The following is a 144,179-nucleotide window of genomic DNA, read 5'->3' as shown; positions in this document are numbered from 1 at the left end:
TAAAATACTGTGTTTTCAAATTGCCTTTCAGTAATGCCGTCAACCTTTTAAGCAATGTTCCAGTCTCTTGTTTGGATGTTCTCATTTGTCCATTAACCCATGAAGAAACAGCCCAGGAGGCAGCAACTCTAGACGAACTGCCCGGTGATAAGACAGCAGAGAAAGACACGGCTTTGAAGAGCAGTGCCATGGTATACAATGGCATGAACATGGAGGCCATCCACGTTTTACTCAGTTTTATGGAGAAGAGGATTGATAAGGTAAGGCTGCTGCAGTGGGAAGGCGCCCCCAAGCCTGACGTGCCCTGCAGAGAGATGACACAGGGTGAGCGCATAGCTACCGTGTCCTTACACGTGGCGTGTGCACTGTTGTACTCCCAGGGAACTCTGCCAAGATGATGACAAACTGGAAGAAGCCCAGAGAGTTTAGTTAATGTTAAAACTGTATTTATAACTAGTGTCTGAAAGGAAAGGGAAATTAGCTGCCCTGCATAGCCACTTTGTAAAACTAACCTCTCCACGATGACATGCTAAAGTGTTTTGTCTTCAAATTTCTCTAGCCTGTCATTCAGTTTCTCCTGTAAATGTGTTGAAAGGTAGCAGTGTCGCATAGATGGGTCTCAAAATGCTTTGCTTCTTTGAAATACATTGACTGGGTTTGTGTAAACCCTAGAAAAAGTGTAGAGAAAAAGCAGAAGAGACAAAACTACATAGTAAAATGAAGATAACTCATGGAAATATTATTTAAAGTCACTTTTAAAATCGTTGTAAGCATTGGCATCAAAGGCTGTGTCCTCCCACCTTCCCCCCACCCCCTCAAGAAAGTCTTCGTATTATCAGATTACATGGAGGAGAGCCCAGCCTTAGGAACTGAACTAATATGGCGTGCATGGTTTTCTTTATAGGGAAGCAGCTATAGAGAGGGTCTAACTCCAGTTCTCAGCTTATTAACAGAATGTTCCCGAGCCCATCGGAACATCCGAAAATTTCTCAAAGATCAGGTAATTGCTTACATCTTAAAGTTAAAACTTTGTATATATGTTGTTCACATAGAACTAATAAATTCTCTTGAGAGTTTTCTTTCAGAAGATCAGAAACCTTCAGCCAGAAGTAAATGATCTTGTACACCTTGTTATTCATTCATTTTTCCAGCAAATGTTTACCGAGGTCTCTGTGCTGTTCGCTAAGCGTTGCTCTGAGTTATCAACACTGTGAGCTTGTTACTCGTACAGGCTTTACCTATGGGAGAGGGTAAAAGGAATAACTGTGTAACTTAGCACATGGTAAGAGTCCTAAGGAGAACACAGGAGCAGGAAGGAGAGATGGGACACAGGAGTACCTCCTTGCAGAGGTGACAGTGAGCAGGAAGTTGGGTAAATAGCAAGTGTCTCTGAGAGTGTTGAAGAGAATCTGTCAGAAGACGTTTAGCGATCTCACATGTGGGAAGCAAGGCAGCCAGTGTAACCAGACAGAAGACAGAAGGGAGAGGCTGTCAGTGTGGCCGTAAACGAGTAAGCAGGGCCTATGACAAGCATGGACAGCACTTTGGATTCTCCTACAATAGGATGAGAAAGCACTGGAGTGTCTTCAGGGGCTTGGTAGGAGGGCCTCATGTGCATTGAGAAAACTTGAGAAGATGCTGTGTGTGAGAGGAGTGGAGCAGACGTGTGTGGCTGCCACACCGCATAGTGAGAGCCAAGGAATGTGTAGCAGGTGTGGCAGTGGCCAGAGTTCATCTTTCAAGAGCTCTGTCTAGAAAGTGCTGCTCACATAACACACTGACAGATTGGGGCATAAGCTCAGAAGAAGCAGTAAGCTCTGAAGCATTCAGACTCACTTGAAACTCAAGACTTGGACAGTAACGGGCTCTCAACAGTTCAGCCGCACACACCTTCTCGTGCCCCTTCCTCAGTGCTTTCAGGCGACCTCGTCCATCCCACGGAGAATGCACTGTTCTTTTTGCTCCTCTGTGCCTTCCTTCCCTTCTCTCATGCCTAGGCAAGCTCACATGTAGTTCATGGCTGTAGTCACTCCTTCTAGACAGTGTCGACTATGTTCAGCAACATGGTTGAATCTTCTACCTACTGTGGGCTGCTATTAAACACTTTAACTGACTAGACTCCCTTAACTTTAAGAACCAACACCAGGCAGCTTCCCAGAACATTTTATTTCTCCTTTTTTTTTTCCAAAAGGAAGCAGAGTCCTGTGTAGCCCACACTGCCCTCTAACTCACTATGTAGCTGAGGGTCGTCTTTCCCTCCCGATCCTCATGCCAGCACCTCCGAAGTGCTACGGTTCTATGTGCATCACTACACCAAGTTCATGCAGTGCTGGAGGTCATCCCAGCACATGGTGCATGCTAGGCAAGCCCTGTTGACAGTGGTGCATATGTGCCTGCCCTCTGTAGCCTCTGGTGTAAGTTCCCACCTCTGTGAAACTCTTACTTAGTTTGGACCTTGGGACACAGTAGAGACCTTTGCTGACCATCTTCCCAGTCCTAAATGTTTGTGTGCCTAAAACAAGTACATCTTACGTCTACCTCTCTCCTCCCTTGTTGATCATACCCTGGTATAGTGATTTTGAATACACCTGTCTGCAGATGGTTCCCAGATGTGTATGCAAAAGACACAAACCTGAGCTCTCTTAAGAGCCCTGGACATTTATGATGAGCTGCTCAGTTTGACTGTTGCATGTATAGTGGTTTTCCTTTAGTATAGCCCAAATTAATACTATAACTTTCCATCCTCCTTTCCTGTTTCTTCCTCTTAGTTTTCCTGGACCATTGCTAGCACCACCCTTTATTTCACTGGACACTTATAAATTAATCAGGGTCATTTTGGTTCGTGGTGAAAATGAAGTAGACTCTTTACTGTGTGTCAAGCACATGAATAGTGTAGATTAAAGACATCAGAAAGCCGGAACTCATTGTTTGTTTGTTTATTGATTGATTGATTTAATGTGAGGACACTCACTGTCTCCACACACACCAGAAGAGGTCAGATCCCATTACAGATGGCTGTGAGCCATGTGGTTGCTGGGAATTGAACTCAGGTCCTCTGGAAGAGCAGTTAGTGCTCTTAATTGTTGAGCCACCTCTCCAGCCCCACACTCACTGTGTGTGAACAGAGATCCCTTTAAAGCATGATCGCTGTTTCAGCAAGATAAGCTAACCAACCAACTCAGCTTACTTAGAAGTGTGATTCCTTTAAAGCATTCCACCTCGACCAGAAGAACTTGACTGAGAATAATGAATGAAAATATCTTAAGGGGCTGGAAAGATGGCTCAGGTAAAAGCACTCATTGCTCTTCCAGATGACCCTGGCTTCAATTCTCAGCACCCACATTACAGCTCACATCTGTCTGTAACTCCAATTCTGGGGATCCAATGCCCTCTTCTGTCTCCATAGGCAGTGTATGCACATGTGCACATACATATGTGCAGACAAAATGCCCATACACATAAAATGAAAATACTTTTTATTAAAAGAAAATACTTTATTTTCTATGTTTTTTATTTGCTAATAAAAGCAAGATCCAGGCTCAAGTAAACTGTCTGTTGTTTTCTCTAATAAGGACAGCTAAGGAAGCCTATTAGTTAGCCACACATATGCTCCAAAATATAAGACCCTCCGTGTCCTCAGCAAACACGAAGTGTAGGCGAGGGGATGAGATAGGATAACTAAAACTGTAAGCTGTGTTAGGCTGGTCTCCCTCACTGTGTGGAATCCCCAGGGCAGGACACTGAAGAGTACTGCAGAGAGGGGAGGCCTGAGCCTGTCACTCTGGAGGTCCAAGGATGAGGTCACACCCGTGATAACTGTCTCACTGCCATCCCAGAGGAGCTGCAAGACATCACAGGGCCCATGAGTCACACTGCTTGTTGTTGGGACAGAATTCCTAACAGAAGCAACTTGTGGGAGGAAGGATTGTTGTGGCTCACAATTTAAGAGTGTGGTCCTTCATGGTAGGGAGGGCATGGTAGCAGCAACTTCAAATTGGGACATAAGAAGTTTAAGTCATTTGTTCATTTCTTATCAAGGCTAGGAAGCAGAGAAAGAGAAAGCCAGTATTCAGCTAGCATGTTTACGTCCTCACAGTGCAAAATAGGGTCACTCCATTTTCCAGTAGTCTTAACTCATTCTAGCATCCCTTCAAAGGTACAAAGTTGTAGCAACGTGAGCTACATGGTGAGGGCCTGTCTGAAAACAATAACCAGTGGCTGGGTAGTGGCGCAGGGGTAAGAATACTTGCTACATAACCATGAGGACCTGCGTTCAAATCCTAGTTAGGTAAAAATGCTGGGCATGGCTGTGTGTAACCTTAAGCACTGTCAGTGTGACACAGGAGGGACGATGAGGATCACTGACCTAACTTTAGGTAGACTGAGAGCCCCTGTCTCAAAAGAATAAGGCAGAGAATAATGAACAGGATACACAGTGTCCTCTGCTGTGCACGTATATGTCTGCCTGCATGTTCATACAAAATAACAAGCACAAAGTTCTAGAGTCAAGGCAAACTCCTTTCGTCTGTGAAGTCAAAATGACTGCTACTTCCAGCATTCAGTGACGGCACCGCCACTAGCACCGCCACTAGCACCGCCACTAGGGCCGCCACTAGGGGTATATTTTTATTCCAAAAGAGAAGCAAAAGCGGGGAATTGGCTCAGAGTCCCATGCAGAGGGGCAGCGAGTTTGGCTGGGCATTGCCCAGTTGGCTGCTTGCTAATCATGGTGCTGCTTGCCCTGTGTTTCCTGGGTCCTATTATGGCTCCACTCCAGCATCTCCACTATGTATCGTCTCACTGGACACCCATTACAGGGACTCTGAGCCTTCAGCCATTTCTGCTTGGCTTTCTTTGAAATTTTGGTTGATGCTGTCATGATCTTAGAAGTCTTACAGTTTGCATACCTGCAGAACCAGCACCATGTAGATGGCAGAAAAAAAACCTGTCTCTGACATGAACTCTGTTTCTGCTTGAGCCACTGCTGCTGCCCCAGAACCTCACCAGCTGGACACAGGGAGACGAATCGTGAGGTGCTCTGCTATAGTGAGCCAGTGGACAGCACCCTGGGCTCAGTCCCTGAGCAGTGCTGCCCTGAGAGTTCTCTTGGCCTGGGGGGGGGGGGGTATATCACTTCATAATTAGCATTCTTGCCAATCCCTAACAGTCTGTCTGTGGGCCTTCCTTAACCATACCCTTAGTCACTTTTTCTGTTCATTCCTTGGGTAAGCTGCAAATTTTATTAATCTTCTGTTTCTTTTTGCTTCCAACACTTACTATAAATCCAGCAGTAGCCAGTAACACCAACATCATAACCTAGATATTTTACTGTTTTGAAATTTCTCTGGCCAAATAAACTAGTTCAGCCTTCCTAGTTTCAGCCTTGACTTAGCACATGCATTCAGCGTGGTCAGATTCTTCATAACAGCATCATAATCATAGCCTCTCCACCCCCACACCCATTTTCCCATCAGATTCTCCTTTCCATCCAGAATTAGTTTCCTAGCTCCTTCCTCTTCTGAGCCCTTACTAGAACTTCCAGTTGAACTCCATTTATGATGTTTGAAATTTCCTAACCTATTTCTCCCAATTCTTCTAACCTCTTCTAGTCAACCCAATTCCAAAGCTGCCTCCCTCCCCATTTTCAGAATAGTTAGAGTAACAATCACTGTAGTTACAGTATACATACAATAATACAATAGAATACAGTATACACACGATATTTACACGTCGTTATAACGCTACAGTAGCTTCTGGTACCAATTTTTCATGTTGGTCTGCTCGTCACTGTATCACGAAACCCTGAAGCAGCCTAACTTTACAAAGAAAGCATCATTTGGTGCTGGAGACGTAAGAGGAAGGCACTGGCATTGGCTCGGCTCAGGTGAGGATTGCATGGCATGGAGCAGGAGTGCACATTCAGGAGGAAGCATCTCAAAGCCAGAGTGAGCGCATCCTTTTAACAGCTTGCTCTCCCTTAATCCCCTGTGGGAACAGCTCTCTGGTGACCTGAGAACCTCCCTGTTACCTGGGCTCTTACAGGTCAGCTCACTGCCTCTTGCCACCACCACAGTAGGAATCATACTCTACGGAATGGACCCTTAGAGAACGCAAGAGTTCAGCACAGTCTGCACACACAGGGAGATAACGAATGTCCTTACTTGTCCAGGAGCTCCCTTGCCATAGTGAGTCCTTACCGATCTTCACTGCTAAACCTACCCACTTTTCTGAGTCGTAACTCAAAAGCTTAACTTTGTCCCCTTTTCTGCTCTTTGGATATTGGGCAAAATCCTGAGCGTATTTGCCCTGACACTCCCCCACTCCCTGTTCCACAGCTGCCTGCAGACTCCAGTGCTGATCGTAACTCAAAGATGTGACCTCCTCTCCTCATCCATCTCCCTCCCAGCAGCTGCCCATTACCTTTCTTTCACACTCTAATAAGATGGTCCTTGGGTTTTAAAGAAAGAAAAGAATGGGCAGAGGAAGAAGGAGGAAAGAGAAAGAAACAAACTTCTAAAGAGGGTGCACTGTAGATAGTGCTCAAGAAAGGCAAAATGTAACAAGTAAATGTTAACAGGGTGTGGCTCACTGGTGGAGCATGTGCTTGGCATGCACAGGGCCATAAACTCAATCTCTAGCACCAAGGGGAAAATAACAGATAATTAGCTATGATAATATAATCTGTAATTGAAGCTGTCTAATTACTTATCGAATGTAGTAGCAACTACCTTATTAAATCTAGCTCAGGAGTACACAAAGGAAATTGGCTTTGAGAAGCCTGTGTTTGAGCAATTACAACTGAAGAGTAGAAATTACTGACCCAGGTTGTATCAGTCTTCAACTTAGAGAAGAGATGCTGTGTTTGAAAGAGAAACTGGATCCAGCTTACCAAAGCTGTTGGGAGATAGTGTCAATATGCATGTGCCCTTTGAGAGCGACAGGAGGCAGCAGGACAGTAAGGTCTTTAAGAAACCCCAGAGAGTAGCTGATGGACTTTACATGCTAACCTTTGTAGCTGTACACACTGGATAGTAAGGGAAATGCAGCCTGTAGAAATCACCTAGCTAGTGTCTCAGTCTTCTAGAGATAAGGATTAACCCAGGAGAACTGAACTGACTCCGTCAAACAGGAACGTGTTGTCCAATTACCTTTGCCTTATTGTGCTCCACCGTTCTGGAGATGCTTTATGCGAGGATCTTACAGACGTTTGGATAGATTCCTTGTCTGACATGTGGCCTCTTTTACCTTTCAGCTGTTTCCAGTCCCCGTACTTCCTGGTGCTCACTGTAGATAAAGAGAGGTGGAGGGATTAGTTAACTACATTGGTTTTGTCATGTGCCTCATTTCCCAGGGCTGAGGTAGAAGGCACTTTCTGTGGTGTGAGTAGTTTTCCCTCTGAGAACCTGGGTTAGAGACTTGTTGTGGTCAGCATGGCAGTGGGGAGTGATGGTGTAGAACCTTTATGAGGTGTGGCCTTGAGGAAACTCCTCAGTGGGCCCGGCCTCAGCAGGATTAGTTGTAACTGTGGGGCCCTTCAGCTCTTCCAGAACACACTGTGGAGCTGCCTGACCCTCGAGTCACTATCTGGCTTTCTGTTTCTTGATGTAAGAACGCTTCCTCCTACAAGCACCCCTGCCCTTGTATATCATCCTCCTCCATTAGGGCCCCATCGCAGTAGGAAGAGTGGGTCCCCTCATCTTGGGCTTTTAGTCTCCAGAACTACGGACTAAATACACTGCTTTCTTCGTCGAAATACCCATTGCTTGGGTATTTCCGTACAGTAGCAGAAAATTAGTCCGTATATCATTTAATGGGACTCACTTGGACTTACTCATTTCCCCTCTAAGTCAGCAAATATTTGTTGGACACATAATATTCCAGGCACTTGAGACTAATAAAGAAAGGAGAAGCCATCCCTACAAAATTTACTTTAAAAAGATATTAGGATAAGCATCAGAATGGAGAGAGATGCTCAGAAAGACATGTCCCACAGCTTGGATGCGCTTCTTAAGATGTACTTCAGTGAACGAGCATACCATAAACACTTCCTATAGCAGTGGTCAGGGCACGAGGATTGTAGAAGACTGTCAGTGGGGGATGGGAAACACAGTGTAAAGCCAGTGAGGGAGAGGTCAAGAAACAGTTTCTCTTCATTGAGCAGAGACCTGGGGGCGGGGGGCAAAGAGAGGGAGAGATGTTATTGCAGATAGCATAGAGAAACATACTCGGAGAAGAAAGGTTATCTCGCCCCCAAATGCTTGGATTTGAGAGTTTCAGATTTGTAATATTTTTAGATTTGGGGATATCTGCATAGATACACAGTAAGATATCTAGCACCGGGACCCAAATGTAAGTACCAAATTCTTTCATGATTTGCATGTACCTGATCCCCAGAGCTTTAAGATATTTTACACATTTTTTTTTCTTTTTCTTTCTTTTCGGAGCTGGGGACCGAACCCAGGGCCTTGTGCTTGCTAGGCAAGTGCTCTACCACTGAGCTAAATCCCCAACCCCTATTTTACACATTTTAGCATCCCTTTACTTAACTATCACGTGAAGTTCATTGTCCTTGTCACATGTAGTTTCTATTTATGGCATCATGTCATGTCAGGTTGAATAGGCATATTCAACCTGAAATAGCCGTTATAAAATTAAACTGTAAATATAAAATGCACAAGTAAGATTTTTAAAAATTAAATACCTATTATGCTGTTAGAATAAAAAGAATTGAGAAGTCCGTGTGGCTTGGGCCCCTGAGGTATATGTGAAAGAAGGAGAGAGCATCCACACGGATGTTCAGGGAGAAGACAGGACAGTGTCAGGGGCTCCGTGTTAGACACCAGCTACTTTCTTCCCCCACTCTTCCCCCTCACGTCCTCCAGCTGGCCCACCAGGCTAGGCTGGCAAGCCCCAGAATCCCCCTGTCTCCGCACGCCCCATGCTAGGACTACAGGCCATGCCACCTCCTGTGCTTTCTGAGGGTTGGGTGCAGGTCCTCATGCTCACACAGAAAGCGCTTTACTGGCTTTACTACTCCCTCTGTTTTTGGACTCAGTCTCGCTCAGATGGGGCTAAAAGCAGACTCTGCCCTTTTCTCATCCGTCCTCTCTGAGCCTTCCGTGGACGTGGATCCTAAGCCTCTGTGCTGTCATACCCAGCAAGAAGGAAAAGTGTGACATGGACTTCAGGCTAATCTTTGCCATACACCAGAAGCACTGCGGGTGCTGCGATAGCCAGGTGTACAGGGAAGACATGCTTCTGTCCAAACAGAACTGACGACACACATTTGCGGTCTGGTATTGCTGGTGATGATGGCCTATTTCATTTTCTGCGGAAGCTCACAGTTATTTCTATTTGCGACTCTTAATGAAAACTCAACTGTAATTCATTCTAAGATTGACCAGGTGCCTGGTGCCACCCCCATGTGCCCCAGCACTGTCCACTGATGATGGCTTCTTTCACCTTTGCAATCAGGTGTTACCACCTTTGAGGGATGTGACAAATCGACCAGAAGTCGGCTCAACCGTGAGAAATAAGCTGGTGCGCCTCATGACACACGTTGACCTCGGAGTCAAGCAGATTGCTGCTGAGTTCCTCTTCGTCCTTTGCAAAGAGCGAGGTAGGTTAAACTCCCTTTGCCTTATGCTTTTTCTCTTTGAGGGGAGTTTGAGAAACTTTCCTGCTGGGTGTGGCATTGATTGCAGTCTTTGCAGAGCTGACTGCTTACCTGCTGTTAAGGGCAGCTACGCAGGTGACCAGGAGTAGTAATCTTAGTCGTAGTTGTGTGTCCCCAGCTCCCTAGGACATGCAGACACAGCTCTCCCAGAGACACAGGCATTTAGCCTTTGCCTTGTGTGTGTTTACCCCAGACCTTGTAGCATCTCAGGCTTGGAGCCATTGTCAGATCCTGCCTACTAGTCCAGATGCTATGGCCCTGGCTGGTTCCTCTGTTTCTTCTCAAAATCAAATAGAAGCTTGGTTTATCACTGACTCTTCAGTCTGTGGTCACAGAATGTTACCTGTGTAAGACATCCAAAGGTCTGTCAAGGTGTGGCTTTACCCTGGAGATAATAGAAATAATATTTCTTCTTCTTAGAATATCTTCATATAATAATCACATAATCTACCTATGTATGTATGTATGTATGTATGTATGTATGTATCTATCTATCTATCTATCTATCTATCTATCTATCTATGTATCATGTATCTATGTATCTATGTATCTATCTATCTTTCAGTGCTGGGATTTGAACTTAGGCTCTCATACATGCTACTCAACTGCCCTACCTCTGCACTATATTCCCAAAATCTTGAATCTTCTGTATTCTTCAACCTTGCTTCTGACTTTTTAGTTCAGCTACTTACGTTCCTATAATGATGGTACATTATTAGCAACGTAATTGAAGTGTTATTATAATGCTGGTAACAGTTTTTAGCAATGACAGGTGTCATGTGCTTGACGTCCTTTCAAACCACTGCCTAAACCACTGAATTCCCATAAGGACACTCTACCAGTAATATTGCTTCACTTTGGCTTCTTCCTGAATTATTAACTTCTTCCGTGATTTGAAAAAAAATTGACTTACACCTTATAATCAGATGGTTATCATAGTTCCTCACGTGTGTTGCCAAAATAGTGGCTGAGTAAATCTTCTTAGATCAAAACTGAACTGTAAGGAGGCTGGGGAGATAGGTTAATCAGTTAAGTGCTTATGGAATGGTCTGAATTGGAGGGAGATGAGGGAGAGACGGTGGGAGGATGGTGGGTAGATAGATAAGCCCAGCCTGGTGGCCCACACTTGTAATCCCAGCAGTGGAGAAGCAGAAGTGTCCCTGGAGCTGGACCGTTCAACACAATTGTCAGGCTTCAGGCCATTGAGAGGCCCTGCCTCAAAAGACACTGGACAGACAGCATTCCAAAGGAATGACGCCTAAAGTTGTCTAACTTCCACAAACTCAGGCACACACATTTGCATTTAAAAAGGTGTGTGTGTGTGTGTGTGTGTGTGTGTGTGTGTGTGTGTGTGTACCCACACACACCTGTCACCCCTTCACTTAAAACTGGATGTCAGAACTGGGGGAGAGAGGCAGCATGAGAAGCTCAGAACCCACGGACAGTGGAGGACAGCTGCGAGTGTCTGGATTGCAGTGCTCCCACAGCAAGACGGAGGTGGACATTACATCTCCATGGTGGAGGCCAGTCGCCTGGCTTACCCAGTGCGGGGGGGCGGGGGGATGGTGGGGACCAGCAACTAGCTGAGGCTGTTCTCTGACCCCCATGTGTGTCCTGTGGCACACTTGCCTACACTCACACACCCACAACGATTTTCAGATTAGTATTCTGTTAGTAGCAGTGTTACTCTTGACCAAGAAGATTGCTGATTGTTTATAGATTTTTTAAAGTGAACACATATTCCTTGTATATATCTTTAAAATTCATATATGAGTATGTATGTAAGGACGATGTCACGTTAGGTGAGTCAGTGCATAGCAAACGCAGCACGTGCTTTGTAGTGAATTCTGTGATTATTTTCATTTGAGAGGGCTGTCATCGTTCTTCCTAGGTTATCTAGGACTTGGGAAGTTTTATAATACAGCCGAACTCAGACCTAGCCTAGCTCAGCACAGTAATGTTGGTGTTGTTTGGTTTTTGGTTTTGGTTTTTTTTTTTTTTTTTTTTTCAATTAAAATTTGAAACTTCTCTGTAACCATGTGATTTTCTTTTCGCTCTTACTAAAAATACATAACTATATTCTTGGAATAAAAAACATTCATTCGGGTTGGGGATTTAGCTCAGTGGTAGAGTGCTTGCCTAGCAAGCGCAAGGCCCTGGGTTCGGTCCCCAGCTCCAAAAAAAAAAAAAAAAAAAACATTCATTCAAGGGCTGGCCAGATGGCTCAGTGGGTAAAGGCTCCTGCTCTTGAGCTTCTCTGCCTGCATTTGACCCAGGAATCTACACAGAACATTCTAGACACAGGGAGCCAGCTACTGCAGGTAACCTTTGACCTCCATATGTGTGCAGGCACACACTCAAAGTGAATGAATGAATGAATGAATGAATGAATGAATGAATGTAATGGATATCTTTAAATTCATCCATCAGAAATGTATTTTTAAGCTAGACATAGAAGTACACAAAGCAGTCAGGATTTTCACCGTCATGTCATTTACTTATGCAAATACTGGGGCAGCCAAGCCCTTAGGAATGAAACCCCCGCAGGACATGTGAAATGACAGATGGAAATTATGCTCTGCAACAGTTTGTTGCTTGGAGAACGGAGGGCTGTCGGGGTTGGCGAGGAGGCGCTGCTGTTTAGCTGCAACTCAGTGCTGCCAGTAAGGAGCTGCAGACTACACAACTCCCTCATCATTAGAAATATCCTTTCTTCATACTGTACATCCCAACCACAGTGCTTCCCCTCCACTCCTCCCTGTCCCTACTTCTTCCCCCAACCCAGAGCCAGCGCCCCACCCCCCAACCCCCTTCAGAAAAGAGCAGGTCTCCAAGAGATGACAACCAACCAAGACAAAACAAATACAAGATGACGAGGCAGAAGCCCTCATGTCAAATCTGGGCAAGACAGTCCAGATGCAGGAACAGAGTCCCAAGAGCAGGCAGAAGAGTCAGAGACTCGCCCGCTCCCACAGAAGTGCCAAGCCAACAGCCACAGCGCGTACACAGAGGACCTGGCACAGACCCCTGTGGGCCCCGTGCTTGCTGCTTCTGTCTCTGAGCCATGTGAGCCCTGCTTAGCTGAGTCCGTGGGCCATGTTCTCCTGGTGTCCTCTATGCCCTATGACTCCTCCAATCTTTCCATCCCCTTTTCCTCTGGGATTCCCCAGGTTTCAAGGGGAAGCACCCAGTGAAGACCTCCAATTCAGACTCTCCCCATAGTATCTGGCTGTGGGTCTCTGCTTCTGCTCCTACTCTCTGCTGGAGGAATCCTCTGTGCTGACAACTAAACAAAGACTGATCTCTGAGTATAGCAGAATACCATTAGGAATCGATCGATCAATCAATCAATTGATTCATTGATTGATTTTTTTGCCAGTCATGTTTGGTTCTACCCAGCTCTCCGGGCTATCCAGTTTTGGTTCCTGTCCATCCTCTCATGGAGTGGGCCTCAGATCAGAACTGGTTGGCCGCTCCCTCATGGTTTGCACCACTGTTCCGCAGCACGTCTTGTTGGTCAGAGGTTTTGTGGCTGGGTAGGTACCTGTATTTCCCTTATCGTCCTGCAGAGTTCCTTCCTGCACTGAAGAAACTGGAATGTAGGGTGAAGGTTACGTGCTGGCCTCGGTCTGACCTCTCCACCTTCAGAGTGCATGCAGATGCTTATTTTTTCTTGCTTTCTTTAAGGGATTTATTCCTTTCCTCTTTAAGGACCCTGTCGTCTTCATGTAGATGGTTTGAAGGCCGTTTTTGTCCTTCTACTGCTCTGGTAGCATAGCAGGGCCTTAGTAGACATGTGCTGCCCTGACTTACTGTGCTCTTACGCTGGCATCTGGGCATCTGAGTTTGGGCGATTATAGGTCTAGGTGCTGATTTCTGGGTTTGTCTTTGTTAGGTAGGTATTTTATTCTTTGGTTTCTGTTTCCTTCTCTTGATTCTCAGAGAGTGTGATGGCTGAGGTTGCTTCTTTACTGGTTTGCTAGGCTGGCGTGTTCATAGGGAATGCTTGCTGGTGCTGGACGCTGGGGTGCAGTGATGAGTCAGGAGAGGGAAGTCAGGAGGGGATGGTGTTGGATCCATAAGAGAAGTGGACAGGAGGGAGGCCACAGCAGGGTGATATGTTGCTGTGCTAGAGTGCAGACTGAGGGATTGGGCCTCCCTAGTCACAGAGAAAGTGAGGTCTGCAGGCCGCCCAGCTGGTTTTCTGGTAGGTGTGACCCACAGTTGAGCGAGGTGTCCGATGGACCCTGGTGTCCGGGGAGGGAGGTCAGGAGGTGATAGTCCGTGGGATCCATAGGCCGTGTGGGCAAGCTGGGAAGGGAGGCTGCAGCGGCTGTTCTGTTGCTGCAGCCCTAGGAATGTGCCCAAGGGGTGGGGTCTAGGGGAACAGAGAGAGAGCGGGTCAAATAACATCAGTCACGTGGCTAAAATTTCTCTTAAAGATACACAGAGCTACGTGTGATGTGAAGGTCCTGTAGTCTGTACCACAGAGTAGAGCAGGAAGCAGCAGGCAGAAGCAAGAAGGGTAAAGTCTTCACAGACTAGTCATGAAAGGGACACCCTGGTGTCTTAAATACCCATCTGTACCAGGACAGCCTACCTCTAGCCAGCAGGAACCAAAATGCTAACATGTGGTCATAGTTACAACTTGTTGAGCTGTGACACAACTACATTTTTATTATTCTCATGTCAGTACTTCCTAGAAATCATGCTAGCAGAAAGCAAACAAAAAATCCAACAACAACAACAACAAAAGCTGAATTCAGAAAAACAAATGCTGTTCCATATTTTCTTTGAAAATGAGAGAGAGAATGTGAATCCTAAATGTGTAAAGGGAGCCATTAGAAAGGGGCACCAGCTTAGGGTCCCAGTAGTGGAATGGGTGGAATGTGAGAGCAGGAGGGAAGACAGGTTGTCAGGGAGAGGGGACCCAGCAAAGGGGACAAGGGGGAGGAAGGGAACTGAAGAGCAGCCATAATGCCAGAGTAGGAAACTGTCCCAAAGCTCATCACTTTGCATGTGACACTTCAATACAGTTCTTCTCAAAATAATAGTACTCTTTTCAGGCTCCTTAAAAATAGTCCTCAGGGTGAGGGCGTCCTCAGGGTGAGGGCGTCCTCAGGATGAGGGTGTCCTCAGGGTGAGGGTGTTGGCATCTCTATAACTTGTTGCTTAGCTGCTGCTTTGCACTTCCTAAAAGCTTCCTCTGTGAGTTGTTTCTCCCTATTCTTTGATTTCATTTTTTTAAGCTTTTACATCTTAGAATTTTGAAAGACTGATTATTTTTCTCTCCCTACTACCCAGGGAGAGCTCACCTTACGACTGGTCAGCCATTTCCTTTCTAGTTCCAGTAGTAGTAGGACACACTTCCCACCACCCTCAGCACGGTCACAGGCCACCTGATTCTCTGGAGCAAAGGGCGTCTTCATCTCTACCCTACTGCGGTTTCTACAGTGGTTGGAGTATTTGCACCACCTCTCAGTACGTCTGTGCTAGGGCAGTTCTAGATGACCTTAGACAGCCGTTCTTTTCCATTTCCTTTGCCGATAATCATTCAGTCCCACTTTTAACTCCCTGCTCTCTCTGCTCTTGGCTTCTGCTTCAGGATGAAGCCACCATGTTTAGCCTGGCGACTGAACACCACCTGCACCTGCGTTCTCAGAGCTGCCCCTCCTCCTGTCTGAAGCGGAATGCACTTTCTCCAATGCCCATGCTCCTCAGCCTTTCTGTAGCCTTTGCTCACATCCGCTGTGAAGGACAGTTGTCTACATTACCCCACCTACCTTCTATACATGTACAACTTACTATACCTCTCAGACTTTACTTCCCTAAATTTCATTTTTCTCTTCCATTTTGTTCCCACACCACTTCATGTTATATGCCTTTAAAATCATTTTCTTAAAATATTAATATAGTCAGGCCTCCTGTTTCTAATCTGATTTTTTTTTTTTTTTTTTTTTTTGTCTATCTTCCAGGGGACTAACAGGGTTTGTTATAAAATGTGGACAGAATGTTGTCATTGCTCCCTTGTAAACTTGAAGTGCTTCCTCACTGCTTGCCTGGGGAGGCCCACGTTCTACCCTCGCCCTTGCCTCTGTAGTGTTTCACTTGTGTTAGTGAATCCCCGCTCCTTCCTGCTTCTAACATGGTTGCTTTAGCGTTGCCTGGGCTGCCCTTCCCCATGTCCTCAGCTCATGGAGCTTTGGCTTTAAAGAGCATCATGAACTTTGTCTCCGAAGAACTCTCTGGCTATTCTGGCAGAGTAGACTTTCTTCGTGGTGCCTGCCATTTTTACTCCCCTGTCTTGTCAGGCTTTCCCCATTTGCTGCGCTCTAACTCTGTAGCACTTGCATCCCCATCATCCAGTTTCTTTCCATTGGAGACCTTGTATCTTACAGGTAGTTACCAGTGTATTCCCGTGAGTTCGCTCATGTGGGCATGTTAGCATGTGTCTCCCCACAGTGAAGTGTGGCTTCGTAAAGCTGGGGTCATACTTGCTACCGTGGCAGCCTGGAGGGACGACTTTATGTACTTTGTATACACAACATAACTTTAGGGACTCCAAACAAGAGCTTTTAGACCTCCTGGTGTTTGAGCCTTTAGGGGAAGCAGGAGAGGCTCACTCCAGGAAGGTAACACAGTTGGATTTGTGTTGAAGAGAAGGTGACCGTGCACCTATATAGAAGCAGAGATGGGGGGGTTGGGGATTTAGCTCAGTGGTAGAGCGTTTGCCTAGTAAGCGCAAGGCCCTGGGTTCGGTCCTCAGCTCCGAAAAGAAAAAAGAAAAGAAAAGAAAAAAAAAAAGAAGCAGAGATGGGAAGATAGGAACTAGAAAGCGGTACCAGTTAGAGGAGCTGCTGGCTCTAGAAGGTGTAGTAGAGCTTAACTGGATGGAGCAGTTCCCATGGAGAAGGGAGGGTGGTCTCTGGGATGCTTTCCTCTCCAAAGGGATGGAAGCTCTGCTTTGTGATAAAACGGGAGAACTAATGTCCATGAGGCTTTCAGCGCTGCCTGCCAGCACGTGTCTCACCAGCATGCACTGTGGGGCTGCATTCTCTCCTATCCTTAAAGCACCAGCTTGCTGAGAACCATCCAGATTCCAGCAGCATCTTTAGGTCAGACAGTTGCCATGACAAAACCAGGCATCCTTGGGTGGGCCCATGCGTGTCTACGTAAGCACCACCATGAGATCCATCCTTCCTTCCTTCCTTCCTTCCTTCCTTCCTTCCTTCCTTCCTTCCTTCCTTCCTTCCTTCCTTCCTTGGTAAGCCGGGTTCAGTCAGTGTTCCTTTGCCCTTCACGACGTCCAGTGGGTTAGATAGGATATTTAGCAGCCACTGAAAGGTTTCCCCAGGACTTCTCTCTGTAGGGTTTTAAATTCCTCTCAACTCCCTTCTTGGCTTTAAACTTCTTGTGGTTTAAAATCTTAACAAAATTTTATGTAACTTTATTTTTGGAGCATTAATATGTCTTAAGTCATCTTTGTAACCCATTTTTCTCAGAGTTGACATATGTTCCAGTAAATATTGTCATTCTTAACTAGGCATTCGTGTTCTAGGTCTCAGGTTTGTGGCCCTTGATCATCAGGGGGTTTGTGTCTGACCACACATGCTGGCTCTGAGTGTCACAATGTCTGTTCACTGCAGACGTTTGTTCTGTCCCCTTAGTGATTCCTTATGCGCTGCCTAGCGTACTCCAATCACCGCACCTCAAGGCACTGGCCACAAGAGACAGCGCCTGCATCAACCTACTCAAGGGTTCAGATTGCTTCCCCTCATTAAATACTTACAGAGTGTTTGCCAGCAGCACTGAGGAGGAGTGCAGCGACCGACAGGTTTAAGCTGAGTGAGAACCTAGGAAGGGGGAGTGAGGCCCAGGCCAGCTGGGGTTACAGAGGATAACTCTAGTTGAGTTTTTTGATGTCATTAACCCACGTCTCCTTTTACATAAATGTGACCGGTTTGTATACTCCTTGACAGGAAGGATGGCTTCACTTGTCCCTGGAGGGGGTATTTTCTCTATCAAAGGGCGCTTTCCACTAGGAATGTTCCAAACTTAACAGCTTTATTCACGTTGTCCGTGCGCTTTATAATCACACTCTGACTAGAATATCCCCTTATCTCTTTCTCCATCTTAACCCTCTATAAGATCCTCGACATTTTTTTTGTTTTTAAAATGTAAACACGAGTATTATAGTTGCATTATTTCCATCCCTCCCCACCCAACTCCCCCATGCCCCCCACTCTCTCAGATTCATGAATTCTAATATAATTACATAGTTATATACACACACTCACAACCTTCTGAGCTGATTTAGTTTGCCGTTATGTGCGTGTGTTTTGGGCTGACCACTTGGAATTGTGTAACCTAAGGGAGCTCATTGCTGGAGAAAACGGATCCCTCCTTTCTCAGCAGCCACTGATTGCCTGTAACCCTTCATCAGAGGGTGGGGCTTTAGGAAATCCCTGTCCATGGAGGCGAGTTGACTGACAGTGTCACTCTGCAGATCTTATTTAGGAAACTACACTGTTGAGGTTTGTGGGTGTGGCGTCCCCCTTACAGTGTCTGGAAGCGAAGACCCTGGGGCTCTGGCTCTCAGAGTCTTTTCCACCTCACCTCCCAGTGCCACGCCCTGAGTCTTAGGTGTAGGTATTCTTCGTAGATGTGCTGGACGGACTGTGCTCTCCACTGCCGTTTATTCCCTGCAGTTTGATCAGTCGTGGACCTCTGTAATAGCCTCCATCTGCTTTGATGAGGGATGAGACTGTCTGTGGGCATCAAGATGAGTATTCACTCAGCAATTAGGTCACATTAGGGAAATGACGGGTGGTTTCTCCTGTGGGGTCCATGACCTCTCCAGCAGGGGTCATTAGCTAGCTTTACAGTACCAGCTCTCATTCCTTCCAAGATCCAATCAGACAGCCCTTGGTTAGCCTCAAGACAAAAGTGTGACTGTTGCACCTCTGGGAACACCTTGACCATAGGCTCCATGATGGGTCAGACTGCTGCTTACCTTTCTCCTGGGCAGCTTGTACTGCACCTTCAGATACACCAAAGTTAGCCCTAAGCGAGGAGCCTTCAAGGGCAGTTTCAGAGTGATTCCTCCAAGTCCTGTGTTTGCAGTGTGGTTCTGGGGAGCAACGAAGGCAAGAGCAATGGCTATATTGTTTGGGGGAGGTCCCTTGGACCCTTCTTGACCAACAGCTTTAAATGGGGGTTTCTCATGCCTGGCACTGGGGTTGCTCTTAGATAGTCTGTGGCACTTGGTAGAGAGCATTATCATCACCCTACGTGATGTAACTATACACACACACACACACACACACACACACACACATACACACATACACACACACTATATGTACTTGTAAGCTTACAGCTGTTTCAAACACTCGTAGTGTTGTTGCTTATCTCTCCCTCCTCCTTCTGTATGATCCTCTATGCTGAAGTTCACATACATATTTTCCCCTTCCTCCTTAGCACCTATGTATGCGTCTCTGAATTTTTTCCAGCATTAATTTTTGAGGTGAATGGTATAAGTTATGGTGCTTTCAAATGTAGGTTTTATTGTGACTTTATACATGGATAAATGTGTGGTGTTGTTTTCTATACTTGACCTTAGGATGTCAACTTATGAACATTCTACTCAGAGCTTTCAGCAAGGCTTTCAATCTTTCTATTATATACATGATTGTGTGCTTGAAAATTACCTGACAAAAACAATATACACTCATGTAAAGTTGCCTTTAACTGTTCAGTATATTCCTTAAAAAGTTCATAAGTCACACGCGCACATGCACACGTGCGCACAGACACACACACACACACACACAGACACACACACTCACACGCGCGCGCGCACACCTCAGTACAGGGTTTCTTTGCAAAGAGTTTTGGGTCAGCTCATTTAAAGGATATTACTCCATCAGTAGGTAATAATTACAGAAGACCTGTTCCATGTGTTCTGAATAACACAATAGTTTTATGTAGTACTCACCAAAGGGAAAGGAATACGGACTTACCTTTGGCCATGTAGTCTTCTACAGTCCTCAGTGGTATTCACTTGGGAGGTGAGTAGTTCTTACTCCATTTCTGCACGTCAGAGAACTGGGGTAGAGCTGTAAAACATTCTATCCAAGTTCCGCCAGCTAGTAATGGTGATAGTACTGAAATCAAGCCAGTCGGACCCAGTGGGCGTCCTGTTTATATGCTGTCGCTAAGTTTCTTATGTTAATGTGTATGTTAAATCCATGTGTATGTATACATATAAAGGCCCAAAGTTGATTTTGGTGTCTTCCTCAATGGCTGTCCACTTTATTCATTTATTTATTGTCCACACTTTTGTCTCTCAGTTGAATCTGGAGCTCGCTAGTACCTAGGAAATCCCATCTCTTTCTTACAAGTCCCCCACCCCCCAGCTTTCACCTGGGTTCTGGAGGTCTGAGTGCTGTCTTCATGCCTGTGTCCCAAGTACTTTTTCCCCAGCCTGCCCCGCCCTGCTGACTGGTTCTTTAGCCTTTCCTACTTGCTAATATCCTTAAGTGTTCTTATTTCTTATATATTTTCCTTCCTATCCCTTTAAGGATTAAAAACAATTTACAGTTGTTCATACCTCTCATGTAAAAACTTAATCTGACTTTCATTATCTTTAGTAAAAAATAATATCAGAAACCAAAAAGTTAATACATGAGTCTTACCATAGGAGCACAGAGGCTCTACCTCGGTCAAAGTGTGTACGCAAGAGTAATTAAAGAATTCCTGATACCTACAGACAGCATCTTAGTCTTCACATCAGCCAGGAGCATTTGTAGTAGTTCCTTCCGTCTTGCTACTATGTGCCTAAAGGGTTCCTGCCGTGGCAGGAGTGCCCACCTCTCTGTGCTGTGAGTGGGTGGTGGTGGTCAGTACCGTGGGATGCCTATCTCAGACTCTGTTGTGTCTTTGCAGTGGATAGTCTGCTGAAGTACACTGGCTATGGGAACGCTGCAGGACTGCTGGCTGCCAGGGGCCTCTTGGCTGGAGGAAGAGGAGACAATTGGTACTCAGAGGACGAGGACACGGACACTGAGGAATACAAAAACGCAAAACCAAAGTATAGTACTACGTTTCTGTCTGCTTAGGTAGCGGTGCCTTTCGGTTGGTGGTTGGCCTTCTACCTTCTTTGGCTCTCCTTTTCCAGTGCTTTCTCTTGGGAATTTGTTTGTTTTCCATCTACTGGTGTTTTTAGAGGCAGCTTCAAATAGTCCCTTAGAGTACCTTCAAGGGATCGAGGAAGGATCGTGTCTCACAAGATGCGCTGCATGAGTCTTTCAACAAGCCCACTTCCCTCTTTGAAGCAGTAAGCGTGTGGTGGCGATGTTAGATGCCGGTGATCCATTTGAAAGTGTATTACGTTGGCCTTCCTTTCTGTGAGGCTTTAAAACATACAGGTTTTTAAGTTGGTTTTTTGATGCTTCAGTCACCTTCAATACCCTCGCATACAACCCCTCACAAGTCAGAAATACTGCAGCAAGGCACATGACCCCAAAGGGAAAGGAGCTGGCTCTGCCCTGAATTGTAATCAGACGTGCAGGTGGGAACTCGGTTTCTAACGGGTGTTTAGCACCCTGAAGGAACAAACCTGAAATCCTATGATGTCTCTCAGTCAGTATGTACAAAGGAAAGACATTGTTGAATCCTTAAAGCAGCTGCCACCTCTCTTCCCTCTCTCTTCCTCCTGTCCTCCTCCACCCCTCTCATCCTCGCCTACTCTCGGCTGTCTTGTCACTTGCTAGCTGTCATTTGAACTGAGTTTTTACTGGGCCCCGTTACTGATTGCTAGTAAGGCGCCCTTCATTGTGGGCTTGTCGGTGATACTGCCCTGCTGTCTTTTACTGGCCGCCTTCTAGAGAGTGACATGGGTCATGAAGTAGGTAATCAAGAATAAAAACTCGCAATCTGTAAAATCAAGTATAGATTGTGTTCTGTTGACATGAAAATATTAAATTTCCATAAGGTGAAAATGACCAATCTCCGAGCAGCAGAAACAACATACCCTGTATCTGGACAAACTAGGTTCGAGTACATAGTGTTATTTTTAGCATCCCTAACACTCAGCTTCGCCAAGGTCTTACAGAATGTTACCTAAGAAGCAAAGGGTCTGCTGGGGGAGGGAATGGCAGTAGCTCTTGGGCCGTGAATTTTGTAGACAACTATCACTTAGATGCTGTGGCTCGAACATCTCTGGGGAGATTTTGAATATAAAATAGGGGAATTATACTTCTTTAAGTCAGTATTCTAAACTAGTCTCACAAGCTCTTGTCTCGAATAATTCTACAAACTGCATTTCCAAATCATTTAATCCTCGGTGTCTTTTCATTTGAGGCTGAAACATACACTTGTTGGAGAGCCCTTCTCTTTGTTGGTGGTGTGTGTTTGGAGGTGGGGGCAGGTACTCACTGTGTCGCACAGGCTGGTCTCAAACTCATGGACTCAGGCGATCCCTCCACCCTAGCTTCCCCAGTAGCTGAGAGTGTAAGCACGCCCACCACATCAGCAAAGAGGCTTGTTGTAAGGGAAGATGAACATTAGCTATCTCTCAGATTCCAGGGCAGGTTGGGAACTCATGTGTTCAAGGATGTTGGCGTCTTTACATTTCCGTATATATGGTTGGTTTTGTCTAAGATGGCTCCTAGTCACTTAACTAGAAAGTAAAGAGTGCTGCCATACCAAGAAGCTCAAAGGAAGCCCAGGAGCGCTGGGTCCCCCTCAGCAGTGTAGGAAACTAGACTTTATCACAGAGGCAGTCTTAGACCTCAAGAGAGCACCTTCTGTTTGAATCAGTTTGATGATGTCTGACACAGTTCCTGTCTGAGATCTCTGCCATGGACACTGTGGACGAACAAAATTGTACTCGGGCTTTGCAGCCTTCGTGGTATTTGTCTCAGCCCTCAGGCTTGGCCAGAGTCGTTACTAATGTAAAGTCTTTGTCTTTGAAACGTGGCTTCTTACAAGCATAAATACGTTTTCACCTAGTGCCCTCAGCAGGAAAGTGTTTCCTCTACTTTAAAGCGTTCTTCCTTCCAGGGCCCCTATGGACCTTGTCAGTAAGGCAGCCCTGGTTACCCTGGGGTGGCCCTCGGGGATCAGAGCAGTTGGTAGCACTCTTTACTGCTCGGATCAAGCTTCAAGAGTTGGCATCTGAAAGGATTGCTCATTTTACTGTACCCTCGGCCAGTCAGCATTCCCAGGGTCTCGCTCCAATCTCTTATGATGCATTTATTCACAACGGTTGCTACTATTGGCAGAAGTGATCACTCTTCATGCAGTTGGCCCAAGTCCCGTTGTCAAAAATGTAAGTGCATTCTGATTAACGCACCGAGGAAACCTTCAGTCCTTTATTGGACTCTAAACCAGGAATTGTGTGGAGCTTCCGTCTGGGCTTTGGGACACAGTTAATTTACAGCAGTCTCTTTTGTGTCAAAATAAATGTAGTTAACAGACTGGAGGTGACTTTCTGCAGTTAGTCGCTTTTAAACAAAGTGCACTCATAGAATTGAGATGCCTGCCACAAGGAAATCCAGGCAGGCAGGCTTGCTAAGTTCTCACGCACGGCCCTTTATCAAAAGGAAAGTCTATCTAAACTCTTCGTTTGACTGATTTTAAGCAGGATTTACTCTGTAGCCCTAGCTGGCATAAACCTCACATCCAGGTGAGGCCGGCCTCACATTCACAGAGAGACACCTGCCTCAGCCTCCCAAGTGCTGGGGCAGACCTGCACCACTGCATGCACAGATGTTAACTCTATACTCACTGCTTTCTCCCATGCCTCTGAGCACAGAGCCCTGACAAGTGATGTCTCATCCTAATGGTCAGTGAAGATGCGTGTCGGTGTGCTTGGCTTACCTCCTTCCAGCTTTGGATCTGTAGCTTTCAGGCTAGATACAGAGGCAGCCAGAGGCGCCTTGGGGGTGCTCTGTAGAGAGGCAGGAGGGCAGAGTCACAATGGCCAGAACCCTGGGTAATATCTGACAGTCTTCACAGTAGTTTGTAGAGTCCAGAAACACTCTCAGTATAGTTACCTGACTACAGTGATCTCAGATGCTGGGGCACTGTCACATAGGCTGCTCCTTGAGCACAAGGCTTCGTGCCTGGGTTCTCTTCCCCTTGTTAAAGTTTTGCTGTGCTGCTGGTGAGTGTCTTATTATTGTATCAATTGTATGGGTTTACTATTTCTTTAAGCACTCGAGCCACAAATCAGACTTGAAGATTCTTCTCTTTGCCTAATCTGGGCTGACTAGGATTTAGCTAACTTTTAGAAAAATAAGGTTTATGACTACAAGCATTCAGTGAAATACATCTAGCTCACAGAAAGCCCAAGTTGAAAACAAAGTCATTACTCCTTCTGCCCCTCCATAGCACCTCCACACACTTAATAGCCTTTGCCGCTTGCACTTTCAGAATGGAATTTTCTCAGTTCCAGACTGACACTGAACTCAGAATCCCCCTGTCTCAGCTTCCCAAGCCTGAGACTATAGGTACATACCACTACAACTGGCTTCAGAGAAAGCGGCATCATCTTCACTTCTGTTTTTTTTTTTTATGTGGGAAGTAACGTACACAACATGAAATTAGCATTCCAGCCAGTTTAGCCTGGGAACCCAGTGGCAGTCAGTGCTTTTACACTGCTACACAGCCATGTGCAGAGCTGCGTAGACAGGTGTCACCGTATCACTTAGACTGATCTCAAACCCACAGTCCTCCTGCCTCGGCCTTGAGGGTGCTGGGATTGCATGCGTACTGCTGTGTCCAGGTTATCTCCAGAACTGTCCATATTGTGATGTTTGCGCCCTGTGGGTCCCACCACTGTTGCCGAGGTGTAGCCCTTTGCCAGAACTCTGAGTAAAACTTAAGCCCTGCCTCTAGAGGGTGAAGCTCTCATAGAGCTAAGTTTCCACGTAGTTCTTTTTGTTAACCAGAAACAGCAATTGTTAGAAGATTAAAGTAATTGAAATGTATTTCAGCTTCTATAGACATACTCTACCATTTTAGTATGTTGTAATCCTCCTGTTGTCAGGCCATAACATGCCAGTTCACGTAATGGTCATTTAAAATAAAAAAAAAATCATGGCTTGTATCAACAGGAGTTCAGACACTAATTGGAAGATAAAATTAATTGCAGGGGTGGAATGATGGGGAAGGGGAGGAGGGACCAGGTAAATAAACAAACAAACAAATAAATAAAATCCATTCTCCAAAGGCCCACCACCCACCACAGTTAGTGTCCTTAAAGGAACTCAGCCTTCAAGCAAAGTGAAGATAACCTCAGGGTTTCATACTGGTGAGATTTTGAAACGTAATTGCTGTCTTTGAGTGTATGTATTTGTTCATCCCAAAATATACAACTTCACATTATTGTTGCGTGGCGACTTGTTTCCTCTTCTCCTGGGTGGAAGACATGAGACTGCCTGGAGGGGAAAGGTAGGTCCCATCTGACTTCTGCCACTACACCTTGGCATTATTCTCTTGAGAGAATGGCACGGTGCATTGTCCTGGCTTGTGTTTTACGTGGTTTTGCTTGCATTCTCCTGAGTATTATAATGGGGGGAAATGTATTAAAGGGAGACATGAACCAGTGTTTGTGACGTATGTTAAAGGGAGGTGGGGGTGCAGTGGTATTATGCAGTGGCGTTGTCTCCAGGGATGGGGTAGGGGCCTCACTCTGTGAGAGAGAATGCTGCCTTCATGCTCACTTGGAAGCTAAATCCAGAGAAAGCAGGAGAGTCAAGAACAGCTTGTAGAAAACAGATGTTATCCTACCAGTGCACACCTTTTATCCCAGCACTTGGTTGGCAGAGACGTGCAGAGTTCTGAGTTCAAGGCCAGACTGGCCTACTCAACCAGTTCAGGACAGCCAAGGGTACACAGAGAAACCCTGTTTCAAACGAAAAACAACAGCAAAGATACCAAGGAAAGAACCAGTCTGCCTAACCTGGGAGTCTGTGCCTGACTGTGCTACGGGCCTACAGCAGCACAGGCCTCCCCAGTGCGTCCTGAGTGTTTCTGAGGTACACGATTGTCTGTGCTAATGTTTTCCAAACGTCTACAGGCACATCCCTCACATCACACCTCTGTCGGTGGGAGAAGCCTCTCAGGTGGCAAATAAGAGTGCTCCTCATTGCTTCTTTCTTCCCCTTCCCTTTCCTTCCCGTAAGACCCGATTTCCCTTGCTTGAGAGTAGTGTCTGTCTGTAACAAGTATCTTTATTTGGTTGCTTTTATAATTTAGCAAGTAGCAAGCGCCATGTACCCAAACAGATGACAGCACAGCATCTCCAGGCATCTCTTCTCAGAAACCTTGGGAAATACAGGGATCCCTTTAGCAATTTTGTGATGGCATCTAGCCACAGAGTTTTTCTCATTGGCAGGTACCTTTAAAAGGGAGAGTTAAGAGCAGTGTCTAAACAGAACACTTGAGCCCAGTCTATCATGATACCATGGGGAAGTTTATATGTCAGTCTGAGGTCAGGCCAGTTCTGGGTCCCCAAGTGGTTCTGGTGTATAGTCAAAACAAGGAATAAGGGACCAATCAGTACAGTATTGAGGTTCCCCCCACCCCCCGGGTTCCTGAAGTACTGTAGAGAATACCTAGAAGCAAGTGTGTGAGAGCAAACAGATGGGCCTCCAGGTCACCATATCTTCTTCTTGCACCGTTCCCACCTTTTCCCTGAGTGATTCCACAATGTTCTTTCTGTCTGGCACATGGTTTACAGTTTGGAACAAGAGGTTTTTTTGGTTTGTTCATTTGCTTTTTTAGGGAAGATGTAGTTCTGGGGATTTAACGCATGGCCTCACAACTCCTAGATTTTCAGCAAGTGCTCTACCACTGGGCTGCAACCCGGTCTCCTTTAAACCTTGGCAAATTACTCAGGCTGGCTTTTGGCTAGAATTTGCACTCTAGTCTTTCAGCCCCAAGTAGGAATCTCAGATATGTACCATTAAGTCCAGCAGATCAAATGTTTTGACTGCAGTTCTAGTCATAGGCCCTATCTAAGAAAGTCCGCACAGACTTTAAACTTAGTTTGCTAAGACAGCAAAGGCAGACCCTTCCTCAAGAATCTGTGTGGTGTATAGCCTTTGAGGAATATAGAAAAAGAAAAGGAATTTGGTAGTGATTAGTGGTGGTTACCCATTCGCTAACCTTCACTGTAACTGAGACGTCTCAAATGGGAGTGGACACCGGCCTCCGGAGGAGCAGTAATTTTAGTGTCTTTAGTTAGCTGACATGACATTTTTTCTTGAGTTTACCCCAAGCTTCCAACTTCACAGTTTGCACTTGACTGTCCCACTGGTTTGCTTCTCCTGGCTAGGCCCTGAGAGCCCTTAGGAGATCATCTGTTAACACTGTGTAACAGAGATGCAGGGTTCTATGGTTTTGATCATTAAAGCAGTCTGTATTTGGCTGGTGTGAGATACTTGAACTGTGGTTGTGGCTGCATCTTAAGAATAATGTTTTAAGGCGCTGACATTTAGCAGACATTGAAAGAGCTGTGTTCTGTTTCCCATCCTCAGTACAGAAGAGGAGATAGAAGTGTGGCCTTTTATTTCAGAGTGTAATTCCTTTCCTTGGTGTTAGCATGTCACAAAAAGCTTATAGGAAATAGTTATTGTTGAGCTCTGTCCAGATCTGTTTCCAGAAAGCTAAGGTGCCATGTTTGCGTCTTGATGGTTTAGATCTGTTTCCAGAAAGCTAAGGTGCCATGTTTGCGTCTTGGTGGTCCAGTTTTCACTTTTTTCCTTGGTCAGTTCAGATCTAATTAAAATTACTTTTCAGCTTGATTGTTGACTGTTTTAAGCACTCATTACCTTTGTGGTCTCACTAATGGACTAATTTCCTGAGATTATACATTGGCGAGCTCTCATTTCCAGACCGATCTTGATCTTCTCTGTTAGCATTTCTCCAGTTCTCCCCTTGTTTCAGGACATGTTTGTTTTATGCTGTGTCACGAATGGATTTCTCATCTCACTTCTGAAAGTCATTGTCATCTCACAGCTAATGAAAGGACACGCATGCGCAGGTCCCTATTCAACAGCACCAGTCAGACTTCACATTTTTAAAAGCAGCCATACTTAAAAAATAGTTGGCCAGTCAGTTTTAATTTTGTAGAAAGCCCATACCCAAAGCACAACAACAACAACAGCATTCCTATAGCAATTCTATACCATAAAATTACTACTGAAATTATTTCCAATTTTTGGCTATTATACTCTTTCTTAATTAACTTAAAATTTGGACCAGAAGAGTATAAAAAGAGCATAATTCTAAAACATACAGCATAACTTTTTTTTCTTTTTGTAGCATTAATCTTATCACTGGTCATTTAGAGGAACCAATGCCAAACCCTATAGATGAAATGACAGAAGAACAAAAAGAATATGAAGCCATGAAACTTGTCAACATGCTTGATAAACTCTCCAGGTATTGTATTCCCATCCATTTTTTGCTTGGTTTCTAAGAATGTTCTATTTCTTTGTCTCTCTCACTGAGAGTTACCATAGAACAGCAACTCTGGAAATCCACGTCTGTTGAGCAGGGAGACAGAGGCAGTAGCAGCTAAGTCCGCCATGGCTTTTCTCCATGTGCCGCTTCTGATGCGCAGCACTGCAGCCTGTCACCACTCAGTGCCGAGGCAGTGCCTAGAGGTGGCTGTGGCATTAACCAACTAACATCCCTGTCTTACAAAGGATGCTGAAGCTGGGCTCAGTGATTTTGCTGCTGCTTGTATTTTTGTTTCAGTCTGTTTGGTTTTTGTTTGGAACCACAGTGCGCTTTCCCTCTCCTTTTTGATGTGCACGTCTGCAGTGCTGCTTTTGAGTTGCTGCCGAGACCGAGAGTTCTAAATGCCGTATGCGCAACAGGAAAAGTAAGAGGAAATAGCTCAAAGAAAGGACTTTTTTCTTTAAAGCAGGCACTTTTACTAAATTAGGGATTCCAAAGCCATCCACCCCTCCCCTCTTGCTTCACATCTCCTTCCTTTCCAAATAATTCGTATCATAAATAACTAGATCAGGATGTGCTAATCCACAGATAGCTTTTTTGGATAAGTTATTGGAAGAGGACTCCTCCAGGTTTAGATGGGCTGCCTTATTTTCCACTCATGTATTGAGCCACTGCTTCCTATGAGTTCCCTGAGTGAGTGTTTCTTTGTGTTGGTGACAGCACAGCCACCATGTAAAGGTGAATCTCTTCTCATCTCATTTCACACAACTCATAATCATCCATCAGAAGAAACAACAGTTGGAATAGAACAGCCAGCTAAAGCCATGGCAAGGAGCAGGTCTGATGGGAAGCATGGGCTACATTTGTAGCAGGAGGCTTAGCGAAGCTGAGAACTGGATGGACTGGGGGTTGGCAGTGCTAATGTGGAAGCTGGTTAAAAGTAGCTTCGGTATCTACAGAGTGTTCTAGAACTTGGTGACTGCCCTCCTCCTACATTTTATCCTTTCCCAGCATTAGAACTTACTGCTGTGCACGTGCTGTTCCAGAGACATTACAGGTTCTCTCCTAGAAGCGAGCAGTAACAGTCAGACACTGTTGCTCGAACAGGCCTACAGGAAGCAAAGTGACAAGCTCTGTGTGAATACTTAAAGATAAAATCCGGTAGCTGGGGAAAGAGTTCAGAGCTAAAAGTGCCCCGTCCCCCTCCCTCCAAACCAGAGTGACATCAGTAGCATCCATCAGGTAGAAGTAGAAAGGAGATTGTTATCAAGGACTGAGTAGAACATGTTGGTGTTTTAGCACAGTAGGTCATTCAAGTAGTCGGAATTCCTTGTTGTGATGATAGGACTTGCTGACAGCTATCATGGGTGCTGTATTGGTGACCCATTTTAACCTGCATGGAAATACCCAAGCACAAAACATAGAGAGTGGGGAACAGACCGCCCAAGATAACGGAGTGTCGTCCGGGTACTTGGCTTCTTCACTGGGACATCACCAATTTCAGAAGGTGCCCTGTTAATTCATGTAAGACAGGAAGGCCCTTCTCTTTTTAATCTCAGACAAATCTACACATTTTATACATATTTCAGAAGTTATGATTAAGTGAACACTTAAACACCAATTCTGAAATGCCCAGCTTGCACCTGACATACACGTTCACCCAGCGGGTCCCCAGCTCAAGCCCAGAGCTAGTGTGCCTTGTGCTGGCTCAGATGCTCCCTGTCCTACCATTAAAAGGCTGAAGTGAACGTAAGCATGAGGCCGTCATAAGTCATGTTGGTGTCTGACATGCTGTGTGGTGGGTTTTACGCTGTCCGCCTGTGTGTGCACTAACATTTGCTCTCACTAATGACAGTGGCAGTAGACCTTGCAGAGCAAGCCGCAAAGATGGAGCCATTCTCCATGCGTCTTACATGTCCGCTGTGCTGTATTAGTCATGGTCTTACGCCTCATCTCTCTTTTCACTTTTTCTTATTTTTGATAAAATAAGAAAAAATAAGGTGCCATACAACCAGGAGGCTTTAGACGTTCAGTGCAAGGGGCAGTTACTAAGCAGCTCCCGTGTGCAGGGCACGGAGCTCGGGGGGTAGGAGATTTGAAGATGAGCCAGACAGTTTCTTGCTTTGGAAAGCCAAATAGCTGTGGAAGTGGGAGAAGTGGCTGGGTAGTGTATTCCAGAATACAAAATGGAAATGGGACAGTCAGGGTCTGTGTTGAATGTATGCCCCAGGAGGAAGAAAGGAGCAGTTCGTCTGCCTGAAAGGTTCAGGGAGTCTTCCCAGGGGAAGGAAGTGGCATGTGGGCTGCTCATCAAGTACTCTAGAGAGAGATGGAAATGACCACTCACTGTAGGGAGAGAGACATAATCCTTTTAAGTCTCTGGACTTCATATACTGCATCTTTCTTCCAAAGAGCTCAAGCAGTATAAACCTCACTGACCAGTGGGAAAGGCAAGGACCACAGAAAGGCCCGGAACATTTCCAAGCTGATGGCTGCTGATAATCCATTTCCTCCTGACGGTTTACAAAGTGGTCACCTATGACCCATGCACTCTCTCCAGCCCATGATAAAACGAGACTAGGAACTTCGTTTTCCACTACTCAGGACCATTGCTCTGCCTACTGCGTTACTATGTCTGTCTGTCAGAGTGTTTGCCAGAACACTTCTTAGTCACCCTCAGCAGTTTGTCCTGCACTGTCAAGGAAGGGTGTGTGAGTAGAGGATGAACTGGAGGTGGCGTGGCCCAGGCATGGACACTAGACACTTCCTTTTTTCATCCGTAGGAGAGCGGATGTGAAGGACCTGCACCAGGATGGTGGTTAGCAACAGTGGCCCGTGCCAAAGCACTTACCAAAGTGATGACTAAGGTTGGTCATGCCAAGTCCTGTTCCCGAGCCTGGTATAGATGTGACAAAAGTGTAAAATTACTACATGAAACTTGAGGTCACATTTCCATCTCGCCTTCATGTAGACACAGCCACTTCCTTAAGGGACTCACGCTCAGCATTGTTCTCTCAGCCAGGCTTGGGAAAGTGGTGAGGAGGTTAGCCGTCAGGAGACGTCTTACTGAGTGTGCATCGACTAAGCAGGGTTCTCGATGAGTCACGATTTGTTTAGTATAAAGGTTGTGTCTTTGTTAGACCTTTCTGTTCTCATATGGAAATGGCAGTGCACTTGGAGGTTCTCAAAGCTAGGAAACCGTGTGAACCCTGCAATCACTATCCTGTGTCCTTAGGTCCTTGTGTCCTGTGCCTCCCCTGTGTGAGGATGAAAGTGGCGATGGCTCACCCCAGATTTGGAGGTTGGGGTTTTGTTTGTTTGCTTGCTTGCTTGTTTCTGTTTTACTCTCTCTATAGAATAACCTGCAGGGTTCACAGCTTCAAGGTGTAGTTGTCATTGCTATTCCTTGGCCAAACTCAGAGCAGAGGCTTTAAAGGAATGCATAAGGAAGTGTGGGCCGTGCTAACTATAACAGTATGGACGTCTTTAATCGAAAATAAACGTGAAATGTAGCATTGAAGCCTCAAGTGTAAGGTTACAGAAAACATCGCTTGACATAACATCTCCACCTCCTCCCTCCTCAGACTTTGAAAGCAAAAATAAGCAGGGACTAGGGTGGTGAGTGCAGGTAGCAAGTCCAGGGTGCCTGGCACTGCTGCCTTTGCTAGGGCAGGGCAGGGCACTCACACTGACAATGCCTTCAGCTCTGCTGGCCCAGGGCGAGAACATCTTAATTACAATTGTTTCTACTCCTCCTATCCCTTCTGTTGTCTTAATTGAAACCAGATGGGCCAGTCTTCTGGCCATTGTCGTTCTAGCACTGTTTGGCAAGGCACTTGTCCGTTTGCTTATCCAACAGAAACTGTGCTTTAAATTGTCTGTCAATAAATAAACAGTGCCTGTTCTGCCAGCACGTCCCTTTCTCATCCACACTCTGCCACTAACCATACTTCCCACCCCACCATGCCAATGTGTGGGACATGGCTTTCTCACTGCTGGCATCAGATATAAGGATAGCACACTTGAATCAAGACATTCCTTTTCTAACTCAGACAGTTATGACTGATTTACATCTAGAAAGTAAGAGATACACGACTTTTTCAATGTGAATAGACCCTATTGCTCATCTTACAGAAGTACCACAGCCTGTAATTGCACATGCTTTGTGAGGAGTTGTCTAGGATATACTTTTTGGGTGCACTTCAGAAATGGAACCCTTATCCTTTTTAAGCATTGTAAGAACTAATGTAGGCACCAAAGATCTTTAGGTTCAAAGATTAAAATCTTAAGTCAGAAGGGCCATTGTGGGAACTGCTAGTCCATGACTACTGAATGCTTGAAGGATGGTTAATCCAAATTACGACGTCCTCTAGAGAGAAAAAGAGACTGGAGCGTATCTTAGTAACTGAAGTCAAGTTTACCTTAATTCCCTTTCTTTAGTTGACATTGACTATCGAGATGCAGGCTGACACGGCGGCTTGCCTCCTATTTCTGACATTCAGCACTGTTTTCCGACATTAAGGGTCCATGAAAACTCAGCTAAGGGAGCAGCGTGGTGCTTCATATACCGGCACCCGCACAGGAACAAGAGAGGATTATGTTGCAAAGCCTGAGTCTATGCATCTCTAGGCTATAGCGGACTATCTCAGCAGCCAGACACCTAAGTACGATGTCATGTTCCCTTCGTAGTCACTGCTGAAAGTCACTGAGTGCTTGGTTAAAGCACGAGCTGAAATGGCATTTGACAGTTAGCAAAACATGAGATAAAAACACTGTCCGTCCTCAGTTGCCTTTCTCCTCTGACTTCCGCGTCCTCCGATTGGAAGCACGTGTCAGAGCCGGTGTCTGTGCAGACAGACTGCCTCTGGACAGCAGGGTAAAAGTTTTCTAAGAATGCTACCAAGAAGTAATGAAGAATGCCATTACTTAGAACTAAAAGTGTTTTTTCTACACTGTCCCTAACCTCATCCTCTAACGTGTCCTTAACTGTGCTATCTAACATGAGGCCATAGCAGAATTTTAGAAGCTTTGCATGCTATCTTCTAACAGAAATGAGAATAATAAAAAGTTAACTCAGTGCTTCAAAATAAAACTGCTTCCATACATGTATCCTGTTGATCATTCAGACGATCTCGTGATCTAAATAGGACGGGAAGTATGTTCTTTCAGAGCTCACTTAAGAGCAGGCATTAAAATGACACCCTCTGGAACACACTATCTTGAAAAATTACCAATAACCCTGAGAGTTTGTCAGTCTGCTTCTTTTTAAATGAGATGTAAGTTTTAAGTAAGTGCAAAGCGCCAAAGCCAACAGTGAGCATGTTCACCTTGACAGATTGCAGAGCAGCGTCCCATACTCGGTGTCCTCTCCATACCAAGAATCACTTGAGGAGGAGACAGTAAACGTTCTGCCATCCTTCGTTATAGCTGGGTTTGGTCACTGTTTTCTAAAGAATGACTGTGGTAGCCTAACATGTTCTTACACTTTATCACGCTTACAAATCTTAGCTTTAAGATGGCTTCCGTGGGGGAAGTTGCAGGCCATTCCCAATCCCATTACAAAGTGGAAGGGTGTGGAAACGAGCAGTACCCCATGTCCTTTTGTTTTGGGGTTGACATACTTGCACAGCACATTGTCCTTTCCCAGTGGTGCCCTATCCTAGACTGCAATGGTAAGGGCTGAGTGGACGGTCGCAGAGTTATCCATTAAGATGCATTTGGAAGACCTTTCGTTTGCTGTTGGAAAGCTACCATTTGCACTATTTCTCCTCAGTTGATGTCCTGGTGAACGATCAGTTTAACCAGTTGTCCTAGGAAACCATTAGATGAACAGTGAAGAAGCAATGTCCACACCAAAGGCCACCACACTCCCAGCATAGTTATGGGACTCCTGCACTAAGAAGGGTTATTACCAGCAGTGCACTTTAGAGACTTGTGACTCCTCACCGCAGAGCCATGCTCTGGGCTGTCAGAGGGTCCATCCCCTAGCCATCTTATGTTAATTAAAATACTCCATTTATATACTAATGTCTCATCCCATCTTTCAAAGTCAAAAAGGAATTAAATATGAAATGGCTAATTTAACATGTCGGGGCTCTTTTTCCAGGCCAACCTCACATTAAAAACAGGAATCCCTGGGCCAGAGTCACGGCTCCAATTATCCTGTCTCGGGTTTGTTAGACATTGAACAGAAGTCAACAAAACACGGATGCAGCCGCACATGGCTAAATAGCAGCGCCCTCATTAAAGCCCAGAATTAATACGGGTGATTAAAGGAAGCAGTGCTTCCTAGGTTTCCCCCTTTTTCTTCTTTTCTAATCACAGAACAAAATATGTTACACAAAAGGATCGGAACTATTATATATACTCAATTAGAGGGCGGTGAGTAGTCTCTAGCATGCTGTTTTATCAAGGAGCAGACTGGTGTTGCATGACTGTTGTCTCATTACAGACCCTGTCATTAATCCCATGTGTCAGTACTGCCCTGTCTGCACAGAGCAGACGAGAAAGAAGAGCCCGCCCTTGAAAACAAACAAGGGAATGCTTTTTGAGTCGTTACCAAGCTAAGTGGCAAGCGGGAAGCTGAAACTCGTATAGGTAAATTCGAAGGGACTCTTGGGAGATGTGCAGGTGGGAAACAAGGATGTGCTTTTACCAACTGCTTGACTGTGTCCTGCTTTCACAAGTGCCCTTGAACCGAGTGCTTTGTTTATGCTGCACACCGTGTGTGCTGTGGGCAAGAGTCATGTCTGGCTTCCAGGTCAAGTGAGGTGTACACATACACATCTGACCTAGTCCGTGTGGTGCAGTCGGGCATGTTACTGTCTGAGCCTGGACTCACCATCCCTGCCGGGGGAGTCACGTAGGAACTCAGAGCCCTAGAACAGAGTGGCCATCTCTGCAGTTCTAGGGCTATCACAGTACCACACCCACAGGAAGGTGGTAAAATACCTGGGGAAATACTAAAGAACAGAAAATTTAACCATGTTTAATTCTGTAAGTTCCTACCCTTAGATTTAAGAACCTTTTGTTTTTCTTTTTAATATTATTATTTATTATTATTACTATTATTATTATTATTTTGGTTTCCATTGGCAGTTTCAAGGGTTAGACTGGGGCAAAATAGGGTTTCTTTTCTTGGACGTGCTTTATCTGTGTCCTCTTGCTGGCCACACCCTTATAGACTATGATTCCTTATCGTTTAGTAAGATCAAATTTCTAAATGATGTTTCGTTCCAGTTGAACATTCTTGGAGGCTTATCTCTTCCCTGGCCAGATGCCTGATCAGATGAGAAGCCCGCCATGATACTGTCACAGTGCCTAGAATGGGCTCTTTATCCAGTAGACATCACTGTACTTTTTGGTGATAACGGGGGCAGTCTTAACTGTGTTAAGGCCTGTATATAGCATTGAAGGTAAGTATGAAGCAGTTGTTGCTATGTGAATATCTTACTCCTGATACATATTTCCACCAAGATGTTTATTGGATACCCGGCCATCATTTTTTAGAGAGAATCTTGATAAATTTGGGGCCAGTGGTAACTCTTCATAGAATGGCTCACTGAAGGCCACCATGCCATCTGGACCCTGAGTTCGGAACTTGCTGTTGCTTCAGTAATCAATTAGTCACCTACCAGCAGATTGCAGGACAGGTTTGTGGTCATGCTGTCTGTCAGTGACAGGCAAGTGCCGTATTGACCATTAGGTTTAGAATATCTTGACAAGGAAGAAAGGATTAGGATAGTGATTTTGAGTATCTTAAAAACCCCAGTAGCTTTTTAAGTGATTCAAAATTATTTAGTAACCTGACACTTATTCTTAAAATTAGTATAGACTATTGTGGGTCATCCTGTCCAGCCCCTCATTTTGCAGCTCTCAGAGGCAAGTGGCTTGCCCAAGGACTTGTAACAGCCTAGCAGATCCGAAACTGAGTCTGTACCAAATGGGGGTTGACTCTTGCTGGGCCATCAGCATCATCTGATGATGGTGACTCGTCGTGAAAGCTGGTACAGCCCAGAGAACCTCTTGATACACAGTCCTCTGCCACTCTCCCTTCAGGCCATTGCCATGTACTTGTCCTTTCAGCAAACCTTTACAAAGCACCTACTGTGTGCTCTGTCCTAGATGAAAACCACAACCTGAGAAGACAGGGATGTCTGCCCTCAAGATGAGCACAGTCCAGCAGAGAGCAAGCAGTCCTTGGAAAGCATTCATTAGGAACTCCTGTGGATTAGTAATGCTTTCCCTATTCTGTAACACAATCTCCTGTGGACTAATAATTCTTTCTTGATCCTATAGCAGGGTTTCCTGAAGATTAGAAATCCTTTCCTGAATCTGTACATCTTGATGGAAACAAATCTGCCCTCAGGTTTAGCCAGTCTTGTTCATGGCTTAGTCGTGAGGGGCCTCCAGATCGTGATTTCTGTAAGAAGAGCAGCCAAATGTAGTTCATGTGCCTAACTGAGGCTCTGCTCTCTAAGGCACTGTGCTAAGGAAAACACAGGACAGACTTCCCTTCAGTGCAGTATTGTTTGTAGCTTTCAAAGTTTATAGTAGTGCTTATTTTTAATAAATACTCTTAAATATAGAAGATGGCTCTTGAAAAAGGAGACAAAAATACCTTCGGACTCAATCCAGCTCACCAGCCTTAGAGCCCAGGTTTTTAGCTCCCTTCATGCCTTATAGCACTTTTGAGCTTTCTTTTTCCTTCTCCTCAGCTGCGCCAACCTGCTTACCAGTCCCGCACATAACTAATTCTTGCTTCTGTGCCTCTGCTTGACTAAATCTGCCTCTGGGATGGCTCTCCCCTGTGACACTGTGTCTTTCACTGCCATTAATTAGTGTGGCCCCAAGTCTGCCTCCTGCAAGGAGCCTGTAGTGGTGTCTTTTCCTCCTGTGTCCCTCCCGCTTTGTGCATCGCCATCCAATGGTGAGGGAACGTGACTGTGGTGTTGATGAGAAGGTTCTGGTTCTCGGTGCATACCTTACTGGCGTGAACAGGAAGAGCTGAGAGTGAACCTGACAGATAACCAGAGTGAGTCTCTAGAGCAAAGGTCTTGGTGTTTGTAAGTCATTAGTGTTAGGATTGAGAAGAAAAGGAAATTAGACTGACAGTGTGAGAAGCAAGCCAGGGTTGATGGGTAAAACAGTCACACGATAGCAAATGATGCGTTCCTGCTCCCACACAGGACAAGAAATCTCCTTGGACAAATAGTACATACAGGCGGCCGTAGGCCCAGGGACAGCAGGCACTGCTTGTTGGTCGTCTTCAGCTTGTCCATCTGCTCTTCTGTAATTCTTTCAATGGTGTGTGTGTGTGTGTGTGTGTGTGTGTGTGTGTGTGTGTGTGTGTGTGTGTTCCAAACTGACTGAAGCTTCTTAAGGGCAGGGACCATTCCTCCTCCCCCACCATTCTATCAGGAAGGGGAGGCTTTCTGTGAACACACAGGGAAAAGAGCACAGCTTGTGGCTTCCAGTTATAGCCCAGCTTCCACACACTGTGTAGTCTGTAGTCTGTGCTTTCACGTTCGCTTAATGAGGTGAGTGTCCTGTCCAGTCTTACAGAAAATAAAATCCAAATTTAGAGTTTTCAAGGTCTTCTAGTTAATGAGCTGTAGTTGTAGAATTAAAACCCAGGTCTGGCTTCAAAGCCGCCGTGTACCTTTCACTCCTCACAGTAAACGCTTGAGTCTCTGCAGTGCGCAGAGCCCTTTGCTCTGTACTGTTGCTGTTGCTGCCACTGCTGTGCTAGGACTTCTTATGTCATCACTGGGAAGTAGGCAGAGCTGGTATTACCATGACCCCATTTCACAGATGGGGAAAGTAAGACTCAGAGACATGCCCAGATCACACAGCTGGTAAGTGGAAGAACCTGGACTTTAGACAGCCTAACTTACGGTCTTTCTGCTCTTCACACAGCATCACATTACTGTCTGAATTTATTTGCATGAATGCATGATTTTGTGGCCAAGTTTCAGCGATGCCCTCCCTACAGAAGTGTCAGTATGCGTAAGCATTGCATGGGGCCACCTGGAAAAGAAAGTAACCCGTGCTGTCCAAGGAGCTTCCATCCTAAGGGAGGAGAGAGACAGGGTGTCCTCCAAAATGCTTGAGAATAGTTCATATGTGAGCATTAAAAGATGGTGACCTTTGTTCTATAAACTAACTCTTGTAGTTTGATCACAAAACTGTGTCTTAATTGTTCCTGATTATAAAGTTGGACTGAAGGGTAGTGATAAAGGTAACAAAGTTGATTTGGAAATTTTCTTCCTGGGTTTGTGTAGGAAGTAGCTGGGTAGTTGTTCACACTGGCAGCTACGCCCCGGTGCTGGCTGTTACTGGGGAAGTATAATGGTTAGTGCTGGCAGGGATGGTTGTCTGCCAGGCAGTCTGTCCACACTGTTCCGTAGGCCCTTGCCTCCCCTGTGCTTCTCCTCACCGTCCAGCCCTCCCTTCCCTCACTGCCTGCAGTTACCAACACCTTTAACCCAGCTCATTGGGTGTTCAAAGTTCTGTGTTTCAGCTTGGATGGCTTGGGTTGGGTTTGGGTTTCTGACCTTTGGAGGCAGGCTCTTGTGTTTACAGACTGTACCACCGCTTCTAACCTTTAGACCTAGAGTTGTCTTACCCTGCAGTGTGCCATTTCCAGCAAGTCGCCCCCTTCCTTCACATCAGCTGTTGGTATTCAGTATTGCAGGTTCACATCACAGGCAGAACTAGAGCACATGGACTCCACACTGGCCCAGGTCATAGCAAGGCTGCAGAGTTGCAGATGGCTGTCACTGCTTTTCTATGTGCTTGCCACAGAGGCAGCTCAAGCTCTCTGTGTCCTGGAAAATGGTGCAGACTCTTTCCTGTCTTCTGACTCCTGTAGGTAGTGCCATGTCCTTAGTATCCACCTGGAGCCAGAGGGACACTCACTCTCTACACGTTACAGTGACTTCCTAATGCCTTCCCTGTCTGCCACCTATTCCAGTGTGTCTGGCATACCACTCGCAGAGGGTGTGAACCAGTAGGCATTGTACAGGGTAGATGCTAAGCTCCTTCCTTACAAACTACCCTTTACCTCTTGCCCCTCACTTCTTCCTTGAACCTCTACTCCCTAAATACTGGTCCCTTGTCCAGCCTCACAAGAACACTAAGCAGAAAAGGTGAACTGATACAGTCACACAAGATGGTGGGACCTGACTCATGGTGAGGGATCTCTCATCTGTGGTGCCTTCTCTGCCTCCCTCAGGTAGTGTGACGTGCTTCCTCTCAGGAGCCACAGGGTTTCATTTACAGTTCTCTCAGGAACTTTTCCCCATCTGTTGCCCAAGTCCTCTTGGGTCTGCTTATTACCCATTCATCAAGGACAGCAGCTGCACCCTGTCCTTCCTCTTCTGCCCAGCAAGTGGCAGCTCCTTTCACATAGTTGCTGGGCAGTGAGCTCAGCTGCTTCCCATGCAGTCAGAACAGTCAGTTGAGATGGGACTTACTGCAGAGAGCGCTGGACTGGGATTTGGGAGAGCCGTCCCAGGCCCAGCTCCACCACTGAGTGGCCTTGGGTAAGTCACTCTGCCTCCTTTTAAAGAAGTGGGTTGGACTAACTGATCTCCAAGGTGCCTTCAGCTTTAAGCTGTCTCATGTGATCCCATTGCTTACATATAACATGCAGGAGCCCCAGTTTAGCCAGCCAGCCAGTCTTCACATTTCCCTAATAGACTCTGGCCTCAGAAGTCACCCCTGGTGCTAAGGAGCAAGGGCTACTTGCTTAGGCTCCTGTCGCTGTAACCCAGTCACGAGCTGAACTCACCTCCCCAGGGTTTGCTGTGCTGTCACAGTTGTATGGCTGCCCTTTCTCAGGAGGTGACCCTTCTTTGTGTTACTTGAAAAGACAGTAGCAAGAAGCAGAGGGGAGTAAGTGCCATGTTCCCCTCACCCCACAGCCCACCATTACACTGCCTCATGTTCTCGGGCAGTGGTACCCATCTCCATGAGAAATGGGTGGCAGCGGCTCCTGAGCCCTTGCTGGTCCTCTTAGGCACGCTGAGCCTGTTGGGAGTGGAAGGCCTGGTGCTAGCCACTCAATAGGGACAGTCGCCACGGTCTCCATGTAGTAAGTAAGGCCTATGAAGAGGTTAAGTCAGTCTTTCCTGGTGCTTTTTGATTGGCTTAATCAATTATTACTCATCTTAGATGGGGCTGTAACTTGTGGAGTGGATACAATTGGATTAGGTGAAGAGAGACAGTTGGGGAGCTTTGAAGAGATTAAAATGGCTGCCGATCCCATAATTAAACTGCCACAAACAAAAGCAATGGTGTTTTAAACAAAAACAAGGAAAGAAAGAGAAAGAAAGAAAACTTGGGGAATCCAACGGATTTGAAATGAACCAACAAGTGTTTGTGAGTCTGAGATGGAGGAAGCGACCCAAACCTGACTAATCGATTCCATGAAAGAAACCTGCCTTTAACTCTGGGGCGAGCAGGTGAGACTCTGGGGCTTGAGCTTCTCTAAAACAAAACAAATGCACAAGCGGTAAATAAAGTTCATTATTCAGACCCCAAGAGATCTGCTCCTTGTCCTGGGCGCATTTGGGCCTTGACTTCTCCTCCTCTAATTGGCTTAGGTTTGGCTTGTGTGAGTGAAGCCTTTCATGTCCCTCTCTCTCCGTGCCCTTTCATCTTTCTATTGCAAACACACAGAGAGCTTGAGAGGAAATACTTGGTTTTTAAAGACTTCTCTTTTTAAAAGGCTGTGGGCTTGGGTGGGGGAGGGAATGCGTGTGATGCTGGTGAATACTTTTTTTTTCTCTTTCTTTTATCTCTTTTTCCAGAGAGGAGTTGCTTAAACCAATGGGACTAAAACCTGACGGGACAATAACGCCTTTGGAGGAAGCGCTCAGCCAGTATTCTGTCATCGAAGAGACCAGCTCGGACACAGACTGAAAGCGCCGTCACCTGCTCCCTCTCAATATGGCTTTTATCAGCATCTTTTCTCTGTAGCTCCAGGGGAATCTTCTCTAGAACGTTTATGCCCTCGCTTTGGCTAGAAACACATTAACTGGTTTACTCATCGGGAATCCAGCATATTTAAGAGGTAATCCTGTGTTTTCTGCAACATTGAGGCATTCGTACAGAGCTGCAGTCAGGCAGAGTTGCGGGGCTAGAAGCAGAAGCTGCCATCCCATTGCACCAGGACGGAGGATGGGACTTCACTTGGCAAAGCAGCCCTGGTCAAATCTGGCAGTCCTATTGCCGGGAATTCCTAGCCGAAGATTCGGCCGTGTCCTTCCACCCATCGTATAAACCGCCCCTCTGAGTCTCTCCAGCGACCCAAGGCACAGGAGAGTCCGAGGAGCTGCTAAACAAGGGCTGAGGCAAGCAACTCCTTAGGTCAGCGCTGACTGAATGGAAGCCAGGCAGCTGCTCCGAAAGCCTAGCCCCACCCTTCATTTCAGTTTTATACAAATGTGGAAACACACACATACACGCACGCATACGCGCGCGCGCGCGCACACACACACACACACACACACACACACACACACACACACACACACACACACACACACACACACACACACACGGCCCCAGACTTACAAACCTATTAAGCTCTCACAGTTGGTTACTTAGCTAACACTTGAGATTACATTTCTCCCTAGGAGGAGTTAGCAGTGATGGGTTAGTTCAGGCAGCTCCACGTGCCTATTTACCCCTCGATCCTGAACACTACTAGAACCGTAGGGCTGGACCACACCTGTACCGCTGCGTCCACAGCGTGCATTCTGAGATACCACTCAGGGTGCCAAGTTCACACTCATCCTCAGGCAACAGAGAGGATGGGGCTCCCCGAGTAGTGGGAGTTCTTTTGTGGCCTGTGCTGGGGCAGGGAGCCAACAGCACCCATTTGTACATACAGGTCATTCGTGTGTCACATGTTCTAAACAGGGGTCTCTGTGTGTATTTGTGTGTGTGTTCTACCTTTCTACCATATGTGATCAGTTTAATGGTAACTTTATTTATTTAAAAAAAAAGAAACACAGATAGTTACTATTGAACTGATTAAGGCTGTGTATTTGTACTCCTAGGAATGGTCATATGAAGTAGATGTGCAATCATGTAGACAGCAGGCCAAGGTGATCAGTGGCTAAGGTTGGAAAGGGGTTGGTTTCTCTCATATATGTATGTATGTGTGTGTAGATGCGCATACATAGGTATATGCACACATAGATTATGTGCTTGGCCACTGCCTTTTAAAACTTTAAATTAAATAAAACGTTGGGGATGATTCAATTTAGCCATCTTTGTGTGTTTCTTTGTGGATATGTGGGCTGAGGACACCATTGCACGGTTTGTGTTTTAAGTCTTTCTCCACCCTCTCCCTCACGTCATGACGCAGCCTCCTACAGAACAAGAGTGGGCAGCACTGGTGAGGACACATTTACCGTAAACTGCCCCTGGCAAGACTACATGCCAAGAATTGAACCTTAAAAGGCCTGAGGGGAACCCTTAAACAATAGTCGCCATCACTGAGATTCATGTCCATTTCAAACATGTTTGATTGCCTGGACTTTGAGCCCTTACCCCGTACAGAGGCAGAAAAGAAGGTTAATGGATTTAAAGTAGACGCACTGAAAGCAAGAGAAGTCAGCCGGGAGTGGGAAGCCTGCAGCACGCACTCCTGCCTATTCAAACAGGGGTCAGTGTGCACATCAAGGTGAGAGAGAAGAAACACCATCCAAGGCACAGGATACCAGGACTCTACTTACCCAGAAATAGTGTGTGTGACAGTGTGCCCAGAGATGTGCTTTCCCAGTAGCTGCCCTGAGCTGCTGTAAAAGGACCAGTGAGAATACTTGGAAGAAGACTAGGGAGTGCACACACATTATAGGACTCTGCCCATAACTGCCGAGAAGAGCTGTGGTTGGTGACCCATGTCTTAGCCAATGGCGCCGTCAAGAAAACTTTCATTTTATTCGGCAATTTGTAATTTTAGCCTACATGAAAAAAATTTCAGAGAAAAAGGAACTTAGTAATTTTGTTATTTTATTCTACAAATCCATTTTGAAAGTATTTTTATAATCTCTGGTCAGATAGCTTTTCCGTCAACCTACGAAAGCAAGGTGCACCCGGTGACATGCCACCTTGCCGTCTCTGGGCAAGTGCTTGCACGGTGCTGTAGCTGTGCTACGAGGCTTTCAACGAGTCCCTTTCCCCTTGCATCTCTGTGCTGGGTACTTAATGATGTTACTTTTTGCTTGTTTGTTTTTTAAAGGTTAACTCTGTAAAAGAAGGAATAGCTTCACCTTGCACACAGAGAACACTGAGCATCAAGCTTCGTGTCTTCCCTGTAACTTCACCCCATCTCCAGGCAGAGCCTTTCCAGAGAGCTTCTTAGCTTCCTAGTCCCTCAGCAAGTCAGGGTCCAGCTGTGGGTTTGACTCCTGCACCTTCCCTATTACCTGCAGAACCACTAGCAGAGGCTTTGAGACAGAAGCAGCACGGGCTGCTGAAGGTGGTCCTTCCCAGACCATTAAAGCAATAACTATTGGAGCTGCAGTCTCTGGCGTCCCCATCCCATCTGCATGAGAGGAAGAAGCAGATTTTAGAGGAAGACCTAGACACCCTTAGGTCAGAGACCAACCGTGTGGGCCAGTCCTTCTCCGGTGAGAGGAGTCAGACAGTGACCACTGCAGTTTACAGCCTTTTCCATATACTGGACTTCGGAAGCAGAGGGTGGATGGAAAAGCATTGGAACTCCTTAGACTAGGGACAATTTCCAGATGTCTGTGACCCTTTCCAGGCCAGTGGTTTTTAGTGGCAGATAGGGCTAATGCTGCCTTTCCTCTATATATGACACAGGTTGAATGAAGCTTTTCAAGTGACTGAACAGTGCCTCAGCACGTAAGTCTTGCCGCCCCCCAGGACTAGGTATCAATCTACATCAGCTTTCTTTTCCCCTCTTGTCTATCAGTCATACGTGCTCCTTGTATAATGTTTAAAACATGCGGAAACAATAAAACTAGATATTGACCCAGAGTCCTGCCCCAAGAGCATTACTGTTAATGTTTAGTGTATTCCTTTCCTATATTTTTTCTATGCATATATAATTTATTTTACTATAAGATTGGGATCATGCTGTGTTTACAGATTTGTACCCTGCTTTCCTTAACATTGTGAGCATTTTCCCATACCAATAAATATTCTTCAAATGTTAATGGCTGTGACATTCCGTTACATGTGGCAAACATCGCTGATCACTGCAATGAGTATTACAACCTGTAACCCTGGCTTCTGTTCATTAAAAAGATGTCACCTTCTGTCTTTTGGGGAGGTGGCCCAGCCCTCTGCACAGTAAAGTCATAGCAACTGGACTATCTGGGAGGAGCAGGCTCACCCAGCTGTGTAGCACAGTTCTAGAAGCTACAGTATTGCGTCATGGCAGCAAGATTAAGTGCCCAGAAAGTCTTGCAAGGTGAGTAGCAAGGGTTCCTGGGGCTTGGAAACACCTAAGGTGCTAGCTCCAAGGGGATACTTGGAGGTATCCACTGCATTTGGGAGGGTGGAGAGTACTCAAGGAAGGAGAGTGGCATGTTCTTCAGGAAACCCAAGTGACACATGATGGGATGTGACAGACACCGAATGAAAGGAAAAAGGATCATGTTCTAGAAGTCTTGAAGGCAAAGTTGGTAACAGCCAGCATGAGACATGGGCAAAGGAGCTCCTGTAAGGACTGGGCACTGGACTGATGAATTGCTGAGCCCAGCGCTGTTTCCAGAAGGACCCACACAGATAGCTCTGTAATTGACATTTGAACTTCAGAATGAGCTTCCAGACACGGGAAAAAGCTGCTCCTGTCAGAACTGGGTCACCGAAGCTCACAGGCCAAAGGCACACACTGTGTCTGCAGACACAAGGAGACGATGGGCAGGACAGGACGAGTATCTCGTACCTTGGGACTGGACAAGTGAGGAGCCATGTTTCTGGCAAGGACTAGGCATGACATAAAGTCCACTGCTGTGGGACAGACTGGATTGGAGAAAAGAAAGACAACATGGAAAGCCATTGCCTCAGCATCTGCAGGGTAAGCATGGCCTGAAATAGAGCATGATGGGAAATACTTAAAACTGCAGTCTACACAATCTAGTCTGAAGACCAGAAAGCTCAGAAAGTGGAGGGAAGATCTCAAACTCCGAGTCCCAACTTAGGGACTAATAAGTGTGTTGTGAGCAGGAGAGGGTGGCTAAATTATTTCTCAGGAGAGAGAACTCAGTGGTTAAGAGCACTGGATGTTTTAGAAGATCCTAGTTCAAGTTCCAGTACCCACCCGGTAGCTCACAAGCATCCATAACTTCAATTCCGTGGAGTCCAGCAACCTCTTCTGGCCTCCACAGGTACCAGGCATACAAATGGCACAGATACACATGCAGGCAAAAATACCCGTATGTGTACAATAAAAGAATTACTTCCAAGACATCTCAAAATTCTCAGGTCACTAATGTTAACTTCTGTCACTTACAAGTGATCAAGATATTTGTCTCATAAAGGGCTGGTTGGCTTGACTCAGAGCTCTGGCTGTTTCAATCCATGGGTCAGTTGACGTCTGTCTGCTTTGGGGCCTATGTTGAGACAGCACATCATGGTAGGGAGTGCATGACACAGGAAACAGATTTAGTTTCTGGGTGCGGTGGAGAGAGGAAGAGGTTGGATCCCATAATCCCTTTCAGGGGATAGTCCCCGCATCTCTTACTTCTCAGTAGTGCCAGGCTGAGGAATAAACCTTTGATATGTCATCCTTTTGGAGACTTCCCAGAAAAGATAACAGCACCCATTTTATTGAATAAACAGTGCCATGTGTGTGCAAGCCCTGCATAGATAGATACTGATAGATGGGATGAATTGGAAGTCTGTTCTAAGCTTTACTGTATTCATGGTATCCTTTCGCCCGTTTGTACTTTCTGTCAAAATATACAGTACATAGCAACTGTGTGGTAAGGAGATGCTGAAATTTTCAGGTTTAAAAAATAATCCTATAATTGAAGACTTAAGACTCTTGGTAACCAATATCAAAAGAATACCAAGTTCTGCTTATTTGAAGAGCTCAGATGCATTGGAGAAAAGCAGTTGAGCCACCCTGGGAAAAGGATGCAGATGTGTGGATCTCTCAGGTCCATCACAGGAGGGGTGGTTACAAAGGGATTTATGAAAACCCTGTGGTGTTGGCTATGGCGGGAGAGTTCACTGGAAGACCCCGCAGGGCCTTAGAATGACTTGAGGATCAGAGATAGCAGGTAGCACTTTTCTCTCTGGGAGAACTGGCCCACAGGGACCTGAAGAGACTGAATACAGGAATCCTTTGTTGAAATGACGTCACCGGCCACTCATTCATCAAGAGTTCACAGCTGCTGCAGATGTGACAGTGGATGAAGTAAGGGACTGGCCTTCTGCAGCTTTTCTGCTTCTGCAGATAGTTCATGAATAATGTATACTGGCGAATGCATGCCTGGAGGGATTATCCAAAGGAGGTAACATGGAGCAGGTAAATGTAGAGATTCCATAGTCTTGAGGGAAAAGCCTTGCACTGTGTCAGCTGAGACCTGAAGGAAGCCATGAAAACACATAGGCCTAATCCCTCCAGGAAGAGAGCACAGTAGGTGCATAGACCCTGTAGCAAGCAGTAACACTCCTGGCATGGCCATGGGACTGCGGGCAACCAGTTCTGCTAGAGCAGAGAAGGGCTAGCAACCCTTCCTTGACTATGCGCAGGTCCTCATGCCTTCCACGTACAGGTGAAGACTCAACCACAATCCACACTATGGAGTCCTCAGTACATCTACCCTAATAGTCTTTTGGGAAAGATAGCAGAGTTTCCTCCTACATGCCCTCTAGTGTTACTCTTTCCTGGAGCAGAAATAAAAGGGAAGGGGACCCTACTGTTCCACAAAAAGATCATGCAGACCTTAGAAGGGACACAGTGAGCCCACATGGGTGTTCACTGTCTCCTCAGTTTGAAGACCCAGTCAAAGGTCACTGGTTTTGAGGAAATTCCCTCACATGAAAAAAGAGACCCAAAATAGAAAAAGCAGGGAGCTTTTCCTCCACAGATTTGTAACTAATTTTAACTGAGCTTTGGTGCTACTTGCAAAGGAAAGATCAAATAAGTGATAGCCTAGGCCCAGATGAGCAATCAAGTGAAAAACAGTGGCCAGAAAGTAGTGCACACGGCAACGGACTTTATCTGAAAGTACACTTGGGTCCTCTGAAGAGAGATCACACCAGGCTAGCACACAGACACTGTATGAAAATAGACTCTATGTGGTAGCAGCCAGCGCACATATGCGTGCGGTTATAGATGTCCCTATATGCTTTTGTGCATGCATGGGTGCTCGGTCACATGTGCCAGCGCCACATCCCACTTGAGAATTAGGCTCTTGCACATCTAATTCAGTCTTCACGAGAAGCCAGGACATAGCTACTGTTCTTATTCTTCATCTGCTCTCGGGAGATGGAGTCTACGAAGGCAGGCGACTAGATCCTCAACCAGGCTCTCTGCCCACAGGGCTGTAAGAGGGGGAGCTGTGTGACGCTCAGCAGCCTGACCCAGGGGGCTTCTTTGTGCCTTTCAGTCTGGGGAGGCTTTCTGAACAACCCTCAGGGCCATTTTCTTTCCAGGTAGATCTAACCATCCAGGAAGTCCAGTATATCACGGGTCTACGGTGCTGGGTACCAACTCAGCATGGCCAGAGTCACCCACCACAGGGGTGCTGGGTGGTGGGAGTATGTCACTGTCACCTCGTTCTACAGTATCTCAGGGTGGATGAACAACCCTGACCAAGTCCAGCAGTTTGGGCTGCACGCACAGTCAAGGTTCTGTGAGCCACATAGACAACTGGTTCTCAGGAACTGGTAATTTTGCCTTCATTCCAACTACTAAGAGAATCTTTCTTATGGCTCCAACCACCCTCACATCCAAATCCCTTCTCCAGAAACAGCCTCAGGCAGGAAGAGTCAGACTTCAGTGTGGGGATCTGGACTGCGAAGGGGAAGGCACCTGGAGAATTGTGCTAAGATTACCACAGTCTACTCTACAGAGGTGTCGAATCCTGCTGCCTCTAGTCTCATAATTCATAATCCTGACAACCTCTCTATAAATATACTGACTTTAGCCAGGCATTTGTGGGTGGTGGCGGGCACCTTTGATCCCAGCACATGGGAGGGAAGGGTAGACAGATCTCTGCCAGTCAGGTCTACAAAGTAAGTTTCAAGACAGCCAGGGCTACACATAGAATCCCTGTCTGAAACAACAACAACAACAACAACAAAGGCTAACTTTAACCTTGTCACCCCACCCTGAGTTGTACCTCCCCAGCCTCACACCTCTGCATACCCCTGGAAACTCAGTCCATAATCACAAGCCGAGAAGCTCTTAGCAAATTCATCTTGGTAGTCTGCAAGGAAGGGAACACGACTTTCCTCCCTACTAGGGCTGAGCAAGTCGCCCCATCCTGAAAGAGCAAGGCGGCAAGCCTCCTAGTCTTCATACTTCCTAGAAGAAAGAGAAAAATGGCCCAAATAGTTTGCGGCTGCCATTCCTGGCCAGACCAACGCATTCCGTGTGCTTTTCTATGTAAGAAAAGAAGGGGGTTGCAGGCAGAGCGCCTGGGTTGATTGGAGACTACCACCCCACCCCCTTTTTCTTGGTGTCAATTAGCATAATTTAAAAGGCAAAGGCTGAGGAGGGAAACTCAATATATTTGGGGCCGCTTTGGGGCTTTGAACTTTTCTGTCCTTTGGGGCTGATTATAGCCAAGTGACCCATATTTAAAAAGCATTTACAATAAAATGATGCACTTTCTTTTGTGCCATGGGCTTTGCCGATGAAAAGCAAAAATGTTTTAAAATTGTCCCTCTTTGTCAGCAGTAATGGCTGTGCTCTATTTCAGTGGCGTCCCCCTTGCGGCCATAGAAAGGGAAGGGTAATAAAAGCACAGCTGTAGACACTTTATGGCCTGCTTGGGGGGCTTGGTGGGAGGACCGGGGAGTGGAGGGAAGGAACAGATTGACTGTGTGTCAACAAATGCAGCTGGGGGGAAAAAAGAAAGCTTTTAAAGACCTCTGCAACTTAAAATCCAAGATAAATGACGCTCCTATTTGGGAAGAAGAGAACATGGAGGTGAAATTCAATAAAGACTGGCTGAAAAGGGAAGGCTTCCAAAGGCCTTTCTCCGTAGTCAGGCAGCTCCCAAGAGAAACGAGTGAAAAGTGGCCACAGGGAAGGGGGGTGCAGCCCTGAGGGACAACAAAGGCCCATCCTTGCCAGTGTGCTGCTGCACCAGACTCAGCCCCGCCCGCTCAGGGAGCCTAGCCAACATGGAGGGGGTGGGGGCGGGCGGGAGGATGCCCTGGGAAATGAACACAGTCCTACTCCAGGGTCTGCTAGAGCTCTGCATTTGAGGAGAGGGCAGTCGAGCATATTGTGACCCCAGTAGAAAGAGGCCAAGTCACCGAGACAGCTCTGACAGTTGTCAGTACGTGAGGTGACTATGCCTGTGAACCATGGTGGCCAGGACATCTCTGAAGTCAAGTCCTTGATAGTTCACAAGAAAACCTTCCCTTTCCCCACTGCATTCGAATCTCCACCTGTGAGGCCAGGTGGGATCCTTGACCCCCCCCCAACTAACCAAGGACTCACCTCCAGGTGAGGGGCTTTGTGTTGGGAGAGTGGGGAGATGGGAACCCTGGTGGACAGCCATAGGAAGAGTGAAGCAGGGTCACGAGACTCCTACTCTCAGCCAAACGGGAACTCCAAGGCAGTTGGTTCAGCAGATGTGTAATGTTAAAGGGAACACTGAGCAGGTGTCTCCAGAGCGAGCATCAGGCCAAGCTCACAGCAAGAGGGACTCGCTCTGCAGAGCACACACATCTGGGCACTGCAAAGGTGACGGCTAGAATGGAGAGCAGCCACTCAGGAGATCAAGCAGTGCATGGTTTCTGACAACATCGGTAAAGTCAGAAAGGTGAAATGTACCAAAAGTTGACTAGTCGGCAAGAAAGAGGCATCCAGATCTCTGGGACATGGCCAACTGCCAGATTGATGGTTGCAACCACTTTAGTAAGTACTAAAGTGAAAACGAAAATGTGTGCTTGTAAATATGAGTATCTCGGTGTTTTAGAAAAGACACACAATCCTGCATGTGAATTGATGTGTCTGCTCTTTGCAGGAGCGTGTCCGGGTGTTGCTGGAACAGTGTCTGACTCTGTAGTCAGCTTGGCTATGAATTTGCTGTGTAACTCAGGCTCGCCTGAACTCCCCTGCTCCTGCCTCAGTTTCCTGACTGTGGGCATTACCGATATGCACTACCATGCCCATTGGGAGCCAAGTGATTTCCTCTCCTTGAACCTTGCTTTTTCTATTTTCAGGACAGTTACAACAGCCACTCGTCAGACATTGGAAACGAGACAGCATGTATAGCGTGTCCAGCAGAAAACCCCCACATAAGAAGAAACACGTTCTTCATTGTTAGCACAAATGGCTCCATCAAATGGGATGGAGCAGGCCAAGAGGAGATGGCAGGGCTCTTCAGGAATTCTTAGATGTTTCAGGACACAAATGCCTGGGATGCAGTTAGATGAAGAGCTAGACTTGGTGGGGCTGGGAGGCCTGAGGCCCTGTGTGTTTAGGTGAAGGGGAGGAGGCTGGTCTACTGCAACATCAGGTCTCCGAGAAAGCATGGCTGAGGTGGGGTCTTCCACAGATAAAGATAAATCTAGAATTTATGTTCCAAATTGAAGACCCCACTTCAACCCGGGTGACTGAGAGGCATAACATAAAATAACTAGTCGCCACATAATTAGAAAAATTAGTGGAAGCAGAGAACCAACTCCCACAACTGGTCCTCTGACGTGCACACATGCACACACATACACACACACACAGGCCCAGGCACACACACACACATGCACACACACATGCACACACACACATCAGATAGATAGATAGATAGATAGATAGATAGATAGATAGATAGATAGATAGATAGACAGACAGACAGATGGACGGACAGACAGACAGGGTGCAATTGTAAAGAATTGTAAGGGGACTAGAGAGTGTCTTGGCAGTGAATAGCACTGACTGTTCTTGTGCACTCACATTTCGGTTCACAACTGCCTATAACCCAGATCCCAGGGATCCAATACAATCTTCTGGTTCCTATTGGCTCCTACATGTATGTAAATACCCAGACATACACTCAGATTCGTACACACATGTGTGCACACACGCACACACACTAAAAATAAGCACATACTTTAAAATACTTGCTTTCAAAGGCTGGTGTGGCGGTGCACGCCTTTAGTGTAGCGCTGAGGAGGAAGGGTTTCTCTGGTGTACACAGTAGGTTTAGCGGCAGCCAGGACGCACAGTGAGGCTCTGTTTTTAAAAATAGAAACGGAAGAGCTAGACAAACCAGAACTGTTGTTATGTGAAAACATCAATGAACAAATATGCCTGGCTCTTTACCGGTGAAAGAGTATTTTCATATCTCACATCTTATCAATCGCTCTCAACAAACTATCAGTAAATGTTTGCCTTATTTCTATTTCACAGACTTCAAGGAATTTTTCCAAAGTCATTCAATCAGTGTGAGTGAGTGAGACAAGATTCCATTCTCAGTCTGTCCGGATCTATGTTCTTCTTCACTCTAACTTCTTACACCCAAACTCACACTCCCCTGGATGACCCTGTTATATCTAGTCTTTTAGTTCATCTTTCTCCTTCTTGTAATCCCACATAGCTTGAGTTTCAAAGAAGCTATAAAGTGTTTGTGGAAGATCCCTGAAGGCGTGTTACAGGGCTCACCAAAGCTAGGGGATAAAAATCTGTACAATTTGTTTGCAATATGAGTTTTTAAACAATACTCAAGTTGCTCTAAGTAGCAGAATTTTAGTTAGTGACGCCTGTGTGGAGATGGAGTGACAGATAACTGTGTATCTAGGCCTGTTAAAGCCAGGAATATGGGGTTGGGGATTTAGCTCAGTGGTAGAGCGCTTGCCTAGCAAGCACAAGGCCCTGGAATCTGTCCTCAGCTCTGGGAAAAAAAAAGAAAAAGAAAAAGAAAAACAGGAATACTTAGGGGCACGGGGAGAATGAGGAGTCCAGGATCCAAGAGGCCAGGGAAGGAGCGAGCGGGTTTTGAGAATGGACGCAGTAAGGGTGTTGCACCCGGGAGCTCCAGGACAGAGAGAGCACAGATGATGTCCGTGCGGCTGGTGCTGACTACTCAGTTCAGCTATGAGCCACATTCCCAGAAACCCTGTCCCTGCGGGAGTCTGCATTGGCGCTGGCAAAAGGAGATGACTAGGGGGGAGGAGAGTAGGAGGGGCGCAGAGGCAGTGAGGCTTCCTGGACAGTTCGGTGGATGCCCTGGTTCCAAACCACACAGCGCTCCCCATGCCCGGTGACCAGCCAGTTCCTTAAGCCCAGCCTAACACTGAACACCACGCTGAGGCACTCAGAGGTGTCCTGTGTTCTCAGTCCTGGTTCCAGCGCTGGCCTGGCCACAGATAAGGGTGCCCTTACTTAGCCACTCCCACTCTGAGCCTCTCTGAGCATAAACACAGACATCCCTAGGTAAAACCACGACTGGCGCACTTGGCTCGAGGAAGGTCTTTTGCGAGTTGCGTAGCAAAAAGAAGAAAGATGCCCGGAAGTCTCAGGAGACAAAGTAACAGTGCATGAAACATACTCAGCTCAGGGCAGCTCTCCAATAAAGAACAGGCACTGGCACCCACACTTTAGAATCACCCCCATAGGGAACGAAAAGAAGGTTTAATTATTAGCCCCAAACGGGGTTTCAATTTCACCAATCTTAATGATACAAAAGTAAACATTTGAAAGTTAAATCGAGGAGAGAAAAAAAAAAGCTAAAGGAAGGTGAGAAGAATTAAAACCTCATTCTATGGGGGGAGCTGGAGAGATGGCTCAGCGGTTAGGAGCACTGGTTCAATTCCCAGCACCCACCTGGCAGCTCACAACTGTCTGTAACTCCAGTTCCAGGGGATCTGACACCCCACAGAGACATGCATGCAGTTAAAACACCAATGCACAAAAAATAAATATTTAAAAAAAAAAAAACAAAAACCTCATTTTTATGTCCAAAAGGACACAGGGTAGGTAGGGAAGTGGGGTGGGTAGGGAAGTGGGTGCTGCATGTGGGAGATGTTGTGACAGGGAGTGAGAATAACCAAAATACATCCTACAAAGCTCCCAAAGCACTAATAAAATATGAGGAGAAAAGATATTGCTGGTACTTAAGGCTGAGAATGGAACCCTGCTCACAGAATCTACTAGAAGGAGTGTGGCTTAGCCTGCATTTCACCCCCGTGTCTGTGACAAAGCCTGGTACATGGGCTTCATCAGATCCCTGCTAAGTGGAAGGAGGCCACAGGGTCCTGGGACCCTAAGGCTCTTTGGAGATCACCTAGACCCATTCCCCTTATCTTACTTTTGAGGACACCACTGCAAAGCTGGAAAAAGTCACATTTTGTGGCCAAGCCAGGGTGTCCACTGACTGTCTCTAGCCCTGCACTGCAGGGCCTCTCACTAAGTGTCCCCCTGGGTCAAGGAGAACCACACGGGGGCTGCCAAGACTCTCCCAGCCTCAGCTGCAGCCAGACGCTCACACACAGAGGCCTGGAGTAGCTGAGGTCTCTAAGGCCAAGATGGCTGAAGTGCAGCAGGGGAAGCCAGGCCATGGGTGGGGTCAGTGAGTACAGTGACCACTGCCCCTGTTAACCAGGAGCAAGAGTCTGCTGCTTCCTTCCAGATGCCTTTTCCTCACAGCTACCTTTGTACATTTGAGATCTGACTGGACAGCCTTACGATTCTCACTGTTACGGCGCAGCAGGACCGTCTGCCCTACCCGGTTCCCTTACCTCCCAAGGTTCCCCAACCTGGGCATCCCGCACGGGTAGTTCGCTGCTTCATGTCTTGCTATTTGGGCTTAACTAGGGTGGCATCCTGGAACAGCTCTGGAAACAAACCCGTACGTCTCCAGTTATTTCCTTAGTGCACATGGCGAGGTAATGGGAAGTCAGCTCCTCCAAGGCTCTTGTTGTATCCAGACAAACTGCTTTTCAGGGAGTGAACCCACATTTGCCATTAAGGAACTATTTACTAGAGAAATTTCTTTGACTAGCTAAGTTGGTCTTTAAAAGTTTGTTTCGCCTAAAAATGTGGGTCTTTTTATTCCACAGCGGCTTCCTATATTTCTTGACACAACATTTAACATACTCGTTCATTTAAAAAAAAAAGACAAATAAAAGCTATTTTGTTTATATAGTATATGCACTAGTATTGGCTATATAAACACACATAAACCATATATGTATGCATGTATGTATGTATATGTATACATATATGTATATATGTATGCATGTACATGTGTTATGTGTGTATATGTATATACATGTATATACATGTATGTATGTGTTTATGTGTATATGTATGTATATATATGTGTATGTGTATATATACATATACATGTATATGTATACTGTGAAATGCCATTATTATTATCTTCCTTATTCAGATGAGAAACCAAATATCTAAAGAAATAAATCATCACCGAAAGTCATAGAATTGGAACTGAAGCTTGATTCCAAGACCCACTGGCTCTCCCGTGTCAAGCAACACTGACCCCAAGTGGGATACTGAGCTGGACCTACTTTAGTTTCTCAAAGACGGTCACGGTTTCATCAGCCCATTTCCAGTCGCCCAGCATCTCTCTTATCCTGACCTCATCATTCCCACTGCGAACCCTCCTGCCCTTCTCTCCTCCACCATTACTGGGCAAATACACTCTGAGCACATCATATGCCCAGCCAGTGATACCCAGTGCTAAACAAGACAGGCACGGCATATGTCTCTGTGGAGCTCACAGTCTGCATTGGGAAACAGACAGTGAGTAGGTAGACAGGCAAACAATGACATTGCTACAAACTGACTACTGGCTCATGGCAGTTTGCTTTCTGTCGCTCTAATAAAACTCCGGACAACCAACCATTTATAACATTCGCCATTACAAGATGGCGCTGACTTCCGCTGCGCCAGCCCAACTTCCTTTCAGGAAACTAGCTGTGTGCACATGTGCAAGAGTGTGTTCGCGCCAAGTCTTTGCCCACCCCGGGGCGTGCCAATGAGATCATGGGTAAGCGACCAATCAGGCGTGGACACGCCACATTAGGATGTATATAAGCAGCACCATTCTGGGGCTCACTCTCTCCTCTTCAAGATGCAATAAACGCTTTGCTGCAGAAGGATCCTGGTGTCCACGCGCGTGTTCTTGCTGGTGGGATGATAGCGCAGGACATATGGTGCCGAAACCCGAAAAAAAATGCCTCACCATCGCCGGCGCCGAGGAGAGCCTCTGCTTGCAGAGAGGGTTCAGAACTGCGGGTAAGCTCTGAGAGGCATGCTTGGTCTTGATACAGCATGTCAGAAACAGAGCGGAATGAAAGATTAAAGAGCTCAAAGAGAAAAGGTGCACATAAGAAAAAAGACCCTTCCAAAGACTTTAGATCCGAGGAAGCGAGAGATAGGGGAAAGGACGTCCCGGGAGGGAAACAGGGAAAGGAGAAGAAAACCCCGAAAAAAAGCCTTTATCCGGTAAAGGAGTTAGAGGCTTTGGGGCTTGATAGTTCAGAAACAGATGAGCTTATCCCCTCTGAGGAAGAGGATTTAGAAGATGAGGCAGCTCGCTATGAAGAAGAAAGATATGGGCCTAGGTGGAGAGCCACTGTGAAGAAACCGAAAGTTATGGATCCTTTGTGGGCAAGGCTGGTAATTTTGTTTATTTTTGTGTGTGTGTGTGTGGGAAGTGGTTACAGCCGTTAGGACAGGTCAGAGGGTCCTTGCAGAGCAACAAGAAAGTATGTCGGAGGGAGAAAAGGTCTAGAAAGAAAAAAAAGAAAAGAAAAGGAGATAAAAGGAACACAGTATTTTGGGAGAAAAACTTTGTGTTTGTGCTTGTAAAAGGTGTGATTAGGCTCTGGAAACTTCACAGAGTCATACTGATCAGATTTGATAGAGGTAGACTGCCTGAAAAATTTATTCAGGAGAATCAAACAAAAAGATATCTCAATTCTTCATTTTTCCTACCCCCTACCCCCAAGGACATCTCAATGCCCATGCACAGCTTGATGGAGTTAATGTAATTGGGTTGTGAGTGGAAATATTCAGGACTGTGTTTCACTTCCATACCATTTGTGAATGTCAGCCGTGCTGCTCAGATATCCCGTAATATATCTCAGTATCTTACAGGAATTTGGTTTCAACACGTTGATGGACTAGTCCAGGAATTGAGACAATCCATCGTCCATATCAACTCCACTCGAGTGGATGGTCACCGTGGAAGTGGTGGAAAAGGGGAAATTCTACCTCTCTGCTGACTCCTATTGGAATCTGGGTCCCTTTGGTGGGACACCATCTAGTTTTTTCCCTCTCTGTCTATTGTCTGTCCTTGGTGCACCAAGCTGTCCATGTCTGTCAGTTTATGTCTGTGGTTTTTGTTTCTCGTTGTTTAAATGTTTTATGTTTCATGTTCAAAAGAGAAAATGGTAAAAACTTTATCTGCTGGTCGGTCACACCTTGACTTGATTTTAACTCGTTTCAAAAAAGGAACAAATGAATAAAAAGCAGTTTCAATCGGCCTTTAGAGCCCTGCACCTGTAGCTAGGAGCATAGGTCAGCTGGAGAAGCTGCCCGGGGGGCTGAGCATCTGCACGAGCTGATCTTAAAGGCGCCAGCAGCTCCTCAGCTTCTATGTTACTTAGCAGGTGACAAGGTGCTTCTCTTAAAATCATAGCTAGAAAAGTAAAAATGGTGCTTGGTGTAAATATTAAAGACATGAGTAGCCACTTCAATTTTGTTTCTGATTGGTTTTAAATGTATAAATATGCTCTACATGCCTTGGTTATGGACTATTGACTTTTAAGTTATTGGATATGGTTAAAAAGATATAATATTGGTAACAGAAAGTTGACATAAAGCTGGTAATTTGGATAGAGTCATTCTAGACAACATGTGGCATGAGCCAACCTAGGGAAACAGGTCTAAATCGAGATAATATTTTTATGGAATTCTTACTCTAGAAACCAGGCTTCTAAAAGAATTTAGGACAATGTCTCTTTGAGGTATCGGAAACTGCACCATCATGCGTTCATGTGTAGGAATTGGCAGTCAAACTTTGTAGCATGAAGGATAAACTTGGTGTTTTGGAAACTAGATTTTAGAGACTAGGTTGTTAGAGGTTGAGTTTTGCTTTCCAAACTTGTGGTTTGCCCTAAAGTTATCTGTATTTTGATACTAATTCTACTGCCCCAAGGACAGTACTCAGAACTCAGGTGACTCCCCAAAGTTGTGGTTGTGCTCTGGTGTTACAAGGAGAACTTAAGGATTGTGATTAAGGATTGCCAGTGTTACATTGACTAACTCAAACTTATTTATAATTGAGAAAAAATCAAACAGGTAGAGACTGTTACAAGATTTACAAAGGATTGATGAGGTTTTAGAACTTGTGAGAGCATTATAGCCAGTTTGTTTACTCCAACTGCCATTTCAAGATAGATTTAGAGGATTGTTTTTATTGTTTTATTTATTTACGTCCTGGCGATTGTGAGTTTTCATTTTGTGAGCTTGCTTATAATTTTAGAGAGCCCATAAAGTGATATCCTTAAAATTTTACAAAGGAATGGCTAATAGCCTTATATTAAATAATTTTGTTGCTTCTTCAATGTAAGAAGTTAGAACTTTAAATCTTTCAGTGTATATAGAAATTTTTACTACAAACCTTTGCTCTCAAAATGAGCTTTAATATTTGGGGAGTAGCTGTTACACTACTCCAGAAAAGAATATTTGAAACTAATTTTAAACTTCTAAGGATATGTTAGTTGACTAAATACCTCACCTTACCAGAGGACTTAGGTCTTTGTTATCCTCATTGGAAATAAAGTTTGTGAGGTGCTAGAGAGATGGCTTAGTGGTTAAGAACACTAAATACTGTTCCTTTAGAGGCCATTTAAGAACTCAAACTGGATTGCCTAGACCCCTTAACAAAGGAGGACAATGATACTAGACAGTTTATATCTTAATAAATAAAAACGAGGAGTTATCCCTGTATGCTAAATAATGCTCCTTTTATTTCAATTTTAAAATTTGGATGCCAAGGAACCCTTGAGTGTTTATGGCACCCTACAACTAGGCATACTTCTACCTAGGTGAAATAGAAAGATTCAAATATTGACATGATCCTGTTCAGATATTTTATATGGGGAAGAGGGAATCTTTGTGTTTTTTTCTACAGGATGCTACAGGAGTGTGCCAGCTGCCCAAGTGGCTAGTGAGCCATGCTGATCCTGGGAGCATGAAGATTCAGCTCTTGTGGTTCGGGTCCCTGAAGTCATTCCTCTGCCCTGAGAGGAAGATGGAAGATTCCCCCTCATCTTTTGTCATCACAGAGATTTTGGCGTTGCTGCAGTCAGTGTTACCACTGCGTGTGTCCCATCCCACTGTGGCCTACGCTCAGACCCTCTGTGCACTGCTGCTTTCTGGAGAAGACTGGACTCCAGTTGTTGCTGCCCCCCTCATTCCCCTGGTGACTCTTGCTGCCTCAGTCATTTTGCAGCCTGTAGCTTCACAGGAATGCCATCTGCGTGAAGCTGCTATGGACTGGGGAACTCTGCCCTGGTTGTGCAGATCTCAGAAATGGTTCCATTGTCTGCTGGTTGTTCCAGAGAAGAATGGCTGATCCTGAACTGTCCTGGGAAAGACCTTGTTACTTTCGCTGCTAATGTAGCAGCCATTACTGCTGCAGCCATTGTGTCTGCAGTGTCTAGAGTTACCCTCCCCCAATCTATTGTTAGGCAAGCACAGTGGGTGAACTTTCTGGAGTAGTTGCTAACAATTGGGAATTCTAAATTTTATTATAGGAGTGGCTTGACTACAGCCCTTGGTGGTAGCAGCTGAGGAGAACCAGATGAGGTGCCCACTACTTATCGGGAGTGGCTCTGTTTGGTACAGCCCTATGCTGTGGATTAGTGTTCATGCTATGGTTGGTTTGCAAACTCAGATCTCAACAGAAACGTGACAAGGTCGTTGTCACTCAAGCACTTGTGGCCATTGAACAAGGGGCCTCCCCTGGAATTTGGTTATCTATGCTCAGGAATTAGTCGACATCTGAGTTCTCTGCTCTTGCACCCCATGGATTTGTGGATCCATTGCACTGGGATGAGAGAGACTCAATGATTCTTTGATCAGCCCTTCTACATCGCTGAGGTTTCCTCATTGCACGCGATAGGGTGATCATGATTTTCCCACTAACTCATTTTCTGGCTGGCCTTTTTTGTAGAGTTCGCCCTAGGTCGTTTAGCAGTTACTGTCACACAGCACTGCGGTATCCAGAGACGGGCAACTTTCCTCATGCACAGACCAATCTAAGACACGGGGCCCGGTGGCGATAGGGTTACCCTACGACGGATAAGGCTGTGACATAGAGGAACGACCTAAGACAGGAGCCACAGCAGATGGACGTAACTGCAGAGGCCTAGACCAGCCTCATTCTAGTAAAACAAAAAGGGGGAGATGTGGAAAGCCGTGATAACATTCGCCATTACAAGATGGCGCTGGCTTCCGCTGCGCCAGCCTGACTTCCTTTCAGGAAACTAGCTGTGTGCGCATGTGCAAGAGTGTTCACGCCAAGTCTTTGCCCACCCCGGGGCGTGCCAATGAGATCATGGGTAAGCGACCAATCAGGTGTGGACATGCCACATTAGGGTATATATAAGCAGCGCCATTCTGGGGCTTGCTCTCTCTTCTTCAAGATGCAATAAACGCTTTCCTGCAGAAGGATCCTGGTGTCCACGTGCGTTCTTGCTGGCGAGACGTTAGGCGCACGACATATTTGGGCTTACAGTTTCAGAAGCTGTAAAGTTCAGTCTCCAGTGGCCAAATCTGGAGCAGGCCTTGTTCTCTCTCTTCGTGATGGAAAAGCAGGAGGAGCAGGCGTATACACAAGGAGCTTCGGAGAGAATGAGGACTGCTATGGGACTTCCTTAAACAACCTACTCTTACCCACAACATTCTAGAGAACTGATCCATCTCCAGAGAAGACATCAGTCTTTCCTGAAAGTGGAGCCTACAAGATCTACGTTCCCCCAAGGCCCCATCTCCTGATACCTTCATATCTGCAATCAAATGTTAACGTGTGTTTTGGTAGATTTACCAAAGTCAGGCCATAGCAGCACTAAAGAGAATATTATGTGGGTAGGAAACATACTTGGAAAAGTTGCCGTGGAACTACAAAAGAAACATCTAGGCTATGTGTTTCAGCCCCTTCCTTCTAGGCCCCATGCCTATGCTCCTCAAACAAACCAAGGACCAAATTGGGAATTGTGAGTATTTGAATAAAAATGGCCGCTATGGGCCCATAGGGAGGGGTGCTATTAGAAGGTGTGGTCTTGTTGGAGTGGGTGTGGCTTTATTGGAGGAAGTGTGCCATTAGGGGAGGGGCTTTGAGGTCTCAGAAGCTCAAGCCTAGCCAGTGTGTCACTGCCACTTCCTCCTGCCTGCCAATCCAGATGCTGAATTCTTAGCTACCTCTCCAACACCATATCTGCCTGCGTCCCACCATGCTTCCCACCATGATCACAATGGACTACGAACTGTAAGCCAGCCCAAATTTTTTTTGTTTATATGAGTTGCAATGGGCATGGTATCCCTTTCACCGCAATAAAACTCTAAGACAGATGTAGTTCAGCTGTTTGAGTGCCCACCTAATACAAATGAAGCCATAGTCTGATCCCTAACAATGCATGCACTGAGAGCTGCTCTGAGAATTTTCTCCCTGGGGGAGATGAGAACAACGTCTATCCTTCCGCCTAAGGTCTTAATGACAAACCAAAGATTGAGTCTATCAGAATTCACCTTGGGGAACCAATGGATTTTTTAGGCTTACTTACACAGCATAGGTGGGGTTATGAGCAGGAGTTGAGTGGCCCTAAAACACCCTGGAAAGGGTATCTGGCATGGTGTGGTGGTTTGAATGAGAATGGCCCCCATGGGCTCATATATTTTAATCACTGGTTCCCAGTCGGTGGAACTGTTTAGGAAGGATTTGGAGGCGTGGCCTTGTCGGGGGATGTATCAGTAAGGATGGAATTGAAGTTTCAAAAGCCCCCGCCAGGCCCAGTCTCACTTTCTGTCAGTTGCTCGTAGACCAGAGGTAAGTAAGCTCTCATCTACTGCTACATCACCCTACCTGCTGCCATGCTTCGTGCCATGACGGTAGTGGACTGGCCCTCTGAAACTGTAAGCCAGCCCCAATTACATGTTCTCTTGTGAAGGTTGCCTCGGTCATGGTGTCTCTCCACAACGATAGAAAAGTAAGTGATAAGCATGGGGATGGCTCCATGGCCAACTAGAAGAAGCCCCTTTGCCTAGTCCTTCTCACCAACATAGTCCAGCGCCTCCTCAAGACCCTTCCTGAGGATACTGCGATTAGGCAGAATTGCATACAGATGGCTGGAAAGAGCGGCTGAACGCTAAGGTGACCAGGTAGGGTCCAGTGACCCTCCCTACGCCTTCCTTCTATGAGAGAATGTCTACATGACCAACTGCGTTGATCATTTGTGAACAGACACAGCTGGTCTTGCTCTGCTCCGAGGACAGTGCTATACAGGGTTGACACACTCATGTAATCCCAGCACTTGGGAGGTAGAGGCAGGAGGATCAGGAATTCAAGGTCGTCCTTGACTCCGTCCTGGGTTGAGCTAGTCTAGGCTATAGGAGACATTGGCTCAAAAATGAAACAAATCACAAAACTAAGGACTTTGCTTTATCTTGGACCTATCAAAAGCCCAAAGGCTTGGTCCCCAGCAGTTCTTGAAGCTTTAAGTAGGGCTTAGGATCCAGAGAGAGGCAGTTAAGAGGACTTGAGTTAGGTTCCCAAAACTCATGTCAAGCAGTTCACACCCCCATGTAACTCCAAGTTCAGGTGATCCCATGCCCTCTTCTGGCTTCTGTAGGCACTTACACACACACACACACACACACACACACACACACACACACACACACACACACATACACACACGACATACACTATATGTGCACACACGGCATACATAATAAATGAAAATAAATCTGAAGAGAGTGACCATGGCGACACACACCTTTTATTCCATCACTTGGGGAGGCAGGGGCAGGTGGATCTCTATGAGCTTGAGGCCAGCCTGGTCTATGAGTTCCAGGACAGCCAAAGCTTTTACACGGATAAAACAAACAAATAAACAAACAGAGAGAAAGAGAGAGAAAGAGAGAGAGAGAGAGAGAGAGAGAGAGAGAGAAAATAATGAAAAATTAAAAAAAGAGTGTCACTTCTGTGGACCTAAAGGTGTCACAGGAAGAAAATAATAAGCCATGTTTCTTCTCCTGCTGTATTTACTTACACACTCTTAAAGTCCCTGTGATGAATAAATAGACATGAAGTACAGAGGCTGAGATAACAACACCCACTTCCGTGATGCTAGGTATCTTTTTCCCACCAGACATCAGTGAGATAGCGAAAACACAACCGTGTTAGATGGCCCCGCCTTTAATCCTAGCACTTCCGAAGCAGGTGCTAGCTTTGTGAGTTCAAGGCCAACCTCTTCTACATAGCTATATAGTGAGTTCCAGACCAGTCAGGGTTATACCATAAGAACCCCTTTAAGAAAAGAAAAAAAAAACATGAACAAATATTCAAACAAACCCCCACAATGTATGACTTGGGAGCCTTGAGCCGCCGGGGAAAGCTCAGAAGAAACAGTATTGCACATGACACGTCCTAAGGATCGCGGCACCATTGCAACAAGGGAAAAGGTTTCTGATGCATCACAGGACCTTGAAGTGAGGAAAGAATGGGATGTCTGAATAAGTTCATATTTTGAGACCCTATACACCTCTTTGGATGTCCCTCCAGAGTCAGTTTACATACACAGCTGGGCTTCTGACCCAAGGGTCCTGGTTTAGCTTGGCCATCCACCCATCACTCTCAACGCGCCCATCCTGAAAGCGGCAGGTGTCAGTCTGTACACTGGACGAACGCTCTCTGAGGAGACCTGCCGTGGCTCTGGCAGCAGGCAGGGAGGGGAGACGCCAGAGCAAAGCAGTGAGAGCCAGGGAGGGGTTAGAGGGGGACTCAGATAGCTAGCGGGGTGCAGAGGCTAGGAACCAAGGTCAGGAATTGACCCCAGCGAGCTGGGGCAGCTTAAATCAGCAAAAGCTTCAGGAGGGAACGCTCTTCCCCAAGGAGCGTTACAGCGTTACAGACGATCTTTGCTGGAGTAATTCTCGCGCCTTCATTCCTTCTGCACAGGATCTTATAACACTTCAGGGTGAGCTGGGGTCTGAAATGATTTGGCTTGGGCCGAAATGCCTCATCTGCATGTGCAGGGGCTTGAGGTGCTGCCCCTACGTGACTGATAGTCACAATTCTCTCCATGGGTGCTGTGGTCACGTGACAGGGGCCTGGTTGGGAGCAGGTGAAGTTCTTACCATCCTCTGGTATGAGGCGACAGGGCTTCGGAACCCACTGGACCATACCAAGCTTCCTGGCACAGTCTATTACCTCACAAGCAGGGTCAGTATTTGAGCTCAGACCTGACTCAGAAGCGTCAATAAATAAGTTTACTCCAGGCCCTAAAAGTTCCTGAAGTCTCTACTCACACTGCCCGCAACATGATCACCCATTAGAGAGGAGGGGTACTGTCCGTGTTTGCTCAACTCCATCCCCAGAGCCAACTCTTAGTAAAGACCCAGCAAATGTCTGCAGTTACTTCATTGGGGTCGACCTTTCCTCCTCAGGCCCCGCCCAAGCTCCACTCGGGACAGCTGTGGAGACCCCTCCCCCACCTTTCACCAGAGATTCTTTTTGACCCTGGTGGCTGCCTGGGTTGAAGCCTAACAGGGTGAAAGGGAAACCTAGGTTCACCCAATCAAAGCAAGAGCTTGGGGAGTTCCTGGCTGGTTGTCACCGCAGGATGACAGGGAGGAGGGAGCACCTGCCACTGAGCTTCTTTTTAAACTACCTCCTGTCTCCGGGTCTGTTCACAAGCCTGTCAACTTCTAGGCAAGCTCTTTCCTTTGGAGGAGCTGTGACAGCAAGCAGAGATGTGGGGGAGGCCTACGGCCGGAGGATGGAAGCTTGAGAGCAGGTAGGGCCTGTGAGTGGAGTGGACCTGTGGAGATGAAGGCATGGTCTGTTGATGAGAAACCATGCTGGAGGGATACAAAGTCCAGCTGGAGAGGCTTGCACAGAATATTCCGGGAAGGAGGAGAAGGTAGAGTTAGGCAGCGTGCTCCAAAGAATCCGTCTTCCCCCTGGTCCCCTCTGAACTTCCAAAAATGTGTACTCTACCTGTTTCAGTGCCTGTCCACCCCCATGACCTCTGCCCCCCACCGTGCTCTCCACCCTCCATGTCTGTGTCATCCCCCCATTACACAGACACACAGACACACGCACACACACACACAGACACACAGACACACAGACACACACACAGACACACGCACACACACAGACATACAGACACACACACAGACACACACACACAAAGACACACAAAGACACACAAACACACACATGCATGCACACACACACAGACACACAGACACACAGACACACACAGACACACAGACACATACACAGACACATACACAGACACACACACAGACACACACACACACACAGACACACACACAGACACACACAGACACACAGACACACACACGCATGCACACACACATACACACAGACACACACACAGACACACAGACACACACACAGACACACACACACAGACACACACAGACACACACACAGACACACACACACAGATACCACACACACACACACACACACACACACACACACCTGTCTGCAAAGTAAACTCTACATCTTACGTGCAGGATTAGAACATTTCCATCCAGTTTTATTCAAGCCATTTATAGTATGTTAAAATATTTAAGCATTAAGTTCCTGTCCTAATTTGCTTTCCACTGCTATGATAGAGACCACGACCAAACACATGAGGGAAAGATCCGTTGCGTGAAATAATGATGATTTTGAAAATGTACCATCCCTCACTACTCCAGCAGGGCGCCCGCAGGCCTGGCCTGTTCTCATCTTGGCAGACTGTCTGACCCGGAGCTCCAAAATCTCTCCACCCCACCCACTAAGTTCCCATGGCGGGTCGCCCCACACTTCCAAATTCCTGTGACTGGCTGGAGCTCAGTTGAGTCACTGCGTGAAGGAAAACACCACCAAACTTAGTTTAGAATCAACGGGCAACCCAATCTCTTGAGTGCAGCAACTACCGTCCTAATTCTGTAAGCCACTCTAAATATAACTCCCCCAGTGGCAAATCCTGATGGATCCGCCATCTAAACTGGAGGTGGCGGGTGAGGGGGCATCTTGTTAGCTACATTTTGTCCTCTAAGCTCTCCTGGTCCAAAAAGCAAGTCCTTTTTCCTGCCTCTTCTCTTCCCCTCTCTGACCTGGAAGTCAGATTGGTCCCTAGAAATCTGTATTCACTAGGGGAAGGTTCATACGGAGTCATCTAAGTGAGCCACTCCTCATCCCAGGCAGAACTGTCTTCGAAATACACTCAGCATCGGGGCTATCCACAACAAAGATCTAGTTCATTTTATAGCCTGCAGTCCATCTAGGAGCTAAGTCTAGGCCGGAACCCAAGGCAGAAACCTGGAGGCAGCTACTGAAGGTTCCTTCCAGCCGTCCTTGCTCTGTAACAAGAATGCCCGGTATTCAATAGCAGGTAAGCCCTGCTCTGGGTCAACACATCCTGTTTCGTGAGAGAATTCTTGTTTCTCGTTCCCTCCTGTGTAGCCCTTCTGCTCTTCACCTAGAACATCAGCAGGGGCGTCTGTGCCCCCTTGCTTCCCACAGGGAGTGTGGGAATAGCATTCATCATCCATTTCTGCTTCTGAGGTTCTGAGGGCGGGGCGGGGCGGCTGGGAAAGAGATGTTCAGCTTCATCTTGCTGCAGCCAATGGACTAAGAGGCACTGTTAGCTTAAGGCGGTTCTACTAGGCTTCTTCTGGGAACCTAGCAATGGCTTCTGTCATCATCCGCCGCCATCAGCTGCACCCACCAGGTGCCTGTGGCATGTAACAGGACTGCTCCCAGTTTTCTGAGAGAATGCCAAATTGGTTTCCAAAGTGGTTGCACCAGTTTGCACTCCCACCAGCAATGGAGGAGTGTTCTCCTCGCTCCGAATCCTCACCAGCATGTGCTCTCTCTTGAATTCTTGATCTTAGCCGTTCTTGTGTGTGTGAGGTGGAACCTCAGGGTTGTGTTGATTTGCGTTTCCCTGACGACTAAGGACTTGGACCCATCTTTAGGTGCTTGGGCTGTTGATGTCTAACTTCTGAGTCCTTCGTAATTTTGGATATTGTTCCTCCGTCAGAGGTAGGATTGGTAAGGATCCTTTCCCAATTTGTGGGGCTGCTGATTTGTCCTATTGGCAGTGTCCTTTGCCTTACAGAAGCTTTACAGTTTCAAGAGGTCCCATTTATCAATTGTTGATCTTAGAGTGTGAGCCATGGGTGTTCTGTTCAGGAAGTTGTCTCCTGTCCCAGTTCGATCAAGGGCATTTCCCACTTTCTCTTCTCAAAAGATTGTGGGAGGGGGTGACTGGGAGAGGGGCAGTGAGGGGTTCTCTCTCTCTCTCTGTTTCCATGCATTCATGCTCTCTCTCTCTCTCTCTCTCCCTCTCCCTCTCCCTCTCCCTCTCTTCCCCCTTCCCTCCCTCTCTCTTCTCTGACCTTCTCTGTCCCCCCTTCTCTGCCCCCTCATGGCTCTGCTCAAATCTGTCTGCCTCTACCTGTTCTCCAGGTCCTCATTCCCCTCTTTTCTCTCAAATAACCCTCTTTTATACCAGATCCGTTGCACGGTGTGATTTCTCAGGGGACACCTTAGCATGGGCCTGCCAAGTAATTGCTCTCCATGCTGTATGTTATTACAAGGACCACACACACACACACACACACACACACACACACACAGAGAGAGAGATTACTGAGTTTTCCTTTTGATAAGAGCATTAATTGGGTTCGTAAGGCAGAGCCTTTATGTGTTCGCTTTCCCAGTGTTTCTCACGTTCACACTGTCACCTTGAACCTTGAATTTCATCACACGACTTCAAGAGGGACAGCGGCCTTTAAATTATAGTAAAATCATTAAAGATTAGGATGGCAAAGAAAGGCAAAAATAATTATGAAACACCTGCTGGGATATAACAAGTGGTTAATTATAGGAATACCGTAAATAAAGGGTGTTTTCTGAACCCTGTAATCTTTGTGATGCCAAAGGGGGGAAAAATAACAAAATTATTTTGAATTGAAGGCTCGCTTTCAAGTCTGACCCAGACTTCATATTCTGGGCATTTCTGTGAGAGATTATCTAGATTGGGTTAATTGAGTTCATAGGAGACCTGTCTGAACTGTGGGTGGCACCATTCCATGGGCTGAGGTCCTGCTGTGACTGAGGAGGAGAAAGCGGGCTGGAGAGATGGCTCAGTGGTCCATTCTCGCAGAGAATGTAAGTCCAGTTCACAGCTTGCCTCTGTGCCAGGTGGCTCTCAACCACCTGCACCTCCAGCTCCAGTGGAATCCAGTGCCTCTGACCCCTGTGGCCACCTGTACTCACATGAACATGTTCACACAGGGATACCTACATGTGTGCACAGACATGGACACGCACACACAAACACACAAACAGTTTCTTTCAACATTCTGGCTTTCTATGTGTTATGAAATTTAATGCAGGGGGTGGGTTACCTGGCAGCCCCATACCAAGGTGTCCTATGAGAAATCACGCCATGCAACAGATCTGGTGCAAAAGGGGTTTATTTGAGGGAAGGGAGAGGGATGAGGTCAGGGAAGGGAGTAGAGACAGACAGACAGGAGCAGAACCGTAATGGCAAAGAAGGAGAGTTAGAGAAGGTCAGAAATGGGGAGAAAGAAATCTGCTCGAAATCTGAGGGAGCAGAGAGAACCAGGGTGGCGGTGTCGAACAGGTAATGGTGGTAGGTGATGCTGTAAGCCATTGCTAGGTCCCTGGGAGGAGCCTAGAGAAACGCCGGTAAACTAGCAATATCCCACCAGAATCCCCCACGAGACTCTATTAATAACATTTAAGAGTGCTCTGGTCTACAGAGCGGAAGTCCTTCATGTTTCTCCCACACAGTTCCAGAGGTCCACAAATCACAGTCGGGTTTATCACTCCAAGGATCCCACCACTCGGCACTAATGTCAGTTTTCTAGTCACTGAGATGGAATGCTCAAGGAAGGACTTATCTTGGCTCGTGGTTTGAGAGGGTACAGCCATCATGGAAGGTTTGCGGCTGTGGCTGTTTTCAGCTCTGGGGCAAGAACAATGAGGCTGTTTGCTTTCTGATCTCCGGGGAACCGGAACTCAGAAATGACCCGTAAGACCCGCCCCGCAGTGAAGCACTGCTTCCAGCGAGGCTCTACCTCCCGAATCTCCTACAACACCCCAAAACAGAGCCACCAACGGGGACCAAGTGTTCAAATGCACAAGCCTGTGGATGGTGACATTTTTACGCAGAACACAAATATTCAGGAAAGTCTTGTAAAACGGAACCAATCAAGCCCGGTTGCTGTTGTCAAGATGGGAGGTTTGTGGTAAGGACCTCTGCGAAGCCATTTAAGGAGTACAAGGGACAGGTAGGTACTCAGGACACCTTCAGTACTGCGAGTTTGAGCAGCTCAAGTTGAGAAATTAGTTAAAGTATGGTTCCTGGAATCCCGAGGGTCTTTTATTAAACGGGGATCCCAGGAGAGTAAGTTTAGTGAACTAAGCAGAGGCTTATTTTTTCAGCTGACTAAAGATGGGGCAGGGAGTGGGGGTGGGGTCAAGGGGGCAGGTTGAAACGTGGCCTCTGGCCTCGGAGGGATATGAAGCCCTCCAGCCCCCGGAGAGTGATGACAAAGGAGAAAAAGCTGCCAGGGTCGTATGCAAATGAGCTCCTGGCATCGGGGGAGGGGCGAGCGTGTGGGAACAGCTTGAGAGCTGGTGGGTGAGAGCCCAGGAATAGTCACTTGAGTTGAGAAAGAGGCCTGGGAAAGTACTGGGAAAATCTCTGCTCAGCGGGCTGCAGAGGAAGGCAGTCTCTTCTAAGCCCAGGCTTTCTGGATTTTTCCTTTGGTTGCTCTTCTCACTCCACCGCGTGGGCGTAGCAAGCAGACACTTAGGGGAACTTACCCAGCCTCCTGTTGCTTCTCGGAGAGCAGAGCCCACCCCACATACTATAATATCTGTGCTTGCCTATTTGTACCTCAGATGAGGGGCGGCACAAGGACGGACACAGACGCAGAGTGGAGAAGACGGTCGGTCACGGGGACTGTGTTCAAGGCCTGTTTGTGATTTCGTTCTCAATGGAGCCATTTCCTTCTGTGACAACGGAGCTCACAGCTCAAGCTTACTTGGCAAACATCACACCCAGCAGCAACATCCCAAGCTTGTCAGTGACTCTTAGCTTTCCGCACCCCACCCCTTCCCCCTCTCCCCACCTTCCCCCTCCTCCCTCATCCCTCAACCTCCGCACTGTGGGTCGAAGTAGGAATTGTAAGCAGACTTAATCGCTTCTCACAAGGCACTGCGTGCACATAGTCAGACAGCCAGCATGGGGGATGGGAGGTGCAGACACCTTAAGAAGGTTTGCGGGCCCCAGTTGATAACACTGACCAAGAGACCAAGGCTTTGTGTAGAGGAGGCTGGGAAAGGGCATGGACCATAGCTGAGAGGTGGAGAAGAAACCCAGGTTCAGTTTTTGTCCTCATCCTACGACAACCACGATGGTGACAAAAGGAGGGACGGTCCTTACATAGAAGTGAAGCACTAAGAAACACTTTAATAGACTGTCGTTGCTAGGTGGGGCTCATATTTCTACAGGCCCCTCCGTATTCCTCAAACCTAAACATAAAAGCAGGACTTCACACTAGCCTTTTTGGGTCCCTCCTATGAAGGCTCCCGGATCTTCTGAAACTATCATCACGGAAATTTGCCCTGTGTTTTCTTTGTCAGCCTGCCTTGTGTTATCAGTGTGTGTGCATGACTTCTTTCCCACCCCGTCGTCTTTCATCTTGTATCTACACGCATCTGCAGTGCTCTGGCACTGCTGGAGAGCATCCGGAATTAGGAGCGCCACAATGTATCCCTTCCATACCTGAACGTGCACCTGAATTGCTTTCTGATTGAGACTACTGACTGTGAAGGTTACCCTGTGCTTGAAGTTCTGGCCTCTTTTACAGAAGGTGTAATATACTCACGAGCCAAAATGTTGAATCATAGGGTGTGCTGATTCCCAACAGACAGATTTTCCAAGGTTGACTGCTCCCTTTTACAGCTGTGTACTGTTGCTCCCATCCACCCAACCCCCATCTGTCTTTTGCTTTTAATCAGTAAGTTCCTCAAACCCTATTTCAGATGGAGAAGAAAGCAGAACCTTTGGGAACAGGCCTGGGCAAAGGCCTTGTGCTCCTGACGGCTCTTGTGTCTGCAGAGCTGTGAGCTCTGGAACCCAACCTTATGTATCAGGCCCTCCCTGGGGGCTGAGAATGAAACACAAGCTGCCCCAGTCCAGAAGGAGCCAGGTCAAGAGGCTCCCACGGCACAGATAACTTTCTCATCGTGGTGGCAGAAAGGAGGAATAGCTAGTGTGACTCACAGTTTGTGGGGGAGCAGTCTGTAGTTGGGAAGGTACAACTGGTCGACCCCTGCTGGTGGGGATGTGAAGCTGAGGTTTGCTCACATCTTTGCAGATAAGAAAACAGAGATTCTCCAAGATGGCACTATCCTAGTAGCCCATGTCCCAGGAGCTTCTGTGCACCATCTAGGCCCTGGGTCCTACAGATTCTATAACTTCCCTAAACAGCCAGGAGCTGTAGACCAACTAATGAAATAGGGGGGTCCCTGGGTGTAAGACACACTCAAGTCACAACATCCCCTCATGCCTTTCCCCTTCACCAGGCTCTCCGAAAGAGCAACAGGCGGGATGTCTACTTTGCTTTCTTTATGGCTGTAAGTTGGTCTCACTGTTGGTCAAACTCACTGAGTTTTCTTTGCACTTCAGAAACATTGCTGCCTGTCTACTTCCTAGGTGGAGGCACCATGGGCATTGTAGAAATGATCAATAACAGCCCATCAGAAATGGATCTGAAAGGTCATGTTGTAATCTAGGTCACTTGATTTTACTAATTAAAGCAACACCCCCCCCATATAGATGCACCCACAAAAAGTCTAGGGTATTGGATAGTTTACTGCAGTTTCCTAAAGCCCAGCCAATGCTCCCAAAGCGCAGCACAGAGGAAAGATGTTCCTGCAAGATCTAAGGGTTGTAACCCTGGTGAAGTACAGATACCCAGAGTACTTCACGCTACCTGTGCTTCCTGCCATGCCACACAGGAAGTTCTAGGAAATGAACACCACATGGAGCTCTCCAGCAGGTAACGTGTCCACTACTTCCTCACATCTCAGGATGTGACAGGGGAGGAGGACACCAAGCACACTGCTTCTGAAGGGCCGAACAGTAAGCCACTGTTAGACATCCGATGTAGGCTGTTTTACCTCTGTCCTCTGCTCCGACCAGGAAACACAAGCCTCAGAACTGAGTTTTTCCTGGAAGGTTTATCAGGCATGCTGCAGAGCTGGCCTGTACCTGTTGCCTAGGTCAGAAGCTGTGGACCAGTCGCTCTGAGGCTGTTTTAAGAGCCACAGCGAATCCATCTTCTCCAAGAGAGAGATTGAACAACCCCCCCTTAGTCGACAGTGAATCTGAGTCTCTCCTAACACGGGATGGGGCAGTGGGGAGGAAGAACTAGCTTCGGCCATTTCTAAAGCTTGCCTCCTGGTGACTATAGAGATGATGCTGTGTCCCGGATCATATAACGATCTGTCTCCCCCGCCCTCCCCTTCTCCCAACCTTCGCCCAGCAATGTTTCTTGTAGCGTAGACTTGACACACGGCCAAGGATGACCTTGAAGTTCTGATCCTCCTGTCTTCACCCCTCCCCCGAGTGCAGGGATTACAGACGTGCATCACTGTGCCCGCTTGTATGTAGAGTATAGAGTATCAGGGACAGGCCTTGAACATGTATACTACACGCCCAGACCTTTTTATTTTGTTAACAGCATGGAGAACAATTGCCTCTTGTAAGCCACGAACTCTGATTTGGACAGAAACGACCCCTCGTTCATCTCATTTCCCAAACCTCCCTGGAAGGTTCTGTGATATTTATAGACTCAGATATTAACGTGTCTGTGTGATGATCGAGCTGAGGACACCCTCGGAGTTTTTCACCCTGGCTTCCTTTAAAAACAAGCTCTAGGGGTTCGGGAGATGGCTCAGTTGTTAAAGAGCCTGCTCTGTAAGCATGAGGGTCTGAGGTCAGATCCATAGCACCCACGTGAAACGCTGTGGTGTGGATCTGTAACTCCAGCCGGGTTGGGGTGGGGGCTGGGGAGACAGGTAGGTCTCCACAGTTCATTGATCAACCAACCTAGACTACAGGAGAGACCATGTCTCAAAGAACTGGGTGGTGAGGGGCTGGGGCAATGGTGTTGTAAATAAGTGCTTGCTTTGCAAACATGATGACATGAGATTACAACTCCAGGCACAGTAGTGTGTGCGCGCGTGCGTGCGTGCGTGTGTGTGCATGTGTGCGTGTGTGTGTGTAATTCCAGTGCTACCACAATGAGATGGGAGGTGGAAATAGGAAAATCTCTGGAAGTTCCCAGGCCTCGCCTGGCATATATGCAGCAATGAACAAGAGACTTTGGATCAAATAAGATGGAAGGTGAGAAGCAACACCGGAGGCTGCTCTGTGACCTCCACACATGCATGCTGCACACGCACACACGCACACGCACACACACACACACGCACGCACGCACACACGCACACACACACATGCTCAGACACACACACATGCACGCGCACACACACACGCACGCACGCACTCACTCACACACACACACACACGCACACATGCACACACACAGACACATGCTCAGACACACACACACACTTACACACATGCTCAGACACATGCTCTCACACACACACGCACACACACACGCACGCATGCACACACACACTCACTCACACACACACTCACTCACACACAGACACATGCACACACACACACAGACACATGCTCAGACACACACACACATGCTCACACACACACGCACACGCATGCACACACACACACTCATTCACACACAGACACATGCTCAGACACACACACACTTACACACATGCTCAGACACACACAATGCTCACACACACACATGCTCACGCACACACACACACTCACACACAGACACACACACATACAGATAAGGTGGAAAGAGATGAAGACATGTAACACTGCCATCTGGCAGCCACACAAGCACACATGCACACATGCACACACACCACACAGACAAGCTGTGCTGCGTACACGTTATTTTCTCCCAGCCGCTTTTACAGAAAGCCCATCCCTGAAGGAAAAATTTTGGTTTTAATACTGGAGCAGAGTTTGAATCCCAAGGATATAAGGAGCAAGCAGCTATATTTCTCCTAACCTCTCAGCCTTTCCTTAACCATGAGCGGGAGCCAGGCACAGTGGCATGCACCTACACTTCAGGGGATGGAGAGTGTTTGAGCCAAGAAGCTCCAAGGATGATCTGGGCAATACAGTGAGACCTCATTTCAAACGGAGGTGGTGGTGGTGGTAGTGGTGGTGGTGGTGGTGGTGATGGTGGTGGTGGTGGTTGTGGTGATGGTGATGGTGGTGATGGTGGTGGTGATGGTGATGGTGGTGGTGATGGTGGTGGTGGTGGTTGTGGTGATGGTGGTAGTGGTGATGGTGATGGTGGTGGTGGTGGTGGTGGTGATGGTGGTGGTGGTGGTGGTTGTGGTGATGGTGGTGGTAGTGATGGTGGTGGTGATGATGGTGGTGGTGATGGTGGTGATGGTGGTGGTGATGATGGTGGTGGTGATGGTGGTGGTGGTGGTGATGGTGGTGGTGGTGATGGTGGTGATGGTGGTGGTGATGATGGTGGTGGTGATGGTGGTGGTGGTGGTTGTGATGGTGGTGGTGATGGTGGTGGTGGTGGTTGTGATGGTGGTGGTGGTGGTGGTGGTGGTGATGGTGGTGGTGGTGGTGGTGATGGTGATGGTGGTGGTGGTGATGGTGGTGGTGGTGGTGGTGGTGGTGGTGGTGGTGATGGTGATGGTGGTTGTGGTGGTGGTGGTGGTGGTGGTGATGGTGATGGTGGTGGTGGTTGTGGTGATGGTGATGGTGGTAGTGGTGATGGTGATGATGGTGGTGGTGGTGGTGGTGATGGTGGTGGTGGTGATGGTGGTGGTGGTGGTGATGGTGGTGATGGTGATGGTGATGGTGGTGGTAGTGGCAGTAGTGAAAAGTGGGCTAATGCTTTCACATGATTAATAATGTTGAAGATGAAGTCCATAGGACAAGCAAATACAGAGAAAGCACAGGGAAAGGGGAAGCATACTTCAATGTTTACCCTCAGATTTCCAGATGATCCCCATCACCATAGTCCCCCAGCTGCTCACTGAAGCTGAGGAACTGTCCTGAACATGCTACTACCTGAGTAGCATCTAAAATACGCTCCCTGCGTGAGACTTCCATTCCGGCCTGTTTTGGAAAATGTGATCTTTGGGCCCCAGGAAGTCTAGGTGCGGTGGGTCATCCCTGACGGAGGAATTTCGTCGCTTCAACAGTTTGCTTTGTGGGGACGACTCCCAGCGGGAAACACTGCCCTTGCTGCCCCACGGAGCCACCATTCAGGCTCCACGCCCAACTCTGCCAAGCTCTTAGGCAGCACTGGCTCCCCTTCGCTGGTCTTCAATGGCAACCGTGTGAAAAGAGCCCACTTTCCATCCGCAAAGCATCAACCAGTCTCCTCCACCATGTCTGGAACATACCGAGCTCTGGACAGAGGTCCACAAAGCGGCCCTTGAGCACCGTCTTTCCTGACACTTGCTGGCAGGTTCTCACACACTGAGACCAACACACTGTGGCTTGTGTCCCTCCCATCCCACCCCCGGGGCCCCCCAGATGTCTTCTGCTCACCTGCCAAGGCAAAGCAAAACAAAACAAAACACAACTCTGGCCTGCAGGTGCCTGGCAGAGGCCAGGAAAGGCTGGGCAGCATCTGCCATTCACAAAGGTGGAGAAGTGGCCTTTCGGAGCCAAGTTCCAGCCTTGGCAGTTCTACTGCAGGCCTGGCCAGGCCTCGAGTCTCATCTCCCATACCCAGTGTTTCACATAAGCACACGTGACTTCGTGACCAGTCTCTCTTAGAGTCCATGGCTCTTCTTGTCCGGCAAAGGTCTGCTAGTTTGAAACATTTTATCTTAGTCTCAGTCATAGAAAAAGCAGAGCTAAGAATGAAGTTCCCATCTGATGGAGGGACCCAGGCAGAGATGGATGTGGGGTGTCTTAAGGAGGAACATCCAGTCCCATGGCCCTCAATTCTGGCTGTACTGGAATCACCTAGGGAAAATTTCAAAGCAAGATTCCGGCTTTATTGTTTGTGGGGTGGACATTGGAACAGAAAAAAAAATCCCTGTTGAACTTCAAGCTGAGACTCTCCCATCTGCTTCAACCCAGTAGTCTGAGGCTGAGAGTCCTGTTGGAGTAGGTGTGTTACTGTGGGTGTGGGCTTTAAGACCCTCACCCTAGCTGCCTGGAAGTCAGTATTCAGCTAGCAGCCTTCAGATAAAGATGTAGAACTCTCAGCTGCTCCTGAACCATGCCTACCTGATTCTGCCATATTCCCACCTTGATGATACTGGACCTGTAAGCCAGCCCTAAGTAAATGCTGTCCTTTATAAGACTTGCCTTGGTCAGAGCATCTATCCACAGCAGTAAAACTCTAAGACAGAAGTTGGTCTGATCCACCTGACTCACAGATGAGGAAACTGAGGCACCGAACATTTAAGGGAGCTTGCCCAAGACTCCATAGCTATACAAGGTATCTTTTGCTATTTTGGGGAGTTTCAAAATAGTCTGTGTCTACCATCTACTCTTTATCGCCTCAAAGACTTGCTGGAACCGACCATTGTTACCATTCGGCTTAAGGAACCCCACATATTCTTTAACATGCTATTCTTAACCCAGCCACAAGCCAACTCCACTTACCCTGGCCCAGACAGAAGGAATCCCTTTGCTTTAGGGGACCCATCTTGCCACCTTCTCTGTCTCTGCCCAGAAGGCAGGAATGCACAGGACTGAAGAGGCAAGTTCATCAGGAGCTCAGGGTGTCCAGAGTATTGGATGTTCTGCTATAGGGTCTGTGCAGGCCCCTTCCCTAGTCCTAACCTGACATGACAATGCGTGTCTGAGGCCTGAAGGGTGGCCCTGTGGAGTTAGCCACAGCTTGGATTCACAGTACGGCAGGTACCGATGGCCGGGAGCTGGCTTTTCTGTGCTCTGGGGGAGTCCAAGAAGTCTGAATTCGAACAGTGCTTTGTAGATTGTCTCAGTGGTATAGTAGTCCAAAGGAAAGAACAGAACGTGCTAGACTATTTGGTTGTAAGAGTTAATTATTCAATAATACTATGCAGACTTCTCTTTCCAGTCTTGGCCCTGCTTTCTTTGGGGATGGTCATTGGTAGTTTCTGTGGTCCCTGGCCTGTGAAGAAGTTCCTCAGGTCTCTCTGAGGCCAACAGAAAAGGCTGGCCTAGCTGGGACTCTGTGAGAGGTAGCTAGCCTCACTGCCGAGAGGTAACTGGGCCGGATGTGCAGTCGTGTGAGCAGCACTAACAACTCCTGGAGGGTCGCAAACTGTACCCAGAATAGAAAGAGTGTACAGGATGTGATGCGAAGCCAGGATGAGGAGGTTCCAAGATCCGGCCACCACCCCTGCGCCCTTTCCTCCCCACAATACACTTATATCAAAGTCCTATTTCTCTTTTGTTTTTCTTCGCTTCGTTGTGGTTTGGATTCAAGATGGCCTCCGTAAGTCCGGGCATTTGAATGCTTGGTCTCCAGGTACTGGCTGTCTGGGGAGGGTTGGGAGGCGTGGCCTGGCTGGGGTTGGGGAAAGGGGAGGGGGGCGTGCCACTAGGGACCGACTCTGAGGCTTCAAAAGACTTCTGCCATTTGGAGTTAGGTCTCTCGGATTCTTGTGTGTCGTTTAAGATGTGTGCTCTCAGCTGCTGCCCCACCCACCCACCACCTGCTACCTGATTCACCGTCCTGGACTCTAACCCTCTGGAAACCATAATCCCTAAATAAGACTTTTCTATAAGGTGCATTGGGTCTATTATAGCAATAGAAAAAGTTATTAAGACAGCTTTCTTTTCTTTCTTTTTCTTGTGGGTAGAGGGTGGGAGGGGAATCTTATGATGTAGCCTAGGCTAGCCTCATCTCTCAATCCTCCTTTCCCTTGGGTGCTGGGATTACAGGCACATGTTGTCTTTCCCAGCGTTAAAGTAAGGCTTAAAAATTCCAGGACTTTCCCCACCTGCTACAGAATTTCCATACTATATATAAGTCCTGGGAGTAAGACCTCTGTCCACAGGGTATCTTTGATTTATTTGCCTAAGTAATTCTAGATTATTTTTAGACCCGCTTCACCAGTTGTGCCCAAATTCAGGCCAACAGGGAGGATCCAGCTTTCTCCGTCTCCCCAGGAGGGAGATTGTACCTCGTTGTTGCCGACGTGCAGTTTTAATCTTTCCTAATGATTTCGACTCTCTACTTCTCATATGCCTGGTTGGTCCCAGTGAGCTGAGGCTTCCCATTGGTCGGTCATCTAAGCCACCTTTCCCTGGGGCTCTCTCAAGGACGGCGGGGCAGGCTGAGAACCGGCGCACTACTTTCCAGACCCACCGTGATGCCGAATGGTAGCGAGGGCTCAGGGTGCTACAGCGCGCAGCTTGGTCTCATGTCTTAGGAATTCCGTTTCCCACCTTCCTGACCCTTCCCCAGCTTCCTGTTCTTCAGAATGCTCAAAGCCATCCCCACTAAAGGACTTGGGCTCCTACATTTACCTCTGCCTGCTCTCCATTCCTTTCCGTGTGTGGGACTGCCATCTCTTTGGTGGCATCTTCTCTAGCCTCTGTCTCTAAGGCGTCGATTTGATGGATTTCTCCTCCAGTTCCCTTCTCCGTGCTTCCCACTACGCAGCATCCCAGTGACTATTCCTATGTGTTTACTGGTCCCTTATTAAATATTAAATATCTCTTGCCTGGGTGCTAGATTCCAAGTGTTTCGAAGAGTGCTGAGTGCATGGTAGTTGCTCAATAATTACTCGATAGATTAAAAACGTATGCACCTCCACCAATCTCCAAAGAGAAACATTTTAGATCCATAATTGTGTGCATGCGTGTGCACGTGCGTGTGTGCGTGTGTGCGTGTGTGTGTGTGTGTGTGTGTGTGTGTGTGTGTGTGGTAGGGTGGTAATTCAAGGAAAGGCATTGTAGGTTAAGCTTAGAAAACAGCAAGCAGAAAGTGCTCCTACATTAAAATCATTTCTTGGGAGCCACTGGGCGTGTGGCACGTACTTTAGTCCCAGCGCTCAGGAGATAGAGGTAGGTGGATCTCTGTGAGTTCAAGGCCAGCCTAGTCTGTATAGTGTGTTCCTGGGTTTTCAGAGATGGCTCAGGGGTTAAGCATTCACACAGCTCTTGCAGAGAAGCAGTTTGGTTCCCAGCAGCCTTGTTGATCAACCTACAACCTCTGTAACGCACCAAGGGTCTGAAGCCCTCCTCTAGCTCCCAAGGGCGCTGTGTGCACCCCCGCACATAGATGCAGCACACACGCAATCAAAAGTAAATTAAGTCCTTAAAAATGTTATTTATGCGCTCAGTGTGGCAGTTCAAGTCAGTAATTCCAACACCTGGGAGGCTGAGGCAGGAGAATCAAAGTGATTTCAAGGCCAAAATGGGCTGCATACATCGAGTTCCAGGTCAGCTTGAGCCATGGGGTGAAACCCTGTCTCAAATAACAACAAAACAAATCAATCACAAGAACCCTTTTTATTACAAACGGCTTTGGCTATCCTGTATTGTCTGGCTGTGTTTAGGCATAAATGCTAATGACTTTCTTTATTAAAAAAAAAACTCTGTAAAAAGCAATCGGTTTTCAGGCTTACAGTTTTAGGCTAGAAGAATGGCAGTTTGTATAGTACCTGGTCACAGCTGCATAAACATTTTCTATAAACTTAACGCTATTTGCTTCTTTAAAACTGGGGGGGGGGGGGCGTTGGGAAACAGCGTGTCTAGAATTCAACGGTTTCTTTCTTACAAAAAAAAAAAAATCGGTTGGATTGCCAGTTGTATAGGCAGTGTCTTTTGTTTAAAAAAAAAAAAGGTTTAACTCCAGGGTGGAAAAACTAACATTGTCACTAGGATATGACGAAACCATGGAGAAGAACTAGAGATCTTGAGGCTCAGCAGAATGGCCGGCGGCATCTGGTCCCAGGTCCTTTCTCAGCAGCCTTGTATGCTCTATTCAGAACGATTGTTGGCATGATGTAGACAAATTGACGCAAATTAGTTTAGCACGGGCTAGGCAAAGTTTAAGCTTGTTGAGCAACACACGTGGACCACATAGCAACAGCTCCCGACACTGCGCACAAAGTGCTGGATGCGAAGTTGGCCCGGGACCCTGCTCAGCCAGAATGAAAGCGAATTGCAAATTACTGGTCAGGCCTCGGAAAGACGACAGGGGGAGGGGGCAGGAAGCTGGCGGTGGAAACGGGAGCCCCCACACGGACCCTGAAGGCCCGGGTGGGTTGAGAAAAATGTCTCCTGGAAGTGCTGCTAGCTGTGCCTAACCCGGGGCCTCAGGGTTATTTCACAGTCTTCACAGTCGCAAATCCTCAAAGGACTGGCCCCAAAGATTAAGGGGATTCCGCCACTTTCCTCTTTACTTTGGGTTCAAATATCTCAAGACAATTCCTTTGGGGCTGGTGTCACACAGACCACCTAGAGAGACCTTCTAATTGTATTTACAGTAATTTAATTACAGCAAGGACAGCTTCAGAAGGCAGGATTTACCAAGATCGATACCGTGGGTGCCGCTGGTAGGGTTTCGATCTGTTAAATCAACAGGAAGAAGGAAAGAAAGGAACTTCAGAGCTTAGAAACCTTTGTAGATTTCCATTTGGGGAGCATGGCTGGCTGGCTGGGTGATGGAGACATTTCCCTGGGGTCAACAGCTTTCCCGCTTTTGTTCACGTTACTCTGTGCTCTGTGCGTGGATTCTGCCCGCCTGCTCCGCACGCACTGCTCGCACACGCACTGCAGCAAAGGTCAGCCTGCATTTAATTCAAGTTATCTCTGGGTCTTGGGACTTGGTGGACAGTTTCTCTCCAGGGGCGGAACTGAGGTGGAAACAGGAAGACACTCTATTTGCGTCCCCTTTCTTTTGTTTGTCATTTTCCAAAATGTTTTTACATGAAACACTTAAAAAAAAATTCCCCAATGTATGTGTGTGTATGTGTGTATGTGTGTGTGTATATATATATACACACATACATATATATATATGTACATATATATAATCCCACAAATATTAAATCATAAAAAAGCAGGTGCTCTGTATGCAATTCTGGTTTTAACTGATCGGGTAAACTTGAGGCTGCCTTTCTTTGTGTGTGTGTGTGTGTGTGTGTGTGTGTGTGTGTGTGTGTGTGTGTGAATTGGGAAGGAAGCCTGCCTTGATCAGGAGAGCTGTCTCCAGACTAAAAGCAGCATGCACTTCTACTGCCCTCTAGCGGTCTACCTGGGTTTATGAGCGTCTAGATCTTTCCGAGGTATTCCCAAGAGGTCTCGGGGGAGGGGCGCCAACAGAAACACTAACTTTGCTGGATAGGCGGACATCTTCTAAGCTCTTACGTACATTCCGAGCAACCGGGAATAGATATACAAACAAACGCTATACACTGAAAAAAAGTAGCCATGAAGATGATATACCGGACATGACAGTTGAGAGACTGGAGGGGTGAGTGGGAATTCCAGGGAGGAAAGAGAGGGAACCCTCGAGGTCAAAGCACAGAATACACACACCTGTACGAGAACGCCTTAATAAAACCGGTATTGGGCAGAGCGGATAAAAATTGCATTAAAGAAGAGTGAATAAAAATCACAACTGCTTTCCATGATAGCCCCGTAGAGCAACTGCCCCCGAGACCCTGACAATTCTACCCCAGAGGCCTGAGCGTCTCAAGTGCTATGACCAATTTTGTTAGGGTTGACTGTAAACAATGAGAGTCATGAAACTTCTTTTTCTCATTTAACCCTGGCATGTTGGTGACTGTCCTACTGCCCTGTAGTTTATCTTTCCCAGCGTTAGTGTAGACTCTATAAAGCCGTGATTGGTTTTACCAGCCAATTTAGTTATGTTACAACCTGCCTCACAGTTCTCCAGTGTCATAATCTGAGAAGGAAATAAATTTTAGATGTCAATTTCTCCTCTTCTCCCGTCTGCTTATGGTCAAGTGACCTGGCTAAATTAGGCTGCTAATGTCACATTGTCACATGCAGTAGCATCTAGACTTTCCATCTACAATTAACTAGAAGTTTTAGAGTCGGCACTACAAATATTTCTTATTTTAACTTCCTTGCCTGTTCCACAGTAAGTTTTAAGTATTTTTGCCAATTGTGACTAAGTGTTTTCTGGGGGTTTTATTTCATCGTGTTATGGTTAACTGTCTCAATTACAAGGAGACCAGATATTTACAAACTTCCTTGTTTTCTTCATTCATTTACTCTTCGATCTTTTTGTATATATCTGTCACAAATGACATAGTAGCCCGAAAATATGTCATTTTACCCATCCTGGAAATGCCTAGATGACATTTTCTGCTTGTGCTTGTTCACATTAATTCTAGTAAAAGAATACTAGGGAACATTAAGAAGAATAGTTAAATAATCATATGGAATTTGACTTGGAACTATTTCTGTTTTTTTAATTAAATTATTCTATTTATTTATATCCCAAATGTTGCCCTCCTCCCCTTCCTGGTCCCTCTCCTGAGTTCTTCACTCCTCCCTTTGACTCTGAGAGAGTACTTTCCCACCCTGCAGCATCCCTCTTGCAAGGGCATCAAGTTTCTACAGGATTAGGTGCATCCTCTCCCACTAAGGCTAGACAAGGCAGCCCTCTGTTACCTATGTGCCGGAGGTCATGGACCAGCCTGTGTATGCTCTTTGGTTGGTGGCTTAGTCTCTGGGAGTTCTGACGGATCCAGGTTAGTAGACACTGACACTGCCATCTTCCTGTGGGGTTGCCATCCCCTTCAGCTCCCTCAATCCTTCCCCTAACTCTTCCGTAAGGGTCCCTGACCTCAGAACTTGGACCTAATTCTATCATGAATGAGTAAATAAATGGCTTGGATTTGAATTCATAATAAGATTGTCCTCGCCCCTGATTGTGAAGCAATGTGACAAGGGACACTGCTTTGGTCAAATGCAGAACGTTTTAAAAGTGGGGCAGGAGAGAAGGTCTCCACCTTGAGGGTCATCAACAATTACTGTGCAAGTCTATGAGGTGAGTTCCACAAAACGGAACCTCCATTCAAAGTAACAAGTATCTTCTGCTGTGTTTTACATTTGCTCAAGCAGCTGAACTCAAGGTCTTGGACAGAATTCAAATTAAATGTGATATTTCTCTCCCTGAATCTTTCCCCAACTCTGTCCAGGCAAAGGGATAGGTTATGCTCTTTGCTTTTATGTCACCCCCAGGTTTCCATACGCTACATTAAAGGTATTGAAATAAAAGCTAATTTGCCTGCTTGGTTGGCTCGACCGTCGTGAAGAAACCATGAGATACTGCCACCTGTTGGAGATGCTGTGAATTATTTGCATTTTAGGCAAAACAACTTCCGTGGTCAAATTCAAATTTCCAAGTTCAGCTGCGGTCTCCTGGTGAACTTACAGGAAGTTGAATGTTCCCATTTAACCCCTGTATGTCTCTCTGTTTATTTCGTATCTTCTGGTAGTATTCACCATAGCCAAGTGAAGTGTGTGTTCCTGCAGTCCATGAAGTCCGGCAGATGAGGCAGAAAGATCCAGAATCCAAGGTCATCTTTAGCCTCATAGTGAGTCAACCCTGGCTAGATGAGACCCTTGCCTCGAAAAAAAAAAACACTGGGGGCGAGAGATGCGGGTGTTGGATCCGCTACTTCTTGGTCACGTGACGTGTGACGTAAGACGCTCCTCCACTATACCTTTCATTCTGCTTCATCACAGGCCCAGAAAACAGGAACCCAGACTACCATGGACTAAAACGTCTTAAACTGAAACGAAATAAACCATCTCTCTCTTTAAAAATAGAGTTACTACGGGCTCCTCTCCTGATACAGTACGATTCAATCTGTTCCTCCTGGGTGTGCGGCTTGCTCATTTTGTTTACACTATTTTAAACGCATCGTCTTCCGACCCTGTCGCCTATGTACGCGAAGACTGATGCTGTTGTCAGCCTTACCAACATCTCTTCTTGTTTATAGCCATTTTCCTGTTGATTCCCTTCGGTTTCCTGAGTTAAAATTATTAGCAGTTACAAGTGTACGAGTCATACTTCTTTCTTCCCCAACATATAACTTTGTTTTTCTTGTATTTATTCGTGAGGAGTTTGAAGAGTATCGTGGACTGTTTTGTAGCTTTAGTGTAATGCTTCAATGAAGCACAAAGTTGGGAGCTATAAGGTTGGAGCTTTTGTTTTTGTTTTGAGCCTGTGCTGTATTTCAATCACATCAAAGACTTATTTCAATCTTTTTTTTTTTTTTTTGGTTCTTTTTTTCCGGAGCTGGGGACCGAACCCAGGGCCTTGCGCTTCCTAGGTAAGCGCTCTACCACTGAGCTGAATCCCCAGCCCCGACTTATTTCAATCTTATTGGCCTTTGAAGTCAAGACTGGTGGGCCAGCAGCATAGCTCACTTGGTAGGTACTTGCCCAGCACTTTCGAAGCCCAGCGTTTGCTCCTCAGCACCACATAAAGCAGCTGTGTTGGCACAGAGTCTCAGCAGTCTGGAGGAGGCGGCATGGCTGGAGAGATCGGTCAACCGTACTTGATGATGAGTGATCAGGAGACCCAGAATTCAAACACAGACACTCACATGACAAGATCCTGAAAATACCGATGGTTCTAGCTGTGAGAAATCTAACATGGTTTTCTGCCTTCCACTTTCAGGCGCACACACACACACACACACAAACACACACAAACACACATACACACACTTGCATTCCACTTACACACTCACTCATACACTTGCATACACTCACACTTACTAACTCTTAAAAAAAAAAACTACCAAGGTTATCCTCATCTACATTTCAAGTTCAAGACCACACTTACACATACACACACATACACACACACACTCACACTCACACATACTTGCACACATAGCTATACACAAACTTATATACCTGCCCACACACACCTACACACACTTGCACACACACATTTATGCACACTCATTTGCACGCACACACACTCTCTCACACACACACACTCTCTCTCTCTCTCACACACACACACACACACACACTAAATTAAATCTTAAAAAGAAATATCAAGGTCATCCTCAGCTACATTTCAAGTTCAAGACAAGTCTGGGTTACATGGGACATTGTTTCAAAAACAAAAGACAAAGAACAGTGACAAAAATCCGAGGACAGCCCCTTGGCCAGGGCATGTTATGAATCTGCTGGTGTTGTTTTATTGCTCCTTGGCCAGGGCACACTACCTTGAATCTGCTGATATTATTTTAGTTGATATTTTTTTGTTGATAGTTATAAAATGTTGGTCTACACTTTTCTTCTTTTGCTCAGGTTTTGGTATTGTTAAGTTCACTTAAGGGGAAGAATTTGAATGTTTCCCTTCTATTCTAGGCTCTACAATGGCTAAGTAGCCTTGTATTGCTGTATTTTTTAAGGAATGATAGAAATAATTATCTTGTGGAATTGGTTAGGCCCTGTGCTTTACGAGGGAGGAAAAATATTATTTTCCTTTTGCATTTTACTCTACATTTTTTTCTCCATCTTTATTAAATTGGGTATTTCTTATTTACATTTCAATTGTTATACCCTTTCCCGATTTCCAAGTCAACATCCCCCAACCCCTCCCACTCCCCTTTTATATGGGTGTTCCCCTCCCCATCCTCCCCCACATTACCATCCTCCCCCACATTATCGCCCTCCCCCCAACAAGCCCATTCACTGGGGGTTCAGTCTTGGCAGGACTAAGGGCTTCCCCTTCCACTGGTGCTCTTACTAGGATATTCATTGCTACCTATGAGGTCAGAGTCCAGGGTCAGTCCATGCATAGTCTTTAGGTAGTGCCTTAGTCCCTGGAAGCTCTGGTTGCTTGGCATTGTTGTTCATAAGGGGTCTCGAGCCCCTTCAAGCTCTTCCAGTTCTTTCTCTGATTCCCTCAACGGGGGTCCTATTCTCAGTTCAGTGGTATGCTCCTGGCATTCGCCTCTGTATTTGCTGTATTCTGGCTGTGTCTCTCAGGAGAGATCTACATCCAGTTCCTGTCAGTCTGCACTTCTTTGCTTCATTCATCTTATCTAGTTTGTTAGCTGTATATGTATGGGCCACATGTGGGACAGGCTCTGAATGGGCATTCCTTCAGTCTCTGTTCTAAACTTTGTCCCCCTATCCTCTCCCAAGGGTATTCTTGTTCCCCTTTTAAAGGGGAACCACATTTTGGTCATCCTTCTTGAGTTTCATGTGTTCTGTGCATTTAGGGTAATTCCAGGATTTGGGCTAATATCCACTTATCAATGAGTGCATACCATGTGTGTTTTTCTATGATTGGGATACCATACTCAGGATGATATTTTCCAGTTCCATCCATTTGCCTATGAATTTCATAAAGTCGTTGTTTTTGATAGCTGAGTAATATTCCATTGTGGAGATGTACCACATTTTCTGTATCCATTCCTCTGTTGAAGGGCATCTGGGTTCTTTCCAGCTTCTGGCTATTATAAATAAGACTGCTATGAACATAGTGGAGCATGTGTCTTTGTTATATGTTGGGGCATCTTTTGGGTATATGCCCAAGAGAGGTATAGCTCGGTCCTCAGGTAGTTCAATGTCCAATTTTCTGAGGAAACTCCAGACTGATTTCCAGAATGGTTGTACCAGTCTGCAATCCCACCAACAATGGAGGAGTGTTCCTCTTTCTCCATATCCTCGCCAGCATCTGCTGTCGCTGGAATTTTTTGCTCTTAGCCATTCTGACTGGTATGATCTCAGGGTTGTTTTGATTTGCATTTCCCTTATGACTAAAGATGTTGAACATTTCTCTAGGTGCTTCTCAGCCATTCGGCATTCCTCAGCTGTGAATTTTTTGTTTAGCTCTGAACCCCATTTTTAATAGGGTTATTTGTCTCCCTGCAGTCTAACTTCTTGAGTTCTTTGTATATTTTGGATATAAGCCCTCTATCAGTTGTAGGATTGGTAAAGATCTTTTCCCAATCTGTTGGTTGTTGTTTTGTCCTAACCACAGTGTCCTTTGCCTCACAGAAGCTTTGTAGTTTTATGAGATCCCATTTGTCGATTCTTGATCTTAGAGCATAAGCCATTGGTGTTTTGTTCAGGAAGTTTTCTCCAGTGCCCATGTGTTCAAGATTCTTCCCCACTTTTTCTTCTATTAGTTTGAGTGTGTCTGGTTTGATGTGGAGGTCCTTGATCCACTTGGACTTAAGCTTTGTACAGGGTGATAAGGATGGATCAATCTACATTCTTCTACATCTGCATGACCTCCAGTTGAACCAGCACCATTTGCTGAAAATGCTGTCTTTTTTCCATTGGATGGTTTGGGCTCCTTTGTCAAAAATCAAGTGACCATAGGTGTGTGGGTTCATTTCTGGGTCTTCAATTCTATTCCACTGGTTTATCTGCCTGTCTCTGTACCAATACCATACAGTTTTTATCACTATTGCTCTGTAATACTGCTTGAGTTCTGGGATAGTGATTCCCCTGGAAGTCCTTTTATTGTTGAGGATGGTTGTCCCTATCCTGGGTTTTTTGTTATTCCAGATGAATTTGCAAATTGTTCTGTCTAACTCTATGAAGAATTGGATTGGTATTTTGATGGGGATTGCATTGATTCTGTAGATTGCTTTTGGTAAAATGGCCATTTTTACTATATTAATCCTGCCAATCCATGAGCATGGGAGATCTTTCCATCTGAGATCTTCAATTTCTTTCCTCAGAGGCTTGAAGTTCTTATCATACAGATCTTTCACTTGCTTGGTTAAAGTCACACTGAGGTATTTTATATTATTTGGGACTATTATGAAGGGTGTCGTTTCCCTAATTTCTTTCTCGGCTTGTTTCTCTTTTGTGTAGAGGAAGGCTACTGATTTATTTGAGTTAATTTTACACCCAGCCACTTTGCTGAAGGTGTTTATCAGGTTTAGTAATTCTCTGGTTGAACTTTTGGGATCGCTTAAATATACTATCATATCATCTGCAAATAGTGATATTTTGACTTCTTCTTTTCCAATCTGTATCCCTTTGATCTCCTTTTGTTGTCTGATTGCTCTGGCTAGGACTTCAAGAACTATATTGAATAAGTAGGGAGAGAATGGGCAGCCTTGTCTAGTCTCTGATTTTAGTGGGATTGCTTCATGTTTCTCTCCATTTAGTTTGATGTTAGCTACTGGTTTGCTGTATATGGCTTTTACTATGTTTAGGTATGGGCCTTGAATTCCTGGTCTTTCCAGGACTCTTATCATGAAGGGGTGTTGAATTTTGTCAAATGCTTTCTCAGCATCTAGTGAAATGATCATGTGGTTTTTATCTTTCAGTTTGTTTATATAGTGGATTACATTGATGGTTTTCCATATATTAAACCATCCCTGCATGCCTGGAATGAAGACTACTTGATCATGATGGATGAATGCTTTGATGTGCTCTTGGATTCAGTTTGCAAGAATTTTATTGAGTATTTTTGCATCGACATTCATAAGGGAAATTGGTCTGAAGTTCTCTTTCTTTGTTGGGTCTTTGTGTTGTTTAGGTAGAAAAGTAATTGTGTCTTCACAGAAGGAATTTGGTAGTGATCCATTTGTTTCAATTTTGTGGAATAGTTTGGATAGTATTGGTATGAGGTCTTCTATGAAGATCTGGTAGAATTCTGCACTAAACCCATCTGGACCTGGGCCCTTTTTAGTTGGGAAACTTTTAAAGACGGCTTCTATTTCTTTAGGAGTTATGGGGCTGTTTAAATGGTTTATCTGTTCCTGATTTAACTTTGGTACCTGGTATCTGTCTAGGAAATTGTCCATTTCCTCCAGATTTTCAAGTTTTGTTGAATATAGGCTTTTGTAATAGGATCTGATGATATTTTGAATTTCTTCTGATTCTGTTGTTATGTCTCCCTTTTCATTTCTGATTTTGTTAATTTGGACACACTGTGTCCTCTCGTTGGTCTGGCTAAGGGTTTATCTATCTTGTTGCTTTTCTCAAAGAACCAACTTTTGGTTCTGTTGATTCTTTGTATAGTCCTTTTTGTTTCTACTTGGTTGATTTCAGCACTGAGTTTGATTATTTCCTGCCTTCTACTCCTCCTGGATGTGTGTGCTTCTTTTTGTTCTAGAGCTTTTAGGTGTGCTGTCAAGCTGCTGATATATGCTCTCTCCTGTTTCTTTCTGCAGGCACTCAGAGCTATGAGTTTTCCTCTTAGCCCAGCTTTCATTGTGTCCCATAAGTTTCGGTATGTTGTACCTTCATTTTCATTAAATTCTAAGAAGTCTTTAATTTCTTTCTTTTTTTCTTTCTTGACCAGGTTATCATTGAGTAGAGCATTGTTCAATTTCCAAGTATATGTGGGCATTCTTTCCTTATTATTATTGAGGACAAGCTTTAGCCTGTGGTGGTGTGATAGGACTCATGGGTTTATTTCTATCTTTCTGTATCTGTTGAGGCCAATTTTATGACCAATTATATGGTCAATTTTGGAGAAAGTACCATGAGGTGGTGAGAAGAAGGTATATCCTTTTGTTTTACAATAGAATGTTCTATAAATATCTGTTAAATTCATTTGGTTCATGACTTCTCTTAGTCCGTCTATGTCTCTGTTTAATATCTCTTTCCATGATCTGTCCATTGATGAGAGTGGGGTGTTGAAATCTCCTACTATTATTGTGTGAGGTGAAATGTGTGCTTTGAGTTTAGCAAGGTTTCTTTTATGTAGGTGCCCTTGTATTTGGAGCATAGATATTTAGGATTGAGAGTTCATCTTGGTGGATTTTTCTTTTGATGAATACGAAGTGTCCTTCCTTATCTTTTTTGATGACTTTTGGTTGAAAATCGATTTTATTCGATATTGGAATGGCTACTTCAGCTTGCTTCTTCAGACCATTTGCTTGGAAAGTTGTTTTCCAGTCTTTTACTCCGAGGTCGTGTCTGTCTTTGTCTCTGAGGTGTTTTTCGTGTAGGCAGCAAAATGTTGGGTCCTCATTGCGTATCCAGTTTGTTAATCTGTGACCTTTTATTGGGGAATTGAGTCCATTGATGTTGAGAGATATTAAGGAATAGTAATTGTTGTTTCCTGTTATATTCATGTTTGGATGTGAGATTATGTTTATGTGCTTGTCTTCTCTTTGTTTTGTTGCAAAACGATTAGTTTCTTGCTTTTTCTAGGGTGTAGCTTGCCTTTTTGTGTTGGGCCTTACCATTTTTTATCCTTTGTAGGGCTGGATTTGTAGAAAGATATTGTGAAAATTTGGTTTTGTCATGGAATATCTTGGTTTCTCCATCTATGTTAATTGAGAGTTTTGCTGGATACAGTAACCTGGGCTGGCATTTGTGTTCTCTTAGGGTCTGTATGACATCTGTCCAGGATCTTCTAGCTTTCATAGTCTCTGGTGAGAAGTCTGGTGTGATTCTGATAGGTCTCCCTTTATATGTTACTTGACCTTTTTCCCTTACTGCTTTTAATATTCTTTCTTTGTTTTGTGCATTTGGTGTTTTGAATATTATGTGATGGGAGGAGTTTCTTTTCTGGTCCAATCTACTTGGAGTTCTGTAGGCTTCTTGTATGTTTATGGACATCTCTTTCTTTAGGTTAGGGAAGTTTTCTTCTATGATTTTGTTGAAGATATTTACTGGTCCTTTGAGCTGGGAGTCTTCACTCTGTTCTATACCTATTATCCTTAGGTTTGATCTTCTCATTGTGTCCTGGATTTCCTGTATGTTTTGGGCCAGTAGCTTTTTATGTTTTACATTATCTTTGACAATTGTGCTGATGATTCCTATGCTCCTGAGATTCCCTCTTCTATTTCTTGTATTCTCTTGGTAATGCTTGTATCTACGGCTCCTTGTCTCTTCCTTTGGTTTTCTATATCCAGGATTGTCTCCCTTTGTGCTTTCTTTATTGTTTCTTTTTCCATTTTTAATTCCTTCACCTGTTTGATTGTGTTTTCCTGGAATTCTTTCAGGGATTTTTGTGATTCCTCTCTATAGTCTTCTGCTTGTTTATTTGTGTTTTCTTGCATTTCTCTAAGGTAGTTCTTTATGTCTTTCTTGAAGTCCTCCATCATCATGATCAAATGTGATTTTAAATCTAGATCTTGCTTTTCTGGTATGTTTGGATATTCAGTGTTTGCTTTGGAGGGAGAATTGGGCTCCGATGATGCCATGTAGTCTTGGTTTCTGTTGCTTGGGTTCCTGCACTTGCCTCTTGCCATCATGTTGTCTCTGGTGTTACCTTGTTCTGCTATTTCTGACAGTGGCTAGACCGTCCTATAGGCCTGTGTGTCAGGAGTGCTGTAGACCTGTTTTCCTGTTCTCTTTCAGCCAGTTGTGGGAACAGAGTGTTCTGCTTTCAGGCGTGTAGTCTTTCCTGTCTACTGGTCTTCAGGTGTTCCTGTGGGCCTGTGTACTGAGTCCACCAGGCAGGTCACTTGGAGCAGAAAAGTTGGTCTTATCTCTGGTCTCAGGCCTGAAGTTGCTCCTCAGAGCTGGGTTTCAGCTCTCCATGAGGGCAGCAACCAGAAGGGCCTGCCCTGCCTTCTCTTGGGACCCCGTGTACAGGGGGCCCAGATGGTGCTAGGCGTTTTCCTCTAGTTCCACATTTCTAGTCAGAAATGTGGGCAGAGAGTAGTCTCCTCTGGCTTCCCAGGCATGTCTGCCCCTCTGAAGGTCTAGCTCTCCCTCCCATGGGATTTGGGTGCAGAGAGCTGTTTGACCAGGTCCCTTCAGATCCGGGTGGAGTCTGGACCACAGTGTTCCTGCAATTTCAGTGCCCCTATCTTCCTGTTCCCAGAGGCCCTATACAGTTTCCTCTTGGGCCAGGGATGTGGGCAAGGGTGGGCAGTGCTGGTGGTTTCTCCCATTCTGCAGTCTCAGGAGTGCCCACCTGTCTGGGCGATGAGCTCTCTCTCCCAAGGGGTTTGGGAGCAGGGAGCTAAGGGCCGGGATCAGGGAGGTTTGGGCCCCAGATAGAAACTGGAAGTGCCCGGTCCCAGAGGAATTTTTTGTGTGTGTCCTGAGTCCACAGGCAGGTCACTTGGAGCAGAAAAGTTGGTCTTACCTCTGGTCTCGGGCCTGAAGTCTTCCCTCAGAGTTATTCTACATTTTTAATGTTTCCTTTGTTTCAGTTTATCTACACTGCAACCCATGGGTTAATATCAGTTATTCTAGATTAGCCATCAACTTCCCTACAGAGCTCCCAACCCTTTACAACTACTGGAATTTACTAACTAAAGATAAATGCTATTCAAGCAAAAGGGTAAGAGAGTATGTCTTACCAGACAGTAAGAGTATGGATGGGTTCATGAGAAGCTGCTGTGAGTTCCTGGAATGAAGATGCTTGGCTCAAAACACACACACACACACACACACACACACACACACACACACACACACACACACCACTCACATCAAAATAACAGGAATTAACAATCACTGCTCATTAATATCTCTCCACAACAATGGACTACATCCCAATAGAAAGACACAGGCTAGCAGAATGGATGTAAAAACATGTTCCATCATTCTGCTGCATATGAGAAACGCACCTCAGAGATATAGTTAGACATTACCTCGGAGTAAAGGGCTAGAAAAAAAGTTTCCAAGCAAACAGACCCAAGAAGCAAGCTGCAGTAGCCATTCTAATAACTAATAAAATAGACTTTCAACCAAAATTAATCAGAAGAGAGAGGGAAGGACACTTCATATTCATCAAAGGAAAAATCTACCAAGATGATATCTCAATTCTGAACATCTATGCCCCAAACACAAAGGTACCCACATTTGTAAAATAAACATTGCTAAAGCTTAAACTTCACATCAAAATTAATAGTGGGAGACTTCAACACCCTACTTTTACCAATTGACAGGTCATCCAGACAAAAATTAAACAGAAATAGCAAAGCTAACAGACATTATGAAAGAGATGGATTTAATAGACATCTATAGAATATTTCACCCAAACACAAAAGAACATACCTTCTTCTCAGCACCTCATGGATCCTTCTCCAAAATTGACCATATAGTCAAAAGCAAGCCTCAACAGAGACCAGAAAATTGAAATAACACCTTGTATCTTATCAGACCACCATGGATTAAAGCTGGAGTTCAACTGGAAAGCCCACATATTCATAGAAATTGAACAAATCTCTACTCAGTGATCTCTGGGTCAGGGAAGAAACAAAAAAGAAAGACATTAAAGACTTTCAGAGAAAATGAAAGGCACAAAATACCCAAATTTATGTGTATGTTGAAATGAAAGCAGTGCTAAGAGGAAAGTTCATAGCACTAAGTGCCTCCATAAAGAAATTAGAAAGTTCTCACACCAGCAATTTGAAAGTACACTTGAACGCTCTAGAGAAAAAAAAGAATCAAGCACAAAAAGAGGAATAGAAGTCAGGAAATAATCAAAATCAGGGCTAAAATCAATCAGCTAGAAAGAAAGCAATCAATATAAAGAATCAATGAAACCAGGAGCTGATTCTTTGAGAAAATAACCAAGATAGATAAACCCTTAGCCAAACTAACCGAAAGACAGTATCTAAATAGAATCAGAAATGAAAAGGGAGACATCACAACAGATACTGAGGAAATTGGAAGAATCATTAGTTCTTACTTCAAAACCCTGTACTGTACAAAATTGGAAAATCTAAACAAAATGAATGATTTTTTCTAGACAGATACTACTGAATGACCCTAGAGGCTTTCGCCAGCCTTACACCCACCCGCCTCTGGTCAGGACTAGGCTTAGTTCCATTCTTCACCCATAGTTCTCAGGAGGAGCATGAACTTTCTTGAAAAACCATAGAATGTACTGACTGATAGTCACCTGACCCTCTGGTCCAAGATAGAGTTCGAATGCAGGCCATAATCTGCCCATGCTTGCAAACCAATAGATTCAAAGGTCAATATGTTTAGCCAACAAGTTTGAACTGTAACCTGGCTGATGTAACCTGTACCCCTAAAAAGTATAAAAACAGCTTATCATAGCCATTCGGAATCATCTTCTAGTCATTTGACCCCAGCACACCGGAAAATAAACCTCTTGCATTTGCATCAAACGCCGGTCTTGTATCTCATGTTGGGAGGGCGGGGGAATCTCCCGGTAGTTAAGACTCACTTTGAGTCTTACATTTGATGTGTTGACTGGGAAGCCAGACCCCCCTATGAGGTCGTGAGGAACAGTGGTCAGAGGAACCAGCTCAAGCTTGATGTCAGGTACTGCGGTTGTCTGTATCCCTGTTGTCAGTATTGGCGTTGTCTGCTTCAGCTTGTTTGTGTCTGTAAGACTTAGAGAGCCTCTGGTCTGGTGTGGGCAATTGCGGCGAGCAGATGTGCCTTAAGGTCGTGACTGCGGGGAGTCTGGAGGACGCTTCTGATGCCCGGGAGGAAGCTGGGAGGACTACCCTCCTTTTGGGACCTGTTAGACTCAATAACAGCAGGAGCTGGTCAAGTCGCCTGGTTTCTGTGCCCGTGGCAGGGGCAAACTGTGTATTGATTCTCTTTCTCTGGACTTGGACTGATGCTATTTTTGGACATGGGACAGACTGAATCTACCCCATGAAACATCCTAGTTAATCACTGGAGGGAAGTTAGGGAAAGAGGAGAAAACTTGTCAATAGTAGTGAAGAAGGGCAGGTTAATTACTCTCTGCTCCTCCAAATGGCCCACCTTCAGAGTAGGGTGCTCACCCATAGGGACCTTTGATTTGCAGGTGATCAAAGCAGTAAAAGAAAGAGTCTTTAGGCCAGGATCCCTCCGGCACCCAGACCAAGTGCCCTGTATAGTTACCTGGAGGGACTAATTGAAGGTCGACCCCAATGCACTGGAAAATAAACCTTTTGTGTTTGCATCGAACTCAGTTCTCGGTGTCTCCCTTGGGGGCTTCTTGAAATAAGTACCACAGACCAAGGGTTGGGGTCACACATTTCCTTTGCTAACTTCTGTCCAGATGTTTTACTTATGGTAGTTTTTGACAGTATTGACCCTATGAGTTTCAATGTGTGTAACTGCTTCGACTATATACCCTGTGAGTTCTAGTATGTATAACTTTGTGATTGGTACTCTCCAGAAATAACTGTTTTTACAACCAATTTTATTAATAATTTTGAATAAAAATAAAAATTTCTATCTTCTGTGTACAAATGTCTTATCCATCTGTCTGTCTGTCTGCCTGTCTGTCTGTGTGCCACATGCTGGGTATCCACGATGATCAGAAGAAGGCCTAACATCCTGTAGAACTGGAGTTACATACAATTGTGAGCCCCTACATGGGTTCCGGAAACCGAATCTGAATCCTCTGAAAGAGCAAGCCATCCCTGAACCATCTCTCCAGCCTCCTACACCTTCTTTAACCCAACATGGTCAGAGTTACATCATTTTAAGCCAGACAATTATTTTAATATGTTTATTAACTTCTGGTTTTGTTGTGTCATAATCAGAGAATGTCATCTGTATTAATTCTCTTTGGAATTTTCAGGAAATCTGTGGCTTAAATATAGCAAAATTTTGTGAAATAGGTTCTCGAAAGGTATATTCTCTATGTCAACATTCGGAGTTTTGCTTTGTCTAGTATGGGCCTGAGTGCTGAACTGCAGTATTCCTTGTTAGTTAAAAGACACATTGAGGGATCTAGAGGGACTCAGCTGTTAAGAGCACTTGCTGCTTTTGAAGAAGGCCCAGGTTCAGATCCCAGGACTCGCATGGTGGCTCAGACCATCTACAGGTCCAGAAGATCTGACGTGCTCTTCCGTCCCCGATGCTACATACATACACATACAAATATTCTAAAATGTTTTGAGACAGGGTTTGCCTAAACTGCTCGGGCTGGCCTTGAACATGTAGTCCTCCTGCTTTTCCCCTCAGCCTCTCAAGAAGCTGGGATTCCAGCCATGTGCTACTGTGTCTGTCTACAAGCTCCTGTTTTGTTTTGTTTTGCTGTATATATAATGATTTATTCTTCTTAAAAAAATCTTGTCAGTTTATAATCTTTATGAATCAGTTTTATAAAGGATGTCTCCTATGGGTTCTACATTAAGATGCATTTGTTTTATGAAAAGAAAGTATTTCCTTTTATAATGCTATAATATAAACCCCCAAAACAGTTTTATAAACGAACAGAAGCTAGACACAAGCCGCTCACATGCACTTTCTACACTAGTAAACCCATAGCCAGAAAACCCACAGCCAACTTCTGGATGTCCCCATCACAGCTGTAGCCATTTTGTCCCATGCCTTCCAGATATTTCATACTGTTGTTGTAACATGCCTGCCAGTGGTTGACACAGAGAAATAATTGACTCAAGGACACACTGACCACACACCCTGTTTTGTTCTGTATGTTCTGAATATGCGGTAAGAGGTTTGCTAATTTTAAGAGATTCCACAAAGCACCATAAGACCCATCAAATCAAAAGTCAATATGAACTATTAAGTATAAATCAGTTGAGTCAGAGCTAACCACCAGGCAGCCCTTCCTCCACTGACATAGAGTTCACTATGGTTTTTGTGGCTGACACTGAAGAATGTTACTAATAAACCAAAATGTTCTGATTATAATACTCTGTTACCTCAGTGTTCTGAAGTTCCCGTTCCCCACCCATCCACCCTACCCCTTACCTTACTCAGGACCAATCAGCTTAAAGGTTACTGATAATACTTTGTCTAGTAAGCCAACTGCTCTCCAACTTACCCTTTAAACTTCTGAACCTGGTTTTTCCTATTAAAAGCCTACCCTGAGAGCATACTAGGGCCATAGTCCTCTTTGAGGTCCTGGACATCCAGTATTAAGGCGTGCATTCAACAAACTTTTTGCTTGACTGAGATCAGTGTTTGTCTGGTTTGAGTGGCGATTTGTGAACTGTAACAGGTTGCTAGCGGACATGGGATTCCACTTTGAGCTGATGAAAATGCTGTAAAAATAGATAATAGAGCCAGGCGGTGGCGGCACAGAGCTTTCTCAGGAGGCAGAGGTTGCCGGTTCAACACCAGCCTGGTCTACAAAGCGAGTACAGGACAGCCAGGCTCTGTTACACAGAGAAACCCTGTTTCAAAAAACCAGAAACAGAAAAAAGAAGATTATAGACATGATCTCAACCCCTCTGAGTATACATAAAACTGAATTGTACACTTTAAATGGGTAAAATCGTGTGAATTTTATCTCAATAAAGCTGTGACGAAACCCATTCTGTGAGCCTGTACTGCTGCCTCAGCTGGACCGCTTACCTGACACGCAGTTCTCTCAGCTCCTCTATGATTTTAGTGCGGGCTAGAATCGCTCCAGAAAGGTGTCTAGTGACTATTTTATGGTACATTCACATTCCCCACCCAAGCCACCACTGTGAGCAGTACACAGCCTGGACAACCTCCTCGAGGCAAGCCTGATTCCAAGCCTTGGAGGGAAATAGGTGTTCTGCATGTGGCGCCATCTGGTCACCCACCAAGTACGGAACTCTTCCGGACTGTCTCGATAGGACGCTCGGCATCCATCTATCCTCCACCGGTACTGCTCGGCATCCATCTATCCTCCACCGGATTGCCCCTGCAACTCAAAGCTCCCTCTCCTAGTTCTGGACTACCCATGCTCCCCACGTGGGCGTCCTTATCCAAGTCGGACTGTGACAGGCCCTGAGCTCATGTGTCATACCTCTACCAATTATTTACTTTCCAGATCTTCCCAGACCAGATGGTACCCGCACAGGAATACAGCTGAAACTGCTATTTTAGGTCCGTCGAGATCCTTATTTGTGGATCATGGACACTGGGAACTGGTGGGTGGAATCCACTTCCAACTTCAGGACCGTTTTCTGTCCGTCTTCCTCAGATATGTATGAGTCAGCATCACTTGTTCCAATGGACTTCCAGCCCACCCGGAACTTGGAGATCACCCTTCTTAGAAGCGTGGTACCCAACTTCTGTTCTGTTTGCAATTCTTTTCAAGTGCCTTTTGAATCTTCCTGCCTGTAGGCTTTTTCTAATAGTGAAGATATGACATTTTGCATATATACATTTTACTAGTTTTCCTTTTTTCCTCTTTCTCTTTCCCTTCTTCCACACTGTTATTGTCTGGGTTTTATTATTTGTCTTCCTTTTTTATCTATTTTTCTTTTGTATAATACATCTAGACTGCATCCTCCCCTCTGTGCCCTCCCTCCATTCCTTGTTACTTAGCCTCTCTGGGTCTGTGGATTGTAGTGTGGTTATCCTCCATTTACCAGCTGATGTTCACTTATGAGTACACAACATGTTTGCCTTTCTGAGTCTCGGCTGCCGCACTCCGGGATGAATTATTCTAGTTCTATCCATTTGCCTGCAAATTTCGTGATACCATTTTTTTTTTAAAAAACCAGTCAAATAATTGTCATGCAACGGTACATGTTTTTCATTATCCATCCTTCAGTTGATGGGCATCTGGGTTGTTTCCAGTTTCTGGCTATTATGAGTAAAGCTGCTATGAACGTAGTAGAGCATGTGTCCTTGTGGTCTATAGTGTCCTTTGGGTGTGTAGCCACGAGTGGTATAGCTGGGTCTTGAGGACGATCTATTCTGAGAAACCACTAAATTGACTTCCAAAGTGGCTGTGTAGTTTGCATTCCCACCAGCAGTGAAGAGTGTTCCCTTTGCTCCACATCCTCACCAGCATGATTCTGTCAGGTATAAGATGAATCTCAAAGTAGTTTTGATCTCCCCGATGGCTAAGGATTTTGAGCAGTTGACTGTTCCTAGGCCATTTGAGATTCCTCTACTGAGAATTCGCTGTTTAGATTTGTACCCCATTTCCTAATTGGATTACTTGGCTTGTTGATGTCTAATTTCCCGAGTTCTTTATGTATTCTGGATATTAGCCCTCTACAGGATGTAGAGTTGGTGAAAATTGGTTCCCATTCTGTAGGCTGTCGTTTTGTCCCATGGACTGTATCCTTTGACTTACAGAAGGTTTTCAGTTTCGTGAGGTCTTATTTACCAGTTGATCTCAGTGCCTGTGTTATCAGTGTTCTGTTCAGGAGGTTTTCTCTTGTGCCAATGTATTCAAGGCCACTCATCATTATCTCTTCTATTAGGTTCAGTTTGTCTCATTTTGTGTTGAGGTCTTTGATCCACCTTGAGTTCTATGCAGGGCGGTGGATATGGATCTGTTTGCCTTCTTCTACATGCAGACACCCAGTTAGAGCAGCATCATGTATTGAAGGTGCTTTCTTTTCTCCAATGTGTATTTCTGGCTTCCTTCTAAAAAAATTGGGTGTCCGTAGGTGTGTGGATTTATGTGTGGGTTTTCCACTCAAGTCCATTGATCAATGTGTTTGCGTGTATGTCAAAACCATGAAGTTTTTTATTACCGTTAGCTCTGTAGTTTAGCTTGAGATCGGGGTTGGTGATATCTCTGGAAGTTCTTTTATTGGTCAGGATTGTTTTGGCTATTCTGGGTTTTTTTGTTTTTCCATATGAAGTTGAGAATTGTCTTCTCAAGTCTGTGAAGAATTGTGATGGACTTTTAATGCGGATTGCATTGGACCTGCAGATTGCTTTTGGTAAGATGGCCATTTTCACTGTGTTAATCCCACTGATCCATGATCATGGGAGATCTTTCCATCTTCTGATGTCTTTTTCAATTTCTTTCTTCAGAGACTTGAAGTTCTTGTAGTACATGTCTTTTACTTGCTTGGTTAGGGTTACCCTAAAATATTTTATAGTGATTGAGGTTGTTTCCCTTATTTCTTCCTCAGTCCTTTTGTCATCTGTATATAGGAGAGCTACTAATTTAAAAAATTAATCTTGTGTCCAGCCACTTCACTGAAGGTGCTTATCAGATCTAGGAGTTCCCTGGTGGAATTTTTGAGGTCAATGTATACTAATGTATCATCTGCAAATAAGGATACTTTGACTTCTTTTTATCCGATTTGTAGTTTCTTGATCTCCTTCAGTTGTCTTATTGATCTATCTTGCTAGATAGATCAATACTTCAAGTACTATATTGAATTTATTTGGAGAGAGTGGACAGCCTTGTCTTGCTTGGCTTGTTTCTGAGTTTAGTGGAATTGCTTTGATTTTCTTTCCATTTAATTTGATGTTGGCTACAGGCTTGCTGTAAATTGCCTTTATTATGTTTAGGTATGCCCTGTGTATTAATAATCTCACAAGGACTTTTTATTATTAAAGGGTGTTAGATTTTGTCAAAGGCCTTTTTGTGGCATCTAATTAGAAGATCGTGTGGTTTTTTTTCCTTCTCTTTGTTTCCATGGTGGATTAGATTGACAAATTTTCATATGTTGAATCATATTTGCATCTTACTTGTTCATCATAGATGATGTTTTTGATGTATTTTTGGATCCGGTTTCCTAGTGTTTTGCTGAATATTTTTGTATCTATTGAGAAGGCTAGGCTGATTCCATGGCAGGCTTCAAACTGCCATTCAGGAAACTATGCCTAAGAATTAGGCAAGTCAGTTACTAGAAGAAAAAAAAATAACAACCCATGCTTTAGGCAGCTAGTCAGAAACTACCCTGTCATCAGAAACTGCCCCAACACTTGGCCTGAGACAAGGATGATGGTCAGCAGTACTTTCCAGACTTCCTCTGCAATAGTTCCCAGCCCCTACATCCTGGTAATGGTTCTGGTGAAATGTCTCTAGAGATGGACTCAACAGACTAAGATAGAGGTCACCTCCCCCGGAATTCTCCTAATGTGCTTTAAATCAGGCCTTCACGCTCACTTTGGGGTCTTTCTATCTTGGTAATGGGAGACCCCAACATGCTGGACGTCTGCAGGCTAAACACTCTTAGTATTTACATACTATTTGAGTCTGGGGTATCAATCATTCTTCAGCGAATCATGAACCCTTACACCATGTATTCATAAGGGAATTGTATTATGTATTCATAAGGGAAATTGGTCTGACATTCTTTTACTTTGTTTAATCTTTGTATGGTTTTGGTATTAGGATGACTGTGGCCTTATAAAATAAATTTGGCAGTGTACTTTCTGATTCTATTTTATAGAATAATTTGAGGAGTATTGGTACTAGCTCTTCTTTGAAGGTCTGGTAGAATTCTGCACTAAAACCTTCTGGCCCTGGGCTTTTTCTCATTGGGAGACTTTTAATGACTCCTTTTATTTCTTTAAGGGTTATAGGTCTATTTAAGTTATTTATCTGATCTTGATTTGACTTTCGTAAGTGGAATCTACTGAGAAACTTACCCATTTCTTTTGGATTTTCCAATATTACAGAGTATGGATTTTTGAAGTATGTCCTTTGATTTTTCTGGATTTCTTCAGTGTCTGTGGTTATGTCTCGCTTTTCATTTCTGGTTTTGTTAATTTGGGAAATTTTCTTTCTAAGTTTTAGTTAGTTTGGGTAAAGGTTTATCTGTCTTGTTGATTTTATTAAAGAACCAACTCTTTGTTTCATTGATTTGTTTTATTGTTCTCTTTGATTCTATTTTATCGATTTTTAGCCCTCAGTTTATTTCCTCCCATCTATTCCTCTATGATGTGCTTGCTTCACTTTGTTCCAGAGCTTTCAGGTGTGCTGTTAAGTTGCTAGAAGAGATCTGACCAAATATTTTTTTAATGAAGGCACTTAGGACTCTGAACTTTCCTCTTAGCACTGCTTTCACCGTATCCCATAGGTTTGGGTATCCTGTCATTTATTTTCATTGAAATCTCAATGACAGTGTTTAACTTCTTCCTTTATTTCTGTCTTGGCCCAGTGATCATTCACTAGAGGGTTGTTCAGGTTCCATGAGTTTATAAGCTTTCTTTTGTTACTGTTTTTGAAATCCACCTTTAATCTGGGTCACTCTGATAGAACACAGAGGGTTATTTTTTTTGTATCTATTGAGACTTTGTAGCTAAGTATGTGGCCAATTTTGGAGAAAGTTCTGTTAGGTGCTGAGAAAAAAGGTATATTCTTTTAAGTTTTGGTGAACTGTTCTGTTGATATCTGTTAGGTCAATTTGGTTTATTACATCTGTTAGCGCCAGTATTTCTCTGCTTAGTTCTAGTCTGGATGACTTGTCTGTTGGTGAAAGTCGGGTATTTAAATCTCCCATTATCAATGTGTGAGGGTCAATGTATGATTTAAGCTTCAGTAATGTTTCTTTTATAAACTTGGATGCCCTTGCATTCAAGGAATAGATCTTAAGGATTGAAACATTGCTAGGCAGTGGTGACTCAGGCCTATTAAACCCAGCACTCAGAAGGCAGAGGCAGGCAGATATCCATGAGTTGGAGGCCAACTTGGTCTACAAAACTAGTTCCAGGACAGCCAGGCCTATACAAAGAAATCAGGTCTCAAACAAACAAACAAGAGCAACAAAGATTTGAAATGTCATCTTGGCGGATTTTTCCTTTGGTGAATATGAAGTGTTCTTCCCCATCTGGTTTGAAGTCTATTTTGTTAGATATTAGAATGACTATATATCAGTTTGCTTCTTAGGTGTAGAGAGCTGCGACGTGCTGTGCCTCAAAGATGGCGCTGGTTTCCGCCTTCCACCCTCCCAACCGTGAGTGCTCCTTGCAGTAAACAAGTCCTTATTTGGCTATGTCTGCCTGGCCCGCTAGCTTCCACATAGTGACAGCCTATCTACATGACCCACATGGCTTGCTAGGACTGGCCAATGCTAGCTATTTAAGTGTGGTGCAGGGCGTTCCCCGGGGAGAGAGAGCCAGAAGAGAGAGAGGTCAGAAGATTGAATCAAGGTTCCTGAATAAAACTGCTTGAAGAAGATCTCCTGTGGTCGTGTCTTTCTTGCTGGTCGAGGTTGGGCGAGGCACTTAGGTTTATTTCTTGGAAATCTTTTTCCAATCCTTTATGCTGATGTAATTGCTGAGTCTGCCTTGGCCATGGCAGGAATGGCATGACAAGTTTCCTGCCCCTGCAACAGATGTAACAGGGCATGGGCATACATAAGTATCAATGGTTGTTGTGAGCGTAAGTCTTGTTTGAGTAATAATGTACATATTTTCACATTAAAGAAACCTCCTCCATATTAATGTTAATAACTCCATGATAATCAGAGTTTGGGCAGCTAAGGTGTGACTGATTTCTCAGCAAAATGGTAAATACTGAGACCACGAGACAGCCCTCAAGGCTGTGGGAAAGAACGCTAAAAACATGAGTTCAAAAATATATAATTTCTCAACTATGTAAAGTATAAAGATACAATAAGAATTGTATAAGGAGCTTCACAGAGGGGCTGGGGATTTAGCTCAGTGGTAGAGCACTTACCTAGGAAGCGCAAGGCCCTGGGTTCGGTCCCCAGCTCCGAAAAAAAGAACCAAAAAAAAAAAAAAAAAAAAAAGAGCTTCACAGATCTAAAGGAATGGAGGCAGCTGAACTATGAACCAGATTGTCAGACAGTGTTAGCATTTGTCTAAGCTCTGCCCCACAGTTACCTGGCAACAGCCAGGTATGCCTGACTCACTATAAAAGGGGCTGCTTGCAAGTTTGGGTTTAGGCAAGTGGGGCAAGGGGAAGCAAAGGGAATAGAGGCTCCCAACTTAGAAGATCCCTTCCCAATAAGGGTCTAGGATATGCTGGCACTACCAAAAAGGAATGGGGGAGAGGAACACTCCTAAAAATGTAACTAAGTGGTGGGGTCTGGTGAGAAAGGTAAAGTTGTCCTCCTACCCCGACAATAGGGGAATGAGATGGGGAAGTGGGTTCCCAAAACTCTGTCAGGACTGAGTAAGTGGTTCCACTGTCCAAGTGGAAGGAGATGGGTTGCCCGTATACTATGATGACTACCCAGGGCTACCTGCTAGTGATGGCAGTGGTTGGGTTAAGGAAGCTAGGACCTCTTCAGTTGTCCATAGGCAAGCCTAGAAGATTGACTGGAGGATTATCTGGGAGTGATGCTCCTCTGTCCTTTGAAATGTAAAGGCAATTGACAGCCCAATGTCCCTCCTGATGGCACCTAGGAAATGTACCCTTTCCTTGTGGAAGTTAGGGCAAGCCCTCGCCCAATGACCTTATTGATCACATTTGTAGCAGGAGCTTGGTGGTCTCTGAGCCTTAAAGACCAGGAGTCTGGGACAGTGGCTGGAGCTGGTCAGACAGCCTTTGCCAGCATATGCTATTTTTGTCTGTTGGCTTTCTCATCTCTCTCATGGTACACTTTGAAGGCCAGTACCAAGACATCTGCCTGTGGAGTTAGGGGGCCCCTCTCTAGCTTTCTAAGTTTGACTTTTATGTCAGGGTAGCTCTGGGGGAAAAAGGTCATCAGAAGTTGCTTTCTGAGCGGCTGAGGTACGGCGTGGTACGGGCGGTGAGAATGGAGATGAGTTTCACTATGTTGTTAGTTTTGGCTTTGGAAAATGAGAAATCCAAAGTGAGAGAAGCATAGGATACATCCTACAGCCGAGAAGAGAATGCTACCACCTCACCTGCCAGCTGTGTACACTGAAAGAGAAGCTAACCTCCCGACAAAGTGAAGAAACTGCTCAGCAGAACTGGAAAGAACGTCCCTCAGAAGTGGTCTCCAGCAGTGAAAATACGACCAGGGACTTTGACAATGTTCCCAGGGACTTGTCTGTGAAGACCTTACAGCAAACTGCTCTTGAAGAAACTGACTGTCCCTACCAAACCACAGGAGCAAGTCCTACTGTTACACCAGAAATACTGGGTTGTGATTTTGATTCAGGTAAAGTCAACTCTACTGATGAAGTCTTACCTAGAACTGTATCTTCCCGTCAGCACTTAAGAAAAGACTTTAGTAAAGCCAGTTCAAGAGAGGAGCCGTCCTTGGAGGTTAAAAGCAGTAGATGTAAAGACCTAACTGTAACCCTGCATAGACTTGACAATGTAGAAAAAAATGTTTACCTGTGGAACAAGGAGCAAATTAACTTATGCCCTAGACTGATTAGCCCAGCAAAGATTACTAAAACACAAGAAGCCATTTCATCATCTAAGCCTGAACAAATAGAGATCAAGCATAAACGAGCGCAAAAAAGAAGAGCAGAGTAAAGAAGAACCAACCAGAGATGCAAGTCAAACTTCTCATTGAGGAGTAAGGGCAGCAAAGGCAAAGAAAAGCAGGCTTTACTCCCGAATTCACTGGATGAGTGTGTTGGTTCCAGTGATGCTTACGATTTCAATCTAAAAGAACGTGTTCACTACACCCCTTTCCGACAAAAAATTATGGATGGCTCCAATAGAGAAACCGACAGCATCAACTCAGAAGTGAGTGCATGCAGTACCTCTGAGGGCGAGTCTGACTACGACCCCTAGCTGCCTCCTTACAAGCGCTTGCAAGACTACACGGGGTCAGAGGAACCAGTTACCAGGTCTTGCTCTAAAAGAGGCTCTAAGTATCCGGATGAGAAACGGTGGAGGAGGTGCTGCCACCCACAGTTCCCACTGGTGCCCGACCTGAGACTCAAGAGTCACCTCACCGAGGTCTAACGGGTGTCACCAATAGTTTGCGGCATCCTATAGTGAAAAGCAGGAAGCTTTCTCTGGCTCCAAAACGGCATGAAGACAGCCCAGCAGTGTCTCTGCGCAGGTGTACCACCATCACAAGCTATAAAGAGCCGACACTCAATTCGAAGCTAAGAAGAGGGGACCCTTTTACAGACTTGTGTTTCTTGAATTCTATTTTCAAGCAGAAAAAGGAAATGAGGCATCGTAAAAGAACAAAGTAAACACAATAACTCTTTTCATTGGATACTGTTGGAGGTGATCCTTCTCTTTTGCCTAATAGAGTGTTGTGAGAGTGCGCATATGGGCAGAGCCATCCCGTGTCAGGCTCTGGCCCTTGGACCTAGACTTTGTATGGATTACTACCAACATCTAAAATTTCTCTGGCATCTGTATTTTTTCCTTAAGCAGAGACTTGCAGAGTAGAAACCTTAAATATGATGTAAATACTTCATAAATCCTTAACACCACAGTAAGACATACCATAAGTGGGTAAGGATCCCTTCTGTCATTGTGATTCTTCCTGGAAAAATGCATATGGAATTGTGATTAAGAGAATTAATGAACTGGGTTCTGGAACAAGGTAACTGTTGTGAACTGTGAGTACAGTGCTATTCCTCAGCAGAATAATACCATGTCATGAACCTCGGGCTAGTGCTTCGTGTGGTCAGTCTACAGTGTAAATGTGTAAATAAAGGGGGCTTCTGGTTTTGATCTATGGGGAAAATATAAGTATCCAGTTCAGAAAAGTGAATCTCTACCTGTGTATGTATGTCTTTAAAACTAAAGCATTGTAACTGGTCCGTTTTTAAAGAAAGATGAAGTCTATGATGACCAGCTTCTGCTCTTAATCAGGTAATCGTGATTATCTTCCTTTCTGGCATTTGCCACTCCCAGCTTAGCTGGACCCTCTTCTGTCTTCCCTGCCAACGTTCCCTTCTTTTCCCATTAGATTTGTCCTGTCAAGTTTTCCCACCTGGGCCTCCAGGGCCAACATCAAGACATTTCAATTTTCATTAATTCAGTAGTAAAACATTTGCCTCACATGGGCAAGGCCCAGGGATAAATCCCACTGCAAACAGGAGATTTTTCTAACTTATCAGAAGGGCCATCTGGTGTTCATCTCAGATTTGCCCCACATCTGCATTACTTCCTACATCTGCCATCAAACTGAGAGTCCTTCTTTCTTTGTCACTCATGTGCATCCCTCTCACCCATCACAGCCTTTTAGCTGCTGGTTTTTATAGCGCTGAGGATAGGACCCACAACCCTGTGTGTGGTAGGAGTAGTCATAGTGAAAGACCCCCGAAGGGAGCCCCCCACTCAAGTCTCGGGAAAGACGCGCACCCAGTAGGACACAGACACCGACCTGCTGTAATCACACGAGGAAGATTTATTGTGAGCGAGATGAAACGAGAGCTCAGGCCAGCATGCTGGGGTCGAGACTCATACGCCACACAGGGAGTAGAGGAGTTCGACCCCGACCTGAATTTTCACAGAGCTTATAAAGGAAAAAAAACCACAAACCAGGGGGATCAAGAGGGAGGGAGGAGGGGAATTCCAAAACCATAAACTGCCCATACATCTAGGCCATATGCTAGCCACGTGCAACACTAGGCAACACACCCAGGACTTTGCGACATTTTACAGGGCCATTGGACCATTGTGGCCGGAGGCTATGGGTCATTGTGGCTGTTCCAGGAAACCTTTCATGCAAGAATGTTCCGGGAACCATTGCACAGCAAGGGAGGGGCGAAAAGTTCATGTTCTCACAGACCCTACCTCTTCTTTTTGGGTAGCTAGGCGGCTTATTATTAATTTTTAATCCTTCATTCCCCACTTCTTCTTTTTTTGTTAATAGTTCTAATCCTAGAACTTCATGGAGAACTCAGCTTCATCTAGCATAACAGCTTGGTATTGTAGTCTTAACATGAGGATTCTAACCTGGACACTATCCAAGCTTATCCACCAAGGTCATGACTAGCTTTTAGAACTTCTAAGCTTATACGGACTGTGATCCCTGAGGCACAGTCCCAAGAAGTGTTAAGAGTACTAACATATGCAATGTTACATCATTTGTAATGGAAATCAAGCCTATCCCACACCTATCTTGACAGAACCCAGGACAAACATGACTGAATTTCCCTCTAGGTCCCAGCTCTCAGCCCCAACAGCTAGTACACGGCTGGTGAGGGCTGAGAATTGACAGCTGTCAGGGTGGTCAGTAGCACCAGGTACAGTCCTTTCCAGCGATGTCTGGGCTCAGTGTAGCTGCAACCTGGAACTGATGGGATGTCTCAGGGGTCTCCGGGGCATAGGCTGCTGTCAGCTGTGAGCAGATTTCTTTCTGTATCACCTGTAGGTCTTTTAGCCTGGCACACAAATCATTATTACTATGGCACTATGACATGTTGGTTCAGTAACATCATCTAATACAGTCAGGGGGGCTGAGGCCCCATATAAGATCTCAAAGGGGGTAAGGCTGAATCTGGAAGGGGTATTTCTTGCTCTGAAGAGAGCAAGAGGGAAGGAGTGTCACCCAGTCTGTGCCAGTCTCCATGGTTAATTTGGTCAGGGTCTCTTTTAGAGTTCTATTTATTTACTCTACCTGTCCTGAACTTTGAGGTCTGTAAATACAATGTAATTTCCAATTGACCTCTAAATACTTGGCCACACCCTGGCTTACCTTGGCAACGAAAGTAGGGCCGTTGTCTGACCAGATTACCTTGGGCATTCCAAATCGGAGGAAGATTTCTTCCAGTATCTTCTTGATGATTGCAGAGGCCGTCTCTTGTTTGGTGAGGAAAGCTTCTATCTATTCCTGAAAAAGTATCTACAAGCACTAGGAGATACTTGTGATTATATTTTTCTGGTTTTATCTCAGTGAAGTTCACTTCGACTTTTCACCAAACTCTCTAGGTCTCTTTGCCCTGTTTGCTTGCTAAGCATTCACTTATTGACATACCTTATACTTTCTACTGTCTCTCTGGCTAAAATCTTAAAGTCTATTACATACACTTAACTACTTGGACAAACTTTTTATCTCCTAAATGAGTCCATTTCTGTATTTGGCAAAGTGAGTCTTTCCTTTATTCTCTGGGGAGTATAGCTTTCCCCTCAATGTGCCATTGTCCTTTATCTTTTAAGCAATTTGGGCCTTTTCTAAGTGAGGCCATCCCTTAGTCCGATCCCAGTTCCCAGTGGCTGTCTCTTGCAGGCCTGCAACCAGGATGGGCTCCTGCATAACCATTTTTCGAGCCACTTTATCTGCTTCGTTATTGCCCCATGTCACTGAATCTCTTCCCTCCTGATATCCTGAGCAATGAATAGTACTCACAGTTGTTGGCTTCACCAGGGCATCCAAGAGATGGTAAAGGCATCTGCAGTGCTGATGTACTGGGGGGGGGGTAGAGGTTCAGCCATCCCAGATGACATTGTGTTGTCCACCATGGCAGCACCCACTTGTCTCTGACCTTCATTCATGAAGAGAACTGTTCCCGTCTGTGGACAAGGTCCTCGGCTTTCAGCAGGGGTCAATCAGCCAGTCGCAGAGGTCTTTCCTCCACCCATGGGCTTCTGCCAGTACTTGACACTCGTGCTGTGGTGGCTCCAGGTCCGGATTGGGCAGCAAGGTGACCAGATTGTCCCCAACCGGTGGAGAATCTAGTCCATGGCAGCTAACCAGTGGTCCCATCTTTTGGGACACTCTATTCAAAGGCAGAACATCAGCCACTCTATCACAGTTTAAGTCCTGGATTGGGTGATAATTGTTAGTGCCCGGCTGGCAGGAGTGATATGTTCCAAGTAGAACAGCGCTAAGCCATTCGTCTCCCAGCATCAGGTACTGGTGCACTGAGACAGGTCTTAAGCTCCGCATACACAGTCTGTAGATATGCATACACATGGCCTCACCCAGCCATTTCAGCCCACGCAAGCCATTTTGGAGAGCAATTTTCTCATGAGCAAGGGATAGGGGCAGTCAGGGATGACTATGAACTAGTGGGTTACCCGGCCCACGCCAAGGTCCACTGTTCTTCGGGCAGTCCATAAGTATTGTTTGTTGCCAGTAGGCCCCTGTACCCAAGGTCTTTGGATATTGGCCCACTGGAGGGGGGCATAGGAGCACAGAGCATTGGGTCCCTGCATCCACACTTCCCTTCTATCTCTGTACATAGCCAGCACTCTAGGACCAAGAGGCTCTCCAGTGTCCCCTCTTGTTCTTTCTGGGGCAGTCCCTGACCCAGTGTCTTTTTTTTTCTTTGCATTAGGCACACTGATCTTTAGCCAGGAATTCTCTTCTGTTGCCAGGTACTGTCTTCCTAGGTTCCCTAACTACTGTGGCCAGTATATGTTCCTCTCTTGTCTTTTATCTCTCTTTAGCTCTCTAGCTTCCTCTTCTTTTAGTCTCTTTTCTTCCCTAGCTTCCTGCACTCTTTACCTCTTTCTTTCTTTCTTTCTTTCTTTCTTTCTTTCTTTCTTTCTTTCTTTTTTTTCTGTCTCTCTGCATCTTCTTCTACAGCTATTAGGTGCTGTCCACTTTTCTGCACAGACCCTGAACCATGCATCAACTTACAATAACTCTCTCAGCGACTTAGCTTAACCCTTCAAGTTTCTGTAACTTTCTCTTCATATCTTTTCCTTATCTTAGCCAGATTGGTGGGGCATTTTCCAGCCCCTAGGAGACCGACCCTTGGAGCCTGGGGGCAGACCTGGAGCACTCCCTACCTTCAGGCGTCTGAAGAGAGCAGGCAGAAGTGAGGGCCTTCTATCCGTGTCTGGAACATTTTTTTCTGGTCTCCAGTAGGATTCCGTCTTTCATCGGTGGTAAAGAAGACCTGTAACAGTTACTAACAAGCATATCAAATGGGATGGTGAGAAAACAAGAGAATCTTGAGAATAGAGTCTACCGAAGAGGGCAAACAGCATTTAGTCACACAGCTAAACCAGGAGGCCTTTCTTGGAACAAAAAGGCCATTGTCAGTGTCAGCTCCATGGCTTTGTCTCTCAAGAGAACCAGCCTCCAAATGACACTAGGCTTCTAGTAACAACTAATAACAAAAGGATGGAGAGATGGTTAGAACCTGGGTGCTAGATGCCAGGGGGCTGATAAAAGAATTGTAACCAGTTCACCTGGGGCTATCAGGACCTCAGTAGTAGCCCTTTACCAAACTGTCTCACTGGGTTTAAAGGCCCATGGAAAAGAAAACATTAATCCTGACCTTGGCTACCTCCAAGTAATTTAGTGCTGGAGACTGACTCCTCCCTTGGAATAAAGACAGCAGATAAGGCAGGCTTCCTTAAAGAACTTCTCTAAATGAGCACTCTCCTTCTGTGAGCAAATGTCAGAAATTCCTTTCCTGTTCTTGTTTTCCTTATAGCCCCACCTAGCTCTCAGCCTTTTTAGATTATTCTTCTGTAGCATTTCTAACACAGCCTGTCCCTTTTTTATAGCCTATTAACAGCATTTCTGATCTTTTAGGCAGCTACGCACTAAGTGTCATACCGGCTGAAACTCCACCTTTAAGATTCTTTGCTCCCAAGCAAAATTTAAATCCTTTTCCAGCTTATCTCAGCTGTCCACCATGAGATTCCCAGAGATCGCGAACCAAGGTGTAGTAATTCACTAAGAAATCTCTCTATAGTGTTTCTTTTTACCTTAAGCCTTTTCCTTTTAAACAGCTCCTGAAGAGCCAGAAAAATTGGGTGAGACTTGAGAAGTCCCCATGCTCGCTGCAGCAGCTCCGCAGCTAATTTCGCTCCCCTCTACTGTGTGCTGTGAGCACAAGCACAGATAAAACACTATTTTAAAAATTAACTTTGGCTATCAACCAACACACCGCCACTAGAGCGGGGTCCATAAGATTAAGTTTCTTACTCACTAAGCATTAAGGGGACCAAGTAAAACTCTTCAACGAACAAAGCAAACAGTTTCATGATTTCAAACACAGTCGTCAGTCCAAGATTTTAAACACGGTCGTCAGTCCAAATTCAAACACGAAACAAAAGTCAAAAAAAACACTGGACAATACCACAGAAAACAATCCAGACAAACAAGACCAAGACAAAGCATCCTATAACCAATTTCCACAGATGCCTGGTACCTTCAGTACCTGGCCCAAACTTCAGCTTAACCTTAGCTGCTTCCGGGATACCAAACACAGAAACAGAATACAGACAACAAACACTAACACATCTAAGCACACTTGTCCGTGCCTATACTTAAATAGGCAGCCGAACATGACCTCCAAAGTCACAGTCAGATCTTTTTGACTGTCCGTTGCCGGGTCCTCCCGACAAAATTCGGCTCGAGGAACGTCTCTCACGCGTCCCAGAGCCAGGACCCAACAAAGGCTGACTCGTGGAACGTCTCTCACGAGTCCCAGAGCCTGTGCGATTGGGGCGTCCCCCGGTGCGCTTTCTAAAAAGGAAAAAAAAGAAAGAAAAAGACTATTCGGAGTAGGAATCCTTCATCTACTCACAGGCGCCATTTCGGGGTGGGGAACCTTCTTCCACCCGTGCACAGGGCAGGAAACCTTTGAAAGACCCCCGAAGGGAGCCCCCCACTCAAGTCTCGGGAAAGGCGCGCACCCAGTAGGACACAGACACCAACTTGCTGTAATCACACGAGGAAGCTTTATTGCAAGCAAGATGAAACGAGAGCTCAGGCCAGCATGCTGGGGTCGAGACTCATACACCACACAGGGAGTAGAGGAGTTCGACCCCGACCTGAATTTTCACAGAGCTTATAAAGGAAAAAAACCACAAACCAGGGGGATCAGGAGGGAGGGAGGAGGGAAATTCCAAAACCATAGACTGCCCATACAGTTAGGTCATATGCTAGTCATGTGTAACACTAGGTAACACACCCAGGACTTTGTGACATTGTGATTAGGGGGTAGTGACATTTTACAGGGCCATTGGAACATTGTGGCCGGAGGCTATGGGTCATTGTGGCTGTTCCAGGAAACTTTTCATGCAAGAATGTTCCGGGAACCATTGTACAGCAAGGGAGGGTGAAAAGTTCATGTTCTCACAGACTCTATACTTCTTCTTTTTGAGTAGCTAGGCCCCTACTTCTTCTTTTTGGGTAGCTAGGCGGCTTTTTATTAAATTTTCAATCCTTCATTCCCCACTTCTTCTTTTTGATCGGCTCTAATCTTAGAGCCATTGTTCATCCCATTGTAACTCTTGGTACTGTTGTCGCAGGACCAGTACCTGAACAGCACTCACTCTTTCTTTTATAAATGTCACCAGCCTATTGATTATACATGGCCCGAAAGTAAGTAGAAGCATGAGAATTATAATGGGCCCAACTAAAGTAGAGAGGAGAGTGGTTAACCATGGGGACTTATTAAACCAACTTTCAAACCATCCCTGTCTATCTTCTCTTTCCTTTTTTCGTATATCTAAGCGCTCTCTAAGTTTAGCCATCGAATCCTTGATTACTCCAGAATGATCAACATAAAAACAACATTCTTCTTTTAGAGCAGCACAGAGTCCCCCTTCTTTGAGGAATAATAAATCTAGTCCCCTTCTATTCTGTAGTACCACTTCAGACAGGGAGGTTAAAGACTCTTCTAGTTTAGTTATAGATTGTTCTATGGATCTAAGGTCAGTATCCATAGCTGCTCGTAATTCCTCATAATATTGGGGGGTCTGAATTAATGCAGCGGCCCCCGTACCAACTCCAGCCGCTATCCCCAGTCCCATGAGTACTGCAAAGGTCAAGGTGATAGGCTCTCTCTTCTAACGACCTCGGTGATCAAACTCATCTACAAAGGAGCTATCATCATGATATAGGAGCCTAGGAACGAGTTGAACCAAGATACAGTAATCTTTGGAAGTATTGAAAACAGAAGTTGATACACAAGGAGTGAGACCAGTGTTGCAGGCCCATGCTGTGTCTAGGGGGGGTACTAGATACTGATTACCTTCCGTAGGCTGGACGATCTGTGTTTGATTACAAAGGTGCTGTTTATCATGAGGTACCTGGCCTAAACAAAGTCCACTTCCTGAGACTGCTGTTAGAGTTAACTTTCTGTTTTCCCCCCAGGGGCATTGAGAGGAATCTGTTGTTTTGTTGTAACCCCTGGTCTGAGCAATACCTTCATAATATGGGGGGCTAGAGGCATAGCACAACCAACAAGACTGAGTAACGTTAGGATTGGTACGATTCAGGACCAGGAATGCCCCTTGTATTAAGCTAAACAGACGATTTTCAGTGTCCGGGGGTATGGGAGTATTTGAAGTGGAGGGAGGTTCTTTAGCTAGGACATTAGGACCTACAGGTTGGGCTGGGGGGCTACTAAGGCTTAAGCGAACCATGACTGACGATCCAGGCTTGTTATTATAGTTATTAAAAACTACCCCCCATCTCATGTCCCTCATCCATGCTTGGGTATCATAATTTTTACCAGCGTCTGTAAATTTGATCCGAATTCTATCTAAATCAGCAGAGCGACAGTCAGATCTTTTATATGGTTCTATTATGACATACCTCCCTGGCCCAGAGTTTTCAAAAGAAAAGGTAGCCCTGTCATGAGTATATTCGCTGTCCCATTTCCAGTCACCATCATTGGAAGAAACACAACTCCATTTAGCACAATAATGTGAGGCTGGCCCCCCACATACAGTCTGCTTATTATGCTCTGGGCAGCAGTAAAACCCATAGCTTCTTACTTGATTAGGGGGAATGGAAGTGGGGATAATCTGTTTGAGGCAGAAAGCTAGGTCAGGCCACCATGTCCCTGGCGGTGCTATTTTGGAAGTGGTGAATAAAACCTGATCCAGAGCAGGACCAAGAACCTGCCAGGTTAGAATTAAAGGCTGATGTGGGTTATAATTTGGTAGGTAAACCTGACCTGAGTGAGGAGCAGCCTTAACTGAATCATCTGGTGGGTGCTCACGGTCAGGCCTGATGGTTTTGGCGTTAGGAACACGAGTAGTAGCGTGGTCTCGGTTTGCATCAGCAGTAGCAGCGACAGCAGTAGTAGCGGCGGCTTTTGCGGCGGCAGCAGTCTGGATGATTTCCGGTTTCGCTGGCGTTGGTTTCGGAGGCGCGGGTTTCAGAGGCGCAGGTTTCCTAGCTGGAGGATTCGCAGCTCCTATGTTTCCTGGCCATATTCCTGCATCTTGGCTCTTCACTTCTGCGGCACAGGCGAAGCTTAAGAGGATTATCAGTAGTTGCCACCATCCAGTTGTTGTCTTCATTTTGGCTGGGTGTCTTCTTGACGTGGGAAGCGTGTATCTAGGCAGCGATCCCATCCACCTTTACTGCCGTGGGGGTGGTCAGCAACACCAGATATGGTCTTTTCCACCGAGGCTCCAAGGTGCCAGCTCGATGTCGTCTAAGACCGAATCTCCAACCTGGAACCTGTGGGGCACCTCTGAAGTTCCCGGTGCGTAGGCTTCTTTTATCTGGTCCCAGATCTGTGTTCTGATGACTTCCAGAGCCTTTAGATGGGTAAACAAAGCAGAGGATGAGGAAGAGTCGGCACTGGGATCCAATATCCCACTGGACTCAGTCAAGGGGGGCGGTCCCCCATGGAGAATTTCATAAGGAGTGAGGCCGAAACGTCCGGGCGTGTTTCGGACCCTAAGAAGCGCAAAGGGAAGGAGAGCCACCCAGTCTTTACCACCGGTCTCAATGGCTAATTTAGTTAGGGTCTCTTTTAGAGTTCTATTCATTCTTTCTACCTGTCCTGAACTCTGGGGTCTATATGCACAATGTAATTTCCAATCTGTCCCCAGTTGCGAGGCCAATCCCTGACTTACCTGGGCAACAAAAGCTGGCCCATTATCCGAGCCGATTACCTTGGGTACCCCAAACCGGGGTAAGATTTCTTCAAGAATCTTCTTGGCCACCACCTGAGCAGTTTCGGATTTTGTGGGGAAAGCCTCCACCCATCCTGAAAAGGTATCAACAAAGACTAATAGATATTTATTACCATATTTCCCTGGCTTTATTTCAGTAAAATCCACTTCCCAGTGGACTCCTGGTCGGTCTCCTCGTCTTCTTTTTCCAGGCTCTTGATAGGGCTTAGCGGCGTTAGTAAGTGCACAGGCCTGGCAAGAATCAACCACCTGCCTAATTGTTGAATTTAAATTTAACACATGGTATTTAGAAGCTTTGACAAGTTGTTTTAGTTTATCTGCCCCTAAATGAGTCAACTGGTGTAGTCTTTGAACATAACTTATTCCTTCTTTTGTTGGCAGGATCACTCGCCCATCCATAGTCCGCGCTATCCCATCAAAGCTGAATTCTTGAGCTTGTTTTCTGTGAACCATATTTTCTAGTATTTTAAAGTCATTGGCTGAATAAATGTAGTTAGAGTCATCAGTAACTGGAGTTTTTACTGGAGTCTGACTCTTTTCTGCTAATATTGTTACCTGCTGGGCCACCTGTTTTGCTACGAGGTCCGCCATTTGGTTTCCTTTTGTTATAGGATCTTCTCCTTTTTGGTGACCTGGACAGTGAATAATGGCCACCTTCTTTGGCAAATGTACTGCCTCTAAAAGGGCTAAAATCTCTTCTTTGTTTTTGATGTCTCTTCCTGCTGAAGTGAGTAGCCCCCTTTGCTTGTAGATGGCTCCATGTATATGGGCTGTAGCAAAGGCATACCGGCTGTCGGTATAAATGTTAATGGCCTTACCTTCTGCCAATCGCAAGGCCTGAGTCAAAGCCACGAGTTCGGCTTTTTGAGCTGAAGTTCCTTCTGGAAGACTACTTGCCCAGATTACCTGTTTTCTATCCACCACTGCCGCTCCCGCTCTCCTTTTTCCTTCCACCACAAAACTGCTACCATCTGTATACCAAGCAGGCACACCTGGCCATGGTCGATCAGTCAGGTCCTTTCTTGTTCCGGTTTCTTCCGCCAAGATGTCGGCACATTGATGTATTGGGGTGGAGTTATGTATCTCAGGGAGAAGAGTAGCAGGATTAAGAATGGCAGGGGGGGCGAAAGTCACTCGTTCATTCAGTAACAGGCTCTGATAGTGGGTCATCCGGGCGTTAGTCATCCACCGGTCCGGTGGCTGCCGCACGATACTCTCCAGAGCATGGGGAGCAATGACAGTCACATGCTGACCTAGGGTAAGCTTGTCAGCATCTTTAACAAGTAAGGCCACGGCAGCAATGGCTTTTAGGCAGGAGGGCCATCCGCTGGCGACCGGGTCCAACCTTTTTGACAAGTAGGCTACCGGGCGTTTCCAGGGCCCTAGAGCCTGAGTTAAGACCCCGCAGGCTACTCCAGCCCGTTCATCAACATATAAGGTGAAAGGCTTAGTCAAATCTGGCAAGGCCAGAGCAGGGGCTGCCAGTAGTGTAGCTTTTATGTCCTCAAAGGCTCTTTGGTGCTCCTCGGTCCAGGTGAATGGGACCTTTTCTTTTGTAAGAGGGTACAAAGGGGCTGCCAGTGTTGTGAACCTCGGTATCCAGAGTCTACAAAAGCCCGCCGTCCCCAGAAACTCACGTACTTGTCGCGGAGTGGTGGGGGTCGGGATCTGCATCACAGTTTTCTTTCGAGCTTCGGTGAGCCACCGCTTTCCTTCTCGGAGAGTGTATCCTAGGTAGGTCACCTCAGTGCGACACAGCTGAGCTTTTTTAGCAGACACCCGGTACCCCAACTCACCCAATTCATTTAGGAGCTTTTTGGTCCCCTCACGACACAGTTCTTGGGTTGTAGCAGCAAGCAGTAGGTCGTCTACGTACTGCAAGAGAGAAATCTGGGGGTTTTGTGCCCTGAAAGGTGCAAGGTCTCGATGGAGCGCCTCATCAAAGAGAGTAGGAGAATTTTTGAACCCTTGGGGCAGCCGTGTCCAGGTCAGCTGGCCAGTGTGTCCTCCTTCAGGATCTCTCCACTCAAAAGCAAATAGTGGCTGGCTGTTGGGATGTAACCGAAGGCAGAAAAAGGCATCCTTTAAGTCTAAGACAGTGTACCAAGTCCGCTCTGGTGGTAGGGAACTTAGTAAATTGTAAGGATTTGGAACCGTAGGGTGGATGTCCTGCACCCTCTTGTTAACTTCTCTTAAATCCTGTACTGGTCGATAATCATTAGTCCCAGGCTTGCGTACAGGCAGGAGAGGAGTGTTCCAAGGAGATTGGCAAGGCACTAGAATCCCTAGTTGTAACAGTCTCTGAATCTGTGGCCGGATGCCTTCTTTAGCTTCCCTACTCATAGGGTATTGTTTGACTGAGACTGGGGAGGCATCAGCTTTTAATTCTACTACTACTGGCGGTACTTGCTTGGCTAACCCCATCCCTGCCTGCTCCGCCCAGACTTCGGAAAAAGCAGACAGCCACTCGGGGGCTAGTAACTGTTTGGGATTCTGCTCATGGAGGCGGTATTCTTCTTCTAAACTTAAAACCAAACATGCAACTGGGGCCTCTTCCCAGGTTACTTTTGGCCCTTTTGAGGTGAACTGTACTTGAGCCTTAAGTTTGGTTAATAAATCTCTTCCCAACAGGGGCATGGGGCATTCAGGAATCACAAGAAAAGAATGAGTCACTTGGCTTTTTCCTACATCTAAAACTCGTTTAGTGGTCCAGGGGTAAAGTTTACTACCAGTGGCTCCCATCACCATAGTCTTCTTTTGCCCCAATTGTCCCAGTGGCTTGGTCAAAACTGAATGTTCTGCTCCTGTGTCTACCAAGAAATCAACAGGAGTCCCCTCCACAGAAAGAGTTACCCTAGGCTCGGGGAGGGGAGTCGAGCCCCGACTCCCCTAGTTCTCTTCAAAGGCCAGTACCTTGGGTCCTCTTTGTTTCTTTTTAGGACAGTTTCTGGCCCAATGTCCTCTTTCTTTGCAGTATGCACATTGATCATTTTCGAGCTGCAGTCTTTTTCCTCCCGGAGGTCTTTTTGCTCCGTTGCCCAGGTACCCTGACTGTCCCTTCTCTATCCTTCTGTCACCTACTACTGCAGCCAAAATCTTAGTTAAGTTCCTCTCCTGCCGGCGATCACGCCGGTTCTCTCTCTCTTCTGCCTCTTTCTTCTCTCTTTCTTGTTTCTCTTCCTCTGTTTCCCTCTTATGATACACCTTCTCTGCTTCTTTTACTAGATCTCGCAAAGTGTAGTCCTGGAGCCCCTCTAACCTCTGCAGCTTTCTTTTAATGTCCGAGGCAGACTGCCCAATGAAAGCCATGGCTACAGCCGCTTGCTGTCCCTCCGAGGAGGGGTCAAACGGTGTATATCTCCTATAGGCTTCCATCAATCGCTCTAAGAAAACAGAGGGCGGCTCTGCTGGTCCCTGAAGAACTTCTCTTACCTTAGCCAAATTAGTGGGTCGCCGAGCGGCCCCTTTGAGCCCCGCCACTAGAGTCCGGCGGTATACTGTGAGACGCTCCCTACCTTCCGCAGTGTTGAAGTCCCAGGCTGGGCGGGTCAAGGGGAAGGTTTCATCTATGAGATTGGGGAGATTAGTGGGGGTCCCATCTGGTCCGGGGACATTCTTTCTGGCTTCCAACAGGATCCTCTCCTTCTCTTCTGTGGTGAAGAGGGCCTGCAGGAGTTGCTGGCAATCATCCCAAGTGGGCTGATGGGAAAACATAAGGGACTCAAGAAGCCCAGTCAAGCCCGAGGGATTTTCTGAAAAAGAAGGGTGATTAGTTTTCCAGTTGTATAGATCAGCTGAAGAGAAAGGCCAGTACTGCAAAGGGACAAGTTCATCGGGGCCTGGCGGAGGGCCACCAACATAGGCACGGAGGGGCAGGGCAACAGTGAAATCCCCTTCTGGGCTGCGGCCTCTCCGGCTCCGTGTCCCCGCCGCAGGCCCCCCCACCCCGTCCCTCTCGGCAGGTGCCGGGGCCGGGGGTGCAGATGGTCGCGGCAGAGGATAAGGGGGGGGGGGCTGTGGCTCCGTCCACAAAGGGTCCTCGATCTCAGGGTAGATCTTTGGAGGTTCCGAAGGGTCTGCCAACGGTTGGGTCTGCTTAGGTTTAGCTGCCGCAACCGCCACTGTCACTCCAGACCCCGTGATCCAGGGCTTAACCCAAGGTGGGGGATCCTGGACTAGGTCCTGCCAGACGATGATATAGGGGATCTGGTCGGGATGTCCTCCTACTTCCTGAAAGACAATGCGCTTAACAGCGAGAACAAGAGACAGGTTAAAGGCTCCCTCTGGTGGCCATCCTACCTTAAAGGTTGGCCATTCGGATGAACAAAAAGTCTGCCAGGGTCCCTTCTTAACGTCTACTGAAAAATTGTGAGCTCTAGTCCTTATTTCAGTCCAGTGATCCAGAGTCAAAGTCAAAGGAGTCGTTACTTTCTGTCCCATGTCGAGCTCGACAACACACACCACACACACGAGCACAAACAAAAGAGAAAAAAGAAAACAAAACCGACGTCGACTTCGTGTCGACCAGAGGCACTGAAACTGATCGGCAGGTTGTAGACCTTGCCTAACAAACCGGTCGTCAAGGAGTAAAGTCTCCTCTGGACCTATCAGACGGGGTTCACCAGGCGTCCCTGGTCCCCCCTTGTGTCCTCCTGGGACGTCTCCCAGGGCGAACGGACGGTGGATACCTGGACACGTCTATCCCTATCCACCCCGCTCTCCTTCCTGGAGCGCGGTCTCACTGAGCGTCCGCAAAACCGAAACAGCGATCGCACCAGATTCCCAGACAGAACATAGACATGGACACAGACACAGCGCTGAGATAAAACAGAGAATCTTACCTCCAAGTGGGTCTAGGACCCCTGGGTGGTCGCGCAGATCCCGGACGAGCCCCCAAAATGAAAGACCCCCGAAGGGAGCCCCCCACTCAAGTCTCGGGAAAGGCGCGCACCCAGTAGGACACAGACACCAACTTGCTGTAATCACATGAGGAAGCTTTATTGCAAGCAAGATGAAACGAGAGCTCAGGCCAGCATGCTGGGGTCGAGACTCATACACCACACAGGGAGTAGAGGAGTTCGACCCCGACCTGAATTTTCACAGAGCTTATAAAGGAAAAAAACCCACAAACCAGGGGGATCAGGAGGGAGGGAGGAGGGAAATTCCAAAACCATAGACTGCCCATACAGTTAGGTCATATGCTAGTCATGTGTAACACTAGGTAACACACCCAGGACTTTGTGACATTGTGATTAGGGGGTAGTGACATTTTACAGGGCCATTGGAACATTGTGGCCGGAGGCTATGGGTCATTGTGGCTGTTCCAGGAAACTTTTCATGCAAGAATGTTCCGGGAACCATTGTACAGCAAGGGAGGGTGAAAAGTTCATGTTCTCACAGACTCTATACTTCTTCTTTTTGAGTAGCTAGGCCCCTACTTCTTCTTTTTGGGTAGCTAGGCGGCTTTTTATTAAATTTTCAATCCTTCACCTTCTTCTGCCCAGACAGTGCACTAAGACTCTCGTGCACAGGGCAGGAATCCTTCATCTGCCCAGACAGTGCACTAAGACCTTAAACCGGTACCGAAAAACACAGACTACAGGACTTAATTCACACACACTCACACACACGAGCACAAACAAAAGAGAAAAAAAAAAAACAAAACCGACGTCGACTTCGTGTCGACCAGAGGCACTGAAACTGATCGGCAGGTCGCAGACCTTGCCTAACAAACCGGTCGTCAAGGAGTAAAGTCTCCTCTGGACCTATCAGATGGGGTTCACCAGGCGTCCCTGGTCCCCCCTTGTGTCCTCCTGGGACGTCTCCCAGGGCGAACGGACGGTGGGTACCTGGACACGTCTATCCCTATCCACCCCGCTCTCCTTCCTGGAGCGCGGTCTCACTGAGCGTCCGCAAAACCGAAACAGTGATCGCACCAGATTCCCAGACAGAACATAGACACAGACCCAGACACAGCGCTGAGATAAAACAGAGAATCTTACCTCCAAGTGGGTCTAGGACCCCTGGGTGGTCGCGCAGATCCCGGACGAGCCCCCAAATGAAAGACCCCCGAAGGGAGCCCCCCACTCAAGTCTCGGGAAAGACGCGCACCCAGTAGGACACAGACACCGACCTGCTGTAATCACATGAGGAAGATTTATTGTGAGCGAGATGAAACGAGAGCTCAGGCCAGCATGCTGGGGTCGAGACTCATACGCCACACAGGGAGTAGAGGAGTTCGACCCCGACCTGAATTTTCACAGAGCTTATAAAGGAAAAAAAACCACAAACCAGGGGGATCAAGAGGGAGGGAGGAGGGGAATTCCAAAACCATAAACTGCCCATACATCTAGGCCATATGCTAGCCACGTGCAACACTAGGCAACACACCCAGGACTTTGCGACATTTTACAGGGCCATTGGACCATTGTGGCCGGAGGCTATGGGTCATTGTGGCTGTTCCAGGAAACCTTTCATGCAAGAATGTTCCGGGAACCATTGCACAGCAAGGGAGGGGCGAAAAGTTCATGTTCTCACAGACCCTACCTCTTCTTTTTGGGTAGCTAGGCGGCTTATTATTAATTTTTAATCCTTCAATAGCAGTCCTCAGCCACTACATTTATCATTTTCTAATGTCATGGTACCTTGAAAGTAACCATTTTAGCTAAAAATAAATGCAATTAAAAGTCCAGTCTCAGTCTCAATTGTTCTCATGTAGCTGTGATTACCGTAGTGCAGCCTACGTAGAGATAGGCTGTATCTATTTAAAGCTGGTGCTAGACCTTTAGTTTTCTTTGCCTTTTCCTATTCTTGCTGTAGTGCTTACTCATGGGCTATTAAGGAGTTTGTGTCAACATTTTTATAAAATATGTATTGTAATATATATGTTGTACATACCATTTATGATGGACTTAAGAGTTCAAGAGCTCCCTGGTTGTTAGATATAGTTATTTCTGTTGTTGTATAATATCATATAAATAAACCAAACTTAATGACCACTTTTTGAGACATAAAAACAAAAAAAAGAAAAAGAAGTTGCTTTTCTCCTGGGTTTTCAGGTTCTAGAATAGAATATTGTAATAAGGCTCTTGTAAGGCGCTCTAAAAATTGATATGGATTATTTTTGTTTGTCCTGGATGACCTCTTGGAGTTTTTCAAAATTTACTGGTTTTAAGGCTGCCCTGTGGAGACGGGCCAGGAGGCAGGTTACGATTCTATCTCTGGCTAAAATACCACCTGGAGAATTATAATTCCATCAGGGATCTTGGTCAGGCACTGTCTCGAATCCGATTTTATATGTTCCGTCTGTTTGATGAGTCTCGTCTGCGTGCATTCTCACCTGCTCCCAAACTTGCCTACCTTCATCAGGAAGTAACTATTAGTGAGAATCATATGCACACTGTGGAAAGTAAAGCTTGCGTGATGAACTGAAATTCTGTAGTAAAGGCAGAGGGGATAGAGGTAGAAGAACCCTGTCTGCTTTCTGTTTGAGAAAGTTCACTCAGAGAGAAAGAAACATGTACTCTGACTAGGCCATTACCCCTTAAAGGAAGGACAAATGCTGCCTCAGGTGTCCCAGTCAGGGGTGGGGTGGGATTGGGGGTTTGGCTGTGGTCTTTGGCTGTGGTCTTAGAGCAAGTGATGGGAGGGTTGAAAGTAGGTGCCTATGTAGGGTGATTGGGGCGACCTGCAGCTGGCACAGGAGGAGGGCAGGGGTCTGAAAAGGTCAAGCAAGGAGGCTCTTGGGTAGTCTGGTGAGAAGAAATTGATTGGGTGGTTTGGGTTTTTGAAGGCGTAGAAACATGTCTGAGGCGGAAAGGAGGCAGTTCATTAGCTGGATCCAGGGTTGTGGTGTTATCTGGTGGAAGTTTCGTGGCTAAGAGAAGTTGGGTTGGGGAACAAAAGAACAGAGAAAGGGGTTGGAGCAAAGATAGTAAGCGCTTGGGCATAGGGGGGCCTCTTTCCATTTACCACCCGCTGGCAGTATGTGTGAAGATCCCGTAAAGTAATCAGATCTAGTGTGCCATTAAGTGGTCATTTAGAGCCATTGTCTAATGGGTACTGAATCCAGACATCACTGCACAGGTGTACCAACTATGATGCCCTCAAGTGGGGTATTAACTTCAGAGATTTGAGGTTTTCCAGGACACATCTCAGGGGATCCTGGAAGCCCAGTAAAAGACAAAGAGGCGCCTATTGGATAATGGGTATTTTATTGAACTATTAGTACTGGTGTCCCAAGAAAAAGTTCTACAACAAATTACAAGTGTACAGCAAGGCTAGATGTCCAGGTCGTCACGTGAACAATCTAGGCGCTGCGATGAGTCCTGGACTCACCAGAAAGCTTCTCTACCTAGGCCTAGGCTTTTCTGAATGGCTGCAAGAGCCCGGGGGTGGGGTGGGGTGGGGTGGGGGTTATAGAATGCGCTTTTGAGAGTGAAGTCACCCAAGGGTTGAAGTCCTATCTTGTGCATTGGCTAGGAGGCTGTTCATATTGACTGTGGACATGAAATGCCAACCCCTTTGCCCATAGAGGTTGGCTAGACCTTTCTGAGGGAACTGGGCCCTCTATGCTGACTGGAGGGAAGACCTTACTAATCTACCAATGCTTGTGTGAGAAAGTCTATTGGTTTGATAGCTGGAAAAGTGGAGCTGTGCGGGTGGTGGACCTGTCTGAATGAGGTTCGACCTGTGGGGCTTAACCCATATGGCAGAAGCTAGCCCACTTGGTAGAGGTCTATGTGCCCTGATGTGGGAGCAGCTCATATGGTAGGAGTCCATGTGTCCCACAGCAGCAGCAGCAGCAGCTCATGTGGTGGAGGTCTGTGTGCCCTGCAGTGGTGGGTGTCAGCAGTCTGCAGCTGTGGTGGCAGAAATCCACGTGGCGGCTGCAGGGGCAGCGGTGGTGGCAGCAGGGGTGATGGTGGGGGCAGCAGTCCTTGTGGCAGTGATTGCAGTGGTCGGTTGGTCACAGTCTCTTGGTGGGAGCCAAGCCCGCTTACGCAACCTCTGTCTCAGAAATGTCAAGCCCACTTACACCCTCTGGGACACCTAGCCAGTGGTCCGTTCTTATCACTTTTACAACTTCTGTCTTCAGTCATCTGTTCTTATCAGTTTATACCTGCAACTTACAGTTTAGGGCTATAGGGAGGATGGTGATGGTAGTGAAATTGGTCCTGGGTCCTGGGTGACCTTCTCACTTGCTTGTCTTTATAAGCCGCTGTTGTTTTAAAGTTTGAGAGCTTGATCAGAATATAGACTTGCTCTTCTTTTTGCCCCTCTCCCCTGTTCTTTTGCCTCCTCCCAGGTCTCCTCTGAACCCCCGAAAGCAGGAGCAGTTCCCACCAGTGGGTTATGGCATCCACCATGATGGGCACACCTAGGTCTAGTGATCCCCAAGTCTCCGCACCAAATGTTGTGTTAGAATGGCAGCTCATGTCCTGATAGATCACACCAGGCCAGCGCAACTCCACAGGAGAGGTTTACTGGGGGGAGAACTCGGGATAAGAAAAGGACAAAGGGGGCAAAGAAGAGAAGGAAGAGAAGGAAGAAAAAAGGAGGAGGAGGTGGGGAGAGGGAGGAGAGGGAGGGGAAGGGGGAGGAGGAGGGGAGGGGACTTTCTGCCTGCTATTTGGGCCATGATGTAATCACATGCACCCACTGCACTGACTCGCCCAGGTGGGTCAGCTGGCAGGCAGATAGAGCTGGGAATCTATGGCAGTTGCCATGGCAACAGGTGTGCCGCCCCAGGTCCCTTCATGGTTGCCTAGGGGTGACATCACCACTGGATTCTGAGGTGACTGGCAACCATAAAACTGGTTCCTAACCATAAAGTCGGTTCCTGATGCCAAAAGTAAGAAAGATGTTTGTGCTTACAAAGGCAGGCAGATTCCTGAGTTCAAGGTCAGCCTGAACCCTGGGGGAATTTAGGTCCAGACTCAGGTGTAATAGGAATGGGTAGGAATGGTAATTTAAGGGTGGGGTCCCACCCAGCTATTTTATCACCTGCGCTTAACAAAAGCAGGCATTTCTCTGAATTCTTTTGCAATCTTAAAAAAGAAATGTGCTTGTTGTCGTCTCTAAGAATCCAGTGGCCAGCCTTGTGGGAGTTCATTTGTGGAATAATTAAAAGAGAATGGTAATGACTGAATTGATGTGTAAATAAAAGACTGAATTGATATGTAAATAAAAGACTGGGCCTTGGTCTGGGAGACCTGAGCTATCTAGACAGCGGTCTGGAGATTTTCAGAGAAGTGGGGGAGGTAGAGGGGGAGGGGGAGGGAAGAGAGGGAGGAGGAGAGGGAGGGAAAGAGGGAGAAGGGGAGGGGGAAGGGAAGGGGGACGGGGAGAGAGACCGAACAGTTCTTTTAGAATGTTTTAAGAGCTAATACAGCTCTTTCAGAAAAATATCTGGCTTTCTGGTTTTGATCAGAAAACCCAAGAATTACTTTTAGGATTTTTCCAACAGGACTTCTGACTTGGTTGGAAAATCCAAGAAATCTTTCTAGAAACCTTTCTGACTTTGATTGGAAAACCCATGAGCTATCGAGAGGTCATTTAGAAATTTTTCTAGCATGAGAGAGCTGTCTCTAGCAGAGAGCCGTCTTGAACAGGGAGCTGTCTTCAGCAGAAAGGTATCTGAAGCAGACTACAGATCCAAGAGCTATACAGAGAGCTATCCAGGGAGCTATCTTGAGCAGAACTTAGGCCATCAGCTTGTAACCCATGATTTGACTTCGAGTCATTAGTTTCACTGCTCCCAAATAACCCTTCTCTCAGGAACCCTTCTCCAAGCCGAAGTTGGTCCTTGGCAGGTAAGGTCTACCTTTGCTGTTGAAGTGTCTTGTATGCAGCAGTAGGATTGATTCCCTTTCCACATCCATTCTGCCTGTCTCTGGTTTGGTTTTTTTTTTTTGGGGGGGGGGGTTGAGTCAGCTGATATTGAGAGATATCAGTAATCAATGATTGTTAATTTTGTGCCTGGTGGTGTTGGTGTTGGTGTTGGTAGTGTGTGTGTGTGTGTGTGTGTGTGTGTGTGTGTGTGTGTGTGTGTTTTCCTTCTTTGTCTTACTGGTGTAAGATTATTTCCTATGTTCATTGGGGTAGTAACCTCCTTTGGTTGGAATTTTCTTTCTGGTACCTTCTATAGGGCTGGATTTCTGGATATTTATATATATATATATATTTGAATTTATCATGGAATATCTTGTTTTCTCCATATATAGTGATTTTAGATATAGTGGTGGTTTTGCTGGGTACAGTAGTCTGGTCTGGCATCTGTAGTTTCTTAGAGTCTGCAGGATGTCTGTCCAGGCCCTTCTGACTTTTAGAGTGTCGATTGAGAAGTTGGGCGTAATTCTAAGAGATATGCCTTCATATATTACTTGGCCTTTTCCCCTTGAAGCTTTTAATATTAATGCTTATTTAATTATTATTTAATATAAGAATTCTATATAGTTAGTGTTTTAATTATTATGTGGCAAGGCGGCTTTTTTTTTCTGGTCTAATCTATTTGGTTTTCTGTAAGATTCTTGTGCATTTTTAAGCATCCCTTTCTTTAGGTTAGAACATTTTTCTTCTATGGTTTTATTAAAAAATATTTTCTGGGCCTTTAAGCTGGGATTCTTAATATTCTTAGGTTTGGCCTTTTCATAGTGTCCTAGATTCCCTGGATGTTTTGGGTCAGGATACTTTTAGATTTAACATTTTCTTTGTCTACTTTTTCTGTCATACACCTGAGTCTTTCTTCCATCTCTTACATTTTGTTGTTGATGCTCACAACTGTAGTTCCTGCTCATGTATTAGATTTTCCATTTCCATATTTCCCCCAGTTTGTTTTCCTTATTGCTCTTATTTCCATATTTAGGCTGTGAATATTTTGACTTGTTCCTTTCACCTTGTTTTTTTCTTGGCTTTCATTAAGGGATTTATTCATTTCCTCCAATTTCCTTAAGCAATTTCTTCACTTTTTAAGGACCTCTATCATCTTCATAAAGTTGGCTTGAAGGTCTTTTCCCTGTGCTTCAGCTGTGTTGGTATAATCAGGGCCTGCTGTAGTAGGATAGGTGTGTGCTGGTGCCCTTATGTTGCCCTGGCTGTTGTGTTCTTACACGGGCATCTAGGCTTCTGGGTTTGGGGTGTATTTAGATCTGGGTACAAATTTCTGGCTTTTTTCATTGGATGGATATTTTATTCCTTAGTTTCTGCTTCTCCGATCTTCCAGCCTATGTATCCTGTGTCTGAGCAAAGGGGTCTCCACCCAAGTCAGGGGCTGATCTTCTGGTGGCCAATCAGGGAGTCTCTGCCTGAGATGGGGGCTGAGATACTGCAACAAGAAGGGGCTTGGACATAGAGTCCACGGACAGTGGGGGAGGTGTGCCTACATGGTCTTCTGACAGGTGTGGGCTGTGGTTGGGCAGTGTCTGCAAAAGAGAACCAAGAAAGTGGGGAAGGTCCATGGGTGGCTGATCTACCTGGTCTTCTGGCTCATTTTATTATTCTTAGAGGGCATTCACTAAACAATTCAACTGTGATTTTTATTTGATGATCATAGATAGCTAAGGGAGAGTATTTTAGCTATAATAAATATCTCTTTGCTAGAATTTGTTTATGAAGCCATATACATAGGATTTGACATGACGATAATTAATGATGGAATCTGCAACTTCACAACTACAGACCATTTCAGTTTTATTGATTTGTGTATTAAGTTTTTCATTTATTTTCCAGGTTTCACCATGCAACTGTAGCTGTGCTTGGAGCTCTACAGGTAGACCAGGTTGCTCTCAAACTCACAGAGCACTACCTGCCTCTGTCTCCTGAGTTCTGGGATTAAAAGCCTGAGCTACAAGGTCTGACCTCAAGAATTTGTTTGTTCATATGGAGAGATGGCTCAGAGGTTAAGAGCACTGTCTGTTCTTCCAGAGGTCCTGAGTTCAATTCTCAGTAACCTCATGGTGGCTCACAACCATCTGTAATCAGATCTGGTGCCCTGTTCTAGCCTGCAGGCAGAAATTTATATGATGTATACATAATAAATAAATTTTTTTTAAAAAAGAATTTGTTTGTTTGAAACAGGGTTTCTCTGTATAGCCCTGGCTGTCCTGGAACTTTCTCTGTAGAGCAGGATGGTCTAGAACCCAGAGATCTACTTGCCTCTGTGTCCTGAGGGCTGGGATTAAAAGCACGCACGGCCACTGCCTGGCTATAAGAATTTTTATGGGGTTGGGGATTTAGCTCAGTGGTAGAGCGCTTGCCTAGCAAGCACAAGGCCCTGGGTTCAGTCCCTAGCTCCGAAAAAAAGAAAAAAGGAAAAAAAAAGAATTTTTATAATTATTATTTCCATAAAAACACTTGAAAAAATGTTGGGCATTAAAAAGATGGTTGTTGGGGCTGGGGATTTAGCTCAGTGGTAGAGCGCTTACCTAGGAAGCGCAAGGCCCTGGGTTCGGTCCCCAGCTCCGAAAAAAAGAACCAAAAAAAAAAAAAAGATGGTTGTTTAATAACTATTTTTTAAATTATGATTTCAAATAAACACTTTAATGCAGTAAGCCTTGCTAAGTGTTGAGTTCATTAGACAGTGTTCATCTTGAATTTCACCCACATTGCCTTATTTTTAGAGACCTTGGGTCTGAGTCCTTAAGGCTACATTTTGGAAACTAACATTAACATAAAAATCCAGGGCAGTACCTGTGTACTGTGTGGCTGTCTCACATTGAGATGAGTCGCTCTGTCTACAGGTGTGGAATCTAACAATGCTGTCAAGTTTGCTTACCCATGCCTTCTCTTCAGTCACAGTGCTTCCAGAGGGAAAGGCTATCCTGATCAGAACACAATACGTGTACCTCACTTCAAAGATAAGTGTACTTTAGGTATGCAAATTTCTTACAAGACATTTGACTTCTGGTGCATATATAAAAACCTTAAAAGATTATTTACTTGGAGTGACTATCCTGTTGAAATTGTGGATTATAATTAACTTTAATCAAAATGCTTGAAATGGTGCTTGAGCATGCATGCTTGGGAAGGAGAAAGTGAGAAAGCTGAGATGCTGGGCTCTGTCACCAGCTGCATGTGTAAACAAAGACAGAAGTGACTGAGTGGGATGGACAGTGGTGGCACCGTATGCCTTTGATCTCAGCGCTTAGGAGGCAGAGGCAGGTGAATCTCTCTGAATTCGAGGCCAGCTTCCAGCACAGCCAGGACCACACAGAGAAATACTGTCTCAAAACAACCGAAAGGAAGAAAGAAAGAAAGAAAGAAAGAAAGAAAGAAAGAAAGAAAGAAAGAAAGAAAGAAAGAGAAAAAGGAAGGAAGGAAGTGACTATAATTTAGTATGGATTGTGGATATAGTTCTTGATATTTTAAAGCATGAATATGTTTGTATGTTTAGAAGCTTTCCTTTAAAATGTATTTTTAGCCCTCAATCTAAGTTTAATAAAGTTCGTTCTTTTCCTCTGAGAAGGGAGGGGGCTCCCTCTGGGGAAACAACCTACCTTGGTACCTTGAGTCACTGCAGAACTAGGCGTCCTCTCCACTGAGGCCAGACAAGACAGCCCAGTTAGGGGAGCAGTTTCGACTGGCAGGCAGCAGAACTGGGGTAAGACCCCACCCCAGTTGTTGGGGGACCTGCATGAAGAAGAAGTTGCACATCCGCTACATATGTGGGGAAAGGGTAGGCCCCGCCCTCGTATGCTTTTTGGCTAGTGGGTCAGGCTCTGGGAGCCCCCAAAGGTCACTAGATTTTTCTAAGTATAAAGGTGCTGGCTTATCCTTGTTCGGTTTTGTTGCTTTGATGATCCAAGCTATGACACAGGGGCTGTGTGACTGGCATACTCTGGGGAAATTGACTAGCATGGCCCAGAGTCTTGGAAAAGCTAGTTGTTCACTTGGAGAAGAAATGACTAGACTCATGTAAGGTAAGGAAGGAAAGTAGGTCAAGTCACCCCTGATATAAATTTCAGCTTAGAAAGATTAATGTTGGCTTCTTCACACTCATATAAGGGTGGGTTGGTTGCCACTTTCCTTCCCAGTCAATGTGGGACAGACGTTGAAAGGTACCTTAAAAGAATCTTTACCATCCTTGCTCATTTGCTTCTGCAGACTTCCTGAAATTAGTGTTTTGAGCTAGTGGAAATCTATCGTCACTGGCTAGGAAACTTGATGTAAGATGCTAGGTATGCTGAGCTTTTATCTGTGGCATGAAGGCCATGCCCTTTAGAGAGCAGACTTCAATGCCTAAAGAAGACGGTCGGCAATTGCTCACCAGCAGAGGCCAAACCAAGAAGCTCTCTACCTCCAAGTTCATTTGGAGAGCTTTCTTGCTAGGAGATCACAAAGAAAAAGCAAATCCTTAAATAAGTAAGTCAATTCTCAAGGTAAGCAACCGTGTTCCTTCTTTACAAACAGCTGCTGCACATGGGTGACTCGGGGTTAGTTTTGAAAGACTGGTTTTTAATAAGGCTCCATTTTGATGGTTTTCACCAATTCCCATTTAGCTCTTTACCATTCTTACTGGCTGTTTTTTTTTTTTTTCATCTTTATTAACTTGGGTATTTCTTATTTACATTTCGATTGTCATTCCCTTTCCCAGTTTCCGTGCCAACATCCCCCTAACCCCTCCCCCCTGTCCCTTCCCCTCTATATGGGTGTTCCCCTCCCCATCCTCCCTCCATTACCACCCTCCCCCCAACAATCACCTTCACTGGGGGTTCAGTCTTGGCAGGACCAAGGGCTTCCCCTTCCACTGGTGCTCTTACTAGGCTATTCATTGCTACCTATGAGGTTGGAGCCCAGGGTCAGTCCATGTAGTCTTTGGGTAGTGGCTTAGTCCCTGGAAGCTCTGGTTGCTTGGCATTGTTGTTCATATGGGGTCTCGAGCCCCTTCAAGCTCTTTCAGTCCTTTCTCTGATTCCTTCAACGGGGGTCCTGTTCTCAGTTCAGTGGTTTGCTGCTGGCATTCGCCTATGTATTTGCTGTATTCTGGCTGTGTCTCTCAGGAGAGATCTACATCTGGTTCCTGTCGGCCTGCACTTCTTTGCTTCATCCATCTTATCTAACTGGGTGGCTGTATATGTATGGGCCACATGTGGGACAGGCTCTGAATGGGTGTTCCTTCTGCCGCTGTTCTAAATTTTGCCTCCCTATTCCCTCCCAAGGGTATTCTTGTTTCCCTTTTAAAGAAGGAGTGAAGCATTCACATTTTGGTCATCCTTCTTGAGTTTCATGTGTTCTGTGCATTTAGGGTAATTCCAGGATTTGGGCTAATATCCACTTATCAATGAGTGCATACCATGTGTGTTTTTCTATGATTGGGATACCATACTCAGGATGATATTTTCCAGTTCCATCCATTTGCCTATGAATTTCATAAAGTCGTTGTTTTTGATAGCTGAGTAATATTCCATTGTGGAGATGTACCACATTTTCTGTATCCATTCCTCTGTTGAAGGGCATCTGGGTTCTTTCCAGCTTCTGGCTATTATAAATAAGACTGCTATGAACATAGTGGAGCATGTGTCTTTGTTATATGTTGGGGCATCTTTTGGGTATATGCCCAAGAGAGGTATAGCTCGGTCCTCAGGTAGTTCAATGTCCAATTTTCTGAGGAAACTCCAGACTGATTTCCAGAATGGTTGTACCAGTCTGCAATCCCACCAACAATGGAGGAGTGTTCCTCTTTCTCCATATCCTCGCCAGCATCTGCTGTGGCTGGAGTTTTTGCTCTTAGCCATTCTGACTGGTGTGAGGTAGATTCTCAGGGTTGTTTTGATTTGCATTTCCCTTATGACTAAAGATGTTGAACATTTCTTTAGGTGCTTCTCAGTCATTCGGCATTCCTCAGCTGTGAATTCTTTGTTTAGCTCTGAACCCCATTTTTTAATAGAGTTATTTGTCTCCCTGCAGTCTAACTTCTTGAGTTCTTTGTATATTTTGGATATAAGCCCTCTATCAGTTGTAGGATTGGTAAAGATCTTTTCCCAATCTGTTGGTTGCCGTTTTGTCCTAACCACAGTGTCCTTTGCCTTACAGAAGCTTTGCAGTTTTATGAGATCCCATTTGTCGATTCTTGATCTTAGAGCATAAGCCATTGTGTTTTGTTCAGGAAATTTTCTCCAGTGCCCATATGTTCAAGATTCTTCCCCACTTTTTCTTCTATTAGTTTGAGTGTATCTGGTTTGATGTGGAGGTCCTTGATCCACTTGGACTTAAACTTTGTACAGGGTGATAAGCATGGATCGATCTGCATTCTTCTACATGCTGACCTCCAGTTGAACCAGCACCATTTGCTGAAAATGTTATCTTTTTTCCATTGGAGGGTTTTGGCTCCTTTGTCAAAAATCAAGTGACCGTAGGTGTGTGGGTTCATTTCTGGGTCTTCAATTCTTTTCCATTGGTCTATCTGTCTGTCTCTGTACCAATACCATGCAGTTTTTATCACTATTGCTCTGTAATACTGCTTGACATCAGGGATGGTGATTCTCCTGGAAGTACTTTTATTCTTGAGGATAGTTTTAGCTATCCTGGGTTTTTTGTTATTGCAGATGAATTTGGAAATTGTTCTAACTCTATGAAGATTTGGATTGGTATTTTGATGGGGATTGCATTGAATCTGTAGATTGCTTTTGGTAAAATGGCCATTTTTACCATGTTAATCCTGCCAATCCATGAGCATGGGAGATCTTTCCATCTTCTGAGATCTTCTTCAATTTCTTTCTTCAGAGGCTTGAAGTTCTTATAATACAGATCTTTTACTTGCTTGGTTAAAGTCACACCGAGGTATTTTATATTATTTGGGACTATGATGAAGGGTGTCTATTATTAGGGTTCCCTAATTTCTTTCTTAGCTTGTTTCTCTTTTGTGTAGAGGAAGACTACTGATTTATTTGAGTTAATTTTATACTCAGCCACTTTGCTGAAGGTATTTTTCAGGTTTAGTAGTTCTCTGGTGGAACTTTTGGGATCACTTAAATATACTATCATATCAACTGCAAATAGTGATATTTTGACTTCTTCTTTTCCAATCTGTATACCTTTGATCTCCTTTTGTTGTCTGATTGCTCTGGCTAGGACTTCAAGAACTATATTGAATAAGTAGGGAGAGAACGGGCAGCCTTGTCTAATCCCTGATTTTAGTGGGATTGCTTCACGTTTCTCTCCATTTAGTTTAATATTAGCTACTGGTTTGCTGTATATGGCTTTTACTATGTTTAGGTATGGGCCTTGAATTCCTGTTCCAGGACTTTTATCATGAAGTGGTGTTGAATTTTGTCAAATGCTTTCTAAGCATCTAGTGAAATGATCATGTGGTTTTTATCTTTCAGTTTGTTTATATAGTGGATTACGTTGATGGTTTTCCATATATTAAACCATCCCTGCATACCTGGAATGAAGCCTACTTGATCATGGGGGATGATTGTTTTGATGTGCTCTTGGATTCAGTTTGCAAGTATTTTATTGAGTATTTTTGCATCGATATTCATAAGGGAAATTGGTCTGAAGTTCTCTTTCTTTGTTTGGTCTTTGTGTTGTTTAGGTATAAGAGTAATTGTGGCTTCATAGAAGGAATTCGATAGTGCTCCATATGTTTCAATTTTGTGGAATAGTTTGGATAATATTGGTATGAAGCCTTCTATGAAGGTCAGATAGATTTCTGCACTGAACCCATCTGGACCTGGGCTCTTTTTAGTTGGGAAACTTTTAAAGACGGCTTCTATTTTTTTAGGAGTTATGGGGCTGTTTAAATGGTTTATCTGTTCCTGATTTAACTTTGGTACCTGGTATCTGTCTAGGAAATTGTCCATTTCCTCCAGATTTTCAAGTGTTGTTGAATATAGGCTTTTGTAATAGGATCTGATGGTATTTTGAATTTCCTCTGATTCTTTTGTTATGTCTCCCTTTTCATTTTTGATTTTGTTAATTTGGATACACTCTCTGTGTCCTCTCCTTAGTCTAGCTAAGGGTTTATCGATCTTGTTGATTTTCTCAAAGAACCAACTTTTGGTTCTGTTGATTCTTTTTATGGTCCTTTTTGTTTCTACTTGGTTGATTTCAGCTCTGTGTTTGATTATTTCCTGCCTTCTACTCCTCCTGGGTGTATTTGCTTCTTTTTGTTCTAGACCTTTTAGGTGTGCTGTCAAGCTGCTGATATATGCTCTCTCCTGTTTCTTTCTGCAGGCACTCAGAGCTATGAGTTTTCCTCTTAGCACAGCTTTCATTGTGTGCCATAAGTTTGGGTATGTTGTACCTTCATTTTCATTAAATTCTAAGAAGTCTTTAATTTCTTTCTTTATTTCTTCCTTGACCAGGTTATCATTGAGTAGAGCATTGTTCAACTTCCATGTATATGTGGTTGTTCTTCCCTTATTGTTGTTGAAGACCAGCTTTAGCCCGTGGTGGTCTGATAGAACGCATGGGATTATTTCTATCTTTCTGTATCTATTGAGGCCAATTTTATGACCAATTATATGGTCAATTTTGGAGAAAGTACCATGAGGAGGTGAGAAGAAGGTATATCCTTTTGTTTTGCAATAGAATGTTCTATAAATATCTCTTAAGTCCATTTGGTTCATGACTTCTCTTAGTCTGTCTATGTCTCTGTTTAATTTCTGTTTCCATGATCTGTCCATTGATGAGAGTGGGGCATTGAAATCTCCTATTATTGCGTGAGGTGCAATGTGTGCTTTGAGCTTAGTAAGGTTTCTTTTATGTATGTAGGTGCCCTTGTATTTGGAGCATAGATATTTAGGATTGAGAGTTCATCTTGGTGGATTTTTCCTTTGATGAATACGAAGTGTCCTTCCTTATCTTTTTTGATGACTTTTAGTTGAAAATCGATTTTATTTGATATTAGAATGGCTACTTCAGCTTGCTTCTTCAGACCATTTGCTTGGAAAGTTGTTTTCCAGCCTTTTACTCCGAGGTAGTGTCTGTCTTTGTCTCTGAGGTGTGTTTTCTGTAGGCAGCAAAATGTTGGGTCCTCATTGCGTATCCAGTTTGTTAATCTGTGTCTTTTTATTGGGGAGTTGAGGCCATTGATGTTGAGAGATATTAAGGAATAGTGATTATTGCTTCCTGTTATATTCATATTTGGATGTGAGGTTATGTTTGTGTGCTTTTCTTCTCTTTGTTTTGTTGCCAAGATGATTAGTTTCTTGCTTTTTCTAGGGTGTAGCTTGCCTCCTTATGTTGGGCTTTACCATTTATTATCCTTTGTAGGGCTGGATTTGTAGAAAGATATTGTGAAAATTTGGTTTTGTCATGGAATATCTTGGTTTCTCCATCTATGTTAATTGAGAGTTTTGCTGGATACAGTAACCTGGGCTGGCATTTGTGTTCTCTTAGAGTCTGTATGACATCTGTTCAGGATCTTCTGGCTTTCATAGTCTCTGGTGAGAAGTCTGGTGTGATTCTGATAGGTCTGCCTTTATATGTTACTTGACCTTTTTCCCTTATTGCTTTTAATATTCTTTCTTTGTTTTGTGCATTTGGTGTTTTGACTATTATGTGACGGGAGGAGTTTCTTTTCTGGTCCAATCTATTTGGAGTTCTGTAGGCTTCTTGTATGTTTATGGACATCTCTTTCTTTAGGTTAGGGAAGTTTTCTTCTATGATTTTGTTGAAGATATTTACTGGTCCTTTGAGCTGGGAGTCTTCACTCTGTTCTATACCTATTATCCTTAGGTTTGATCTTCTCATTGAGTCCTGGATTTCCTGTATGTTTTGGACCGGTAGCTTTTCCATTTTCCATTATCTTTGACAGTTGTGTCGATGATTTCTATGGAATCTTCTGCTCCTGAGATTCTCTCTTCTACCTCTTGTATTCTATTGGTGATGCTTGTTTCTTCCTTTGCTTTTCTATATCCAGGGTTGTCTCCCTTTGTGCTTTATTGCTTCTATTTCCATTTTTAATTCCTTCACCTCTTTGATTGTGTTTTCTTGGAATTCTTCTCTATAGGCTTTTTGTGATTCCTCTCTATAGGCTTCTACTTGTTTATTTATGTTTTCCTCCGTTTCTCTAAGGGAGTTCTTTATGTCTGTCTTGAAGTCCTCCATCATCATGATCAAATGTGATTTTAAATCTAGATCTTGCTTTTCTGGTGTGTTTGGATATTCAGTGTTTGCTTTGGTGGGAGAATTGGGCTCCGATGATGCCATGTAGTCTTGGTTTCTGTTGTTTGGGTTCCTGCGCTTACTTCTTGCATCACATTGTCTCTGGTGTTACCTTGCTCTGCTGTTTCTGACAGTGGTTAGACCATCCTATAGGCCTGTATGTCAGGAGTGCTGTAGACCTGTTTTCCTGTTTTCTTTCAGCCAGTTATGGGAATGAGTGTTCTGCTTTTGGGCTTGTAGTCTTTCCTGTCTACTGGTCATCAGCTGTTCCTGTGGGCCTATGTCCTGAGTCCACCAGGCAGGTCGCTTGGAGTGAAAAGTTGGTCTTACCTGTGGTCCTGTGGCTGAAGTTGCTCCTGGGGGGCTGCTTTTGGGCTCTCCGTGAGGGCGGCAACCAGGAGGGCGTGTGCCGCCTTTTCCCGGGGCCTCTGTGCACCAGGGTCCCAGATGGCGTTAGGTGTTTTCCACTGGAGTCAGAAATGTGGGCAGAGTGTTGTCTCTTCTGGCTTTCCAGGCATGTCTGCCCCTCTGAAGGTTTAGCTCTCCCTCCCACGGGATTTGGGTGCAGGGAGCTTTTGATCGGGTCCCTTCAGATCCGGGTGGTGTCTGGACCTCAGGGGACCTGCCACTTGAGTGCCCCTATCTTCCGGTTCCCGAGGCCCTATGCAGTGTCCTCTTGGGCTTGGGATGTGGGCAGGGGTGGGGAGTATTGGGGGTCTCTCCCGCTCTGCAGTCTCAGGAGTGCCCACCTGTCCAGGCGTTGAGCTCTCTCTCCCCAGGGGTTTGGGAGCAGGGACTACTGGCTGGTTTTTATGTGTAGATTTGACACAAGCTAGAATCATCAGAAAGAAAGGAGCAACAATTGATAAAAATCCCTCCATGAGATTCAGCAGTAAGGCATTTTCTTAATTAGTGATCAATGGAGAGGGGACCAGCCCATTGTGGGAGGTGCATCCATGGGCTGGTGGTCCAGGGTTTTATATGAAAGCAAGCTGAGCAAGCCACAGGAAGCAAGCCAGTAAGCAGCACTCCTCCATGGCCTCCAAATAAGGTTCCTTCTCTGCTGGAGTTGCTTTCCTGACATCCTTTGGTAATGAATAGTGATAATGGAAGTGTAAGCTGAATAAACTGTTTCCTCTCCAACTTGCTTTTTGGTCATGGTGTTTTGTTGCAGCACTAGAAACCCTAACTAACGTACCACTGATAAAGCTAATGCTGGGGTTTGAGTTGTTTGCCCCAAGGTTAGACAGAGGCTTGTAGCTGTCCTATTTTTCTATTTTATGTAGGTAACAGGAATAGTTCCTCTGTGGTGATTTATCAATATCCAGCTCCACTCTTTATTGAAGTGGGAATTTTTGGTTTTGTTGGAGACTCAGTTGTGTCATGTGATGTTTTCTGGAAGCTGTCTTATGAGATGATGTTTTGCTGAGGCAGTCATGGGGTATTTTTCTGAAAGCTGTCTGGTGAAAGGGCATGCATTGTTTTGCTGAAGCAGATGCTTGAGAGGATGCCTGATGTTTGGAAAGGGTATAAGTATAACCCAACAGTGGATGGCACTCTTGTATTGGTTCGCCTTGCTACTCATTGTTGGTCTTCATTGGGTTTTGCTGATACTGGTTTGCCTTGCTTTCTTCACTGATCTTTACTTGCCATGACTTTTATCTCTGTGGAAAGAGAGTCTCATGATATTCTGGGGGCTTCTTGCTGCTTCATGGACTTGGGCCAATTCACCAGAACCTCAAGGTTTCTTCTTGACTGAGCTGCCACTGCCAATTCATGTTTGGTGTTTTGCCGGTACACTAGACTTCTGACAATGAAGATTGGACTTGTCTCAAAGAACTACTTCTAAACAGGCCAGTGTCACGCTTGTCCTATTATCCATGTTCCTCCCCTACCTTTGGTGGGTGGGCTATAGGGGAAGTTGAAATATTTAAGAACCTTTATTAAAGTAGGTTTTGAAAAATATAAGCCTAAAGGTGGCACCCAACTTGGCTTAGGCATTATGGGTAACTCCATTTCTAATGTAGTAATTGGCAGGTTTTGATGAGCTAGCTCTGTTGTTTTAAAAAAAAAAAAGTTGGCAAAATAGCAGCAGCAGCTGCTGGGTGGCCTCCTGCCTTGCTTCCAGAGGGGACTTTGTCTCATAGTTTTCATATATGCCATTTTTGAATAAGATTGGGAGAAAGCTGAAAATTTCAGAAGGTTCACTCAATTTCTTTTTGTTAGAGAATGTTGCAGTGTTGGCTATGCACTTAGTTTATAGGTAGAGACAGAAGTACGTGGAAAACAAAAAGGGCCAGTGGGAAGAGAAGAACAGGGTTCAGACTTGGTGTCTGGGAATTTACCACATGGTGAGGGTGGAAGAAAACTGGGCTGGAGAGTCAGCTGCCACCCTGCCCTGCTCCACACACTCACTGCCAGGCATCCAGGGCACCTGTGAGACAAGGGGCTGGGACGAGCAGGAGGTCATAAAGGGGCAGGAGGTTAGCGTTCAACCATGTGCACCACCAGAGGATTTGCTTGGGGTTACACAGGAGGCACCTCGGCCTTCCCGGTCTCTGTGCAGCATATGCCTGCTGAGGATGGCGGTCCCGCCTAGAGTGAGCTGACATGGCATCTGACAGAAATGCCAGATCTGAAGCATTTTGAAGAGGCTGTTGTAGGTCACAGATTGCCATTTGTTAAAGAGATGTAAAGTAACGGGGCTACGCAGCGCAGAGTTATTCCCTACCTCTGGCAGGGATTGCTGTCAGCTGGAATAGAAGCTGGTCAACAATTACAATGGTTGTCATGGTGGAGGCACGAAGCCACAAAAATAGACCAGTTGCTTGGTGAAGGGTGTTATGATGACTTACAAGAACAAATCTGATCTAATGATGTTGTAATTGGACAATGTCATGTTGCAGCTTTAAGAACTTGGGATATGATTGAGGAGCTTGGGGGGAAATCAACCTCATTTACTAAAGTAACACAGGGTTCTGCAGAAGGCTTTACCTACTTCTTACAAAGATTGAGTTCAGCTGTAAATAAAGCCATATTAGACCCTGAAACCAGACAGTCATGGGTAAAAATCTTGGCATTTGAAAATGCAAATACTGAGAGCAATCAGATCATTGAAAGCACAAGGAGCCCTGATAGATGAATAGATAAGAGAAACAGTTGATATTGGCTCTCAGGAGCATCGTGCCAATATTATAGGGCAAACTGTAGCTAGAAGTCTCAGTAATCAAAATTCCAGATGCTTTAATTGAGGTGAATTTGGTCATTTCCAAAGAAATCTAAAGAAATTGTAAGACAAGAAGATTCACAGCTCAAAATAGCAAGTATATTGATTGACTCTAGAGAACAAGCAGCCAAGGTTTTGATTTCCATGAACCACAATGGCTTTCAGGGTATTGTAGCCATTGTGGAAAGGGCAAGCATTGGTCTTAGAATTGTCAGTCCAAGAGAGACATAAAAAGTAACCCTTTGCCATTGGGAAAGAAAAAGAAGAGCTTGTCAGCTCAAGGCCCCACAGCAAACAAGAGGAGCCATTTTCCTTTGGTCAGCCAGGCGATATCAAGCGGACAAGAAAATCTTGTGTATGCTACAGAAGGAAATGCAGCTTGGGATCTGGCCATAGACACTCCTTTTACATTATCCCCAAAAGTTGAGTATTACAAGTTAACCACTGTTGTGTATGGTTCTTTACCTTCAGGGACAGTAAGAATAATCTTGTAAATAAGTGGATTAACTTATCAAGGATTTATTGTGCATCCAGGTATAGTAAATGGGGGTAGCAAGGAAGAAATAAAAAAAATCGCATATGTGAAAAAAGGAGATGTAAATTGATGCAGGGGATAGAATTTCTCAACTGTTGTTTTCTTATATCAAGGGTAAGGCCACTTCAATAGAAAGGACAGGGGTTTTGGGGAGTACTGAAAAATGTGTGTTCTAGCATACAATGGTTAATAGTCGGAGAACCAAATTAATGATACAAATGAATGGTGTCAGCATAGAAGGTTTGGTGGATACAGGAGCTGATGTTAGTATACCTTCCCAAAAGTCTTAGAATCCAGATTGGCCACTTCAGAAGGTTTACACACAATTTATAAGAATTGGTGTATTATCACAAATAAGACAAAATGTCTGATGGAATATTTGTGTGGGGCCAGAAGGGCAATCAAGGAAGTTGAGACCTTATGTGGCTGACATACTCATAAATTCATGGAGAATTAAATGTTTACAACAACGGAGGTATGCAAATTAGTATTTCTGCAATTCCAGGGACAGCACATGAGGAAATTAGGGGTAATATGTTAATACCCCTGGGGAAGAAATTGATATGGGTGATTGAGAGCTACCATAAACTGTGCCCATTGTCCAAACACAGGACATCATAGGGATTGACTTTCCACATACTCACATACTAATAGCCTTGACCCTAAAATGGGTTATCAAACAAATTTGTATGGCAAAAACAGTGGACCATAACAAAAGAAAAATGAAGGCACTTGGATAACTGGTACAAGAGAAGCTGGAGGCTCAACATATAGAAGAGTCTACGAGTCCATGAAATTCTCCTGTGTTGGCAGTAAAAGGAATTCAAGTAAATGTAGACACAGAAGGTTTGGTGGATCCAGGATTTAAGAGATGGTAATAGAGTAATTCAACCAATAGGTCCTTTACAACCTGGACTTCCTTTACCTTCTTTGTTACCAAGATCATGACCTATAATAATGGACTTAAACAATTGCTTTTTCACAATATCCTTGCATGAGCAGGATAGGGAAAGGTTTGCTTTTCCAGGAACTACACTGAATAACAGTTGTCTAATAAAAAGGTACCCCTGGAAGGTTCTTCCACAGGGAATGTTAACTAGTCCAACTTTATTCCAATATTTTGTGCAACAACTATTAGAAATAATTCATAAACAATTTCCTTAATGAATCATTTATTATTATATGGATGACGTTTTGTTGACTGATTGTGACAAAGATGCTTTAGAGAATATGTTTAAGGTAACACAAAGACTTCTATCATGCTGTGGGTTACAGATTGCTCCAAAAAAACCACAGAGATCACTTAGTTATTTGGGTTGTAAAATCAGTCAACAAAAATTCAACCACAAAAGGTACAGATCCATAGGGACCAACTACGAACTCTTAATGACTTTCAAAAATTAATGGGAGATATAAATTGGCTGAAGGCCTACAATTGGATTAAATACATGTGAGTTTAAGTAATTTTTTCAAACATTACAAGATTCAAATTTAAAAAGTTCAAGATGTCTTACAGCTGAAGCAGAAAAAGTTAACTCTTGTAGAAGAAAGACTGCAAGAGGCATATATGGATTGAGTTGATCCTAAACTTGATTTTATTCTAGTCATTTTTCCTTCAACTCATTCTCCTACTGGGCTTATTATGCAAAGGAAAGATAGTATAGTGGAATGGATTTTCTTAGCTCATAAACAAAGTAAAAAATTGAAGACATGTAGAAAATATTTCTGAATTAATTATAGAAGGTAGAATAAGACTAAGTCAATTGTCAGGAATAAATCCAGCAGAAATTTACAAGTGCTGAGATTGTGTCATTATGGTTGATCAATTAATAAGGGCAAAAAGCTTATAGTAACTACTTGGGCAAAATTAACAACAAATACCTGGAAAGCAAACATATACAGTTTATGAAAAAATTGGATTCTTCCATTATTGTAAAGAGAACATCAATTCCAGAGGCACCAACATTTTATCCTGATGCAAAAAAATGGGGATATGATATTAAGTTAGATAAAATAAGCAAGGTGACAATAGTCCATATACCTCAGTTCAAAAATCAGAATTATATGCAGTCCTTATGGTAGTAAATTATCCTTCATCTCTTACCATGATTACTGTTTCTTGATATTCAGAAAGTTTTGCATATAGAGACTGCTGAATTTGTACCTGATAACTCAGAATTAACTTTGATGTTGATATAATTGCAAGAGGTCATCAGAAATAGAAACCATCCACTATATATTACTCATATTCAGTCTCATACAGGTTTTCCTGGTTCATTAGGTCAAGGAAATGAGAAAATTGACCAATTACTAATAGGAAATGTGTTAGAAGCCTCAAATTTTCATGAGAAACATATCAACAGGAAAGGTTTAAAGAAATTTTTTTCTGTCTTTTGGCGACAAGCCAAAGAGATAATTTTAAAAAAGTCCTACATGTTCGTTATAAAACCAAACTCTATTGCCTGCTGGTAGTAACCTTAAGGGTGCCAAAAGAAATGACATCCAATGGATATTTTTCATTTTGCAGAGTTTGAAAAACAAAGGTATATACATCATACTGTTGACATTACTGGGAGTTTCAATGGGCAACTGCTTTAAGTTCTGAAAAGGCTGGTTGTGTAATTGCACATTTATTGCAAATAATGGCAATTATGGGGATACTTAAACAAATTAAAACTGATAGTGCTCTCACACATGTATCGAACAAGATGAATTTTATATTCATATTATAATATATGCATACATATTATAATATATAGCATGTTACTGGTTACCACACAGTCCCACAGGACAAGTAATTATAGAAAGAACCAGTAGTATCTTGAAAGAGATGCTTATTAATCAAAAAGGGAAGAACAAAAACCCACAGGGACAGACTAAATAAGTTTTCTTTATGTTGGTAAAAAGAAGCAACAGCAGCTGAGAGACACTGGGTTATCAGAAAAACTGAGGAACTAGGCCAACCAATATACTATAGGAATGTGTTGACGTTAGAATGGAAACCTGCAGTAGTTTCAAGGTGGGGACATGGTTATGCTTATGTATCTACAGGGAGTAAAAAAAAAATATGGATACCAACAAAACATAAAAATTTAATCTGACCAGGGAATTGTAGGATGATGTCATACAGGTGAAGGCAGGTACAAGATAGAATGAGGCCTGTCATCAGATGAGAAGGAAGGATGGGCAGGAAAAAAGTCTGAGGGAAACGGAGGAGATGGGAATGGAAGGAGAGGGGAGACTGGAGGAGACTAGGAGAGAAGCCACAAGAGAACACGGAGGCTGACATCAAGATTCCATTCTGTGTATTTACAGGTTGTTAGGAATATTCTTAAGGGATGGATGTGTACAGGGCTTTGTATGTTTAGGTGGGCAATTATATTATATCTTATCAATTGGATCAGAGGTTATTGGGTTGTGTGTTTTTTTCTTGTGGAGAATTGAATTTGGGAAAGTGTGTGGGGGCAGAGACACTGGGCCGCCACGGAGTTGGGGATGTATATTTCTGGCATAGTAAAGCCTGCTTTGGGAACAACCAAATGGGGATGAAAGACAGCATTATATTTTTTATAATTTTACAACAACAGGGAATCTTATCAGTTGAGACGTGAAAGTCTCTACAAAGCAAATAGCCCAGGTTATTTATTTTCACAGACTGTCTCACTAACTGATTTCTCCAAAATAGGCGTGCACATCAACTTCAAAAGGGCTAGCCCAACTGATTGATCACACGAAGACTAGAAAACAAAGTGATTGGCCAGACAACACAGAGACTGAATAAACACAGAGATTAGACAACACAGAGACCACAAATGCTACAGCTAGCTTTTTACAAATTAACCATTTTTTCCCTTGGCCCTCGTATAGGAATTCTTTGCCACAATTCATCAGGAAGCAATTTTAACAAGACCATGGTCCCTTAAGTTGGGGTGCATGGTTTTGGTCATTTAATATATTATGGTTATTATCATCTAGGGTGATAGGTTGTTACTGGTTATGATCACAGATTGAAAGAAATTTAAGGTTGTTTTAATTGTATATTGATAAGAAATTAAAGTTCTTTTGTTTAATTATTACATACTGATAAAAATGTAAAGTTCTTTTGTTTAATTATTGCATACTGATAGAAATTTAAGGTTGGTTTGTTTAAATTACTACATATTCATAAAGATTTAAGGTTTTTTGCTTATTATATTGATAGAAATTTAAGGGTGTTTTGTTTAAATTATTGTATATTGATAAAAACATAAGGCTGTTAGATTATTTCGCTATATTGTACATAAGCCATTTATTTAATATACAAGGTAAAATACTAGTTTTTTTTTTTTTT

At 45.2% G+C, this 144,179-nt stretch overlaps 1 protein-coding gene, 1 long non-coding RNA gene and 2 pseudogenes across 12 annotated transcripts in view; 2 read left to right on the top strand and 2 right to left on the bottom strand.

Annotated features, from left to right (window-relative positions):
- Nucleotides 1–42,431, top strand: part of Ric8b (RIC8 guanine nucleotide exchange factor B) — a 93,730-nt gene extending 51,299 nt beyond the window's left edge. The window contains exons 5-13 of one of the 11 annotated variants that reach the window (XR_005486617.2): nt 32–260; nt 905–1,000; nt 9,475–9,619; nt 20,624–20,768; nt 28,013–28,132; nt 30,937–31,020; nt 34,605–34,750; nt 35,393–35,568; nt 40,969–41,107. Coding sequence is in view for 5 of the 11 variants with exons in the window: in XM_006241180.5 (XP_006241242.1) it covers nt 32–260; nt 905–1,000; nt 9,475–9,619; nt 20,624–20,768; nt 28,013–28,132; nt 40,969–41,080 (847 nt within the window). In the remaining 6 variants the exon portion in view is untranslated. 11 annotated transcript variants of the gene reach the window in all.
- Nucleotides 42,432–68,667: 26,236 nt separating this feature from the next.
- Nucleotides 68,668–105,367, top strand: Sgo1-ps1 (shugoshin 1, pseudogene 1; annotated as a pseudogene).
- A 1,146-nt stretch (nt 105,368–106,513) lies between these two features.
- Nucleotides 106,514–119,889, bottom strand: LOC108351431 (uncharacterized; annotated as a pseudogene).
- A 6,218-nt stretch (nt 119,890–126,107) lies between these two features.
- On the bottom strand, nt 126,108–130,299 carry LOC134479851 (uncharacterized). The gene is made up of 2 exons (XR_010053650.1): nt 129,473–130,299; nt 126,108–127,399 (listed from the first exon to the last, which is right to left on the bottom strand). It is a non-coding gene; the product is annotated as an uncharacterized LOC134479851 (long non-coding RNA).
- Nucleotides 130,300–144,179: the final 13,880 nt, after the last annotated feature.

This window comes from Rattus norvegicus, chromosome 7 (genome assembly GCF_036323735.1).
Source record: "Rattus norvegicus strain BN/NHsdMcwi chromosome 7, GRCr8, whole genome shotgun sequence".
In the NCBI taxonomy this organism is placed as follows: Eukaryota; Metazoa; Chordata; class Mammalia; order Rodentia; family Muridae; genus Rattus; species Rattus norvegicus.
This window is presented reverse-complemented; position numbering and strand designations above follow the sequence as displayed.